Source organism: Haliotis cracherodii, unplaced genomic scaffold, assembly GCF_022045235.1.
Source record: "Haliotis cracherodii isolate W230 unplaced genomic scaffold, xgHalCrac1.p SCAF_4, whole genome shotgun sequence".
In the NCBI taxonomy this organism is placed as follows: domain Eukaryota; kingdom Metazoa; phylum Mollusca; class Gastropoda; order Lepetellida; family Haliotidae; genus Haliotis; species Haliotis cracherodii.
Genome location: NW_027266297.1, coordinates 42,230,437 through 42,354,226, shown reverse-complemented (window position 1 = coordinate 42,354,226; position 123,790 = coordinate 42,230,437). Strand labels below are relative to the sequence as shown.

The window sequence follows — 123,790 nt, the reverse complement described above, 5'->3', positions numbered from 1 at the left end:
TGCATGCCTTGCACGATACATCCTCTGTACATTCTCCTATCAAAGCTTGGCCGTTACTTCTTCATCGCATAACCCGTAGGTTATCCCAGCATGTTCACAGTTGACACTCAACTAACGAGACGGTGTGGGTCATCTCTAATAACGATTATCCCCCGACCGCTAATACCATGCTTGACACCCTGACACTAGGTTGTTAGGGGTAGGGGTCACGAGGGTTAAGCCCCGCCCCTCCCCTTCTGACACCCAAACACCCAGCACTCCATGGCTTCAGGGTGGGATCCCTGACTATCTCGCTAATCAACTAATAACTAAATGGTTGGCTGGGTGGCACCTGCAGATTCCAGCCCACGAGTTGGTGTCAGTATCCGCTTGTCTGTCCCCCTCAGCATGTTTGACACAAATCAGCTGATTAGTACGTCATTGACATGATCATCATGTTGCAACTGCCCAGGGAGACTGTCATCGACGCTTGTGCTGTCACGCAGTAAGAAAAGATATGCCTTACCACAGTTTGTCGTATTCAATAAGGGTTTGCCAGCGCGTCAGAAACAGATAAAAACGTAATTGGTTGCACGTATTAAGGAAATTAACCACATTTTACATTCGATGATTGTTTCATTTGGCAACAATTTAATAAGGAGTGCTTTTAACATTCAATTTCCGTATTACAATATTTTCAATTTGGGTCTTATGCGATGGGAATTCAAATGCATCTCATTATTCCATTTAAAGAAAATTTAATTCACCGCATCAGGGTTGTATTTATATTGCAAGGCATTAGAGAAAGTCTAATATGTTTGCCAATAGATATTGGGCTTTGGCATTTCAAATTAAATTATGTGTCCTATATATCATTGTGTAGTTGGCGTTTTTAGTTCTTTAAAGAAGCACATAATTATAGAACATTACTTTGTTGGTAATCGATCTATACGGATCTCCACAGTCGGAGTACGATCTGCAAACGTTTAAGGAGTTGATTTTATTATAATTTCGTGTACAGAATGATGTGATGTCTGAATGCATTTTCAGAAATTCAAAATACCCGCACATAATGGAGTGCCTCGAAATTTGAAAAGACCTCCAAGACAAAATGACATATGGATATTCAGTAATCCGTTCATATACAGTTCACCGCTGGTGAAAGCCCTCTGGAATCTGTTTCGGCAGATAGTGGAGACTGATTATTCTCTGGTGTTGACTTTTTATATTTGTTGCCTTTGTTACTTCAATTACTCGTGTAACTACGTTTGGCTTAATGGTACACGTGGACATACGCACGGCATAACGATTGAATATTTCAGACTATGCACGTGATGACGCTAGATTTGCTTCAAACTATGTACCCCCTTGACAATGAATCTTCAGACTATAGTAAGCACCCGGTAACGTAAGGTTATTTTAAACTGAACGCCAGGTAACGCATGAATATGTCAGACTGTTTATCCGGTACCGAATGAATATTGAAGACTATGACCCGCTAACGCATGGATATGTCAAACTATGTCCCCGGCAACGTCCGCATTGATATGTCAGACTATGCACTTGGAACGCTTGTATATGTGAGATTTTGCACTTGGTAACGCATGGATATGGCAGAGTATGCACTTGGCTTGGAACGCATGTATGTGTGAGATTTTGCACTTGGTAACGCAGACTAAGCACATAGTAACGTTTGAATATGTCAGGTTATCCATCTTGTAACACATGGATATGTCAGAATATGCACCCGATAACGCATCAGTGTTCCCCATTGTTCTCCTAGCCACGCAGTGATATAGTAAATTGTTTATACACGAATGACTCTAAGTACCTGTGAAGGCATGACTATTTCGGATTGTACACCTTGGAAGGCGTGGCTATCTCAGATTTTTACCCGGGAATGCATGATCTTTACAGATTGTGCACATGGCTAAGCAGGGATAGTTGCTATTGCACAACTGTTTATACACGGATGGCTCTAAGTACCTGGCAAGGCACTGAAAATGCAGATTGTGCACCTGGTAACGTATGAGTATTACATACTGCATCTGCTCAACTTACATGAACATTCAGCACGTATTGTGTAATATATCTGTTGAAAATAGTAATATTATGGACATTTGCGTTTTGCTCATCTTTTGAGTGACAGAATTTCTCGAATCACTATGACTATATATAACAATTATACAAATGACCGAATTGAATTAAATATGGGTGCCATTTATGTGGGTGGGGAGGAGGTGTACAAAAGTGAAGAAATGGAATGATAAATTAGTATTCCATTTTTAATATACCTAGACCTAAACTATTTAAGCAAATATGTCTTTCAAGATGCCAAACCAGTTGAATGAATCTTTGATAAAATAGCTGGAACAATTTGCAATCCCAATTCTTCATGTCTTTATCCATTGGAAGGAGAATAATATCTTCAGTAAGTTTACGCCAATACTGGGAACAGAGAGTGTCATTTTTCCGGACACTATTCTATTGCCCCGTGTCACCCCGTGTGGGTATCTATAGTGTAATAAGCTACTACTAGGTTTTAAAGATCTAAATATATATTGATCCTTCGATAAGGAAATTATTTTGCCTTTTGCTATCCAAAAACAGTTGATGATTGATATGACATTTATTTATTGAATTCAGCTTCGCTGTTTCTGAAACACTAACAGTGGAGGTTCATGGGTCAGTGTTAAACCTACCGATAACAAACAACTTATTCGTATTTTTGGTAATATTAAGGCTGAACCTTCAGCCAACATAACAGCAATATTCCATAGACATAGAAGAAATGTTCTGCGAAAAAACACCATATCAAGCTTCAAAGAACAGCTAGCCTTCTGAACATGTTCCTATTGACATTTTCTATCAACATACAAATTATAAATGTCCAATACACCAAACTTACACATTTAGTCAATGTCTAACCATACCCCTTATGGGGTTTTATGCGCTGTGTACAGTCTTTACTTCCTTCTAAATAAAGTAGCAATTGGATGTTTACAACGATCATCCATTCTTATCACTGAGGTTAAGTAAACCAGAAGATCGGCCAAAAACAAACATGTTGTGATAAAGACACAACCCGAGGCAGGTGACTCTTGCAATCATTACCCAATACTTCCATCTCTTAAATAGCCCAGAGACCATTCAACTATTACCAGCCACGTTCAGTTCTTTTCTCAAATTTCCTTCTGTATTGTCCTTCGGGTAGGTAATTATTAATTCCAATTCGAAATGTTTACCGCCCTATGGATATTAGTGTAGTCTGGCTGGAGAGGAGCCAGTCTGAAAAAATGTCTTTGAAGGGAGCACGTCTTCTGCCGGTCGACGCCATATAACGGTCATATTAGACTTTAATGTAGCCAAGAAAACCAACTGCACAGCGGACAATTTACTCAGAAAACAACTGGTTTGTATCATAGGAGCTGGTGCCTGTGAAACTCCGCAACTCGACCAGTTTTTGGAGAGGGGTAATAGTTTGACCACGATGCCCTGGGGGCCGCCAATGCTGTCCTCCAAAGGGTGGGGATTGTGTACGTTCGGAAGAGATTCTAGCGGCGTCGCGACGTTCAGTCGTCCCGGAATGGGTGGTCGTCCTTGGAAACTCTATCGTCTACGCGAGTATAAGTGTGAGCTCGGGTTCGCAACCGACATAAAAGCATATTTGGTAACGAGATACGTAACTTCGGATACCGCCAGAGGGCACTGTTGGCAAAGCCAGCCTCTAGCCGCCGTTTCGTAGCGGGAACAGGAAGTTGGTATACCAGGATTGCCGGATAGAATGGCGACAAGAAGAGTGAGGGGTTATTAAGTCAGGCCTGAGATAAACATAACTGAACGATCTTCAAAAGATGGGTCGCTGTGTACTGTTTTAATTGAGACATTAGGAAGTTGGAAAGTTGTACCATCATTACATGGCTTTGTTGTCATGAAAAATATGTTACTGAGGCAATCCAAAGCCTGTAACTCATCATTTCGTTTGAGCATTTTCTTCAAAAAGATGGCGATGATATGTCAGCGTGATGCTAAATTGTTAACAATGTTAAGCAACACGAGGCATGGACAAGGAATGGCGGATGTGCTACCCGTGTAGAGGCTATTTCAGCACTCATGTTTATTCATTATTCAGGAATGATTCGGGATGTAAATTACCTTGTTTATGTCAATATTACAGCGTGACACACACAAAGAAATACTCTTTGATCACAATGACACATCCAAAGATTTCAAACAGTTCCAAGGTACATTTCATTTTATTGGTATGCTATGGTACGCAGACTGATAGGCATGAATACTAATCCGAAATATGAAACAAAAAAGGCCACACGAGTCCAGAGGCAACGGAAAAGGAGGGGACATTCAGTATCTAATGTTGTGCTTAATTATACAGATAGGGTTTACACCAGGTACCGTATATAACAGATTCCAATAGCTCGGGGCACAGATGAGAGTGATATACTCGAGATGGTGAACTAAAGATGGCTGCACGGTCAATTAGTATGGGAAATCGGAGAAGAAATTAAAAGCCGGTTTCGTAATATTACGTTTAGTTTGACCGTGAGATCAACGTAAACGCGGTAGTGTAAACACGCGTGGTTCCTCACAGCACGGGGTAGACAGCTTGTCAGGAATTTATCAAAACTTGCACAGAAAGTTTATCTGACAATTCCAAAGTTTAAACAAGACTGAACTCTAACTTTGCCTTATTTTTCCCCCGAGCTGTGAATCCGGTAAGTGCTTAGAATTATCCTGTTAGGAAGGTAGGAACACATCAAAGACATGCGCATGTTCATCTTCCGGTGAAGATTGAGACTTTGCATTACGACAGGTGTCTGCGTAAACACTGTGCACGTTGATATGATCATCATAGGGATGTTCATGATGTTTTAAGGACATCGGAGACCTTCCTAGACAGGTATTGTCTTAGGAAATGTAGGAGGGAAAGGAAACCCTTCTCACAAATTCATCTCTAGAGTTTTCGAAGTGACTTGACCTTTCTCCCCGGTCAAAATGATTGGATGTCAAAGCTAAACATCCAAATGGGCTGCCTCGCAAGATACACAAATAACAAGGGCTATCGAGAGACAAAAATTCTCGAAGTCACTTGGAAAACCATTACATTTTTCGAATGGGCTAAACTCCTATATGTAGATTTATCTCTAACCGCGGACCTAAATATTTAGGTCCGTGGTCTAACACAGGCATGAACGCATAAAAATCTGGTCTTTGATAGGCAGTTAGAATATGGTGAATCATAAAGACACAAAGTATTTGTAGATCAAGGAAGTGTCAAGGAATAGAATCGAAACGTGATTAACGAAGAAGTTGAATATATCTTTTGTCTCTACATTCTGTTATATTTTTATCAGTGTAAGAAGCCATTTTCCAAATTTTGTTATACAAAATAAATACGTATCTTTCATGGTTAATGTTATGCAATAATTGTTATAATAATTGTAATTTGAACAAATGTTCAATCGCGATAGTATATTTCCATAGCAAAAAATGGATTTTGTAAGTAGTGAAGATTCTGGAACAGTTATTCTCAAATCAAAAACGAAATATTAGTTTACAGTTTACTAAATGATAAGTACCATAAGGTATTATACATGAATATCTAGTCAACATTTCTAGTAACAATATATTCCGATGAGGATAATGATACAGAAAATATAACAATATTATCCTTTTTGATAGGTGTATGCAGATAGATTTAATAGATAATTCATTGATGTAAAATGGATATACCAACTTTGTGGTCATAGTCAATACCAATCGACACAGACAGCCATGTGCCTTTATGAATTGTAGTATGATCTTAAATAATGTTTTAAATGATATAATCCCCAAAGTGCATCCAACCCAAGCATTTGAACGATGTTTCTACCCTTTCATCAAAAATGGCATTCATTCTTATGCACATGCAAACATGAAAGGCCTCCAATAAACCACTCTGCGCTGAACCCATGTCCAAACACCATGTTCAATCACAGAATTTTGTGAAAACATCTATTATTCAACAAGTTCTACAGAAGGCCCAGAATTGTGTGAGAATATGCCGACCAGTTATGATATCGACAGTGTCCGTCTTCTGATGGCTGGAAGGGATGAATTCAATATTTTTCATTTCGTCATTTCCAATATAGTAATTCTATAATTCAAAATAATTGGGCAACTAATTACAAAACCGGGAGCTTCTGGCTATACCTTTTAATATCTCCCATGAAGAGTTCTACAATCTGCGCTAGGGGACAGAAACTATCTGAAATGAGTACCTCAATGTTAAAGCCGACAAAAAAAACATTGCCCTCAGCTTTAGTAGCGTATCGAAAGTCCTATTTCTGATTTTTGTATTTTGTGACTTTAAAATTTAGGTAGAAAATCCCTCAGAGTTAAGTCAGGAGGAAGAGGGTTTGTATTACATGTTCTCACGACGTAAATGCATGCTGTATTTAGAACACAGTGGATGGTTCCTGGATGTAATGGAGTGTGTGGACATTGGACATTATATTGGTGCTTTAATTCTATGTTATACATGAGTCAAGAGAGATCCTTACGTAAACACGGTTGCCAATTGTGATTTTCATCTTCGGGGAACAGAAAGTATGTATATTGCATTGCCTTTTAACTTTTAAATCAATTAATAATCTACCGACCGATTCAACGGTTCCTGGTATTGTTATGGAATGGACAGCTTGTACTTCTGCCACTTGTTCATATCCATGATGCTAGGTAGGCACTTTTTCTGAATACGATTACACAATATCTCAATATTCCTTGCATTGTTTCAAGTTATATTTTCAATTTCACGTGTCACCTTAATTTATATCTATTTGTTCGTTAATTTACTGTTCGGTCATAATCTTAAAAGAATTAATTCAAGTTCAAATATTAATTCAAACAGATCTTAGTTATATTTTTTATTAATATCACAATGGTTAGTCCATTATGTAATCAAAACAAACAATGTTATACAAGGTCTTAAATATATTCATCTGTTACCTTGGGTTATGCACTTCGGCACTGTAGTCTTTGTCACAAAAGAGCTGGCATTGTGTGGAAAAGTTTCAACTTTCGTATTTTCAGTCTGTAGACTGTCTAAACTATGATTTCAGAACCTCAATAATCTTGTCAATATAACGTGTATGAATTTCAATCAATATTTGTTACAAATCGATTCCTTTCTAAAGGTTTTAAGCACTGAAGCCCGGGGCTCAAGCCATCTATTCATTAGAACAAGAATCTTGCGAGCAATAATTTGCTTGGGGTCTTGTTTCATGAAAAGTCATTTAAGAGATATATTTTAATTTGAAACAAATCCTAAATTTGATAGTCTGTCTAGGGAAGAAGACGATGGCTACGCTGTTTTCTGGTCTTGTTAATGAAAATAAAAAGCACTAACATATCAAAACCTTCCGCCGTAGGCAAAACAAGAATGCCAGTGTCTTATTTCAAACAAAGAAAATGCTAGCATACCCGCTAGTTCCACGCGCAGGAGCCGCTTGTTAGTCTTAAAATGGAACCATTAGTTTTCATGTGTAACAGTAAACTTTAAAATCTGTCAATGTTTATTGCCTTCACAACACTCATATTTTACTAGTTTATCATTATTATAACTCACTCTACAATCACTGAACAAATCAATCTTCTTAAATTGTTTCTCCCTGTACTCAGTGATTACCACAAAGCGGTCCTCAATGTTAATCTTTATGTATCGCTTCTTTTGCAAATCCTTTTGTTTTGTTATCTTCCTGAATTCAGAAAGTCATATTTCGTTATGCAATATACAGAATTAAAATATAAAAATACTGTCAAAATGTTATGATTTTATATTATTTTATTAATAATATATTTTATTGATATCCATTCTTCATTTCGACTCACATTTGCGTTATTCCTGGGATACATATATTTTACAACTATTCATACGGCATTTATTAAAGATAGCAAGTTGATTCATACTCTCAAATGAACAGTCCCTGCTTCTCGTTGCATCTAAACAATGACATTAATAAATAGTTACTAGTTTGATTACAATGCCCTAAACCCATATACTAGATATGTCTGATATTTTGCCATATCAAATATTTTGTTAACGTATTAACCAAGCCTGTTATTTGTTGTTGTTGTCGAGTGGATTATGAAATACGGCAAAAATGACAGCACATGCAGACCAGCTTTTGGCACAAAATATGAAACCAATTCTTTTGCCTATTCTTCATAATCTAACAAATTTAAATAGCAAATATGACACCTGCTTCCATTTCAAGTAATTAATGGTAGTCAACAGGCATCATTTTAGCATACAAAGTGTACATTTATATTCATTTGGTTGCACTAACAAAATTACACCAATACCCCACTGAGGCAGTGAACATTACGTCGATATTGTTTCACAGTAAAGAGATGTCATGTAACCATCTCCTTCGTATCTTCTTATTGACCATGGCGGATCATCAATCACTTGAGGAAATTAATTCTTTGTGTCTTTAAAATTTACCCAAATTGTAATCCTTTGTTCTTTTTGTCGAAACGTGTTCCATGAAAGAACAGTTGATTGTCGTTTAGAAGTAAATATTGATACGTCTAATTTGTCGTGAAAAACAACTTTTTACAATTGTCTGGCAATGATTAGCCGTAAATATGGGTCACTAGAATGCATTTCCTTTCTTAAAGCATGATGATGCCATATCAACTGGTTAGAAAAGCAAAATGTTTTGAACTGTGTATTCAACACTACTAAAAGAAAATGCATAATATGCCTTAAGATATTTTAGCGACACGACATAGTGTATGACTGTCTTGTTCCAAACAATTCGTTTTGATATTGTCAATGAATGTATATACGCAATGGACAGTTTCCAGTAACACCTGTGCTTGGAATAACACATGTCTGATGTTACTTGCATATAACCAGTTTGTGACAACCAATGATGTACTGTATTTGTGCATAAGATTTTACCTTATTTGCTTAGATGAACCTTTTTAGCTAATCTATATTACGCGTCTGACGATTTGGTAAACCTTCCTTTTTCGTTCGCATGTGGAGATTCTGCGAGAAGCTTAACCATGGCAGTGTTTTCGTTCAAGCAAGCATGCATCTTAACATTCCTATGAATGTTTGATGTATATTTGATAAAGAAAATGATAATATATAACAATATTGTGTCGAAGACAACATTTGTGGAGATCCTGTATCTAGATCAAATACTCACACTCAAAATTTGAATTTGGTCTAGAGATGAACAGCAACATCAAATTAATATTTCCACTGTCAGATTATGTTCGTCTTTGTATGCACGTAATTATTGTGCCCCCCTGCAGCAATAATAAAAATACCTCTGATGAGAACAGGCGTGAGGGAAAATCAATTTATCCTGGTGCACGATGAAAGACTATTAGTATGGCATTATGTGCCGAATTACTGCTTGTCGCATCCAAGTGGTGCTATGACGTTTGTGGAATAATACTTGACAAATTTGCACAACTTTGCAAGGGCTTATATAGGACCTTAATTAAAATTTATAGCTCTGGGGAGGAGATTGGCTTTTGGCAAGGTAGACCTTGTGGTTTTAACAAACACCAACTGACATTCACCAGGGAGCTATCTGGGGTAGAGATGGTCTTTGAATCCTATACAAGGCATGTTATAAACATATAACTTTTTCATGGTATTTGTTTTCTGAACAAGTAAGAAATGTGATCAGTTATGTTGCGTGGCATTTTGCTTTTACATCACCTTTTCGCGAACACCTGCCGTCATCACTATTTGACAGTACTTCATAAACACATGATTATGACACAGTAGGAATCATACAATGGAGTTAGCATTTAGTAGAAATTTAGTATGATTATAGAAATGTTTTTGTCGCTTTTATTAAATATTATGATTATTATCAGAACAGTATTAGATTGATTCACTGGCCAGGGTTTTCAATTTCTGTGTGTGAATTGTTAAAATTAATATTGATATTATCTGTGATATGTTGTTTTTCACAATCTGTCTAACACTACAAGTAGCTACACTACAGTGGAACGCCGACACATTATTGAAACAATATTTAAAGCTGCGTTAGACACAAGTAACTCACTCACTCGTTGCAATGAATAAAAGCGACAAAACCCTTTCCATGTCTACTGTACGATTCCGACAATATCATGAGAATGAGCATGAGACAATATCATGCTTTTATTGGAATTTGTTCGTGTCATTTTAAAAATCTTGAATTAAAACTTTTAAAGGAATACCTTTATGATAATGTTACAATTCCCTTCTTTTTTAAAAAAAATCATGGCTAGAATGTCAAAACACACAACATTTAAATCAGATTTGTATTATCTGAATACACTGGCGTGTGGAATCTTTGCTTGGGGAATTTATATCTGAATCAAGGAAAACCTTTTGATAAAAAGAATACATTTTAGTTACCCAGTTGAAGTATTCTTCTGACAGTTATAAAATGCATAAAACACAACATTATTTCTCAAAACTACTCTCTGGTGCATATATTGTGACAAACGCAGAGGGTCAACTCAATAACTGTGCAATGATATTACTCACAACATATATGTTATGGCAATGCTTGCTTGTTATCTGAAACTTGTATTTTTTCTGTTTTGTTGTTTTACTACACAACACGTACAGTTGTGACATGAATCAATAGATATTTTATGTTAATCTTCTTTGTATTACATTCGTTCTCTTTTCTACCTTGCACGTTGCATCCGCTTCAATATAATTCCCTCAAGGAGTTCTGATTTGCCATTGTGACAAACATGTTTAGGATATATGTAATTTTAGGTAAATTAACACGTAATATCTTGTTCTTTAAAGTAGAAATTGAGAATGATCACAACGTTAGGATCAATTCATCTTCTACCTTTTACGCCAATTGGAATTTGTTTCTGTAGAGTATTCTCTGGCATTGACGTTTTACATACTAGTATATTTTATACGATTTTGTATATACATAATTTTTCTATGACGAATCAAAGTATTTTTGAATATGTACTCTAAAATATCACGACTCCTTAAGAGCCGTATCATGATATGCTTCTGGCCAGTGATTTTTAATGCTTCAATGGTTCTAAGAAACATCAAATATATGGCCTTTGGGTAAATACGACCGTGATACGCATACTCATTCATTTATTGTAATGAGTTTAAATTGGACTTCTGCTGTTCAGCTACATGCAATATATTCTTGGGTAAAAAAACTGTTTTATGAAACTAATTCATTCAACAATATTTGCAATTATTTTATGGTCATGTGTTAACTTGCATCTTCTATTGCTCGTTGATAAGGAAATTGTTCGGTCAGTATGAATATAGGCAGTGTCTATATGTGTCATTGAAAAATAATATGATGGAATGGACCCTTGAGAACATAATTGTTGTTTTTATACTGTATACATAAGTATACACTACAATAACACCAACACTACTACTTTAAACTTTATCTAACCAAAATATATATATGTTGTTCATTACTGTACGATCCTTTTATGTAAAAATGCCGGGCATTTCTTCTAACTTCAGGAGAATATTGTTTGTAAAGCTAGGATTGCAATCGATGTCAGAGGACCCTAAATGATGTCCGATTTAATTCGTTTGTTCAGGTGAACACTTGACTTACCTTTGCATATGTTTATGACGGATGCCACCGCAAGGACAATCGAACCCATGGTATCATCTCTAATTGGTAGTAATTCATAGACACAAGCTCATGATACAGTCAGAGACGTACAGCACACAATCTCAGCGGAGTTTTTGTATGAATGTGGAAAGGCTTATCACGAAGAAGTACAACACCTCCAATTCCCTCGAGACCTGTGAAGATCCGGGTTAGAATTGGTCTTCAACAACCCATGCTTGTCGTAAGAGGTGACTATGCTTGTCGTAAGAGACGACTAACGGGATCAGGTGGTCAGGCTCACTTACTTGATTGAAGCATGTCATTGTATCCCAATTGCGTAGATCGATGTTTATGATGCCAGTCACTGGACTGTCTGGTTTAGACTCGATTATTTACAGACCGCCGTCATATAGCTGGAATATTGCTGAGTGCGACGTTAAACAACAAACATAACAAACCCATTCTCTCAATAGCTCCGTGATACAGGTCCGTCGTTTACTCAAAGTGTAGTAAGTTTCTCGTGTGGATTTCGGGGGATTGGTATGTCTCCAGTCGCCGTTCTTGTCACCAGAGCCAACTTGCATAAGGTTCAGATTATAACCGGTTTACAACCAGATTATAACCGGCCAAAGAAGTAGTTGCTGGCATGAACGAGGATCTAACGATCCTCGTTCATGCCAGCAACTACTTCTTTGGCCGCTTCAAGACTCGAATATCTACAGGTAGTCGTTGTGTAGTTGGATTATCGACTGTGACATAAAATAACATTCACTCGACAAGTATGTGCCGATAATAATTGAAAGGATATATTATGATAAAATTAAAACCTATTTGAGTAAAGTGCGCTGAGAAGAACCAGGTTTTTCTTTTGATTGATAGCGAGCATTAAGCAATTTTTTTAGTCCAATTCCAATTACGGCTAAGACATTTATTTATTTCGTACAATCGACTCTGCTTGATGCAGAGATTTATATTTAATATGGAAAGGGTTTTGTCGCTTTATTTGATTAACACAATCTCTTGGCGTAAAATGTGGAAATGTTTTAACAAACAAAATCACACATATTTCGCCACTAACAGGCTTTGCAAATACAAAGCACGTAAGAAATATGTGTATGTCTGTTAATTGTTTAGTGTAGCTTCTGACAAGAATATTATTTTACATCTTATCTAATCTCACAAGAATATTATTTTACATCTTATCAAAAGTCACTTTTTTCTTTGATTTTAATAAGCTTCGATTATTTTCAAATACGCCTTGCGGTCACGTCTATATTGCATTGCAATAAACTGGTTGATTTTTTTTCGTTTTAAAATTGTAATTCTGAAATTCCACTTTAAGTTTTGGAAATATGAACGCGATCCTTGATTAAATGCATTAACGTCTTCGATATTTTTTTCTCCAATATATTAATCAATGCAAGAGATAGGATTTATATGCGGCCATTTTTCGTAATCCTAAAATATGTAACATTGTATCATTTTCATCTGACCTAAATTCCAGTCAATTAGTCTTTTGTATTCCAAATGAATAAACAAGCTTGAAATGCTTATTGGTAGGTATGAAGGTAACATATGTAGCTGTACAATAGGCAAGAAGGTTCTCCTGCTATATGTCCCTAAGGTCCAGTTAATGTCCACAATATTTCGGATGACACTTTTATAGATAACAAATTCTCTCTCTCTCTCTCTCTCTCTCTCTCTCTCTCTCTCTCTCTCTCTCTCTCTCTCTCTCAATACCTATAAAAGACTTACGACCTCGTCGGCATAACAATGACCTAATCCTTTAGTCTCATTCTCTTGTTCTCAAATAACATCAGATGAACCTAGATTTGTATTTCTGTAGATTCCTCTTTGTCTTATTCCGGTTAATGTTAAAAGCGAAACGTGTGTCCTCTTCCTTGAATACTGCCATTCAGTCTACAGTTTAGTTAAAGCCTTAATCAATTCATGGGATAGTTGAATTCTGTCGTGGGAACCTCTCTCCCAGTGAAGCCTTGGGGTAGATTGGTGGTTCGATGGTCACTCCGAGGTCCCAGTTCAATTTTACATGTGGTGTATTCAATGTAAAATAGTTGCCAACATAAACCAGGTTATCTAAATAATCGTTGGCGTGAAAGTGTTCAGTTGCGACGTCAATGTCGGTGGTGCAACCCAATGGTTAAAGTGTTTTCTCGTCAGACCGTGAGGGTTCCTGGTATGAACACAGGTCCTGAGCAACATCTTTTTGTCGTAAGAGGTGATCAGATGGATCGGGTGGTCAGGCTCCTGCTGACTTGGATGATTGCATGTCATAGTACCCCATTTGCGTGGATGATGCTCATTACCTCTGTTACTGGATTATCTATTCCAGACCGTCGTCATATGACTGGACTATTGGTGAGTGCGGCGTTGTACAAGGAATCCAAAAACAAAATTTCTCGTTACTATAAAGACCCGGTTTGTACGTACACTGTGTCAAACCAACTGATGATACTGTTGCAGTATTGAAAAAAACTTAATAAAACCGTGTGTAGCATTTGTGGTTGTATTGTGCTTCTAGCATATTTGGTATCTTTTATCAAACTCTTGCCAGACATCAGAGGTTACCGTAGATACAAATACATAAATGCTCATCTTGCATCGCAATAAGCATCGCTCACTAAAGGATGGTCAAGTCCCTAACTGTTAAACTTACTCAAAACACGACGGTTAATGTTAACCGCTGTGCAATAGCTACAAAATTACTAACTACGGCGGAAACAACATTCAATCACATAATGTGTCTAATCATTATAATTGTTTGTAGTTACACAGAATGACATTAAATGCATGTGAATAGAATTTCATCAGTTATACAGCCGAATGGATCCCCTTAAAATCTGTAAAATTACGCAAAATGAGCTTGCATGGCAATGCCACGACGAAACGAATCATATTTTCTCAAAAGTGTCCTTTTTAGTAATGATCCCCAACTTGCCATGATTTGCAACTTGATTCAAATACACTCATGGAATTGGAGATGTGGCATGTATGTCAAATAACGTTCTATCTTGTGAGGAAACTCCCGTGGATGACAGCAAACCCCCAGTGCCAACAAAGTTACGTATATCCAATTGGGGAGGACTTCCGGAGCTTCCTTCATTGAAACTCAATATTAGGATAACATATTGAAATATCTGCTTCTAATTGATAATTTACCAAATTTAATTTGCCAAATCTGATGAAATCGGATAACCGCAGAAGAAATTATTTGCCGGTGGAATAAGGTTAGTATAGGTCGAGAAATGGCTGAGATTTGGATGAAGCTGGAAGCCTGGAGGTATGGAGACAAGATGAGGTTTTTCTGTCAATGGAAAAAATGGAAATCTTGCGAAGACGTTCATTATGAGAATAATTAGATTATATACGTTTTATTAACGACCTAGTTACCACATCCCTCTTTGTTTAGCATGTGTGTGGCATTGTGGGTAATAAACAACAGGGTTTAGGTCTTACCAAACCAGAGATGCGTTTCATAGTGCCAAGAGTTTCGCGCACTCTGAGGAACTCAAAGACCCGCTCGCTTCTTTCTGGATGATTCATTTCAAGTTGGGACGCTCATGACATCGTTTGCTTTGATGTAGGGTTGTGATCGTATTGGTTCAGCCCCCGGCTTGCATGATGGTCGGCCTATATGCAAACTGAACTTAGTTCAGTAGATCTCCCTCAGGGTTGCGGCTGAAACTGATAAATCATATTGGACTCCGCGTTTTGTACCTTTGATCAACAATTAATGCAGCGACCAGAAGATAATTAGTGTTTGAGAATTGATCCCAGCTCTTTTGTGAAAACTAATATTTATAACGGGATATTTTGTATTACTGGCGAAATCTGTCGTAGGTCCGTCTCCTTTGCGAGTATCTTTTTAGTGGAATGGGAGTTTATTTGACATAGGGTGAGCAGACCGGAATGCATACTGTTTAAATGTAAACTGTGAAAGCCGCTTGTGTGGTTACTGTATTAAATTATATTGAACGTGTTATAGAAAAATACTTCCAGTTTCCTCCTTGCTTGCAAAACATTCCCAAACAAATACATAGTCAGCATCAAATCCTTTAGAAATCTTATACTTTGCAATTTCAGAACTTTTCAGCTCTCTAAAAATATATTTCAGTTAATGAAACTGCTTAGGTCACTTCTTGTTTTCCATGAACAATGCATGTATTTAATACCTTGTCCTAAACTATATATCGAACACCATTGTCACGAATAACGATGCTAAATAATTAAAGCTGCAGATATCATCGTTCTCTATTTTGAAAGTATTCGTTATTTGATCATTTCTTATTATTTTTTCCAGTTCTGTCCTGTAGCCCTCTTCTGATTACTAACAACCTTCTCACCTAACAACGATCACATTTTCAGTCGCTTAGGTAAAATATACCTGATTCGTTCGTTTTATATATCTTGATTGTCTGAGATAATATGAGATCAAGTCGTAAACAGCCTGGATTCTTTCAGGTTCAATTTGCGACTTGCTTTTCATGTTTATCCTTAAAACGAGAAAACAGATTATTGATTTAGAATATTTATTATTGAGGCATTTAATGTCAAATGGTTTCCTATTTCATGGTTGGATATAAGGTTGAAGCACAGGAAAATCGCCTTGAACATATGGTATTGGAGGACTTTCTATCCTGCATATCCTATAGTGCTGCATGTATTTGTAAGAAACTATCTATCCTTTATGTGCAGGACACTTAAAATAAGGATTATACGATTGCGTGTGTTTTATTTTTTGGGTGTGTAGCATGCTCTTTTAGGCATTCGATAGTCACGCCGAAGTCCCATTTTCGATTCCACTTATGGGTACAATTTGGGAAACCCATTTTGTGTCCCCCGCCTTGACACTTGCTAAATCAGACGTAAACAGTTACACAACCACGTTCACATTCTAGGATTATTTGTAGTAAGGAAGACGTAACTTATGTTTTTAAGTTGTGAGGGTGGAGTAGCCAAGTGAATAAGGCGGTTTGCGCAGAAGGCACGGGTTCGACTCTCTACATGGGCACAATGTGCGAATCACGTTTCTGTTCCCCTCACACACACACACACACACACACACGCACGCACGCACGCACGCACGCACGCACGCACGCACGCGCGTGATATTTCTTTGATGTTGGTGAAAGCAGCGTATGGTCTTACTCACTCATTATATATATATATTGTTGCGAAGTATGCGCTTTGATCATGACGTCAACAATGCTAGATCTTCATCGCATGGTATAACGTCATAACATTTAACGTCAGCAATTATATCTGCATTACGTTTATGCGACTTGTCTCATTATTGCAATGTATTTCGTATGAATTTTATTACTTCACCTATGTTAAAACCTACGGATAATGACATTGTAAGCGACACGGTTTACGAAAGGATTCCAGACCGAATTTTCAAATAAACGGGTTTCGTTTTATGATTGTTCTGCCAAATTTGGGATAATTGTGTGTTGTTTTGAAGCCTGACTACACTGTTGTTTGTTCATGAGGTTAAAACCCCAGTTGGTTTACATTGTTCGTAGAAATGGGCCTGAGACAATGCTCACTGTTCACAATAAACAAATGTTTCTCTTTACGTGAATGCCCTGCATAGTTTTGCCTTATCATTTTCAAATATCTCGCACTCAACGATATTTCCGCAACGGTGTGGCTTCAGGGCATAGTGATGATGAATATTTTCACCCCTGTGAACTTTTCGGGGAAACAATTCAAAGCTTGAAGTTCCTTCATTAAAATTCTCGATTTCAAAGAAAATAAATACAATCGAAGAGGAGGATTCAATTACAACGAGCTGTCTACGAGACTTAATTTAAGTTTCCAGATTTCGTAATGTCCATTTTGCATTTACAAGATTTGAACACCTACAGCCACAGTTAGCCCCAATCGCTTTTGTGTTCTTCGTGACTCATCTTTGATGCTGCGATTTGCAACAACGAAATGCAACAACACCAACACGACAAGACGTTGCCATATGCGAGAGCTGAAGAATGTATATGCGTATATAACTGTACTCGAGAACCTCAAAAGCAAAGGACAAATCAATAGTATATGATCTCAATCCCCAAGAAAAACACAAAGACCAGTTGATCGTAGTTCCCCTAAACAAGCATGTTCAGATAGGAAATTGCTCATGTAATCCCTAAAACAAGTTTGCGGGAGGCTTACAACCCTTCTGTTAAGTGACTACTCTTTACACTGATTCCATCCCTCTGCAAACAGAGTACACTATGTCAATACCCCGTATAAATCGCTATTTTACCCGCCACACGTGTGCCGGTTAGCCACGTGGCCATGTTGTTGTTTAGGATCGCCACCAGCAGGAAACAGGCCCAAAGATTATTTATTTTTGTAATTTTTCTTTCTGCTTTTGTCGCCTAATTAAAACGGATCTCCTTGTCGGCCACCTGTTTCAAGATTATCGCAAGCATGAAGTGTTTCTGTTACAGTACTTGTACCGCAAGATGGATGTGATAATCAAATGTTATTCTGCAAATCCTACCCCGCTGCAAAGTACGTGTTCATAAACATGACATTTTCGTGTTTCATTAAAGCGGATGTGCTTTCGTTGTCATATATCTTTTTTATAACAAACAATGAGGGACAATTTATTAATCATTTAGAGACCCGTATTGGTGTGATATGATATTGTTGATTATCGACAATTTTCCTCGTCAAATTGGTATTAAAAGAGTTCATCTGTATTTTAAATAATAAACAATATTATTGAATACTCAGTAATAATGACTAAGTAATTTAAATGTTCCTATAATGTCCTATATACTAATATTTTCTTTCATTTCATCCGTTAACTTAATATGGAGAAAGTAATGTTAATTATTTTTTTCTTATAAAAGTAAACGTATGATTTTGGAAAACTGTAATGACGTCATAGCCTTAGGGCAATAACAAACAAACATCACGATGAAAGTATTCACTCACGAACCACTGTAAAATTATAATGATGGGGCCAGGCAGATTGGAATGTGCTCCATGTGTGTAACACCCATCAGTCATGGTCAGGGGCAACATAGAAAAACATCTACTACTGTTTAAATTGTCTCTCGGATATTTCAAGTACTTAGGAATTACTAACTATTTATATATGCACAATGAAGCCACATGTATAATCTAGCAGTAATTCCAAATATACCGTGTTGATAGTTCGGGAAAATATTATGTTACCGTGTAAATATGTGGACTATTACATCCTGATGATGGTGTTAAATGAAATGAAACAAGCAGATAGTGTTACATGAAACAATCAGGTTTAGGTTCTGTTTATTGAAACCGCCGTCCATCATTTTAGACGGAAGACCTAATTTAAGAATAGCCCAAGCGTAACTAATGACTTGCCTCCAAATCTTACCCATTTTGCTGAAAAACATCGCCATTTTAATTCAAACTTCCTGCTAAGAAACGGTGAAAGGACAAAATCCGTTTCACATAAGCGCGTTTACGGAAGATCTGTCGCGGAATGGCCGTCCAACGCAAACAAAGTATTCATCCGCGCGGAAGAAATGATTTCGCCTCCTTAAGACGAAACTGGTCGGGATTAAGAGTTGGCTAAGGGCGCTGGTGGCGCATTGCTCTCTCACTCGCACCAAACGGGTCGTAGGTCAACTTTTTGAGCGTGAGTCAGCCACAAACTGATCCTGGTTAATGAAAGTTGGAGAAGTTGAGGAAGATCCACAAAGGAACATGCACCTTGACTAGAAAGAAGAGGGCACAGACGTGCACACGTAGTCAGCCATGTTGAAAATCAAGGCGTCGTTATCCTCATATACTTAACGCCACAATAATGGCGAACAAGGCTCAGCGTCCATCGGCGGTAAACTTCGTCATCAAGAGCCAATCTACTGCTGAAATTAACTTCTTAAAATTTGAGCTAATACTGTGCCAATCCAGCTGACTTGGAAATTGAATGCTTGCAAGCCTCCTGCTTTTAATTCCCAAGCACGATTTACATCTCGCGTGATTTCAGAGCGATTCTCGCAGTGTCACGCGGAGCGCACGTGGCAGCACAGCAACGTCGGCTTTGACGCCCAAATCGCACCCTATGTCTCTCGTGATGCACGTGCAGCACACCATTATCCACGTTGTAACCTGCGTTTATCGGACGAGTTCTCTCGGTCTATCTTGTCATCACAACATGGCGTGTGGGTACAAATCCTAACTTTTCTGACAAGTTTCCGCAAATTCAAGGCTTTATCAGCCCAAATTACACCGCTTATATTATCAGAGTCTTTATGCCAGAAAGTTTACACACGTTGGCATAAGCCAATTAGCTTTGAAGATTTTCATTGACATGTGCTTGTCCTATTCTGGTGATCTCTGGTGATCGCGTTTGAAGTGATAGTGAGACAAACTTGATGAAATGATGATAAGCGCTTTTTGTCATAACACAAAATGCATTTCTGATCAATTAATAATATCCCAAACGTTTGTTTGTTCAGATAGGAAATCGTATCCACGCCGTTTGATTCCGTGTATATCCTGATGAAAGATATAAAACAAATTTCGATGGTACTTTATTGTTTTTTAATTTGTTCAGAGTGCAACCATTAATTATCAGGTGGGGTAGGGGTTGGGACTGTTTAAAAAAATATCAAGCCCATTTGCGGTCTGAAAAATAATTTAACTTGCAAAACTATATTAAAGTGTCCAATGAATACAGTTTGTTATTTCTCTCAATTTATAACAAATATTGCAAAAAGGACTCACTTCTATGAAGGAAGAAGCCGCGGAGTTTCTTTGTTTTTTGTTGTTTAGCGCCCCACTCAATATTCAAGCTATATACGAGATGTGTTAGAACTAACTAAATCCCATGCACTGTGAAAGATATATGCAATATTTACCATTTTTCTGCATTAAACGTACCGCTTAAGACCCATATGGAGCACGGGTGACACGCTCGTCTAAGGAGCAGTAATCAATTTTCCGTGTAGAGTTGCATCCCTTAGGCATGGCAGAAGCCTATGATGGTGGGTTCGAATCCAACATTCGCTCAGGTTCTGTTCTATGTTTCTGTGATCATTCCCATGTGCCAAGACTTGTATCACTTCAAAGTTTGCTCCCACATACAGCCAAAACCCTCTGACAAAGCTGAAATACTGTTCAAAGCGGCGTTAAACCAATCTCACTCACTCACTCACTCACTCACTCGGATCTATACTATTGTCTTTGAACGGACTTACGAAACACATTTTGTAATTGCAGGAACAAATGGATTTACGAAAGATTCATAAATTCACATCTAAGTTCAAGTACCAAATTGAGATTACTTGTTCTACAAACAAAAATTAATATTCATGTAAAATATTGAGCTTGTAGGGTTACAATATTTCAGTTGCATCATGACCCTTCAACTTGGTATTGGATGAGTGAGTATTGTTATACGCCGCTCTTAGCAATATTCCACCAATATCATGCAGGGGGACACCAGAAATGGGCTTCACACATTGTACCCATGTGGAGCATCGAACCCGGGTTTTCGGCGTGACGAGCGAACACTTTCACCACAAGGCTACCCCACCGCCCCAACTCTATTTGGAAGGATGCAGAGTTAGACGTTTACCACGTTGGGGAAACCAACAATCATTGAGTATGCTGCTGAGAAACTGACAAACATAATCAGAGTGAATCATAAATTCAAACCCTTTAACAGGTTTCTGGCACGCCTAAGGGACGCAACTCTGCACAACATAATGCGGTGCCTCAGTCGACTGGACAGCCCATGCCGCCTTCTAAGAAGTTAGCCTTCTTCTTAAAGAGTTCGCTTACAATACCAGTTCGATTCTCCATTCTTAGCTTGGGTAGAAGTATGTAAAACTCATACCCCATCTCGATGCATGTATACTAAACTGCAGGACAAAAGAAAGTATAAACTTGAAAATTGGATTTGACCAAAAACGTTCTCAAAACGTTACTAGGCTGAAAACAGTCGCCGAAACACTGAAACAATACTATGATACCCGTATCAAATACATCACTATCGAATAAACTTTTCTTGTTTGTTTCATTTTTAGCCACATCAAACATTGGTATATACCATCTTTAACCCGGCAGTCAATTACAGCATGGACAAGATACGAGGAATGCTTCGGTTATGGCCACACTGATGTATGTTTGTTGTTTAACTTTGCAGATACCAACATTCGAACCACATGACTGCAGCCTGTAAGTAATCGAGTTTTGACCAGACAAATCAATGACTGATAGTATATATATTACGATTATAAGCATTAAAGAGTGTTACGAAGCCCGACCATACAATCCATTTTGTTCCTTCGTATCGGGGGGCACGGGTGGCCCAATCGTCTAAGGCGCCGCGATTCGCTGTGCAGAGTTGCGTCCCTTGGGCACGCCAGAAACCTATTCTGGAGTGTCTGGTCAAGAATCGATTGTTTACAGACCGCCGTCATATAGCTGGAATATAATTGAGTGCGGCAACAAATAAACAAACAAACAAAATATATATATTCACAATAGTCCAGCAACATCAGGTCTGCCTGTAAATAATCGAGTCTTGACAAGACACATCTGAGACTGATGACATGAGCAAAGATCAACGCTATCGGGACACAATAACACACAGCCAGGCACCCGATGCCAATTTGGCATTTATGCCAGACATGAGGTATACTGGTCGTTAATTCTAACCCTCACATGGGTAAAGCTTTAAAGTTGATAAATGTGTTTTACTTTATTTAACATCAGTACGTAACACGTCTTAACCAAACACAACAATGGACGTTTCTCTAATATGTTTATTAATCCAGGTCTATTTATGGACACATTTTCGATCCTTATATTAAGTCTGAATGCTGCAGTATTACTAAAACCGGAGTAATATATTAGTCATTATCGATATTAATAATTACCTCATTTCTGCCCGGAAACGATACAAAGAACATATGACCTCACTGTATATCGTAATACCCTCTTGTAATACCTACCTGTTCTACTGATATGTACAAGGTCAGGTTGTCAATTGCATAGATACGTCAGTTGTTGGCACTGTTGGTAGCATACGGACTAGTGTCAATTGCAGGTAAGTCGGCTTAATGAATAAGGATTGCTGTCAGTGAAAAGGGAGTGGCAGTGTTATGCGACGGACAGATTTGGAATTAGTCAGCGTCGTGCAAGAGGAGGTAGTGAAGACTACCCGACCTCCCCAATAGGAGCGACGGAATTGGGAATTACGCCGCTTTGGACATTGTTATATTTATCACGAAGTGTATGCTTGGTGTGGTTGGTGTGGGGCCAAGCCCGAAGTAATGCATGCATTGGACGTTAACATTTTGGTGAAACTCAGAAGCCCGGTTATGGAGCTAACAAAGCTAGAAACATATTCATGGCGAACCTAGATTTAAATCTAAGATCTTAGATCTCTGGCACGCCCCATATAACACAACTCTGCACAGCTAATTGTACCGCCTTAGTGAGTGAGTTGGGTTTAACGCCGCTTTTATCCGTATTCCAGTTATATCACGGCGTGTCAGCTTAATGTGGGAGGAAAGTCCGAAGTGATGCAGATCTCAGACGTGTACCTCTTCGGTGAAACCCACAAGCACGGGTATGGTGCTGATAAACCTAGAAACATAATCGGGTCGAACCAGGATTCGAACCCACAATCATAGGTTTCTGGCATGCCCAAGGGACGCAACTCTGCACAGTGAATCGCGGCGCCTTAGACGACTGGGCTACCCGTGCCCCCTTTACCGCCTCAGACAACTGGGTACTCAATAGTATTGGTGACCACTATGTACTGAAATATCGTTGGTCCAGAAACCCATCCAACTTTTGGGACGGATAAATAACCGTTAAACCGAAATTGTTTACTCCGGTTAATTTTACAGGGAGGATACAGGCATCGTTACACGAAGAATTGTTTGTTGTTCAACGCTGCGCTCAGCAATACTCGAGCTATATGACGACGGCCTATGAATAAGCGAATCTGGATAAGCCAATACAGTGATTGATATTATGAGCAACCCCCCACTCCGTCTGGCTACGATGACACGTCATATGCCTAGTCGCTGATCATCCCATTCACTGAGCTGCCTCTAAGCTTCCTGGCGACCAATTTTACCCCGGAATCCCCACACGGTCACCAACTTGTCGCATACACAAAATCGTCTTTTTACAAGCAAAGTTATCTAACAGTCATGAGTTTTCGAATGTTGATAAATTTCACTCGAATTGTAAAGGTTAATGGGTGATTTAAATCAATCACGTTTTTTGTAAAACTAAATATGAAATAACCATACACAAAGGTTTACCAATAATCACAATCAATCGCTGACATTAATAATTACTATAAACTGCTTGTGGAAACAATAGTTATAGTGGCAATTAAAATAATGGTTTGAACATTAAGATCTAAATCTTTGGACGGATAGTTATACGTTACAAGTTACTGTTAGTGCAATAATAACATATCGACTGTCTTTTAATCATAAAACGCTTGGTTTCGAGTGTGTCTGGTTAAGTAGTGAATGATTAAGTTAGCTGAGCTATAGTATTTCAGTTATATCGCAGATGGTCAACTTGATTTTGTTTGGTTGGTTTGTTGTTTTACGCCGCACTCAGCAGTATTCCAGCTATTCTAGTATATGACGGCGGTCTGTAAATAATCGAGTTTTGACCAGACAGTCCAGTGATTGATATCTTGAGCATCGATCCACGCAATTGGGATCGACGACATGCATTAACCAAGTCAACAAGCCTGACCACCCGATCCCGTTAGTCGCCTTTTACGGCAAGTATGGGTTAGTCGGCGGCATGTGGGTGGACAGACCAACGTGATGCAGGTCTTGGATATTTACCACTTTGGTGAAACCCATGAGCTGGTGCTGACAAATAAGGGATTTTAATCAGGGCGGATTCTGGATTACATTCTGCGAACACCTGGTGTCATCACTGATTTTCAGTGATCCATTCATATAATTTTTACCGCTATTTTGCCTTTTGCGCCAATTAGAATTTGTTTCGGCGGATAATCGACAGCTATTCTCTGTCGTCGATGGATTTACGTAAATACGTGTGCCCTTGGTAGATTTATCCACCCATTTTCCACGAATAAAATAGTTGAAATTATATCAACATCATAAAAATTATAAAATTATTTTCTAGCTGTATTGTACATTGTCAGGCCATAACCGACCTTAAACTTCATGATAATCATTAAATATAACTATATTTTTCTGTGTTTCTTTTCTAACAACAAATTCAGCAATATTCTAGCCATATGACGGAGGCCTGTAAATAATCGAGTTTAGTCCAGTGAATGATATTATGAACAGCAATCCAGGCAGTCGGTGTACGATGACAGGCAAACTACAACCACTGAGCAGTTGTAATTACCACAAGAAGATAAAACATTATAATCCAATCTTTCATCTACCAAACATATTTTCTTGAAGTTAGCTTTGATTATACAGAGTCTTAATCATATTTGAAATTTCCTAAAGTATAAATACTTTATTTAATTTATGTTATTTTATTTTTGTATTTTTTATATAGCAGAGAGTAAAAAGACAGCAATATCGCCATCGATTTTCAATCGCGCGCCAATCGCCAATCGCCAATCTAATCAAAACAAATGACCAAAAGTTTAGGTACCACTAATCGCCAGTTATCTTTTATTAGCCAGTTATTGTTATGAGTGAGAAACTTTAATCACAATGGATTGTCTTCATATTTCGTTGACATTTACACTTGCTCGCAAATACCATTGGAAATGGACTTTTGTTATGCTAGACCATATTTTATTTTCGGAATTAAACTAGATGAAGCGTTTTATAACCAGGAACAATTCTGGAAATATCAAGTTTAATTCTCTGTTGATTAGATCTCATTTAAAAGAGTAAAAACAATTGCACTTTGATCTGAAAGTATTTTTTGTATAACATTACCTAGATTACATAAAAACTTACTTTCATACTGTTCAACAGTAGTTGATTTAAACTAAACGATAGTATTACAATATATGCGTTCAACTATGCATGTATACAAAAGTAAAGTTGAAAACTGAAAGCAAAGATTCTGTGTGGTTTAATTATTTTTCAAACTCCGATTATCTTTTAGGATCATTTTGGTTACCGGTACTCATTTTTCACCCCTATTCTAATTCAGTGGTATACGTATGGATTTCTTCTTTGTGGGGTATGATGAAAATACCCAACGGCAAAATGGCCGCCATTGAATGCGTTTGCCCTAGCTATAAAGTCAACACTGCACACAGCCGACTTGCTTACAATACAGTTTTCATTACATTGATGACACCTCAACGTGTGCACGAGTCAATGCATATGGACGTGGTATAAAACCTATATTGTCCCCATGTTTACAGACAGGATTAACGTTACATCATGCAGCGTTATGTTACGTCACTAAGCATATGTCGACCAGAAGTGCCATTATGAGACTCATTTAACGGTAATCCCGTGTTGATAAGAGCCCATACTGACACACACGTAACCCGATGTTTGGCAATGATACCAAAATGTATTAGAGTGCCTAAAATTAGGACATACCGTTTGAGCAGGACGTGCTTATCTTTTTGGCGGACACCTGGTGTCATCAGGGACTTTAAGTGAGCCTTTAAACATGTTAAATAATTTGTGCCACTTGTTTTGTCTTTTATGCCCAATGGAATCTGTTTCGGCAGATAACCCAGACTGATTATTCTGTAGCATTGACGTTATGTATTTGTAGTTAACACAGTTCGAAACCAATCATTTAAAAGTACGTCCTTACATGCACTGATCCATTCATGTAATTTTCTTCGCTATTTTGCCGTCCGCCCAATGGAATCTGTTTCGACGAATAATCAAGGGTTATTCCCTGGCCTTGACGTCTTCTATTTACATGCACTGAAACACTGTTGTTAAATGTTACCGAGTAACCTTTTTTTGTATACATGAAGACGTTCCTAACAGTAATCGTCTAACAAGAAGGCTTTCAGACCAACGGATTTTCATTGTATATGGTTATATCTGACAAAATTATATGCTAGTTGCAATCCTTCTCAAATAACGTGTCTATTTCATTGAGTGACAAATCAAAATTGGGCAGTGGGGTTGCCAAGTGATTAAAGCGTTCGTTCGTCACGCCGAAGACCCTGGTTCGATTCCCCACTGAAGTACACTGTGTGAAGCCCATTCCTGGCGTTCCCTAGTGTGATATTGGTGAAATATTGCTTAAAGCGGCGTAAAACTATACTTTCTCACTTACTCACCTGATATCCAAAATTGATATTCTTTATGATTGAAACACAGTCACTGATCTTACTCTGAAAACAATCATGTCATTTTCAGCACACTGAAAGTAGTTCGGCATGAGAATGTAGTTCGGCCCTCGAGTGAAATATCAATTATGTTTTTTGAAAGTTTATGACATTATTTCATCATGAAATAAAAGACATATGTTAGTATTACCGGACTTACCGGAATTTCAATGCGCACAATCGATCCATACATGTCATACCAAGCATGCAGGAGTAAAATAAGAACCACTTTGAAGTAAAAGAGCACGAGATATTTGTATATCAGTGCACCACCTATATATAGATATCACTATCAAATGCTGAATAGCATACATAGAGCAACTACTCCTTTGTATGTCTGATACCCTCAATTTCTGTAGAAGGCAGCGGAGAGAATTGTCCCATGTTCAAAATATCTTAAATCAATGATCGCTTTGATAAAAATGAGCATGTACTAAAACAAACACATTTGGTACAATCAACTGTAATTTAAAGTTGCAATGATTATTATATATTAAATATTGGATACTTTATTAACTCGGATATATTGAAAATGTTTTGGTGTTCCAAATGAAACTACTGTCCCTTTTTTTACAGATGAACATAACTGTGTAGATCAGCAAATTGCTATTAAATTATTCTTGCGGAATGGCTGTGAACTATCACCTTCCGGAAACAAAAGCAGATCGGAATAACTGAACCAATCTGTAAGTTTGTTTGTGTGTTTGTTGTTCAGCGTCGTGCAATATTCCCGTAATGACGACTGTCTGTAAAAGATCGAGTCTGGAACGAACAATCCAATGATTGACAACACAAGCATCGATTCACGCAATTGGGATCTGGTGACACGCAATCACCAATTTGCCGAGACTGATCACATGATCCATTTAGTCACCGCTTACGATAAGCACATATTGCAATGGACCTATATTCTTACCCGGAATCCCAACGGGTGTAAGTAGCAGAAACTAATCAATGCGACGAAACTGTTAATATGCGTGGGAGTCTTTTATACATTCGATCTACTGATTAATGCTAATCTAGTTTATAGGAGGTCACTTCTAAGAAATGGAGTATCGGCTTTTTAAAATATTGATTACAAAAGTCTACTCAATCAAACAACTATCTTGAGGATTACAAAGGGTCACCAACTTGGTGTCTATGCACTGTCAAATAACATTCAACAATGTTTGATATTTACAGGGGTAATGCAATATTTTGCCATCAAGCTTACAGAACTGTCATTGTCCCCCAAGCACGTCAGCGATGCTTGTCATTTAACAGTTGGGTATTTCACAGTTTCAATTATCAAGTTGTACAAAACACAAAGCTCCCCCTTGGGCATCACTGATGTTGAAGACCTGCTTTGTTGATGTCTTCAAGGAAAGACAGTGGAACCTACATCAAATCCCTTCCATTTCCAGTTCATTTTATTCACCAAACAGATGAGCGCTTTGATTAAACAAAGAAATTTTAAGAATATTAAACCATAAATGTAAAATCATCTCCCGAAACGCACTCTGTTTCATCCGATTTTACAGCCAATTGTTTTGTACCGGTTACTGTTTCAAAAGAGCAATGAAAATAAAACATTTACATTGCTCTGTTCTTGATAGCAGTATGTACAGATGAAACATTAAAGATTAACTCAACGCTCCAGAAGAGTCTCCCAATCACACAAGCATGGGCGTAAAGAGCGGTATCGTACAATATGGATGAGAAACAATATCTACTTCGGGCCTGGGGTAGCAAACTTTAATTACCCCCTGTTTGATGTGAATGATGGTTTGGACAGAGATAAAACTAGCCTGGAAGATGGAAATGTCCCTTTAGGCTGGAAGATGTTAACGCCAGACGCTGAGAATATTCCTGTTTGCTAGCCTTGAGCATCTTCTACACGGCCCTAAAAGCCTATCTCCCACTCTTTATCATAGAGATTCAAACTTGGATTATGGCTTGGGGTCATGTCTTTCAATAGCCTTCACAAAATGGCATGAGAAGTGATAGACGCATGGACCATCTCGGCCCACACGGAACCCACTGCTTTCATCAGGGCTACCAACATGCCTCTCTCAAGCATCCCTTACAGTAGGGAGTATCTTAGGGTGTCTATATATATGTGGTGTAGGTCATCTGCCTCACTTACCTACAAGAGACCACTCAGAACATTGCCAGGTATCAGTCTTCCTTGTGAAATAAATATTGGGCATATGCCTTTCAATCTAAACATGTAAAGCTGCCAAAACTTTGGTTAGGTTCTATTGTAGAATTCCTCTTCTATGTTTTTTTTCTGGCAATTATTACATAACTGTAAAAAAATTAAACTCCAAAGAGTCAATATAATTATTTCACAATTTCGTTTGGTAAATGTTTCGGTTACATCGGTAGATTCAGTACCAAATAGGACGCTAAACTGTCGTGTCCACGGATAGAAATAAATAAAATCTTTATATGTCTTATAGTATAGATTGACATCATTCCAGAACGATATTGTGAGAAGCGTATAATACGGTATTAATGTGGCTTACCATTCTATACCATTCAGCCACGGTTTGAATTGAATGTTCAGAAGTATGTACCTTTAGCCATCGTTGTGTGTCTTGATCAGATACTGTATTTGTCTGAACATATTAAATTGATATTTACTCGAGTTAAATAACATGTTATTTCATTCAAGTGAAAAAAACACATTGTGCCGGAACTACTTTGGGTCTGCCTCAATGATGCAATTGTTTAATTGTAAGATCATAACAATCCGTGGTAAATACACATTAAATTGAACATTTGTCTTTTCGTGTCAAATAATATGCTTATAACTCGTCCGAACTTTCAACGTGATCAGGTCCCTCGATGATATAAACATGTACAAAGAAGAACCAACTATTTTCCATGAATTGTATGACGATGGGCATTTACATGTATATGGAACTAACGGCCATGCACACATAGGAATTATGTCACCCTGTCAGATAGCCTCATCAGTATTGTAAGCAGACTTTCACGACTAATTTACACTTACAAGAACAGCATCAGTGTTATTTTATAGCCACGTAATTCTATATGTGATGTCGGCAACACGTTCAACCACAATGCTCGGATAATAATTAAATGGGACGGTAGTTGCTTTGAGCTGTTCCCCACTGAATAAAACCAAAAGAAATCCTGAGATTAATTCTACAAAACACTAACTAGGATATCAAAGTTGATCTTCAGGCAGCATCTCTCGACTGTCTGGATCCCTCAGGGAAGGATTTTCCAGATTATCCAGCCATTTTGAAAAAAATCAGACAGTTAGTTTTTCGCCTCCTATGATCAAAATAATATTAAATCCAAAGTTTATTGTCCGTATTCCTTAAATAGTGGTATATCCATTGATGCTAGGCCTTCTTTTGGTGTCTTCTACAAAGGCATCTCTACTCGTCTCACTTCATGAGACGATAGGACACTTCAAAGCCCTCCTAATCTCGCTGAGGGGCTGTGTTGGCCCTGCCTGACCCTCAGACGTGTATTTAAAGTCGATGTTTTTCACGCACAAGTACCCCCCTAGGTACTGCGCTATGTAACTCGCCATCTTAGCAAGAATTGAAACATTCACACTGATTCACGATTTCATCACCGGATAAATGTTATTTTGAGATGAAATGGAAGTGTACGACTGGAAAGCCATGTTCATGTGTGAACTAGATCGAATGGGTGACACTGTCGCATTTCAGTAATGCTCGATGTTTATTTTAACAAGACTGTTTTTGTGACTGAGTCATTTGATGACACGTGGTCTTATCATATGTACGATATGTTATCTTTAATTTTCACATATTTCTTTGTTATGTATTGTGTTTATTTCATATCAAACAAACATTCCGGGAGTTTTTAAACGAACTTAGTAAAGTGTTACAAAGAGCTAAAAAGAAGACATTTTTTTCATTTTCATTTGGAATGTAATGTTAATATAATTAAAAAACCTCCAATATGATATATAGAAATAAACCCTTCTATGAGCGGGAATCTCTAAAATAATGTTTTTGGTGTGAAGCTTTTTCACTTTTACTTTTATTCATTTGATTTTTGAAGTGTCGATTCCTCCTTAATTTTTTTTACTGTCAGTGTCGACCTTACTTTTCACCAAATACGTTATAAAACAGTATTTTAAAGGAATAAATAGCATCTTGGAACTCTTCAAAATAATAGCATATACATATATATACATTATATATGTACACAGACGCAAAGAATATTCCTAAAGTATGTTGTTTTACCTGTTGAGGATTATCTAATGTGTGTGGTGTAGCGACGCAACGTTAACATTCAGGTTCGTGTTTTTGATGTATTCATTTGTTTCTTTGTATGTAATTATCTGGAGGTCTAAATTCAAGTTAATAAAAAGTACATCATTATTCTTACAGAACTAGAAATCAGTCGATTCGGTCTGTTATTATTCTACGGTTTGGGTTTAATATTCTACTTAAACTCAGCACAAAAAGGTGTTTTCAAAGACAAGGAAGTCCTTATTATTTCTAATGATATAAGCATGTTAGTGTTTCTAGGCCGTTAATGAGAGTGTCCGAAAATGTGGTAATTGGGAAGCCAAAAACAATGACATCTCTGGTAGGCTTCTTGTTCTCCACAAATACTTCATGGAGATTTCTGGCGGCTAAAACCACCACTTCCGTGTCGAGAAGAGGGACAAATACCGCACCAAGCTCAATTTTCATAATTATAAGGCCGTGTGATATCTTAATTAAAGGAAAACTTAGGTTTGAAATAAGACTTTTTCCTGCAGCCAGCCCAATTAGCAGTGTCCAGGAGTTGGTTAGAATAGCAGGCCGCCCGAAGGGTAGTGTCAATTACACCCGTGCTGTACATCCTCCACGTCTCTAGGAGCAAATGCCTTAAGACAGACAGAATTGAATACAACGAATAACCCAATAGATCATTATTAGACAAAATTAGCGGTTACAGTCCTATTCGTTCTCCGCGGGAACTTGACAAATAAGCATAATCGTCGCCGCGGCAAATTCATGATTTGGAAACTGGTTGGGAGACTTGTTACAAATTTTTTAACTTTTTTTCGGCAGTTTCCGTCTGAGAATTTGCGCCTCCGAGCTGAAAGTGTCCGGTCGCTTGACTTTAATTCTTTCAGCCCGTCCTAACACAAGTTCTATTCAAAAGCTGTTCATTACAACCTTTCTGGCCCGTTCTCTGCCCCTTGGACATTGGAAAAGTAAGCCAATGTCGCACGCCTTTCGTGCTTTGACGTATGCCAAGTTTTCCATATTCTCCAACGCTCAATAGGACTTTAGGCAACTTTCGGGTCCATGCACCCAAGAAATAGGGTCATACCGAAGAGGTGCCTCTATTAATAAAGGATTTTGTATGCTTCAGATGTCAATTATCTTTGTTTAGGCTTTAGGTGGACTAATTCCCTTTCTATCCTTGCTTAAAGACAAGATGAATTGGAGGTGTAATCACCAGGTAGCCATTTCACGCATGTGGATTTTATATCATAATAAACTCACGTTGTACCTCCAGGTTACTTTATCTCACCTGAGAGAATTGGTTTTGCGTTTCAGTCAATCACCAATCTTTTAAACAGCTGATCTGTTTACGCAACATTTAAAGAATGCGCGTTTGCATTAACAGATTCCTTGACACCCCTTGGAGGTAAAGGAAGGAGATGAATAATTTGATTATGGTAGGAATACGTGATCTGATGTTGTGTTAGGTATTTTGATAACGTCGGTGGTAAACATAATTATTTGGTATTTATCAGTTCTATCGGTCAGAATTCATTGTGAAATGTTCAAAGCTTGAGGATTTAATTAAATGTTCAAAGCAACATTGAAAGACAATTTACATAATTTAATATATTTTTGTTCACCAATACCGTAGTTACGTGAAAAAATGTATATGCACATTTTGAAACATGTCAAATATCTCAAATGTATGAACCTGCATTCAAATAGGACTGTTTTGATAAAGTAGCCAGAGTTATGACTCTAAGATAGCCGTAGTGAATGATTGGAAAGACGTCCACCGTGTAGTATTACAACCTCGCTGTCTTGTCAGTGTTTAATGTCAAGTGAGATATCAAAAATGATGTTGATAATTTCAAAAGCGAATATTAAAGAGATTTCCCCTAAATCATCATGCCTTCGTAATAATGTATCACAATAATCATTCTTAACATATTCCTACTCAACAGCAGGAACCATGCTTCTGCGACAACAAAATAACAATATGATTATTTCATGTAATGTAAGAGAGAATTGGTATTTTTCTTTTGATCGCTTGGAATGTTTAGGAAATGATTCGAATTATTTGTGAGAATCAGAATGTGAAAAGCTAAGAAAACTATGATACCCAAGTCCGTACAACCAGTTTAATATAACAGCACATTTACAAGTAGTTCGAACTGTTTTATGTCATTATATTCACATAGGCAGATCAAATTAGAGTTAGACGCTAGTGGACGTTTTGTGTATAAACTTGATCATTTCTGTATTTGCATATATTATTCTGCATATACATATGTGATTTTAGAATTCATGTTAATTTAAGAAATTGAACGTTAGTGACTTTTGAAACAATACTTTTTACGCATTTCAGGGATAAGAGTATTTATCTAGTAAGAGTCTAAGTTTTGTTATTTATTGTGTGAATTGTGTGTCAGTTTGGTTTATTGGTCTTAATAATTTTCCCAACAGCAATAATGTTTTTGATTACAATTTTTGCTTTAGGTTTATATTACTTTAGAAATCCATCTTAGATGTAACAGTAAGTATGAGATAAGGATTTCTGAACAGACATAAGATGCCTGTAAGAAACTAAAATGCAAAATAAAATGTGGGGAAAGTCCATGTGAAGCGTACAAAAGTAATCTTGGCTGTTGTGTTTGTTCTTATTCTAATTTGCGAACTGACAATGGTTTTGGTGTTTTCTAGCGAAAGGATTTTGTTTCAAGTCCTGACAATTATTCAACCTTAAAATGTTACATCCGGGATCAGCTAAGTTACGTTCCTGTTACCCTCATGAAGACGTCTGCTTCAGGGGCATCAGCAAATTATATCGTCTTCCAGTTAACGATAAATCTAGATATAGCAATGAAATCCAATACCTTCTGGTTATTTGTGGTATTGTCTTGTCCTCGCCACATACTTGTTCGTACGGGTTCGTGTTTTTCACAAACAATACTGACCGACAGCACTCAGGATATTTTCAACTAATATACCCCATTAATGTGGAAGGTATGAATTAGCCGGTCTGCACGAAGCGTTTTTAATATTGTGCTAAGTATCATCTTGGACTGACATGCGCTTGTCTGCTTGACATGCTATTTAAGATGGACATTTTCTATCGTAATCCCATAATGACATATTCACAAACAATACATATTGGATCTCCGTGTCATCTTACTCCTCAGCATATCTAATCATGTTACACTGTAACTCGGTGGCATGCTTTACCGACAAGGGCATAATGAGCATTTAAGCTTAATAGCATATGTTTAATAGCAATTTCCGATAAATCCGTGCCAGAAAACTTCACGCGTTCTCATATAATTTATGACAATTTCTCCGGACCAAGATGAAAAAAAATGTGGTGTCGGAAACTTAAAAATTATTTTTCTGCAGGGATTACCTGACAGCCAGCCCCACCCTAAATTAACTTGCATTTTTACCCAGCAGTCCAGCCAAGGACATTTTTACGCCTGTATGTACGGTCGTTGTATCCAGACTCGGATAATGTTGGTCCGGCCGTGTGTGTTACACCGACAGTGCTAATCAGCAAGACTCAAAACACGGGGAGTATGTAACTCTCTTCATAAGGTTTTAATTAGATTAAAAGCCTGGGTGTTACAAACCTTGGGGGTTGATACGGTGGGCCCGGTCGGTCGCCTGCGTGACGGTGGCTAGGCCTTGGGGGTGAGGCACGGCCCATGGAAGACAAAAGCAATTAGTATAACGTGTAGGGTTCAATCAGAGACGGCTTCGGGGGACAAGTTTGCAAACTATTGATTAGGGTTTTTAGATTTCATCACTAATTTTAGACATTGTTAACACACAACTTAACATCACACATTGTGTTTGTTTAAAACTTAAGAGTGAGATTCTTAATAAGTTGAAAGTGATATGCTGCGCCTTGGTGAATGAATATGTCTGTAGGATGTTTTGCTTCTCATGTTTATCAAAAGGACAAGGAAAAGATGAAAAAAAGAAGTGAAAATAGTCCATTACTCGAAAGTTTTGTATAAACGAACGATGCGAACATCATAACTTAAATATAACATTTACTGATTGTCTACACTAGGCTAACTTAGGTTTCGAAGAAAAACGCCCATCAAAGACTTACTCGTGTTAAATAGTGTTGAAACCACATTGAAAAAAGCCTTACTGTTTTTTCCGTCTGTTATATATCCCCGTTATAAGCCTGTCACCGGAAGAATCAAAACGACCATACTGACATATTGTATACTTTGTCCTCAGTTAAAAATGAAAGTAATTTCTTGCTTCACATTATTAGGAAATATCTGCAAATAGCAGAGTCCATTATACGAGTCCGATTATATTGTAAACATGTGTTAGTAAATCACCTTAAAGTTACTATGATACAAGGTGTTCGCGAAAAGGCGCACCGTTACCATGTACAAGTCCCTACAGCTGTATTTGTTTAAAACCTTCAGAAAACTCTTTTGAATGATTACAGTTTGTAGAGTTACAATGAGCAGATTTACATTATTCAAACACGAACAGACTCATTGCATCAAACATTTTCGACGAATGCTTATCGTCTATGAAATGTGAGATTAATTTGTTTTCATCCGTCAACTCCTTTAGCTGTCTAATATAGTTAAATCTGAACCTTCATAAAAAGGACATGTCGTTATCCGTTAAAATCAATATGTTCGGGATTAACACTTTAATAAAAACATAAGTGACAAAGTCATTTCAACACTCATAAGAATATCTGGCAAAAACAGTCGATTGTTCGATTCCGACTATATCATGAGCACGTGTTTGTGAATCACTATTAAATAGTGATGATACCAGGTGAGCGTATCCTGCCCCACCGGCGGAAACCGTAACATACACATGCAAAGGCAAGTCAGTTGTTCACCTAAAACAACTCGGGAACATGTGGTACAAGTCAAAATAGGGAATTGCATCGGACATCACTTTTGTCACTGATGCGTCAAGTTTGGAAATACCCTCCGCATGTCTACCATAAAAAGTTTCGAAAGCTTATTTAAAGGCCTTGACATTTGTAACCTTGATTGGACAACGCCTTAGCATGAGTTGTAGAAAGCATCGTATTTTAGGGCATCCACAATGATTAGACTCTCTGGTCGGGTATAACGAATGTTTACTATTAATTCGTTTTACATTAACGTGGGTCCCTGTTTTCGTCGTACATCTGTTGTTATATTACAAATCATCGAACCAATATTAGCTCTTATACTATGTGCATTAATGACGGAAATCATCATGTTCCAGATTACACAGCATGGATCAAGTTATCAGAAATGTCTTGCAAAGCTATTTACAAATGAACTGAGCGGGCGTACATGAGTACGAGTATAACTTCGACACCAAAAATAGACTTATACTTCCTTGATCGGACTCTGTTTTTAAACAGGAATCCATAGTAAAATTACCTCAAGCATTTCCTTGTTCAGTGGTACACCCATTACCTGTCAACGTCCACTCTCCCTGCCGACACAGCAGATACCGACTGTTTTATCAAGGTATCAAGTTTCCGAATAGAAATGTACCAAATCTGCAAACATGTTTAGTAATATTTTCAAAATATGATCTCTCGTCCAACCACATCACATTAGGAAAATCTACTTAAATTTGAAAATGACCCATGTCAGAATGTGTTACTTAGTGCGGTGTGGGAAATGGAGGATAGTACAATGAATAGACTCGTCATGTCAAACTCTTTTAAACGTCTGATTTTCTTAGAATATTTACATAAGCATTATCCTATTTATAACGAAGCACTATACATTTTGATGAGCGGGTACTAGTAGGCAAGGAGTGCATAGTACTGACGTATAAATAAATATACACTGGGACACATGTGCCAAGACCAAAAAGTGATGGTCAAAGACATTAATATATATGTTATAGTATAAGTGATAGGCATGAACTGTACACAATATACCCTTTCTGCACCGAATTCTTTGTAATCCAACTCTCTTTCTGCATCGGAACGTAGGTCAAGATTTAAACAAATGTTGTCATAATTTCTGTTTTTGTGAGATTCCTGTAAACTTTGTTTTTGTTGTTGTAACATTACATATTAAATGTGATTTGGGCAAAGGACACATGGCGTTTTCGTGATGATAATAATTGTCAACATTATGTTATATACTGTATTTCTATGAGCTAATTTACAGGAATCACATTGATGAGAAACTATCGAAGCTGCAAAAAATAGCTGAAAGCAAATGCAATATTACTTCAACTTCAACCAGCATATATTTATCAGAGTATTTTTCAAGGCATGTTGTACGATCGAACACATTAAACGATAACAGAGAATATAACGCTTGGGGTAAGCTTCGCTGTCATATTCATAGACGAATCTTATTATACAAAAAATTATTCTGTGAAAAAAAGGGTTGGCCTTGGACCATATGCTACGGGGATGAACACCCAGGTCAAGGCGCCACTCGTTAGATCATGATTTACCTGTGATTAGGAGTGTTACCTTAGATGATGACCTCCAAAGATCGATCATCGATCTCAAGCGTGATTAAAACTTGACAGGTGTTTCCGTCCTCTACATATCTGTCTTGTTTGATCGTTCAGGTGCAGCACAGGTCTTTGCTCTAATACATCCCAGTTCTCAAATCTAAATTATCGAATTATCTTCAATTTTCTCCATAATTTATAACTTAATGAGTTCTTCATGGCCAAACGTGTGAATTTTAGATCGGAAATGACATTATATTTCCTCCCGTTAGCTTTCATCTCTTGATAGTATAATGTTAAGTTACACCTTTGATTATCACACCAAGTGTTGAAAGGTATTTATCTTTCATGATTTAATATCCGAAACAAAAACATGTCCTTTATGACAGATATAGCAGTTATGATTTATTTTTTTAAATTATTATTATTATTTTTTTTTTGGGGGGGGGGGGGGGGGGGGGATATCATCTTTTTCAATTGCTCAAATAACTATTCATGCAAGCAAATATGATTATTACCTTTTTTCTTAAATCTAAAAATGTCCACTGTAATAAAACTCTCAATATACATTACCCAGATTATTCCAATTCTCAATTATTCATGTTTTTAAGACGTGATCAAATAAATCATCTGTGCGGTGTTTTCGCAAGCAGATGACATCACTGATCCGGACTTTATATATCTTTAAATGTAATAAAACTTACAATATAACGTCATTCATGCTCTGTAAGACTTCCAAACACCCCTTTTATTTTCAGCATTAACACTATTAATACATTTTTAAAAATGAGATTATTCAATCATGAATTATAGAAAACATAGAAAAACATTTGACTATCAATTGAAAATTATTATTTATGTACATCCAAGCATATATACTACTGTGAAGATTGAAATGATTCCATGATGAATGTAATAGTTAAGTACACTTTATAGAAATTGTGATACAATATAATCTCCCTATGACAAATGAAACTTTATTCATAGGTTTAGAGCGCGTTGTCCACAATCGCCTTACCTACAAAGAAACAGAGTTTAGTTTACAATGGTCGGAATCAAACAAACCGATGTAAATGGCGATTAATATATACATATTATTATGTTTCAAAAACAGGAAAGTATCAGTGAAAAAGCCGTTTAGTTTTGGTATTCCAGTATACACGGTATCCAATTATGTCTCATTTTAGGATCTAATTTATAAGCAACAAAATCTATTTACCGAAGAATATATTAGATATTGTTCATTTTACATATGATACAGATGTTTTTATTTGAAGCAGTTTCATCTTGTTGAATAATACAATATCGTATGTACCGCATTGATATTTCATGTATATTGCACATTTCATAATGTCTACATTATTTCGCCATGAACATCACATTAGTTAATTACTTAACAAAATGACCAATATGAAGAAATGACGATTTTAATATATATAAAAATCAGCGGAATTTGTGCCTTTTATCGCGTGAAGGGTACAACAAACACAAAGCTTAAATAAAATCCCACTCTTGACATAATACCCAGAATTAATAGGATCCAATAAAGACAGAGAAATCATCCAAACTTACATACCTGCTCGTGCTGCAGTCGGTTGTAATCACCTTAGTTTGAACCAAACCAAGATGGCCATGGGGGGAAGCTAACCGGATTAGGGAAACTCGTCTCAGTTCAGATAAAAGTTCCTCTCCATGCCTCAGGTTAGCGTTTGTCCCGCAATCAGATTTTAAAGAATTATTACAAAGAAACGATTTTTACTGAAAAGAGATTTCGTTTACATTACTGGGCTAGACTGCAACATAATGTGGTGCGTCGGTGAAACGGGAATAGCTAGAGTTGAGTAGGAGTTCATGGAAACACATACGACGGTCTTATGTGTCGTTATGTGGACTTAAGATTTAAAATGTATTCTTCAATGTTTAAGATGCATTAAAAAAATTAGTTTGCATTGTCTGTATGAAAAAATATGCATAGAGCCATGAAATAGTACAGAATATGTTATTTCTCATTTGATGACAAAACGAGTTCCTTATATATAAGACGATATTTTTCAATTGTAAAATATGAAAGACACTTTTAAATTATTCGGTGTAAATGAGATTCACATAAAGCAACATCAGTTTTCTGGTTGTTAATGCACGAGGGTATATGAAGTATTTCTGGAAATCATTTTTAGTTACCTCGATGGCTGAATTTAATTACCTATAAACATGCCTTTGCCTGTATGGTGTTCTGTGAAGATCATCTGTTAAAATTGAGTTTTGATATGTACGTGGATCTTCGAGATCTTTCTTGTCAGTGAATGTCCATTCGTTGTCATTGACATTCCGTGATATTCTGATTACTATCATTTGAAGTACATTTCTTGACCATAATACTGTAGACAAGGAATGATAGAACAAGTGAAGGTAAGTATTACATCTGGAATCATCACTATTTGATTCATAAACACATGCAATAAACACATGCTTATCATGCAGTTGTAAAAGTACAATGGACTCAGCTTTTAGCAGACATTTCTTATGATTACGGAAAGCGCTTTATAACGTTTTCACTGGATCTTTCCTTGGTAAGCAACAGTAGGAAACTTTAAATGGTTCAAATAACGTTTAATTATAAGTATTTCTAGTCGCTACATATTCTTAGAAAGATGTTTTAACAAAAGCCAATAACATTTCATATTATAGTTATTACTAAGTGAGCACATCTTAAGATTTCGGGATTTATCTTGCCATAGAGTGAGTGAGTGAGTATGGTTTTTACGCCGATTTTAGCAATATTCCAGCAATATCACAGCGGGGGACACCTGAAATGGGCTTCACTCATTGTACCCAGGTCGGTAATCGAACCCGGGTCTTGGGCGTGACGAGTGAAGGCTTTAACCACTTGGCTACCCTACCGCCCCTATCTTGCCAATAACATGTATGTACTACTCTATATTCTCAGAATAGTAGTATCTATATTGTCCTTTTCAGCAGTTTATTTTGGCTTTGCAAATTTGTTTGCCCCACTTTTATCTACATTTATTCACATTATTTCAACATGCTTGTATTTATCACTGAAGTTTTAATGGCCATTATAGTAAAATGCACATGTAGTAATCTCTCGTTTTAACAGAATGGATTTTCAAAATTATCTTTGAATAGAATGAGTTGTTACAAATTCCACAGCAATCGTTTAGACCACATTCTTGGAATCCTTATTCAGCAAATGCCCTTTAGTGCTTGCGGTTTTGTCCCAGCAGAATATTATTGAAAACCATACGGTTCATGGCTTCTCAAACGAGGCGCGAAAACTCTTTCCCGTACTGAACATCGCCAAAATACACCAGACCTCGTAGCACCACAAGACGAACCGTCCGCTCAAGGCAACAACACATTCCACTTGTCTACGCCTGTGATTTGTGATGAATAGATCAGACTTATGTATTTATCCAGAGTTGGTGGATAAGAACCCGAGGGATTGAATATAGTTTGATTCCTGACAATATCATACCTGGTATCACCTCGACAATATCGTGTTCTCATCCTCGCTCACCCTTCATGGTGTTACGAGCTCCCTTATTAAAAAATCGTAATTATATTTGTGCGTAGCGTAGTTACAGTGTGAGCTTAGGAAGGCGATCTCCCCACTTTTGTGCGTTAATTTCAATTTTGAGACGTCCCCTGAGGGTGCGTCAAGCAGTTTGGAATCAAGTCACTCGTCCAATATCCGGCTCGCGCCTTGCCCGCCACTAAAATCAAGCAGGCAAGGCCCGAGTTTTGCCGCGAGTTATCTGTCCATCTTTTCCGAGTGAGGTCCGTGTAGGTTGTCGCTCTTAGTCGCCTCTAAAATGGAGAGTAATCAGTTTAGCGTTCATTTGTGAGGGAAAATGAACAATTTCCCCGATTAAATGCATTTTCACCGCCTCCAGTTATATAGATAAGGCACATATTATCAGATGCACTCAAGTATTGTTTCACGTGCAATACGCGGCTCCTACGGTTTCATTGCCCAATACAATATCATTTTCACAATTCTCTTGTCTGGTGGAAAATTGGATTCTTTCTGAGCTTAAATCAAAGCATTCTGTTTGTAACTTCACGATATAATCAATAGCATCAGTTGAAAGGAAGAAAATAAAATGTGCTGACTTTTTAAACAAGGAAAAAGTTCAAAGTAAATTGTTGAATGGTAGATTTCTACAGATTGTAACGTGGACGTTAATAATAAAAAGATAAAGTTTACCAATAACTACTAAATGTTTCTATGAAAATCTGGATCCCAAGATGTAAGAATGCTATGGTGTGTTTGCTCTAAGACTGTCGACAAATAAGTCACTTGAGGAAAAACTCAGAGGAGAGCAATATTGAACTATTTCACCGGGTTTAACTGGAATGATTTTCATGAAACATATGCTATAGCAACTTTCATCTATACATTGTGACCCACAAAGTGTTAAACAGAACTGATTTTGGATCTGTACAAGGTATCCAGTTTTCTTGCCCAAGGGCCCTGAGATTCGGATACGGATGAGACGAAACGTATAAAAAAGAATAGCGTATGCTTTTACAAAATTTGTCATAATGACGGGTCGTATGCGTGGGATGTGCTCATACTCTTTAATGATTCTTTGCAATTAGTAACTCAAACATTAGATTACACAGTATAACATTTCATTTATGCAGCTAAGTTTCAATATGGCGCCTGATACAGTTCAACTCATCCGCGAAACATGAGATGTTAATGTCTCGGGCGGATAACCCTACGCGCTCCAAACGAGACCACACTAACAAATCTAACAAGCACGTGTAGTGCACGAGGAAGGGTGGGTATATACCTGCTCCAACCTTGCTACGGAAATTAAAAACATGTCATGAAGATTCGTGCCGACGTGCACTATGGTCGTTTGTAGAATGCTGACTGATTGGCACTACTTACGATGAAACAATATGGCCGACTGTTTAACTGCTGTGTGCGTGCATTAGGAAGGTTAGAAGTAACACGACCCCTCTCTTGTCGTTGGCGATGACAGGAGGCAACATGACATAAAGTGACAGAAAAGAAATGAACTCGGATTAGTTTTTGGGATAATGATACTTCCTGGGATGAACATGCACGTGCGGGGTTCGTTTGCAACACGCTGTCGGCCGCCATGTTTGTTTTTCTGACTGCCTCGACGATAGATTTTCTTTCCTTTGTGCGTAACACAAAACTAAGGTTTACATTCGTGTGTAAACAGTGTGGTTAGTGGCAGCATAACATGGATAATCCTACTCGAAGTATCATATTTCCAACTGAATACATTCAACAATGTTAAAATGCCCTTTGAACTACCAAGAGACCTGCCTTGAAATCGTCAACCTTCGTAAACGATTAGTCTGAACACATCATGAAACGTAAAACTACATCGATTACATGTATACAACATGTATTGGAAATAAAATCATATTCAGTAACAATCTTTAGATGAAAAACGATACTTGAACTCGTACAGAATTATGATACACCTTAAAATTACAAGTCGAATTTTCAATGTCGCAGATTACTTGCTACAGTCTGAACACAATAAAGCAAATATACATAATATTAAAAGTAGCAAAAGAAACAACGCACGGTTGTGTCCATCCAACCAGAATTTGCAATTAATTCCAAGAAACACAGGTTCCCATGTTGCAAGTCGACCAACAACGTATATCCACAAACGATCTCAATATGGTAGTTGGCAGAGAGATGCCCACATTTATACCACCTTATGTCTATACATTCAGCCTGTAGCTCCTGCACCCTCAAGAAAACATCAACATGTTTCAATCGTTTACCCCATCGGGATAAAGTCGGTTTGCCCCCAGTGATGTACTGTCCCGATGGCGGGCGACATGACGCTCCTGGACGTGGAACTTCCTGTGGTGCTGTGGGCTTACACAAGACATAAGCCTGAAGACCAGGGCACCATCAGATCTGGAGGCAATTTCATCATATTAACAGTGCATCTAGAGGTCAAACTTAATCGACCAAGTAATTGTAGGATGTATTGTGACTCTTGATGTAGCTGTCAGTCCAATCCTCATTGCAGTAACTTTGCGAGCATTGACACTGAACATAACGAAGCCCCCATACTTTCAGCTTGATTGTCATGTTTTGCTTTGCATTTACTCATTCCCAATATTTGGACACTATGATTGGGTAGTCAATATTTGCTCATATTGTTCGTTTAAAAAAACATGATTCAAAGGACGATTTTAGCCATTACCACTGATTTCATAGCATACCATATGTCTGGAATGACCAAAATACATACATGAATTTTATTTTATCAGATACCAGAATGATGGCTTGTACTGAAATGTATACATGGTTGTATTCGAACAAACTATAATATATATACATTTTTGGACACAACAATGTTTTTAATTGAATCAATTTTCAATTCGGTTACATATTATTTGTCTGACATACAGACGCTGAACCAAATATATCCAAATACAGCCCATGCAAGTCTATAATAGTGGGTAGGTCAAGATTACTACAGTGTTAGGAAAATGAAAAGAATCTTATTTAAAATAATTCAACAACTGTTTTTCTCTTAAAATAAGTTCATTTCAGGGACCAGATGTTAGCCTTGCATATTGTATTCGACTCAATAACAATTTTATTCGAATGATAAATATCATCACACGAAACAAAACAATTTCAAAAGTAAGTAATTATCTAAACAATGCACATAACATCCAATTCAATACTTGATATGGTTTTTCGTGATTAGTATAGCGAAATTACCATTTAAGAATTTGCAGTTAATGGTTAACGCTTTATACTATGACCAATTTACGGAGTATTTTACATCATATTCAGGATGGCTCGGGCAAGCAGGTTTGTTATTAAATTTATATTTTCCTTTAGAAATTTAGCCAAGCTCCCTTTCCTGCATTTATGAAAATATTGCCCCTTGAAGCTATATTGACATGAGACGGCAAGGTTAAATATAACTGCAAGTCGAATCTTCAAAAGTGAATTAATATCGTTTGTCTTTCATGTAACGACAAAGGGTATCAGTACTTCCTTGATAATCAAACTTTATGACCTGTGTGCCATGAAAATACAAAATAAAATCAGATAATGTCGGCATGATTTATATATGAAACAAACCCGAATTGTCTCTATTGCTTTGTACCAATGCGTGATTTCTTCGATGTGGTTTTAATAACCCGTTTTCTAAGCCTAGAGGGAATAGAGGCAAATGCATACGTATCAGAAGCAGCAATCTAGGAAACTATGTAAGGAAAAAACAATGGTAGACTTTCTTGATTTCTCCGAAATATCCTCCGTGGGAAATATGTGAGTTAGGACCAGAGTCAACATGTGATTATGCCTGGGGGCACGAATTGGCCTAACACCGGTATACGGTGTTAACCCGTATGCGTTCCCGTAGAGGAGGCAAGATTTCGATATTTGTGATCCATGTCAAAGTACCCGAGGCGTGAGGATGACCTTAGAATGATACTGGGAGAGAGTAACTGAGTCTTAACACAAGGTGCCCTGACAAGTGGATATACTCTGGAAGAAAATACATGTGTTTTCCCACCATTTCAATAATTCAGGCTGAAGATGTTACACTGACAGTAGCGATGATCCCGTTGTTACCTATACTCCTCAAGAAGATATATTAGAGCTTGATATTTCCCCAATGATATTTATGTCATCTGAAGACCATCATGCCAACCCTGTTTCATAGCACTCGACACAAGTGTGCATCTTCTGAACCACTTCGTCATGAACAGACAACTTACTATTTGTGTTGTACTTAAGGATCTTAAACTGAAATATGCCTGATATTATTGTTTCTCATCTGAAATAATTCCATCACAAGAAATATGAAAAGAATTTGTGATTATTTTGTTGAATCTACATTAGTACATTTTTGGGACAATCGATAAACATTTATGGGAAAATCTTAGAAAAAATATCTTTATATACGTATACGTTATGTTACATACAGATGTGAATACGCCAGAGTAAATGAGTTGGACTTTACGACTCATGGATATCAGTTATTTTACAATGTGGGAAAATATTATGTTTTGGAGGTTTACCACGTTAGTGAAAATAAGGAGCAGTGGCAGGTTGCTGACAAACCGAGGATCACAAGGAGAAACATAATTTATTACCTCTCAATTTCATTGGTAAAAGATAACTGCACTACTTTTTGGCCTGACAATTGTGACATCAGAGACATAAAACATAGTCCAACATATCCCAGCTCTTAAAAAAACACACGCAGGTCTGGCATTTATAGGTGGCCACAACTGACACAACAGGCATTAGTTATAACACATAACCCTAAGCCCAATTAATCTTTCCTTAATATACACACATATAACACTCAATCCATTTCTGGAAACCCATCAATTAAACAGAATCTCCCTTTCTCCAGTTTTCGTGTAGACAGGTTGTGCCATAGCGCACGTTCTGCTCAGGAACAGACCCCATTCTCTTCAACACAGACGCTTTTACCAACCCAAGGAATTCCTGAGTTCCCGCCTGTCTACTCCCGAATTCAATCAATGGAGAAAACTATAGTAAACACAGCATTAACGATCCAAAGAAAGTATTAGGTTTTATTTATACTATCTCGACAAGTTTCCATTTGTCGATATTTGGCTCGGATACTCCAGCGTGAATATTTAGACAACATGGCTTCCGAATTGGTCCGAGATACAACTTCCGGTTTTTGGCAGCCGCGATTGTTTGATTTAAACCCGAAGAGTTCATGCCGCTGAAAGCAGTAAATTGATTCTGTACATCATAGATTTTATCCAAATCCTGCAAATGTGCTGCTGTCATAACTACTTAAGAACAAGGGGTAAACTTTGCTTCATGACAGTTATTGGTTGATAGATGGTTGTATGTGTGTATCCCCTGTCAAACATGGTATTTATTTAAGTGGTTAAGAAATAGGACCCGACATTACGGTTACTTGTTTTAAGGTAAATTCTTGAAAAAACAGAGCATTAACAGAGTAGGTTATATTTCTCTTTAATTATTGACAAGTATTCATACTTTGTATCTGTAAATTTTGTGTAAACATCGACTATTAATATATTACAGAAAGCATTTACAAATAGCTGACTTGATAGTTTGGTATACTTGATAAGATGTCAATCCAAATAGAAATATGTGTGTGAATCTGCAGCTTCATTGGGAGTGAACAAACTCGCGAAATCAAATGAGTAATAATCAACGCAAATATGAATGATTCACTCTATAACGTTTGGAAGAAACCAGCTATAATCAAGTACTTCAAACAATGATGTTATCCTTGATTATGGTTTTTTTTCATTTTAACATATGATCTTGATAAAAAAAAGTATCCTATTAAATCACATTCAACTTCAAAAGAATGGAAGCGACCAATCTGTAGCTGTCGCCAGGAATGATTAAGTTGAAGGGTCCTACGTAAATGCTTAGAGTTATCCTAGGTTCGACAAAACCGAAAATGATAAATATAGAAGGATTACGCATGGACACTGTATTTACTTCGAGACAACCGTTCGACATATCAAATTTCGACACAACGGTGTTTGACCGTATTCAAAACAAGATAAAAAAACGTAGTGTAATATATGAAGAATTGTTGAGATGGGGTTTTATATCTAAAACTAAGAGAATGATGTATAAATGACATTTGAAAAAAAGAATGAACACATTTGAAAATGGAAAGCTTTACAGAAACAGCACATTTCAAAAGTGGCATTTCTGCTGAGGTATGCAGGACGGTTACCGTTTAAAACACATTGCAAGGCGTGTCTGTGCGCGTGACGATAACAGTCTCCACCACGCAGCGATCTGAGCCACTGCTTCCCTTCTTAATGAACTTCAAGTAAGACCTTCGCCATATAGAGTAAACAAAATATCACTTGTGTGATGCTTCAATATTCTATACGTAACAACATTACAGACACGATAAAAAATGTGGGTATGGTCTTACAGAGATGCATGCAACGCAAAAAGGCCACAATAATGAGTACACTATTCGAGGAATGTATTTTAAAAAGTAGGACTCGTCTACTGATAGGTTAACACCAGCTTACGTAAACTGTAATATCATGTGGAATTCTTTCATTGTGGCTGTTGTTCTGTTTGGCTTTTAGGTACCACTATCGTTGCATCCTAACCTTTTACTACACGATTGTAAGAAAAATCCATTTCAGTAAATTGTCCCTTTAAAGACTTCCATGTCCCTGAATTATATAAGGCTTTTTTTCATTTCAGGGGTCGAGTACCCGGAGACAGCCCCGTATTGTAGCCAGGGGCATGTCAGTAGTTTTTGCTAGCATCTCTCGGTTAGAAGTGGAAGTGTCGGCTTACCCCTCTCTGTGCCTACCGTCAGGATTCTATAGTTGAGTCTAGGCCCGTCTACACTTGGCAGAGTGGCAAGGCGCTTGACTGCAGGAAACATGGCCCCAGAGAAAGTTAAACAAAACACCTGCCTGATTTGTAATTATCTTGTCATGAGCTATAAGAAGAGAGAGGAAAATGAGTCCCAAGTCATCTGGGGGTCCCTTCCTTTTAGTAATGCACTGCCCTTCTAAGGAGATTGGTTTGTGAATATTTAATCCTAATCAAATTCGCTTTTTGCTTTGAGCTACGAGTTTGCCCAAGATTGAAATTTTGACCCCGGAGTCAATCGTGGTCGGGAGTGATTTGACAAGGACCGTGACAAGAAAGGGTAAATAGGTAATGACAGGTTGACTCGTGTCGCGTGCCGCGGAATCCTGACGTCATGCACGTGCGGTCAAAGCGACAACAGTGACATCTATCGACCTGGCGGTGTATGTTCTGACAAAGGGAGAAACTCGTAGATATATTTCAATAGGAAAATTCGCAACAGTGCAGTATTTGAACGTTTGGTGATTAGGTAAATTCACAGGAGGATGTTCCCACAATCCTCTACATTCGACGCTAAATGTCAGCATGTATGACCACGGTATTTGTAGGTGTTCTGTGACGCCTCAACTATTATGATAGGAATGAGGGTCTTAGATTCTGGCTGACCTTTATTCAGAGAGCTTACTTAGAATAGTGGATGTTCTGTGAAAGTTAAATCAGAGTCTTGGAGTAAAACTACGTCCAATTCCGGCAATAGTTGTCCTACATGCTTATAGTTATATAGTCATAAATGGGAATGGGGCGTCATATTCATAACAGAACTTCATTCAGAAACTTCGACAACCAACAACACGTGTCACAGGCACTGTCAGTAAAAGGTTATTGTCGACTCGGATTAAACCGCAACATGAAGCGACCTTATATACTGAACATATATTCAAGGACTTATACCACTCATAGACAATTGCATTAACTTTGTGAGCGATTAAAAACATATAAAAACGCTGCAAAAGTACAGCCAACTCTTCTGCTCTGTCAATCTCAATGTGTAAACCTTCATCGGAAGTGATTAGCCTGTTTAATAATGGTTTCAAATAGCTTTTTAATGAAAAAACATCTACTCGATAATCAGATATGATACATTATAATAGTATTTTGTTGAATACGTTTCAGAGGTACTGCTTATTAATGTGCAAACATGACATATTGTTCGCTGTATCTGTTTTTGGCAGGGTTTAAGATATATTTTCGAAAACAAGTGGTGTCATTATTGTAAGTATTCAGTGATTCGTGATTCGTGGATTTGTGGCTGCCATTCAGTCGGGACTCTGTTTCTTTTGGTGTGACCAAAATAGGAGTATGACAACCCCCAAGGCTTTGACGTCTTGAGTTACAGTTACGAAAGTATGGACATAGAAAGCATATTAGTACCTTGGAAATGAAAGAGATAAAGGATGATGTGTGATAATAACCCACAAGATATGTATAATGATGAACAAAACGTGTGGAATTATATGCTCATATGAAAGAGAAATAGTCTTGGTTTTTCTTAACAGTTGCAGGCTTGTGAAAAGTAACATGAAATGTAAAGGAAAACATAGGACAAAAATGCTTATGTTAGACGCTTCAGTGACCATTTTTCTTTCTTTTTTTCTGTCAGATATGTTCATATGAATAGTCTTTGTTCTTCTTAACAATTTCACGATTTTTACGGTAACAATGCCAAAAAATGTACGGCTTATTGTGTCGAAAATGCTGAGTTTAGAAGATAGGGTTTAAGACAGAAATATATGTTGAACGCTTTGTCTTGGGACTTGTTCATAGTTGGATTTAACATTTTTACTCATATAAGACTAATATTGAACTTGGTCAACTCATGCGTCCAAAACCTTCAAGTGATTGAAAGCAAAAACACTAATAACTTTAAAATGTGTCATTTCTCATAGGACAGATAGGGCCCTTTGTTGTAGTAGAAAGAGAACAAGGGGGCTTCACTTTTGATTTAGGACAAGCTGCATATAATCGGAGAGTTACTGGGCACATTGAAAGGAGAAATTAGATGACTTTATGGTCGCTACGTTCAACGCTTTGCCTGATATGTCTGGTAGGCAGAGTATATGAAACTGACTTATTGATATTTGTATTCACTATATCATTTGTAGTTAACATCATCCATGCATGGTCATATTTGCATTCCACCTATGACATAAGTGATGTTACAAGCATGTTCACATTTCCACAGCATAGATGGTACATATATTAAAACCTTATTGTTTTGTGAGTAATAACATTTGCATTTTTCACGAGAAAAGAAAAGATTGCGTATACAATGGAAGATACAAATTCATGAATCTACATTAACGAATTACGAGACAATACTACTGTGATCTCTAAGACCATTTGAAAATGAGGAGTGTTTTGATAAAATTAAGTTCATATTCGCAGTGTATCTCCGGTGTATCATTGCGCCGCCGGTAATAAAAAGTAATTCTTGAGACCAGTTGAAGATTGGTAATGTCTCTGACACATGGCTAAAAGTAAATGCCCAGATAATATCTGTTTCATAATGTGCACATGATGATATATGATTCCATTTGCATGCACTCCTTTATCTTATATTTAACCATATTTATAGATAATGATCATATTTGCTTAAACATATAGCATTTAGTTCAGGGGATACATGAGATGATGTGTTTATCAAACGCATAACATACATATATATTGCAGACATCATATGATCATATTTACTATGTCATATCTGCATTCATCATATTACCTATGTTGCAGACAATATACGCATGGTCATGTCAGAATTCACCGTATTACATATATTGCAGATGATATACACAAGACCATATCTGCATTCTCCATATCACATACTGTGCAAGATTAAATACATACAGGTATGTCTATATTCACCATGTTAAATATATTGCAGATGATGTATGCACAGTTATATCCGCATTTGCCATATGGCCTTGTTTCTAGATTATATATGCACAGCTATGTCTGAATTGACCATATCACATATATTGCAGGTGATATATGCACAGTTCTTGCTTCATTTACCATATTACATATATTGCAGATGATTTATTCACAGTTATATCTGCATTTGTCACATAACATATATTGCAGATAACAGTCGTCTAAGGCGCCGCGATTCGCTGTGCAGAGTTGCGTCCCTATGATTGTAGGTTCGAATCCCGGTTCGCCCCGATTATGTTTCTAGGTTTGTCAGCACCATACCCGTGCTCGTGGGTTTCACCGAAGTGGTAAACGTCTGAGACCTGCATCACTTCGGGCTTTCCTCCCACATTAAGCTGACACGCCGTGATATAACTGTAAAACTGTTAAAAGCGGCGTTAAACCAAACTCGCTCACTCGCAGATAACATATGCACAGTTATACCTATATTCACCAAATTACATATACTGCAGATTGTATTGTTATATCTTCATTCATCATATTATTGTTGGTTGGTTTGTTGTTTAACGCCACACTCAGCAATATTCACGCTGTATGACGGCGGTCTGTAAGTGATCAAGTCTGGACCTGACAATCCAGTGATTGATATCAGGAGCATCGATCCACGAGTACATGCTCAATCAAGTCAGAGTCGCCTCTTACGAAAAGCATGGGTTGCTGAAGACCTATTGTAACCCGGATCATCACGGGTCTCACCATATTACATATATTGCAGATGTTATATACATGGTCATATTTGTATTTCCCATATTACATCTATTACAGATGATGCATTCATGGTCATATCTGCATTTCCCACATTACATATAGTGCAGATGAATATGCATGGTTATGTCGGCATTCACCATATTACATATATGTTAGTTCAGCAGTATCTGAGTTTGTTCATTACATGATTCGTAATTATGTAATGTTCTCCAGTCCATTCCAGGTAATTTTAACTTACACTGCTTCCTTATCTTCTATAAGTTCATCACAATAAAAGCGTATGTATGTCCTCTCCACATTTGACACTTTAGTTTATAACACGTGTTGTTGAATTAAGCTGGCACTTATTTTATTTTTTGTGCATATCTTTGACTGGAACTCAGCTAACTCAACTTGAAGAGAGTATGGATTGCCTTAATTTTTACGTAATAACCTCAAACCTCTTTCTACTACCACCATTTTTTTTAGTTTGCGAAAACGGTATACATATTATTTAGAAATTGGACATACAGGCATTTTGGGCAACTTTCTTTGCTTAAAATGGTGTTCAAGTTAGTCTGTTCTTATTTATTCCAAGTACATTTTGCATAAATACATATTCATATTAAAAATGTAATTATGCAGAATTGAATTGTGATATGAAATGTTGTTAACAATGTTGTCTTCGATTAACTGTTATCAGAATCAGTATTATGTTTGATCTTAAATAGCCAACAGCCAATGATGAATGGTGTTGTTATCCTCTCGCCGTGAAAAGAATGCACAGAAAATGTATTGTTCATTCAGTACATATATTTATATTATGAATATTATCAGGGGGACATATGTATATACCGCGACACAAGTTTCAGAGGTAGATTTGTCCTTTCACTCAATCGGTTATTCCATATTAAACATCTAAATTTAGTAATGGGGGAAAACAAGTTAAAAAATAGAACTTACACTTTATAATAATTTTGTGACGTTGTTTGAGTATCTCAGTACCGTAACTGTATTAAACTAATATTCAAAACATGATTTAGCAACCACCACGTATCTTTGACAACACGGAATAACGGCAATTGATAATACGTTCATGTTATAGCGTAATATGATGCCAAATACATTTAAAAACTCAATACAAAGAATTTTGCAGAGTGTGTACGTGCTTGTACTAGTCTGGACTGGTGCCGATTTATAGTGCCAGCCCACTGAGATACCATGCCTCAGATTAACATGAATACCGTACTATGACACAATGACCAGTCCTTGTTTTAGCCCCTTAATGCCGAGCGCCAGACAGCGTCACTACAAGTACCATCTTTTAACGTCTTTTGGTATGACGCGGCCGGGGATCGAACCCCACACCTTCCGCTCTCCGGGCGGACGCTCTACCACTAGACCACGGTCGAGTACAACATGAGTATGTACACATATACTACACAAGTACAACATAAGTATGTACAGGTATATTACACAGGTACAATATGATCATGCACATTTATACCACACAAGTACAACATGATTGTGTTCATAAATATTACACAAGAACAATATATTATGTACATATATATTACACGAGTACAGTTTAAGTATGTACATATATATTACACAAGTAAAATATGATTATGTACATATATATTACACAAGTAAAATATGATTATGTACATATATATTACAGAAGTAAAATATGATTGTGTACATATATATTACAGAAGTAAAATATGATTGTGTACATATATATTACACAAGTACAACATATTTATGTACATATATATTACACGAGTACAATATGATTATGTACACGTATATTACACAAGTACAACATAAGTATGTACATATATATTACACAAGTACAGCATAATTATGTACATAGATGTTACACGAGTGCAACATAAGTATGTACATATATATTACACAAGTAAAATATGATTATGTACATATATATTACACAAGTAAAATATGATTGTGTACATATATATTACACAAGTAAAATATGATTATGTACATATATATTTCACAAGTAAAATATGATTATGTACATATATATTACACAAGTAAAATATGATTATGTACATATATATTACACAAGTAAAATATGATTGTGCACATATATATTACACAAATAAAATATGATTGTGTACATATATATTACACAAGTACAACATATTTATGTACATATATATTACACGAGTACAATATGATTATGTACACGTATATTACACAAGTACAACATAAGTATGTACATATATATTACACAAGTACAGCATATTTATGTGCATGTACATTTCCCAAGTACTACATAATTATGTACATATATATCACACAAGTACATGATTATGTCGACACATAACATGTACAACATGATTAGGAAAACAGTTTAAATCAATAACATATATAATAATGATTCGGTATTCAAAATGTATGACACATGTTTCCCTGTTGTCCATAACTTTTTATGTGGGGATTGTATACTCATAACATGTGCAGTCTCAGAAACCTTTTTGTAATACATAACTGTCAAGAGACCACTGCATGGTATTTGCCCAGCACATTTTTTTCATGTTTACCTTCTTCTATATATGAACCAGATTTAGATACTCATTTCCCCATACAAGTGTTATCAGTGACTTGCCTATTTGTTTTTAATATGTAGCATGCACAAAAATCAATACAATAAATAGACACAATGTTTGGCCGATAGTGTAATGTACATTGTTAAATGTACTAATTGTTGTTCTATATTTACAACACATTCAGCCATTTTCATGATTTTAGAAATTTTCAGAAGAAGAACAGTGCCTTAGTTAATGTGGAATTCACACCTGTTATTGGGTGTCTTACATTCTTATGCAATAGAATCAAGGATATAGTACGAATATTGAAAATAAGGTACTCAATAAGCTTACCTTTCACATATACGCAAACATGTACAATTCACGTCATCGAAAAATTAATCTATTATGGTGGATACGTCATGATAGAAGTAGTTGACAATGACTTTAGTGAAATAGAGTGGCAAAAAATGCATTCATTTAAAAAATTGTATCTTTTTTTCAGACGCGTAGAATCAGAGCAAATCTTGTTTTCTTGCCATTTCTTGCCAGTAATGCCACAATGCTGTCACGTTCTTTGTGATTTCTCCATCTGGCTGAGACATATTCTTTTATAAATGACATGCAGACATAATTCAGTTACAGTGTTATAATTATTAAAATGGTTAACCCGACATCTTGCCTTCTTGCGTCAGTTATTTACAACGACAGTCGTGAAAGCATTATATTTTGTCTTAAGACAGAAAAAAACTATTCCTCATTTCCAAAGAGCATTTTACCACACACAAAATCAGGTTGGCAGCTCGCATCAGTTTGTTTAAAGGTATTGCAAAAGATATATTTCCTTCACAAATTTCCTTCTTGGCCATACAATCGAGTTATTAATATGCATAGAGCAACAAAGTTACTCATAAATGAAATGAGTATGGTATTGATGAAACCGCATCATCATAAATTCTTAATATTTGTATTTATATGTGGAGTAACATCAAAAACAACATCTGTTAATAACATTCTCTAGCAACTGATAATGTAAGTTTGACCCGCATGATACATCTCAATGTTTTCGCTGAAATTGTTAACTATATCATCATTTTGTACACATCAACTATTCTTTTTCTTCAATTTGTTACCTCTGGTGTATTAATGAAAGTATATCATCGGGGTTATGTGTAAATGAATAAAATAGTCCCATTTCCGCAAAGAAAACAAGACAAATGGGTTAATCAGGGTTTTTCTCCTTATTAATTCAATACGACACAAACCGTTTCTTTGCCCATTGGAACCGTTTGTCATTCGAATATAATACAGACTTGCTGATTTGACACTATCTTCCAATTAACGTTGAAAAAATTGTACCTGCAATATTAATTTGAAGTTTTCTTTACAAAATTACAGTTTGCTAGGGGGCAATTTGTCCAAACTAATTTCTAGGGGCTGTGCTAGTTCACCCAATTCTGTCCCAAGACCATGACCACCTGTGGTAGGTTGGATTTAAGCATCTACTATTGCATTAGGGAAGTATCTAGGAGAGGTCTGCCGGAGTAATTGTATCATACGATCTTTTCTTAAGGAATATAACGTTATTGTTGGATGGTTTACTGGGGATTAATGTTGTACGGAGCCTGTGCTACCCTGAGCCTCGCTTCTTGTAGGCCTTGACAGATTCGACAACTGTTTTAAATGAAAACATTACGTTTTTTGAAAAGCCTGGGCAATCCATGGGATGAAGGGAGGTAGTTTTATTTGAATCATTTCGTAATAAAATCCCTCCGCGAGCAGCTGTGAACGCCGGGTCTTCGAGAAATAATATATCCTTTCGTTCCGTCTTGACAGAGCCCATGAAGCGCTGCGCTATTAGAGGGAGCAGTAAATCCTGTCTTTAATCGGCCAACACGGTGTGACAAATTCTCTGATATTCGAGCTACAACGACAAATTGAGACAGGCCGACAATTGGTGTTTGTGTGACGCCACCCGATCGTGGTCGGGTGGCCGGGAGAGAGATGTACCCAACTGGTGTATGTGTATGAAGCTCGAGGACACAGTCGGAGGTCCGAGTTCCCGGACCCTCGACAGAGTGATTAGCCTGCAACATATCGCCCGCGGTGCCCAAGTCTTCCCTGGATCATATAACTTGCCGGCCATAATGCTCACCTGAGCTTTACAGGGCTCTAACGCTGTGATTTACCTGTTCTCAACAGTCTCCCTCGGGGTGTTTAAACTTTTTAGAAACTGTTGCTTGGTTCGTGGCCATGGTAATTTGGAAGAAATTAGACTGCAGTTTAAGAGGTGGCTTTGAACAGGATCAGAACATCAAACTTTCAGGAGTCTATTCTCAAGTACAAAGACTCTTTTTAAGATCTTATTACGGACTTACAAAGACAAGCATCTATAACATGGCTTTTCTGTTACTCACAAACAACCATCATCTCTTCTCTTTGTTCTGCCGACACCTTCCAGAACGTTCAAAGGCGTCTCATAGTCGTGCTTTCTTAAAATATTTCACATTAATCCTACAAAGTTAAAATACTAAGTACTTTGGGTCACCTTTTCAGAGTAACACTATCATTATACTTTGAATGGTAAGAATTGTTATTCATAAATTTCAGTTGTATTTCCTTTGAAGGTACTTTATTGTCCTACATTTCATAACCATGTATGTATAAGATAGCGTTGTTGTTTTTTAAAGTATGTTTTCATAAATAATAGCGAGATACATTTTGGAGTATTGTAACCTAAAGTTTTTGCTGATCTGATCAACCGTCAAGGGATTATCCATTACTCATTCCGTAATTATTTCTCCATGTCCTCACACAAGATGCAGGATGGCTATTCAAGTTGTTGAATTAATAAATGCCTGACACCTTACACTAAATAAACAAATACTAAATCTATTTCAGTTGTTGTCATATGCGATACAACAATCAATGAAAATTTAGTGTAGAGGATACTTTACTTGACTTGACATGGTTTACGTCCAAACACTAAAATGCAATTATTCCCAATTCATGCCAAGGAATACCTGTTTTCATTTCCGAGAAATGCTTACTGCGTTTCTCGGCATTTTAATATGTTCATGTGAGGTTTCTCCTCTAATATGTTTTCCTGAACATTTACAGAGTAAATCACTGCAAATCAGATCCATTCTCACCCTTGCATGAAATCCTAATTGAGTGAGATATTGGTCTAATTCAATTAACCTAGCCATTGCATTAAGGGGCGCCATATTTCCCTTTGTACCTAATTGTCTGATTCAGACCATCGAGGACTACCTGTATTTAATGATAGCCAAGAGTCCCTGCATCTTGCCGTCACAAGGGCCAAATACCTTATGATTATATTGATTCAGATCATGAGGCAGCCATTATAAGGAGACGGGCAGGTAGAAGGGGCTCAGAGAGTCTCCCAAGTGGACGTGAAAGGCTTTCAGCGCGGGGAAATATTTATAAACAGGGGTTGAAAGGGGCCGTGGAGAAAGAGACTAGTCATAATAAAATAATGTTGTTGAATCTCATCACCTGTGTTAAAAAGGCCGCCGGTTGAACAGAATAATTTGACATGTAATTACAACAGGGGCCAAGGGTCTTGAAAGCCTCTTTCGGGTGAAGAGACAAGCGGGGGCTTCTTTGGAAGTAACATAGCGCATCAAACTACCGGCTTTTTTATACACTAGCCGTGTAGGCACGGTATATTATCACTCCCTTGTCGCGGAAATAATCTACAATAATCTCCCGCTCTGTGAGACGAGATAGTATTGAAATACCTGTGTTATTTTTTGGCCATTCTTTCCGAAAAACAAACTTTAGGACTGGTGGCGGAGGATCTTACAATTGGTGGCGGAGGGGTATACAATTGTATCGATGAAGAGCCTTCGTGGTAAGGAAGTGATCCGTTAAATAGCCCAACGTGTCGGACAGAAAAGGCCATTTCATACAGAATTAATGCACACCCGTTAGTATAGAGGGCACGGGAGGGGGTACGAAACTGCCCCACGCTTGTTTGTGGCTATTATATCCGATCCACAATTTCCCTTGACGAGCGAATGGATTCGTCTCCGTGGTATAATGTTGAGTGTATGAGTGAACACGGCGTAAAGCTCGCCGTGACAGGATTGCCATACACCACCGTGTAGGGCTGGAGCACTGGCCTCAACTCTCTCAACACCAGTGCCAATACTCGCAAACGTTCCTTATGTCAATTAACCGCTTGGTTGATCACTCCCGATCGTACGGCCTGCCTACCGGCCTATTTATTATGTTTATTGCGAGCGGGGGTAGGGATTACCACCGAGGCGCCTCCCCTTTAGCGCAGATACAGCCCATCAACCAATAGGCTCTGATCAAGCGGCACAACAAAAAACAAAATTTGAATCCAAATCGCAGTCAATTACAGTCGATAAGGAAGGTCCCCTATATGCCACGGGTGAGATTCGGATGATGCCTATGGCTGAAGCTTCTATAGGGCTGTAGTCTTGTATTTTGTGTATCTGACCAGACTGAGTCTTTCTCCTGCATGTTGGGAGGCCAGCCTGTGATAGCTTGCCTGTAGCAGATCTAGACTCACTCTTCTGACACCAAAAGATACATCGAGGTTCTCCTCTATCTACCAAACCCTTCGCGGGCTTCAGCATCATCATTTGGGCACTGTGGGTTTGTTAAACTACCCCAGCCGCCAGCTCACTACATCAGACATAAGCATGTCCTTCATAGCGCTCGAATCCCAAGGCTGGCAGGTAAGTTCACAATTTTATGAAATTTACTATATTTCACCTTTGGCGAATCTGTCTTGAAATTTACCGAGGGCAGGCGTTTTGTTGTCTGCCTCCGCATGGTCTCCCTGGTGGCACCCCCGGGGGCCGGGATCACCTGCTCCACCCTTGCCCTCACCCCTACCCCTTGGGGTAAGGAAGCTGGTAATTGTCACCCTCAAGTCTGTTTGCGGTATCCCCTGCTACATCAACTCATCAACAATATACATCTTGACTGGTGATGCTGTTACGGATATTATCAGTGTGTTTTAAGATGGAGTGCTTCCACAGCCGTGAATCTTTTTTCAAGAAAATTCACTCAAGCCGATGAAGCGTTGTTACGTGTTTGTATTCACAATAGACAATATCTACGCACGCCTGCATGACCGGTATAGCACGCTGTCCCATTTTCTTATATCATACCCACTCTACCTGAATATCTTTTATCGGGACATATGACAAATGTTTTCTTGCTATATGTAAATACCTTCCATCAAGCACTCGCTCGACACGGACCCGAGAGTTCATAGCTGGCTAATTTAGGCCGCATTTGTCAGCACCTGTCTTACGGACGGGTTCACAACGATTTTTCACGTTCGTCAAAATTACTAATGGATCTTGCTCTTAGTCTCAAATCCAGTGGTCAGCTAAACCATTTCCCCTCGGGACGTTTCTTCAAGTGAGACTTTGTTTAGGAAAATACCGAAAGACAGGCATGAGTTCACTTGTATTTTGTCAAGAGGAGATTGGGAGATTAACAGCCAACAAACATAACTGGTATTGTAGTAGAAAATCTCGGGTACTTGTCAAGAGAATTTTTGAACGCAAATCTCCTTGTGCTTCTTGAAATTGCCGTGTCACAAACGTCCTTTCCTGTCAGTTTAGAGAGAAAATACGATTACACATTTAGCTTAGTACTTACACCAGTACTTGAAAGCTTATGAGATCACCCGATCAAATGTTAAGACGATTTGTTGTTGTCATAGAGGTTAAAATTTTCTAGGCTTAAAATCGTGTAACGTTTGTTCGTTATATTCTCTCTATACCGTTAGCGCAGGAAACTAATTTACCGTTTATTTTCGGAATATTTCAGGTGATAATGATTCTAAATAAAAGGATATTAATTCATTTACACCCCCAGGAACATTGCTTATATTTGTATATTGTCTCAAGTGAACAAATCATAAATTATGAGCTACATATTTTGAGATATTGGGTGAATCAGCCAGGAATACAGATTTAATATCACCCATTAGACGGAAATTAAACTAATTTAAACATAAAATCTTTTAGGTTACAAAATATCAAATTTAAATATTTTTCCAGTCTGTTAAGCATGCTTTTAAGAGGGTTTTTTTTATAATCACATCACCCTAACGTTGACGCTATACGGGATTAGAGAAAATAATTTGTACACAGTCAATTGACCTGACAACACCACAATTAGTTAGACGTTGTAATGTCATCAACCGACCACCTTTTCTGTTTCTCGCCTTAAGAGCCGCCGAGAATGAATTATTTATGCAACTCCCATCGCGAAGAACAATCTTACAAGCTCGGAACCCAGAACAGAAGAACCCAAACAAATTGAGAAAGTTTTGGCGCTGAAAATACGATTTGTGTCCTCTTCATTTCAGCGTTCGGCCCATTGGGAGTATTAACTAGCGCGACCGATCAGGCGGGTGTTTAGAATACACACAACATATCCAGTTATTGTTGAGGTGATAAGGAACCATCGACTTGATTTGATGTTATCAAGTCTTCAATTAAATGCACATAATATTGTAGTATTAATTCAAGCCAATCCGGTATTGAACGGCTGTGACAAAATAATCATAACAATCTATCGGTCTCGTCACGGCTATGTTGTGGGTTGTAGCTATTCAGTACGTGAGAAAATATTGATTTGCACTATTTATTTTCCCCATAATTATCTCCGTAATTTTCAGTGATCTATCCAGATTAAAAATGTTATTAACAGTTTTAAGTGTTCACTTTGAATAACCGAAAATGCGTTAATTTTCATTTTTAATTTACTCAAATATAGATTCTTGATTAACATGTCAAACTAAAAAATGTGTTTTTAAGAGGCTTTGGACATCAAATATTATAATTTCAAAATTATATATTACAATGAATTATCTTCGCGTAACGATATCTATAAGTGTACCTTTTATATGTGCATATAATATACATCCGCCATCTTGAATATCACCGACGTCTCGCGTCTGCGAGATTTCAAAGCCAGCAAACAAACATTGCTTAATTTACGTTACAAACCTTATTGATAAGTTCTGAACAGGATATCCATTAATGTCGATTGCAAACGTGTGTTAATAGCGTTTCAATCAGTCCCCTGTGTGGAAGGAAGAGCGAAGGTCAAATTCTTGTTTTACCCAGTATCCTGGTTGAATCTTGTTCGACCCTCCGTCACACCACCCCCCATTCTCGGGGTGGGGGGTACGGGATGGGGTGGGGGAAGATGTTGCTTTCCGTCACTCATGTCTTAAAAGATTTCAAAAGAGGAATTTTTCTGATCTGGGAATCTATTGTGAATTTGATGGAGAAACGCTGGATTGGGGATCAGTTCTTGTCAGTTACACAGATGGTGGATTTAAATACCCACTGGTGGCCCAAATTACATGTCTCGCCCGGGCTGTAGTTGAAATACTTACTAGATCAGTTTCATGCCCCCGTCTAGAAAAATAGAATTTATAAACTGGTTTGGTCTTGAATTCTGAATGCCATGATATTGTCACAGAGAAACAAATAGACCCTGTTGCGTGAAAACATTTAAGGGTTCTTCATTACAAATATCTCACCTTTGAAATTTGAATTAACAGTTTTGATAAAAGCATGATGCGCCGTTTTGAAAAACAAAATGTTCTTTTTCAAATTCTAAGAAATGTCAGGTACGTTTTGGTTATCGCAAACATATCGTCTTGAACTCTAGTTCATTTAAAGGGAATAAGAATATAACTTGTATCCAAGCGGATGCGTTTAAAAGGTGGCGAGATGCTGAAATTGAGAGCTTGCATTGAGCATGTCAAGATTCTCTTTTGAATACCTAAACCAGATTCCAACTGTTTCAAATTAGTCATAATCCCATTAACCTTTCTTAAACTTTATCCAAACAATTTGTCACATGAAAAATATTTCTCTCTTCTTATTGTGTGAAAAATTCTAAGAAAATCCGTCATGCGTAAAAATGAATGAACGTTTTTTGATTAAAACATTCTTTTTAGATTATTTTCAATGAATAGTAAATTGTCTCCAACAAAAATGTTTATGGATCTTTTACAATGAAAATTCAGTCATTGGAAAATGAAAATGACAGAGAAAAGTAAATATTATTGTTTTTATCCTCTTGTCTCGATTCATCTGCTGATAATGGCAATCCTGAAGACGTTTTAGTGTTAAAGTGAGAATGCAGAAGAATGGACGTTTTCTCGCCTGTCCACCATATCCCTGAGATGTTCCCTTAAGCTATATTCCTCGCGGGTCACTTTTATACTCGCACAAAAGCAAGTTGTCGCCTTACATAAAGACTTGCTTGTAATTCTTTACTGTTTAAAACTCTACCGAACGACTGTTCTTATCACACAGAGATCACCAGCTGAAACGAAAATAAAACAGTTTGATTTTGTGAAACAAAAGGTACAAGATTCAATTTATATTTGGGTTGTTTTCCTTTGAGGTGCCTGTCAGCCTCAGCCTAAAAAACTGCGGAAACTCCCATTAATAATTCTTTCAATTAATTCCATGTGTTCTAAATATAGTCTGTTTAGATTAATGAAGCCATGAACTATACATCACTGTCATTTTACATTTGAAAATAGGAAGTTTAAGGCATGAAATTCTAAAATAAAAATATTCAATTCTTGTCTGTTTCATTACCATGTATAGTTTATATTTCTTCTGGTGTGCAGGTTAGGGAAATTTGCTCCGATGTCAAATCGTTTTGATCTTTTCTGCTTCTGTTTATATTTATTTATAATGAATTGTTAATGAGGATATTATGATAGTGTTTGCTACTGTCTCTTGAACTTCGTGTCTATGTGCCTCCTTTTGTCATAACGAACAATAATTATTCCTTTTCTTGTTATTGATGTACCCTTCTTATCCGACTTTACCCCGATCAAGTCCTCTTCACACTAAAATGCATCTCCCAATTTCCAAGCCTATTGTACTCGTTTGGGACAGCGCCGGTCTTCAAAATATGAAAACAACTGGGAACAGGTTTATATTTTTGTGTGAAAACTACTTAGGCATGTAAAAAAGCAAAGAAAAGTCCGCCTTTATTCCCGAAAATACACGCATTACTGTTTTCAAGCAAATCGGAGTGTTTGGCGAACTAACTTTGTAATTTTTGTCATTGAGGCCTCAACAGAGGATTCGTGTTTGCATTGGACGGAAAGAATTACCGGGCGACTCGGTAAGAAAGTCTATGGGATAATCCAAATACGACACCCGGTCGGGGGAGATTTGCAAACTTGGGTTTATTGACATGATCAGAGCTAACATAATTAGGAGCAAGGAGGAAAATGAGGCACACAGAACCGGCATTTCATGGGGATTGTTAGGAGCATGCTAAAATGAACTAAAGGGCTGGTTTCTCTAGATTTAACCAGCCCGAGTTCCGCTCAGCGAGAACTACAAACAATCTGAGTTGACAAGCCCAGAATCCGCCGAGGAAATGAAATGCTTAAATTTTTATTCTGCGACCACAGGGCCTGATTACTCCATTCAATCCTCCGCCAAATTTTCGTTTTCTTGCGTAAAATAAGATTTCTGCCGACCTATTTTCTTCAAGATGAATAGGAAATGTGTGTTGTGCAACGGTTTGAGATCTGGAATTGTCCAAAGGTTGATCTCTTCGATTGAGACGATCTTCCATGCCCAGTAAATGTCCCTTGTGAATTACTGGTAATTGCAGGGGCGGGTCGCCTGACTCGACCAAGTGAATTTCCTGTCGACTGACCATACTGGGTATTTATCACTGTTGGGTTCCGGACTGGTCCAGAAATTTCGTCTGTGTATGAACAGTGATTATCACCTGGTACAGAAATCCGAGAAGACTGAGATTCAGATTCTATTGCCGTCGAAGCATCTCCTTGTGTCTATTGCAGGAAACCTGTCGTGCTTTGCGGCCGTATTCTCCGCGAATTAAACCGATACCATTTGGCATCATTGAGAAGATTGTCCCATCGATTGGATTGTTAATAGCATTCAATCAGTTTTATTTAACTCTGATTTTATGATAGTTTTATGTGTTGCGTCGTTATATCGGATTTCCCCAACAACACGATGCCTTATTATTGCTCTGTATGTTTAATTTGAGATCTACTGATACCTTGAATATTGATTTTTACTGTTCATTTTCCTGCTAACGAAATTAATGCCAAAGCTACTCGCGGGAAGAGGCATATAAATTTGCATCAAGAACCCAACATATTTAAGTCACAGACATAATTATAACATATTGTATTGGCAAACATACACATTTATCACCATCCATGTGTAACATTGTCCAGACGTTTATGATTAGGTGCTCAACTATAGAGGTTCGCTTAAAGAAGCGTGAAATACGATCTTGATCTTACGGAAACTCCATTTACAAACTTTCAGTAGTTAGTTTTCTGGTTTAACGCGCCAAGGCGAGGGAATTGAATCTTGAATAAATGGGAATTGATTTATGGGCTTGTGGTGTCCATTGGTTTTGTAGGGTCCAGACGTGCACTATCAATTCTCATTTGGCTGCCTCGTTCTTAGGAATTTTCCCTCTCAAACACTATTTTCTATACATTGAAAACATCTTCTACAAGTTTATTAGTTTTTGTATTCTGTCGACTTGAGCAGAGATTTAAATTGCGTCTTTTCAGAAAATAAAAAGCAATTTTCGGGTTAATGCGAACGTAGGGTAACCTTCTATGATCAGGGTAACATTCTATTCCCAGAACCAACCATTGTGACCTGTTCTGATTGGCTACTTGCAATTTCATTTGATGAACAAACCCAGCGCAAAGACGTATTTTTAATCAAACTGTTTGCATCCACGAATCAGTGTTAATTATTGCTATTCCGAATGATTGACGTACTTTGACGACTTTCTTTCTTGCACACCAGGATGTTATCCAAGAAGACATATTTCTATCCATTTATCAATGCAATTGTAATGACTCTATGAAATAAATCAATTTCCTTTTTACAAACGACTATAATGAGGCCGGCGAACCTGTCATTCACACATCAAATGCAGTCTTCATTTAAATATATTCTAGGGCAGTGAACGTCCACACGAATCAATACATGAGAAGTGTGCTTTTATATAATTTGCTTTGATATATTATTTATAATGTATAAACACCAATTCTCATTTCATGTTATCTTCCAAAACAAACTTCTTTTCTTGTAGAAAGCCATTTGACATGTTGCCATTTTGACAGCTACAATTGTCCGTAAAGTAAATGTTAGTTTGGCAGACATTCATCCTACTCTTATTGTGTGAATGTTGTAACAGATACTTCATATTTCTAGCAAACATTAGGAAACAAACGATATATTCAGCCAGTCTTTTTCTAATCCGGAAATGATGTATGTCAATAATACATTACTAAACACTAAATTACTACTAAATCATACTTTCGAAATTGAAAATAGATATGTTTCTATTTTAGTCTTTCTTCTTTGGTCATTCAATAGTTTGCACTGCAACAGAGTGTTTACTTAGGTGTGAACGTTCCTTTTTTTTGCAATGTTTTGTTCTGTTTGCCCATTAATACTTTGCAAGTTGGCAATTTACAACTGAATATCACTACCAATACAATGCATGCAAACCAGTGACTGATACGCGTATGCAGCATGTTTACAGATGAAGACCAATGCATATGCAATATTCTATGTTTGTGAATACACCTCGTGTAGAACATTGTAGCAAGCAAGCATCCCGACTGATGTAGACGACAATAATGTAAACGACCTCCCTAACTCAAGGGGGTGAGGGGAGGCGGCATATGGCTCCCATCTTGCCTTGACTTGCATGTCAGTGTGGGGACAGGCCAGATGCATGGCGGGCTGGGGCGGGATCTGCACGCTGACATCCCATACACTGTGAAAAAGTAAAGTAAACCTTCAAATAATATTTGGCTTTGTTTATTGCTGGTTCAAGTTTATAGCCAAGTATACAGACCTGTTGCAGTTCGAAGTATTTGAACCTTGCTGCATAAATTTGAATAAGATTATTGTTCACCTACAGTATGTATGGGACTACGTTATTACATCACATGATACTTCATTTCATAACACGAATTTGAATGTTTTTCTTCTTTAATTGATGATGCTGATACTACATTCATACATAACTATAAATGACGTAAAGACTGTTATAGCAAAAGGAAACTCCTGTATTATCTGATACATGATCAATTTATGGTTTCAGAGACTTTAAATAGTTCCCCAAATGTCAGTTGAAAATACTTTACAATCTTAATATACGTTTCTTCTCATACATTCATATGATCCAATTACAATTGTATTGCCAAAGTATATTGTAAATCTCACCATACACTATATTACACTATTTGCATTCTTTTAAAGCTTCCGTATATGATTACTTTATTTAACTTGGCAATTCCATTAAAATTGCGAACTGAATATCACGATTGATATATTGCTGTATCTCATTAATGTATTTCATTGTATTTGATTGTGGCAACGAAAAACCTTCTGGCAAATTAAGCATTGTTCAACCCCAACACTAAACGAAAATACGAATTTATACATGTTATAAAAGTTATGCCTCATCACTTACTCTAATATGATCCTTTGTGTGTGTGTTGTGATAGCTATAGACATATTCTAACCTATTTCCAGCATTAAACGAGCTTGATTGATGCAGCGTGTATCACCGTCCTCTGTTTTACTTGTGTTCGTATGATTGATACAGTAATGAAGAAGCTCTCATGTGATGACACATTTGTCATTGTCTCAGCCCCGCACATATCTCTGTGTACTTGCACTATTTAATCTCGACGTTAAAAGTCATTTTCAACTGTATCGTCTAACATGAAAGCCAGGCTACATCATCAGAAGTTTGTTACAGAATGTTTTAGTAGATGGGAGATTTATGGTATGCCAGGCTGATGTGTGAAATGGATCCCGGAATACCAAGACTGGCAGGGTGTTCGTGTGGAATATTGGGAAGCCTGCTGAAATCATTTTTGCCTTATTAGTACTTACGTTCGATTACCTTCAGAACATTGTGACTAATATTTATCGTTGGAATTGTTTACAGTAGCAGGTCCCTATATCAGTTATATTAGACAATACAAAATGTTTCCTTTCCATATAGTATTTATAAATGTAATCATTGACATAATTAACTATTGTCTGACTGGAAAGAAAATATGTTAGTATATCTGTGTCTTGTCATAATCAGTCAGTGTATGAATCTTCTCTATTCCATGATAAGAAAAGAGTAGGTTCCATACTGTAACTTGCATGTGTCCACTTATTGAGATGTGTTCATATATGCATATGCTTGTTGTTGTATTGTATATCTAACAAATGTACATATTTATAGGTATATTTTTGTATGTGTATGTTCATATACTTCGAATATACTTATCCAGTAATGATGTGAAAATGAATGTTACGTTTTATTTACCTTTCCACATAACACTCAGTTGTAAACAAATATAACTCTGAATTCACCTGAAATCGTTATATCATGTTATGGTATATCCCCTGATCCGCGTTTTGCATGCACAGTCCTGTCTTGTAGAGTGAGAGGGTGAACTATACACTAGTTTACCTGGCCAACATTTACCTGGTCCCTTTGATCTTTGCCGCCATAGAAGCCTACATGAGATGAGGGAAACGGGACATTACCGTGGGATTTACCGTGTCAGACAGGCTAGATTTAGTACCCTGTAGTCTTTGTTTTAGTATACTCTGTTCGCACACCAAGCGCATTTTATCCCCAGCAGACATTTGTGAATTATGAATCATCTTGCTAGTGTAGGGAAGAGTGTCACTTGTCACACATGAAAATATCTCAAACTACTCTCACTAGTACGTTATATTAAATTCATATTGAAGATTTTTAATTTTTGAGATACATTTGCAATCGTGCATCAGAAAGGATGAGTGTATCCTAACCCATCACACTTACCCTAGCAACAACCTGCCACCCTCCCACACATGCTTTTAATCCGTGATATGGAACAGACGCCTGTTTATTGATTCCAAACGGACAAGCGCTTTTTGTCTACTGCATCATCATGTGACGAGAACCGGTATCTTCTGTATTTTCATTTTCTACTTCTTTCTTATATGTCAGGTTTTGCCATTGGCTATGAAAATATTTTCAGGTTGAATGTCAAATGGTTCTGTATTTGTCAATATTTTGTATCTTCGTGCAGAATTATATTCCAAAATTGTAAACTGAGCTGAGCTGATTCACATAGGAACCCCTAATATTCTAGTATTTCAGAAAAATGTGAAAACCTTTAATATAGATGTCTCAAAAGGTCGCACCTCATAATGATTGAATAGAGTATGTATTTTATCATGATAAACTTCGATAAAAATTATAATGCACATGTTCAGTTTTAAGAGCTCTATTTGACTATTTTAAAGATCATATGGAGAAGCGTCTTAATGCACATGTTTAATCACTGGATAATGATTAAAATATAGACATAAAATTCGTTTCATTTATATAATGCAAAAGGAAATTCATCACAGCCTAAAATGATTTTTGTCCGTTCGACGGTGACCACAAATATCAGATTTTAAAAAGATTATTTATTCAAAAGGAGATATTTCATCACACATAAATACATCGAATTCGGAAAATCGTTTCCTCAGGCATACTAACAATAGGAATTTTCTTATCTGGAGTAAACGAAATCTTGCCACTTTTAACGAAACCCTGAGGGTAGGTATATATGTCACTTTCATCCAGTGAAGTGCCCAGGGCATATATTGCCATACTGCTACCGCTGCTATTGTCATAGCTGATTATATTTTGATAATTCTAATTTCATGACGTAACACGAGGTGTTATCTGTTTGGACTCTCAATCTGAGGCCTGATATTTATGCCAATTAAGGGTGACTTAATCTTATGTGTGATATAGTCTGGATTTACAACACCTGTTAATAGATCTGATGTTTGGAAATGACAATACAGTGTCATATGTATGGGCTGTTGGGACTTGTGGGTATTGATATATATCTTTGGAACGTATATGAGCTGGTGCATGTGGTTGATCATAATGAAAGATAACATTTGTACACATATCTATTCGTTAATACATGGACAATTGCATGTAATTACATTGGAATATACACTAGAATGCACGGACTCGTTCGCATACAAAATCGGTTTCACATTAAAACACTTTAGCGCACAAGCACACACACACAGGCACACACGTACTTTCGTGCACAAGAACAAACACATAGACACACACACACACGTACTTTCGCGCACAAGAACACCCACACAGCTCGCACAATCCTTTCCGCACACTGAGACAAGAACCACGTGTGAGTTTTGTGGAAACTGATAATATTTCAGCATGATCACGAAGGGAATATCACGACACTGCTTGACATCTTGCACTTATTTGGGGAATCGAAACCGGGTGTAATGATCAAACGTTTTAACTATTAGTCTACCCCACAGATGTGTATCTGCATTTGACCAATCACGACTTCAAAATGTCTTCGAAATCCAAATAATCACTTTAACGGTTTTATGTATCATCTGGTGTTGATGCAATTCTGTGTCTAAATAAAGTTTATCAAATAAAATAGGCAACTTCAATTATCATTATGCTCCAAATTTATTTCAACTAGCGATATCTGTTTGAAGCCACTCATTGCCGAATATTTTTTTAAATATTGGCTAGTATTGTGCACAATGTCCAGTAGCTAAACTGATAACATAAATCCTGCTGGGGTGTCCTGCAGGAAGCTGAGCCACTCTAAGTTCCCATGATCCCCTTTGAGGTTTCTTAGCTTTGGTTGCTTGTCGCTTTTAGCCCGTGTCTTAAACAAGTGTAAATGGTATTGTTATGTTCAAAAAGGTTTGGCAAATTTAACTTTGATGTGTTTATATGATGCTTGTGGATATTAAAACTTGGATTTATCGCTGAAATAATGCTGATGCGAGGTTACATTTAAACTCACTCACTCTTGAGAGTCAGCATGACTCGTCAGTCCATACAACCTAGAAACATCGTGACGTTCTCGTTAGTGCCTGAACATGCATGTGTTTACTCATCTCTCCTAACAACTCTCATCTCTCCTATGGTTGTTACTCTGTCTTGCGCTCGACATTAAGGGGCTAAAACAAGGACTGGTCGGCTCGGAGTCAGTGGGGTATTCATGTTAAACTGCGGCATGGTATTTCAGTGTGCTAGCACTATAAATTTGGGATTAGTCCGGACTAGTACAAGCAGTCACACACACACCTCACCTCTCTACATATATCATTATGTGTGTGTGCGCGCGCACGCACACACACACACACGCACACGCACACGCCCACGCACACGCCAACGCACACACACACACACACACGCACACATAGGCGTGTGTGTCCCTTGCCGTGGTATCACAGCGTGGCTACAATTACATGAATCAATGTGACAAAGTGTTCTTCGAAAATCGAACAGTGAAGGTCAGCATCCTCTATAAGGTCCATCAATAAAGGCAGTTCTTAAATCAATGAACGTGTCAGATGAACATTAGGACCAAATTTACCTGTGTGACATAACCATATTGAACAGCGCAAGCAGGTTCTTGTCTCTGAGGTTGTGGAGACAACGGACAGTGTAATTATTGCAAGCCGTATCTTATCATAATCGGACAACAATTGCCTTGATGTTTTGTCAATTTAGTCCAAGTGTCAGCTTTTTATCAGTTTAGGTGCAGCATTTACGTGCGAATCTCACGATTCCTGCCCCTTTGATGATATTGTGTGACCCTTTGCTTCCCATAATCACCTGAGATTATGAATACTACCTTCATACCACGCATGCAAATCAGTTATCTGTAGCGTGCATTTCCTTACCAGAAAAATCGTCCCATGATTATTTTCAAGGAAAAAATGCAATTTAGTTTGAAAATTGAATCGCATAAGCAAGGCTGGCAATTTCCTTGCAAGTATTAAGGCTACTTGGGGTTAAAATCAGTTTCGTACAAAATCAACGAAATCATTTTCACGTTCTATCAACCAGCGTTCAAGCCAAGACGCCAACTGTCATGCGCACGTTATCCAATTTAGCACAATTAAACCTCAAACTGAGGTGACTAAACAAAGCATTAACACGCGTACTGTTTTCCTATCCACTGATCTGGATTACGGTTGAGGAAATAACTTGTCATCACACAAGCAGCATCTGACTCCGACAGTGATCGATCACCTTTGATCACGCTATCCCCGATAGGTGGTGCTCTCGAGCCCTGTGTCAGAAGGCGATCGGTACAGAGTCATAAGTTTGTGAAGTGACGTCATTAAGATTGATGAATAACCCATATATAATGTACTTATTTTGATATCCATGATCCGTTTGAAAAGCATTTTCATTGATGGAAGTTTCAGTATTGCAAACATGAAAAGAAATTGCCACCAGAATGAAAAAGGATTGATAACTATTTGTTCGTAAAATTATGGGTACTTGGCTTTCACGTATATAATGAAACCTGAACACATCACGTCCTTAACATTTACATAATACATTGTCCAAGCCACCGAGTGGTGTTACACGACTTATCCACTGACGCAAGGCCCTTAACGAGTATGGCATAAACATGTACCTCATCTTCAGACACTCTTTTGTTTCAAAGTCGTAAATATTTGCATACATGTATGACGAAGGAAAGGTCTTTGTTGTTTTTATCGTGATCCAAACCAACAAGGGAGATCTATGAGTGTTGAGATGACGTTGAGTAAGTTTATCACCTTACATTCTCAGCACAAGATTACCTAGAGGAGCAAACAAACTCGTCTATAAATTGATTCTATTGTCGCAAGAAGACTTTGAAGTAGAGCGAGAGAGACAGATAAGTTGTCGATCTATTTCTGTCCGTCAGCAAGTGGCGAGGGAGGTACCGCAGAAGAGCCGGACAAGATACATGAGAGTTTTCTTGATAAGCGACGTCGTTGAAACTAACATACTTTAGCTGACTTTCATTTCTCAACGCAGTTCGGGAGCAACGGCTAGTGTGCAGGGCTTTAAACCTGCCACGTAGATCGGAAGCATCTTCACAGAGAATCTAATAGGCGACATGTTTATTAGAAATTTATGGTAGGATGTTTTCATACTCTTCTTCACTGACGTTAACGCTGATTAAAAGCCGGGAAAACAACGTCAAACAACGTTGCTAAATTTCTTCCGTGCGTGAACAGCATACTTGGGATTAGTAACTGTAATGTTTACATCTTAGAATAAAACTCCAAAGGGCATTTGAAATCAGATATTTTCGAGAGAAATGAATATTAATACCAATAAAACCGATAACATTGACGTATTCAAATTACGTCAACAATACCAATTACACAGACTTCGTTTCAGTCGAATCTTTGTAACTACCGATTTCGTTACATCCGTTGCTGCGTGTGTCACTTCCATACGGAACTAACGAAGACATTGCCCGAGTATAAATGTCAATGACACTAAGGCTGAAATCCGCGTACATGTAGTCCCTATGTATACAAAACATGTGCTGACCTTAGATTTAAATCCATATGTATGTCCATGTTAATATATGAACATATATGTCTTAATGTAAATGTAAGATGCTATATGGTCAAACTGTAGACCTGTATCCTTGAAAGCATACACTAAAACAGTTCTACTTTTTGGTCTTTTATGGAGTGTGTGGATAAAAGTATACCGAGGTACTAACATAGTTTATGCTTATGAGCAATTTATTACAGTGATGTATAATTCATGCTTCATTACATCAAAATAAATAAACAACATGAGGGGTAACCAAACTGATACCACGTTCACATGAAATAGACTAGACTAACATATAGTCTCTGAAATGAACATATCATACAGAAAATATAAATCTAATAAAAAGGGAGCCCAGTGATTCTCTTCATTTCCTGATACTGCAGTAATCTAGACTTGCCAAACATTATAGACTTGCATGGGCTGTAGTTGATGTAAATGTATCAGGATCTGTAAGACAGACTAGAAATAGACGTAAATCTTTATCCTAATTCATAGTGACACCCACTAAAGCCAAGTAAATATAGTGCAATATGAATAAGTTCACATTTAAGGAATATTCGTTGAGTTCGTTAACGTCAGAAGTCAATGTGAATAAGCTTAAAGAGTCGCCTGAGAACGACGCGACATGAACATTATGTTCCCAACATATCATTCTGATAAATGACATTTCAGAAATACGCATTGTCTAAATCATGACGTGATGCTTATGTGAAAAGTGTAAATCATTCTTCCTTTATCCGACGTTAAAGATCGTTCAGTTACACGACAAACAGTGACATCAAGTGACAGATGTTCTTGATGAAGCATTCTTCCTCTGACAAGTCGGCTTCCAGATCAACAGACATTCATTGGAATGTATTTTTTCACATTGCTTTGTCATATTCACGCACTGTCTTCAAAATAACAAAAACAATATCGCCGTCATTCGTATGTACTGACACATGTGTATTTTCTTGACCCTTTAAATTTTAGAACTTCTGTTAGGTTAAACAAGCTCTTTGTTCGGGTATTTTACCATATTGAGTTTAAGTTGCAATAAGGGGGATTGTACATGTTACCTCACAATATTCACCTTCACTGTATATGTATATTGAAAAAAGGAGTAGATCCTGATTCAATTACCATGGCGTAAACGGCCAATGAATAATACTGCCAATGCGTTGGGCCAAGGTTGGTAGTCGGATGGTAACGCCTCAACTGGTCTGCTGTGCCGTGGTAACGTGACTGCTGCGGCCAATGTTCACACTATCAACCTCTGGCTTGCCTTCCCAAGGTCGTAACTCATAAAACCTTAACCTAATAAAATTAATATTTTGCGGAATGCTTTATTTGGGTGTGCCTGTTGGGGCGGCAGGGATAGTCCAGTCGTCTAAGGCGTAACAAGTCGCTATGCAGAGTTTCTTCCTATGGACACGCCACAAATCTATGATTGTGGCTTCGAATCATCTCCGTTCGCCCCGATAATTTTTCTAGGTTTGTCTGACACCTCGGGCTCTCCTCCCACATAAAGCTGAAGTGAAGTAACTGAAATACTGCTCACAGCGGCGTAAATCCAAACTCACTCACTCACCCACTCGTTTGTGATTTCGTTAGGGGTGTACATAAATCACAAACATACAATGATTTCCTTAGGGAAACAATGGGTATTGCCCGAATCGCAGAGGTTTGGTTGTTTTCATTTATCAAACAAGAATGCATTTTATTTCTAATGAATAAAAGGCAAGAGCTGAAATCGATTTGTAATACACGTCTGCGAAATATGCACCAAGAGCACTAACAGTTGTGTAATTTGTTACGTAATGAGGTAAACATGACATCATTCAGTCCCACTTGTACATAAGTGAATAATGTTTGAATTACAGATATACGACAAATACTCACTGAATCATGATGGATAATGGTAGACATAGATATACTCCAATTTGAATACTAATTTCTCCTGGATGTAAACAATAATTATACATATATAAAGACTAACTGCTACAGAACGTTACGAGCTCGACTGTGTATCGTATCGGCTACATAACGTAATTAACGTAATCTCTATAGACATGTTTCAGCAATTAATAACTTCCCTACAAACCAGTGAGTGATACCATGATAAACGCGCCACGCCTTGTTCAAAGTCACAAACTTGGACTCACAGCTCTATCATGAAAAAAGATTGTCATGTTTCGTTCGCCGCAATGCGGCAGATACAGCAATAGGTAAGGGCATGCATGCGGCTGTCTACCTCCTCCTTGCTGACTGTGTGAGTGGCGGGTGCTACCGGTGTGCAGCAGGATACGCTTACCCTTTCCGCGAACACCTGGTGTCATCACTAATTTAAACTGGTCCATTCATATAAATATCATCACCATTTTGCCTTTTACGCTCAATGGAGTCTGTTTCAGCAGATAATCGAGACTGGTTATTTTCTGGCGTGGATGTTATGTATTTAACGCATGTCCTTAATGCACCAAGTATATCATGCTTATGTTTAATACTTTTCTTTAATAGTCTAACATCATATATGTCTCAATTAGCTTTCCTCTAATGCACCCCATATGCGTTGACCAGTAACTGTTCGAACAACTGTTCTCTCATTCATCATCTATGTCATGATTTCTACTCAAGTCAAAACTTTCCTTAATATACCAGTAGACACGATACTTATCTTTAATGTCTCTTGTATGCAATGACATATGCCCAAAACTAGTATAACTGTTCTTAATGTGTTATGACGTAAGCAACTCTTCCTTATCACATATACGAAATGTATGCTATGACATGGACAATACTAACTGTATGATGACATCGAGCATGCAATGACATATGGACAATACTTACTTCATCATTTATATCATATATCATATATATTCTAAGGTATACATACATAGAGAACCACAGAGTACCTCCATATGCGTTGGCCAGTCTGTGTCTGGTGGAAAGAGCCCTGTGTTAATCTAGGTTCATTTACAGACCGGTGATGGAGAAAACCAAACGGACGCTGTTGTGATTAGCAGAGATATTGATATGGCAGAAAACAATAAACGAGGGGAAACAATTACACAAGACTGTCCTCATTACCGACGTCTCTGGCAACGTTGTCCGCTAATAGAAGTGTCACAGGGGTAATTACATGAGAACTAGGTGCTTAACAGATCTAGAAGTAGAAGCAACGAAGATGCTAGCCCGCCCCTCTGTAATGGCCGGTAATTGTCATCTCTTCTCTTTCTGGACAGTCATAATCTCCGCTTGCAGATTGCACCTATCGCAGCTAGGCACATCTTGCACGGGCTTATTCGGTGTCATTAGCTATCGTCACCGGCTCCGTTAAGCACTTCCTTTCTGATGAAAGAAGCTAGGGTGTTTATTTCAGTCGGAATTAGGATTTCAAAGTGAAGAAAATTCGATAAATTGACAGGAAATAAAAGTGGAGATTTCTAGGATGAGAGTGGTGTCGCTTCACAAGAGTTTCTGGACGTATTGGGCGTAGAAGTCGGATGACGGGTATCAAATAGCATGCTTTGGCCGTCTTCTTCCTTAGCTACATGCTGAAAACAAATACTGATTATGGATGGGTTTTGCGAATTTCAAAAACACATATAGGGTTCTTTTTATGACTTCTGCCATTTAAAGCGACGGTTTTAAATTTGGATGTGTGAGTGAGTATGGTTTTACGCCGCTTTTAGCAATATTCCAGCAACATCACGGCGGGGGACACCAGAAATGGGCTTCACACATTGTACCCATGTCGGGAATAGAACCCGGGTCTTCTGCGTGACGAGCGACCGCTTTAACCACTAGGCTACCCGACCGCCCCTAAATTTGAATGAACTTTACTATTGACTTCGTATTCAGAGATATAGTGTACATCCACTACGTCGTGTATTAGGGAGACGATGAGGAAATGATAGGACCCATTCTGCAGTCGTTTATAAGCAAAATAGAACTGTTTTCATGAATGTACAGTATATCGATTCTTCTGAAAGTGTTGTGTGTGTGTGATTTGAAAAATACCGCACCATGAAGGCGTAGATAACAAGAATATGCAACATATTTTCTTTATTTAGGGATTCGAACTTGTTTTCAGGCTGACATACTACCGAACTACTCTACATACCCTGATACAGAAGGGGCATAAAAGGTTGCTTGACACGCCAATCACCCGGGTTCGATTCAATAAATGGGTACAATTTCTGAAGCCCGTTTCTGGTGTCATCCCACTGTCATGTTGCTGCAAGATTGTTAAAAGCGGTATAAAACAATACTCACTCACAATATAGAAGACCGCTTTTAATACACTCCCGTAGAAACCCACAAATGTAAACAAAGGTGAGAGAAAGAGTAGAATAAAAGTCATTGTCCTCAGTATCAGTATAAAATAATGCGTAATAGTTAATTTAAAGGAAAATGCCGTGAATATCAGCAAAAATGCTGAAGCGGCGTAAATACACATTCTCTCACTGATATAATATGGGGTTTAATAATAAATACTGTATTATATACATTCAAATATTCCTGCGTTTCATATACTCGTTGATTTTCTTTCCTGAGAGTGGGTGAGTATGGCTTTAAGCCGCTTTTAGCAATATTCCAGCAATATCACGGTGGTGGACACCAGAAACGGGCTTCACACATTGTAGCCATGTCAGAAATCGAACCCGGGTCTTGTGCGTGACGAGCGAACGTTTTAACCACTAGGCTACCCGACCGCCCCCTTTCCTTAAGACCTAGCTCATAGTGAGTGAGTGAGTGAGTGAGTATGGGTTTTGCGCCGCTTTTAGCATTATTACAGCAATATCACGGCGGGGGACACCAGAAGTGGGCTTCACACATTGTACCCATGTCGAGAATCGAACCCGGATCTTCGGCGTGACGAGCGGACGTTTTAACCACTAGGCTACCCGACCCCCCCCCCCCCCCCCCCCCCCCCCCCGCAGCTTTGAGGATACTGTAGTTGTCACAGACATGTAGTTGCCAATTGCCCAAACGCTGGAAGTCGTAAGACTTTCAAACTGTCGCAACGCTTTTGGTTAAATTCATTCCTCATTTTCTTCGTGTTGTTGTAAGACATAGAATTAAAAATCACGTGTAGGTAAAACCAGAAAGTCGCAATAAGGTCACAACATGTCTATAGATCGAAAATGTCAAGGCCTGAATAAAACACCTTCCCATGCAGAGATCTTCATAAGACATGTTCAGGCTAATCCCTGAGAGTCAACATGAAACACAACAGACTAAAAATGAAGTGTACATACAAGGACACTAGAATTAAATGCACCCAAAGAAGGTGATGAGAGGTAATTGGATTGATTCGAAGTGATTCGAAGTATGCAGTATTTGTGTTGACAAAAACGTTGCAGTATTCGTACACTGCATAATACAGCGGAACACACACACACACACACACACACAAAATAATGTTGTACATATTATTTTTGCAATATACTGTTTCTTATATCTTTGGGTGTCATTTCAAAATCCACAACTCTACAGGGCTTGTCCAAGCCTGAATTACTCGCGGGTCAGGTCATCGAACGATGGCGCAACTGATACAAAAATGTGATTTTAGCGTAGTGCGTATACCAGTCTAGCGTTACCTGTGCGTTCAAATAGTACAAGATCCCTGCCAGCAATAGTCTCTATTTCTCTGTGTAGTGGATGCAAGATTCAAGGACAAACGTTGTTTTAATGTTTTTGAGTTGTCACTTAAGTAGTTTGATTTGTTCGCTGTTCAACTGTCGCTCATGGTTCAATAAACAGGTCACAAATCAGAAAATCTAGATATAATGAAAATAATTCCGTAAAAAAGTGAGACTCGGTTATAATATCCATTGCTAGAAATAATGAGAGCGAACTGGCGTTAATGAGATCTGCTTTGCTATATGAAGTTAATTTAATATTGGATTCAGGCTATATGATTCCTGTCAGAGAAAAAAGACCATAGGACAGAAGTCATTAGGGGATTAGCATCTCCGAAAAAGAAACTGCTAACCTGTCAACTTTGTACGTCAAAACCTAACTCCCTCAGGACGAATATCACGAGCGTCGTGTGACTTTGTTAATTTGTCCTGGGTGTCATTTTTAGCACTCTTGGGTCAGCCAATATGCTTTAGCCCTCGGAGGGATGCCCATCGTTTCTTTTCCTTCATATCAGTCGGCGACTGTTCAGCACACGAAACTTGCGGGTGTTTAATACGGAATGCCATTGTGGTCGAACTGGGGATGATTATGCGGTCTGATTTCGTTGTTGGAGTCCAATCCACATTTTATATTTTGTTAATTTTGGCAGTGTCTCTTCCCCTCATTAAAGTATGGCGGATAATCTGTCTATAGTGATAAAGGCTACCCCCAAGAGATTGTGAGAATCGTCTTTTGAAAACTCTTAGCAGGAATCAGTTGTGCCCCCAAGACAGACAACCCCACATAAAGGACATGGGGAGTTAATATTTGGACAATCATATCGTTTATACGCTTATTTATCTCCTAATGACCGAATCGGACTACGCAGTATTTCCAACTGTGAACGAGATATTGTACATTGGTATTAATTTTCTCATGGTTTCATTTTTTAATGTCTCAGACATCTGTTTTCAGGATGCTTTGTGAACTATTTCTAAAATTACAACCTTACTAAAAGAAATCAATAAAATGTATTTAAAACATTACATTTTACTTGTTGAATCGGGTTGTTGCATGTCGTTTCGTTCAAGCAAGAAAAGACACATATTAAACATCTTTTACGATATTTCGACATAATATACATGAACATTCCTTAATAAATGAATACAGAAAGTAATAACTGAACAATCTAGTGCTACAATAGCAAAAACCGAAGTTTGTGATATTAATCTGATAGACGATAACCGGTAGATAAACAAACAAATTTAATCACAAAATGTTTAGACATAATTAAAAGTTATACCATTTATTCTTTATTGCATGATAGAGACTAAATTATTATTTAAGACAAAACCATTTTATCAAATCTCGCATTCATATTCCAAATCAGTACATATCGTTAGTTCTTTAATTGGCTTAAAATGCAATCTCGCTGTTTGCCTTTATCATCATATAATGTTGTGTCTAGCCCCCGGCAATGGCATATGTTCGACAAACTGATATATCTTCTCTCGAATGCTACACTAACTCACATTACTTCTGTACTATTGATTTTAAATAAACAAATATGTCGCGCAAAAGCTGGCCTTAATAAAATTCAACGACATTGGCAGTTAAAAGCCGCTTAAAACGATACACCCGGTTGAACACAAGAGGAATAAATCGTTTCTGTTTGTAGGGTTGTTTCATGTAAGGAAATTTTAATGTACAATGACATTGTTCCTATTGCATCCTTGATTGTGGAATTTGTGAATACCTAATAAATATCACACTTTGGGATGTAAATGCACAAGAGTTGAACCACAGGCAGAAATGATATGAACACATGGTACGAACCCCTATGGACAATCTACTTTGAACAATCGTGCACAGGTATCGAAACATTTTATAAATATGCAGTCGATAGGGTTTGACAGGGAGAGAAAACGGAGATATACGGTAACTGCTGGATTCAAATTATTTGTTGTTAGATTTATAACATCTGTTCCCCATTGCCTGCTGATTTCTTTCTACAAGACATGAATAAATAAAATAAATGTATTATTTATGTAAAAACGACGGAATAAAGAGTTCCGGGTGCGAAATGTTGATTTGATAAAAACAACGCTGAAATGTTCGTATTTTAGTAAAGCATGTCGCTTTTGTAATTGATTCGGAATCTGTGGTTCGTACATTGAAAGTTCTATTGAAATTCATCGCATGTATCAGATTATATGCAGTATGTCTGCATTAATATTCTAATCTATACTATGTGTTAATGTGCACACTTTGGCTTGCGTCAGTGTTAAATTCGTACATTATAATACAGATTGCCGTGCATGTATCTGTGTATGTACATTCATAAAATGCCTAACATTCTACACGTATTACTATAAAATGTGTTTGCAAGCCAGGAATATATATCTGACCTTTATATCTGTAGCAAAAACCACCTCCCTGTCAATTCCCGCATGTTTACCACATTGCCTTGTTTCCTTCCTCCAACAAGCGCAGAGGAAATAGAAATGTTCACATGAGAAAGTATATTATTTACACTTGAATTAAGAACTATCACAACGATTCAGTACTCGTGTAATACAGGCCTAACGCGACAAGAAACGATGGCGCGAATGTTGTGAGGCGTAATTTCACGGAATATTTGGCGTGGCTTCTGAAGCGATTGAACGCCATTGCGCTCCTGGAATCATATAGGTGAAGCGAACATTTACCAATAATTGCACTCTGGTATAAATATTTCCATCAGCGATCATAATAATTACTTAAAAGCATAATGCATCAATATGCCTGGATGGAGTAATCTCTGTTGACATGTAAAAGTACCCTATATAGATTCCTATCTTTATTACATTAGTAAGTTTACATCTAACGAACAACTTGCATGTGAGTGATACCGTATTGTCATCCAACCTGCAAGATCAAACGAGAATCTGGTCCGGTTTAATCCATCTAGATTAGCGTGTCCTTTAATATTACAATAATCGTTTTAAATTGAGATAAAAATACGGAACCCTGCCCTACCCATGTTGATAGCAATCAATCAAATAAAAATCGTATAATTCATCATCATCGATTTCATGAAATGTCCACTGATTTGAATGTCGAGGGCAGTCTGGTGCCGCCGTGATGGTTAAAGATGCGACGGACGTGTTTACACTGACCAAAGTAGTTCATTCAATTTGGGCATTATCTAATTTTACTCTTGGAGAGTTATGTGGCATCCACTCCGTTGTGGAATTGTCCTGTGTATTGAGTCTTCGCCCCACTTCCAGATTCCAAGAGCGGGCGGGACGGTTCCACAAAGAAAGTCTTCAAAAGAAATCTTGGAACTCTCACATGAAGTTTGTTCTCCAAGATAATTGGATAACGATTCCTGGCAGTTTTTTCGGCAACTCAAGCAAGGCAAACTGGCTGTTGGATGGTCGCTCATCGTCAATGGCGCGCTGATTGGTCTGGGGTTTAATTACACACAATCTGTCACAAAGAGGGAAGGCCCCGGGCATATCCCCGGCATATCCCGGGCATGCTGATCTATCATGCCTCGTTTTCTCGCCAGCATATCATAGGCTTCCCTACCTAGAAAAAAGACGCAAATATTGATAAAACATTTACAAAACTATCTATCAACAGTGTTATAAACAATGTTTTTAACACGTATTTCGTTTTGTTAAAAAGAAGAAGCTTTGTGATGCGGATTTTATTGAGAGAACAAATATGAAAAATATAGTAGGGTTTTGTTTGGGTTTTTTTTAAAGGGTTTTGAGTGAAGGATTAATTTTAGTATTAAGTGTTTTAACATTGTTAAATAGATAACATTGCGATGATTTTTTAGGATTGTAAGAAAAGTCTTCACATATAATTCAGCACAGATATATTTAAGGAACATAAACATGATTAAGGTCTTTTGGCCTTAAACAACAAACAATAAATATCATATTATTCTGTGAATTGCTTTTTCTATAAATTGAAACTTTCAAGATATGTATGTTTTGCAACTACATTTAAGAGCGAAGCCAATAAAACATTTGATTGATCATATCACAAATAATTGAGATATGCCAAAGTAAAAAAATGTGTATTGATAATGCTACTTTTTAGATATTCATATCTTTCAATTTTATAATTCTATGTTGTGAATTTAAACGTGTCTAAAAGAACTGATTGTATGAGGGAAGTATTTCCTAAATCAGACGAAATAAGTTTAATTTAAAGTACATGTGTCAATAATGTAAAGACGTATTCATTTTAAAAGTTTTCAATAACAAAATCGGAAGTACAATTAAGTTCGACTTTGTGCAAGGTCATTTTAGAGGCTTGCAAAGCGCTTGAATATCGCAAAGTCCGCACCCAAGGTAGTGCTTGATAACATGAGAGAAAACAACCTCGTGAGACACTGAAGTAATACTTGCATGATTTGGAATAGAACAACTGGAACGTATTCGTTGGTATTCAAGTTTGCGTGGAAGTAAAAGCCAGTTTCACATCCTGTATTGTTTTCTCATTTACAGTAGTTTAAATATAACTTTCTTTCAAAGTTCCCATCGGGTTTTCTTCGGATGCTAGTGGTGGGGCAGGATACGCTATCCTTTCCGCGAACAATTTGATAGTGATTCATTGACACATGCTCATGATATATTCCGAATCGTACAATCGACTCTGTTTTTAGCGGAGATTTCTTATGAATATGGAAGAGGTTTAGGCGCTTTTATTCGCGTGTGTTATGATACATGTTCTTTGTGTTCAAATGGAAATGTTCTTGTCTTCATCCCATCTCTTCTATTCTTGTAACTCCAGTACCAAACCTAACTGCATGTTTTCGTAATTCAATATTGAGATGCTGATGAATGTCTCTAATTCGCTTGGAACTAAAATTCTAAAGACCAAAGAACGATAAGATCATTCCCTTAAAATAATTAACAAGTCACCTAAATATTCACGTTAGCTTGGTGATTCAGTGAGCGCTCAGCTTTTTATTGCCGTCAGAAATTTGTACTGGAAAGAATTGACTTGGCGACCAGAGACGACGTGTCTTCTTAAACGTCTAAATCAATTGTTTCCTGTGAATTAATGCCGATCATATTTATTCATTTCAAACATACAATTTCGGTCAGTACTCCGCCTGAATCTTTTCCCATTTCACTGTTTCAATTTCCAATTGCAAACAAAAACCAATCTCAAGTCACGGCTCGATCTTCAAACAAACCCTTTCGCTCCAAGCGAAATCCTATATGCCTATTGGAGAGACGCTGTTTAAACAAGAGTTGTCTCCCTTTGTATTGTGGGTAGCGTGAGATCCGGTTCATGTATATGTAATGAGGGGCGGGGCATAGTGACTCCGCCCCTAAAGTGCGAATGGAGCCTTGGGCAGGTTTTGCTTGCTGAACGAAGGCACGATAAGGGGCTGCGGTGTAATTCATTCATATCGAGAACCTTTATTTCTAACAATGCAAATTATTGTTGACATAATGTATTGTTCATCTTTTAAAAGATTATTTTGATCATTTATGTATTCTGTAATCAAGTGGACTTACAAATCTGTCTCGCTTCGTACACTTATGCTGTTATCGTTATTGAAATATATCCGTAAAATAGTATTTGTTTTATATATTGATCGTTCTGACAAATATAATAAAAGATTGTATACAAGTATTATTGTTTTAATACTTTCCTACAACGCACTGTTGTATATTTTAGATATAAAAAAGTCTTGTAATTAATGTTATTAATTTCAAATGTTTTTGAAACCATACAAATTGCTATGCTTGTATTTTTTTCATTTTTGTTATAATTGAAAACAGTTTTATTCTACCAAACGGTAAGTTATACATTGTTCAGTACAATTCCCCTCACAGCATGATAGGGCGATAACTCATTACAGTAAGAGCTCGAATAAATGTGAGGGTTTTTTATTTAAGGTCTTTGTATGGCATGTCTAAAGTGTGACATTTGATATTTTCAAATGAAGTTCCTCCAAATTCCTTAAATATTTCAGACGTGGAATTACTATCAAATTTGATTTTACACGTCAACTGTAGTGAACCTTAAGTTGCTCATAAAATATCGACATATTTAGCTGTTGTTTTAAACCCAGTCACACAAAGGGAAAGAGGGGTTCTCTAAGCTGATACCTACATAGGTCATGACACATTCGCCCGAAGTCTGATCTATTACGCTCCATCAATCATTTCTTTTGTCATTTACACATTACACCCTTCAAACATCCGACAAAAACATATAAATCAGGTTGCGTGGATGGTATATTTTACCAGAGAAAAACACAGCCCCTCGATCGATTTAAGATGTGCTCATTGGGGGTTCGCTAAAACAAACACATCGGCTCTGCTTAATATACGTTAGGCCAATATATCATAAATTTCAACTAGGGCGCGTTACATTCAAATACCAGAATGGAGGGAGGGGAGAGGGTGGGGGGAACACAGATGTGGAAAGAAATCAAAGAGGCCTTACACTGTGGCATATTTTTTTCATGAAAACGTTACAGCAGCAAAGATCAAAGGACATAGAACAGCCATGATGGATCTTTGGTAATGACGTCATTATACGAAACTTTTAATGTCCCTGGCTCAATTTACAGAGCAGAGAATTTTCTTTGACATTTTATAGTGACAAGTATTCTTTAAAGTTTAATGTTTTTTTCATGAGTCATGACGGCTGATTTTGTTTTCGGGATCAGAAAGCTACACAAATATTGCGGAAGAAGTGCATTAGAGTTGGAGATGCATTGTCTCACTGCGTTATCAAGATAACTTGGATTAATTAAGAGACAATATGTTATTTTCATTGTCTTGTTCTATATTGAGAGATATATTCAGCAAAATAATTCTTCCCCCTTTTGTTATAAATCCGAATAGTTTTGTTGTATTTGTAACGATATTTAGCAAGGGATATATTTCTGGTTTAAAGGATATGTTATACCGTTGCATTTGGCTTTGTGATAGTGTTCATGTTGATGTACAAATGGTTGCCACTATCTGTCAATATTTATTTGACGATATTTCTATCAAAACCTACAAGATTACAATCTACTTCCTGGTGGTATATTTCTTCACCCACTCCCAAATATTTCAAAGTAATATATCAACGGTGTGACATTTCACACGAACGTGACGCAAAGTGTTTCTCGTTTCTGTCAAATAATGTCCTTCTTTTAATGTCTATTTACGAAAATTTATACAAACGAAATGAACGCTTTTTTCGTCCCATCTGAAATGTCCTTGTTTTGTTTTGTTCATGTTTACGACTTTACTCCAGTCTGTGAGAACCGCGTCTACATCAACCTCATGTGTTATTGATAGGAGGAGCGACAGCCATCAATCATTTTGATTGACATTCACGTGACCCTAGGGTAAGTCGAGTCATTTCTGACGGTGGATGAAGAGACTTGGTGATCCACTCTATACCCTGTGTAGTTTATAGCAATTCATTGTGTTATTATTGAAAATGGTTCAGTGTAATATGTTGGCTTTAATTCGATTTCAATTTCAAAACGATAGGAACCCTTGTAAATATTTGGCAAATGTTTTGTCAGCGTGGTAATTGAGTTTGAATGGATTGAAGAAATGAAAACATTTTGTTTGGACAAAACATAAAGTTTATAAAGTAAATAGATTTTATCTGACTTCATCATGCGGTTATGGAATTATCAAACTCAATCTTGCACAGTTTTATAGAAATATAATCCTTTTAATATGAAAATTATCCCATGTTCTATTGCAAATCTGAGGACAAACATATGATTTTGTTGGTAATGTAGTGTCAAAAACATTACATGCACAAGTGCACAAGTTTGAACATGAAATCATTTGAATCTTGACAACGTCACGAGAATAAACTATTCTGTTATGAAACGAATTGTATGAAGATGTGTTTTGCATATATATATATAACAAAAAAACAGAAATTCGCAGTTAATCGTTAGGAATGTTTATTGTAAATACTTCAACGAGAAAATGCAAATAAAACACGTCTATATTTAGCATACCTATACTCCGTGTCCCTGCGTTTGTCCAGTTCAAACAATAACACTATTTTTTTAAAGAATCACTCATACTCTCAACAAATAATATCAGTATTCAATTGCTTTGCCGTTTGAAACGCATAACACGATTCGATTGAGGCAGGGCGTATGAATATTGAAACAAATAGTCCGTCATATTTGACTGCACTCGGGATCTCTGGCTGTCGTATTGAGGACCGCTGAGAGAAAGATCATGAGTTATCGATTATAATTTGTCACGTGCAGTGGGATACCTTTCAACACGAGATTCACGGGCGTTGCTTCCCTTTGATCTGCCGACAACCCTTGTCGATATCGCTTGAGCTTTCAGTGCGTTGTAGGCTTCCAGTATGGCGAGTTTATGTCCCTTTCAATGCTTTGTTTACAATCGATATTTTTTGTCAATCGTGAGTTTCTAGGAATACGAATACATTTGCTACTGATCGGATCTTCTCGATAATGGTTCAATGTCATCATCAAACATACCCATCGCTATATCCAAGATCGAATGAATGAAAATAGTTTTCCGTTCTAGAAATAACATGTTCGTATTTAATTGTTTTTTGGACTACCTTGTTGCAAATGCTTAAGCAAAGCATCACCTGCGAATGTGTCTCAAGGAATAGATAGTGAACGTGTGTTGTTTTACAATATATACGTATGTTGACATCGGTTAGTAATATAAATCTATATCTACTTAGAACAATAAACGTTTCAGTCAAAGCTGTGAAATATTAGGTATGTGAAATCGCGACTACTCGTACCGTGCACGTATAATAGAATTTGGACACTATAGCTGGATATTTATTCAAATGTTTATCGAATAAATATTATATATGCCATATAAATAGTAACCATAGCGTGATAATCAATCTTTCAAGTAATCAAATCATTACGTTAGTACGGAACCATTTACATAAATTGTATCCTTGCATTCACAGGAAAATCAAACGGAATAACTTTATATCAAATATAATTTGATAATGACATGAACTTCATTTATAAAAATAAAATTAATATGGGTAAGATTTTGCTTAGATCTTTTTTTGATAACAGTTTATGTGTAAAAGATCGTAACAAAAGTATGGTTTTAATACTAGTTTGGGGTTTGAAGACTATATCACAATTTGGTTCTACTGTGTACGTTATGCAACGTGGCACGCTCATACCAAAACAATTAGCCATCAATAGTGTGGTCTAGCGTAAACATTACAACAAACACCAAGCCTTAGTGCATATTTGTACAGCAAAGCTTGTTTATCATGCAATGGACAGGCGTTTAGTCCACGTCTGACATATCAGTATTTGTTCTGATACGGTTCTCGTCCCTGCTTGAGTCAATTAACTGCTCATCTACTGCGAGTTGAAATGCATTATTATCAGTGGCTGAGGGCGCTTGTACGGCAAATATAGGCCATGGTGTTCAATTGTGTGCAGTTAATGTCAACATCATAATTAGAAGCAGCAGCTTAATTGCAAAACGACCACTTCAACAGCCAACCTAGCTTATTTGTAAAACAACAAAAGTAATAGTCCAGCTCTAGTTTGAAAGAAGGCTCGCCCTTGGGGGACAGTTTACCCCCCTCTCCGTCCGCCTGGATGAAGTAGGTGATCCTGGGGGGACAAGCTGGACCCTCCCCCTAATACTATACCCATCACAGCTGTTAATCCTTACCCCTCCCAAACAACCTTCATGCGTGTTCCTCTTGACACGGCAAAACCCTTCTGATTATGGCTTCCAGCCACTGCAGATTCCTTGGATGGTGTTGATATCATTGAGAACACGAGACATGTTAATATAGACGAGAGGAGGTACCCCAGCCCGAGTTTACCCCTCTCCTCTCCCACCCTTCCAATGAGGGTCGAGATCGACTCCTCTAGGGGTAATGCAAGTATTTACACTAAGGGTCCTCGTACACCCTGTGCAACTGCCCCGGGACGAATATAAATTGAGTTTGAAGAGAGGGGGAAAGTAATTTTATGCCTTTTATGTGACATATAGAAGCGAAGTGGGTTTTGTGAAATTGAGAAAATTTAAACTTTACCTTCTTTTAAATTAGCGTTGTTTTCAAGGAGAAGAAACACATTAGCTAACACTAAAGAGTCCTATGCAGTGATAACCTTACAATAGTCTCGGGCGATGCAGTGGTCATTTAGGAAATGGAACAGCCAGACCCGGGACTAAAAGCATAATGAAAATAATCCGGCATGCTTCTGTACTAAAGATGGACGGGGGGTGTTTTTAATCAACAAAGACTTAAACCTTGCAGGAGGCGTTATAAAACGCATCCGATACCACGCTTTCTGTTTACACCCTCATCAATAAGCCTGTGGGTATGGAGGATCGGATTAGCGCGATTGCATAACTTGATCAGGTGCCCGTTCCCCATTGAGACGATACTTTCCAATTTACTTTCAACACAACCTCAACTGCCTGTCCCCGAGTCGATTCAAGTAACGTTAATTAATAGGTAAACAAGAATGGAACGAAACGGTCGCCCTGGCTAAGCCTTAAAGAAAATATTTCCCACTTTTTTCATAGAATCGGCGCTGTGGAGGTCAGAAGCGACTACCGGAAAGAATCGAATCTAAATGTTGATATTCCGGATCAAGATGGTGGCGCCACGTAGGGGAATTAACATTTCTTTGGCATGATGGTGGTGTTGAGAATTTAGGATAGGACTTTTGACAGGGTCAAGCGAAAATGGAATCATTTATGCGATGAATTCCAGATCTGAAACCTGCCAAGCATTGCCGTTGTTAAAACTGACAACTTGTGACGGGAGTGTTCTATAATGCAACTCTGAGCCGGGTATATTAACACCCGAGTACCTGTAATGTCCCCAAGACCATCCGGTTTCTCTCCATGAGTGATTCTGAAAGAAAGTTTAATAGGTCCAGATCTCATGCAATTATTGGCCCTGCAGGAAGGGTATATCACTCACGCGTGGTTGCATCCAAAAACAATGGTCTGTTTTGGCAGAAGACGAACCAACATACCTTCTCAATTGCTTTAATCAAATAAAGGACAAAATACAGCGATGGTCATTTTACTGGACAATGGACGTGTCGCCTAATTTTCATGCTTGTTGGTCAGTCTGAGTGGGACCCTTACGTCCAGTGTCTGACCAGAAGACACGGTCATTTGGCTGGACAAACAACGAGTGGGGACAGTTGGCACTGGCCACCGACGATTGCGAATTATCAATGAGATTTCGTAACAAAGCACGTCATCTTTCTAGTTAACAGTAGGAAAACACGATCGGCGCTCGGGAGACTATCGGATTACTTCGGGAGACCTTAAGGGAACTCGGAGCAACGTCGGGGACGACATGTCTCCGGCTGAAGAATGATGGCGAGCTAGAAGAAACTCAAAATACTCGTGCCGGGACCTCCCAAAGCAAATACAACATAAACACGGATCCTACTGACAGATGACATTGATTAAGCTTGATAAATAGTCTAGCGATTTATTGCAGTTGGTCCGGATGATTTTTTTTCTCAACTCCGAATTTAGATTTCGTTTCTGTTACACATTCTCAGACATTTTTGTTTGGAATTTACAGCAAATGTTACTTTTGAAATATTCCCACATCCGTTGGAAGTAACTTATTTCATACTTCACGTATTTCAATTCAAACAGAAACACGCAGTACGTGTTTGGTTCACCATAAAAAGAACGAGTAAATTGACCAATTTAAACCAACCATTATCAAGTACATTTAGTCCTACCACTAGACAAACATTATACAGGCTTTTAGTCAACAATGAAGGGTATTTGGGGACACATCTCTGTAAGATGGGTTTATTGGCCGCCTTGATTAGTACGTTGGGCGCCGATGTCAGTTTTATTGCTCTATCCCCCTCCTCTTGTTTACACATTTGGTCAATACATGGACATTAGACCTCTTTAACGTCAATTATGGACAATAAAAACCCAGGGATTGACAGAGCACTGACTATGTCAAATGGCAGAATACCAACTAATGCAGAAAAAAAGAGTTCATTCATCGAAATACATTTATTTTGTTGAATATATTTTCTTTGAATGTTTGGGTCAAATGGCTGCGGTTTTATCCTGTAAATTACATAAAATTTAATGTATTGAAATAAATGTAATCCTGATAACGTCATCAAATTTACTTTGAACAAGATTAAGCTTTTGTGAATTTCAAACTGTTCGATGTAATAAAACTAATAAGTATTACAGTAATATATACAAAATATTACTTATTTCAATGCGTTTGTTATTCATTTAGATAACTCTATACTGATTGGCAGTTTGTCACCTAACACAACTTGCATTAAAAATAAAAGTTAAACAAAGTTTAACTGATAGATCTAAAACTACACAATGAATTGATCTGATAATTAAGACAGCCACGAGTATTTTAGAAATGCATTATACATAACACAGTGAATTACTGGAGAAGAAACACTTTAACTTGTACATTTGAAATGTATCGTGTATCTAACATACATCATAGTTTTAATGCACACTTCCTTGTCTATAAGATATATCAACTCATGGAAATTTCCACGAAAACACACACTATAGTCCTGTGTCATGCATGCACGTAAGCTATATCCGTCTGTGTGCAACGCGGACATGACACCCTTGTACATTTCATCTTATATGATTTTACTTCATGTGTTCTTTATATTCCCAGTCGTACACACGGTGACATTACGATACGCCCTTGTATATTTCAGTCATGTATATTTCATAGCCGTCCCAAACACCGAGGGAATTTTAAAATCCATGTTTATTTCATATGTGTCAGTTGCGCATACATTTCTTGATTGTAATTTATTATGTTCTCTCCTATTCACCAAGCATTGAAAGGAATACTGTGTCTGTGTATATATCAAACGCTGGCGTGCTTTATTCGCAAAGTGAATGTAATATTGTCATACATTATATCCGAATCATTATATAGTCGTTACATAAAGGGGAGTGTTAACATCACATCCATGTTGATTTCATGTACGTATCAAATAAACGGATAACCAGCACGTATGGACACTCCGATAACATTAATGTATCTCATTACCACGGGACATTAGCACTGTGATCTATTCACACCACGTTGACGCAACACCATGACAAGTGATGTACGCCTAACGTTACACAACATACACATTTACATGGCCTTTCCTGGCCAAGTACACACACTGTACACGCCTCGTCCACACACCGTGACGGCGGCGGGAATTATTGCTTATATCTACCATCTTCTCGGGTCATCTTGCAAACGGTCAAGATGGCCCTCCAGCTATGAATTATTTACAGAGGCTCGGAGAGTACGGCGCTGGGGGGTGAAGAGTGGGGAGGGTGTAAGATTATACCAGAACACAGTGGGGGAAACCACCCCCACGTTGGTTCACGGTGTGTATCCTCCTTAATAGACCCCGTCGTCTTTGAGGAATTCGCGGGGGACATATTATAGGTGGTGCAACACCAGTGTTATATCTTTTAAACGCTGCTTAAATCTATGCATAACATTTATTTAATTTGGCGACAAATCGTTTGATCTCCTTAAACATCAAATTAGTCTCCGTTTGAAAATAAGGTGCTATTTTCGTACACATTCATAACAACTCCTTTATTTTGGAAGAATTTGTTATCTAAACAAACAAAAAAGGAACCTTAGATAAGAAATAATTATACGGGTTTTTTTTGTAAAAAGTACACCTTTGAAGCCAAATCAACATCTCGAACAACAAACCCTACCGTTTGACGACCTCTGTATTGTAAATTTGAATGTATGCTAATAGATTGGTTGCTATCAATAATTCTGTAAGGCCAAGTCAGGTAAAACAAAGCGTTTTTCAATTCGGGTTAATCTTAATTCGTTTTCTTTTCAAAATATATTCCAATCAATATAGCAACTGTAACTAGTGTACACCAGGTACACCCTCTCCTGTATTCTTGCTATCTTGCATTGAACAAATACAGAAAATCGATACGAATTTGTAAAGATATTCTACGACGCAACGTGGTTTTCACCTATCAGAAGCACGTGTTTATGTATATGACAATGTAAACATTATGTATTCTGTTGAATAACTAGATAAATATCACCACGTGGTGGTACCAGCTTGACCTTGGAGCAACTTCCGGTCGCTCATGACAATGATCTTTTGTATAGGATTCACAGGGAACAGTAAAGTGCGAACTAGATAATACTATCGGCTTGAACAGCGAACAGAGTGCAGTTCGCTTAGGATTCGTTCACCCCAATCTCCACTTCTTTCAAGTTCTTGAAACACACTTAAGTCTCTCAACTGCTCGTAAATATGTGAAAGTTACGAATAGCCTACGTTAGAAATCAGTGACCGAGTTTCTTAATGCTAGGCTGTGTAAACCGACTGATGATATTTGGGGTAAAAATAGACAACATTTGTACAATGTCAAATAGGTATGAAAACTGTTTAGCTACTTTCATTTATAAGAACAATCATTGTTCATGTTTAAAAGTGGGCAGCAAATATGGATGGAAATGCGATGGATCGAGTTTGGAGACTAGATGGATGAATGGATTTGGTTGAGTGGGTGGATGGATGGATGGATGAAGGTTATAAACATGTATTTGCCTCTCATGTAACTATGTCACACTATGGTCTTAAAATCAGATGCAAGCGTACACAGGTTAGGTAACTCGATAAACACACGGGTCTGAATATTCATCCACGTTTTGCGTGTATATCTGCAGACTGTCTGTCGTTGTATTTATGGCTATGCTATGTACAACTGACTGATGATTCGTGATCTATGTCTTTGTACAGATGTATGACCTGTCAATCTAACACTACAACCTCAGATACAAGCACATCAGAATATGTATAACTTACATAGTTTCGTGAAATATATGAGTGACGAGAAGTCAAGCAGTGTTGATTGCATGAGATGCATATGTCAAGAGAGAGACAAGACTGTCTGTCAAGAAATGACGAAATCAAATGATAGAATATAATAAACTTTACGACACAAACACAACCCAGCTTAAAAACCGTGTAATTTAAACATATGCTGATGCGTGAAATGTAAATGATGTCAATTACTTGAAATATACACTTGTCGATGTTGAGGTCAGCACACCGTTCATGCCCATAGTCCAAATACCATGTAAATATTCAATATTGATTATTTCTCTCTGTTATTGTAACTCTGAAATGCAATTAATAGATCCCGTTAAATTGTCATGTTTGGGTTCACGTAGTGCCTTAAGGGGTGTCTTAGTTTGCGATAAGTAACATTCTGCTAAAGGGCATATGGCAAGTGTTATGCGTTGTCAGTTTTCTAAAGACAACTTACAGCAGGCAGCTGTGCTTTACGTACAGTCTGTCGCATCACGCCTGGCTGGGATATTTATCATTACGCTATGCGAATCAAACCGTAACCACTCCGGAAAAATTATGCCTAAATGAGTCAAACAAGGTGTGAACGTGTTGTTTAGGGCAACAGGTACATATTTCGTGTCAATACATAGATGGCGTTGATCTGAAATCAACCAAGCCAATCCCTGAACTGGTGTCTGCATTTTATGAAATAAACATGACATAAATTTATGACTAAAATATTGAACAACGTCAAATGTCACATTGAAATATTACTCAGAATTGTCGGTCAAATTGAAATGGGTGTTTTAATGTCACTGATCGAACTTGAGATGATACTATTGTTTTGGTTTCTTTTTCTTCAAAAACTGATAAAAAATATTTCATTGCATATTATTTAGAACTTCTATTATTCATATAAATAAGAAAGATTACATATAAAACAACATATATTTATGATATCATAAGCTGACACATTTATCGTATAAAAATGCATACATATTTTATCGAAAATATTGATATTTATCAAGCAGTACGACTATTAGATTGACGTTAATCAATCACAGTAGGATTAGATTTATGTTAAGTTATTCGTTTCGAATAGTAATAGTTTGAAAGAATACAAATACATACTTATTTAAATATATTTCAATGATATTTATGACAAAGGTTTGGTTAAGGTAAACCCTCTTTCAGAATCGGTGTTTCAAACGTCAAATACCAAACAACATTACTGTCACTTTGTAAATATTATTTATTTGGACTGGCAGCTTGTTTTTTGTTGACATAAAATTAAATTAAAGAAACAAAAGGACGCCCAGTACACCGAGCGCTGCTGTCTATAAAATCCACAGCGTTTTATTGTTATTGTTTGATAATTGAACAGAGTATTTTTCAAACGTGTGAAAAGTCGCTAAGTTTGGTTATTTAAGTACTTTGCAGGTATAACCTCGATTGCTGTCATTCATATTGACTTAGACATACCGCTCAACCAAGGGTTGTAAAATACCTTACTCTCTCATAGGCTGACAAAGCATAAGCTCTTAGGCAAATAACGTTTTCAATAGGTTCTATTCAACTAATTGAGGGTCTGTGCTAATCGCCCCCGTTTTCGTGTGATGGGATTACAAAGGACCCCCGTTGAAAGGGGCAGAGCTAAAGGGATAAAACACGAACCGCGAGTTAAGCTCGTCACGTCTAGCCAATCAGATCGCACGACACATCTGCCATGGGTATTTAGGCGTTCACTAACTCTTGCTGTCATTCGTCACTTTCTGGACTGTACTAAAGGCCAAGCCCCAAATATCCCGAGCTACAGGCAGTAGTTTGTTATTACAGAACTGCCTCTAGGCTTGTTGAGGCCCAAAATAGTCTCTTTACTACCGAAGTGCAACGTGGATTCGTTTCCAAAGTGTCGTCTGCTAGTGTCAAGACTGCCTACCCGGAGTGGTATCTGAAGGCCATTTTGTCGTTGTGTGGATTTACCCTTTATTCTACCAACTAGGAAACGGGACAAATGAGCTCGACTCGGGACTCTAAGTGATGTCCCATCTTAGTACACTAGGAAACGATACCAGTATATCCCTGTCGGATTCGAAACACAGCGCTTTTGACCGTCTATCACCAACTTACGTTGACAAACGAAGCGAGATGCCTTCAGCGTTCGGTCTTTTGGAGCATGAGGTGGTTAGCAAATTACTCTTTGATCATTTCATTGTCAAAGCCATTTTCGTCATATTTGTAACCGCTGTATGGTAATGCTAGTTTAGCCGTTAACTGAATACACATCATTCAGAATTTGCTTGAATGGGAAAATATTGCTTGGGGCAGGTGTAGCGAATGAGACGCATAGGTGACCGCTTGACAGACGCTGGAATTGTACGTAGGTTATTATAGTGTATGTATTGTCGGATGTTGTGAGTGACTTCACCGGGCCTTCAGTTTTGTGGATGCCTCACAGGCATACTTTGTCTTGAGCTCGCCACCATCAAACCAAACCTGCCTCCCATTCTGTCGTCTGCGCTTTCACATACAGCACGCAGCCATATTGCTCTCAGACGAGAATGTTTTTTTGGCAAATATTGGATTATCATGAATTTTGTTCCAATTTTAAACCACGCTTCGCCAGGAGCGTGGATGGGCTGAGGTCAGTAGAAGGTGTCATTTTGCATGCTCATGTCATATATTACATAATATGAACATATTGTTTATTTTTTCATATTATATTTCAGGATCGCCGCCCCGACTTGTCGGGTCAAGGGGGTCTTGGACAGTTGGTCAGTTCGATCGGAGGGTCGGGTTCGTTCTCGTCAACGGCACCACGTCTCTCTCACACCCCTACCACAGATTTCCAACCCCCTTATTTCCCCCCACCCTATAACCTCCCTCCCCAGCAGCCTGTAGACTTTCACCACCATGCCAATGTTGATCCGTACGCCCATGCTCATCTTAACTCCTTCCACCAAACCCCCCAGCACCCCTACAACCAAATTCACAGTGAGCGCAATGTGTTACGACATCGCGACGACGGTCTCCATACCATGCACCCTGGACTTCCAACATATGACACAAGACGGGCCGACTACGGCTCTGTCCGAAGACCTGATGTCCTTATGCATGGTCACCACGGGCTAACGTTGGATCAGGACCCCGGCATGTTAAATATACACACAGGATTGCCAGCCCTCGAAGACAGCACTCCGGTAAGAATTTTTGTGTTATTTTAGACAAATAAATGTATTTAATTTTCGTGTAGCAATTATTTTAGTATATTTATGTATTTTCCCCTTTTTATGGAATTATAAATATTATTGTCATTTTATGTTGCATCACATTATGTTATTGTTTTGTGTTTCTCTTACATATTGAGAATTTATTTCGTAGAAGTTGTCACTATGTGGTATAAGTGTATTTTTTGGTTTTATGGGTATTTTGTTATAGTAAATGTTTGGTAGGTTCCTGGTGTTTTTTATTAGTTTCTTTTTTAAAGTATAAATGTGGTAAGAACATGTTTGATTTTTTTCTAGTTCTGGTAATATTTACTTTGTTGGTGTTATTGCAGATTTAATATCCATGAACCAATTTGTTTAAATTGCAAACAGGGACGCCAGTCAAGTGTGTGTGCTTTACAAAATATATTCTGCAAAATTTATTAAATTTGCAACTGACGAAAAGAAAATTTAACAGCAACAGAAACAAGCATTTATTTATATCAAATCTTAAATCCCATTTCATATTCCTGAAAACATCTAATCTATATTAGAAATAACATGAATACTCGATTATCATAAATAATAAATACTCCGCTAAGATAAACACTTAAAACTCAGTTACGGTGGTTTGAGTAAATATATTCAATGTTTTCATAGCGATAGGTAAAATGTTTTTCTTTCGATTTTCAAAAGACATTTACGGAATCTGGAGCAATCTTAATATAGAGCATATTGCATTGTTTCTTAGCAAAACATGTCAAACGGTCAATCCCATCCAAAGCCAGATTGAGGATTTCTAAACTAACCTAGCTTGTGTTTACATTCGTTCGTACCATCTTTACTAAGAAAACACGGGCACATTTTAATGTCACGCATTCCTGAGTTTTACTAAACTTTCTCATGATCATATATGGTCTCGCTATAATCGCCCATGCGTGGCCTCGCTTTTAGAGCGTTCGAGACGAGTACTCGTTTTTCCTAAAGAGGGGAAGAAATAGATTTTAGTGATTACGAAAACCATTCAGGTTGCCACCCAGCAAATTGAGGAAGCCGCGAAAATCTGCGATCCCCATTGAAACCAGTAAGCTGTCATGCATTCTCCCTTGTCATCTTGAAAGACTGACAAGAACCCTTTATACGTAAGGGTTTTTATTAAAAGGGGGTAATTTACTAGGTAAAGTATCCCTGAAATATAATATCGCATATCGTGGGATCCTGGAAAATATGTTCAAAATTATATTATCAAGTTTCCAAGAGCAAAGAATATAAAATATTTGAAATTTGTCTGAAAAAATACAATGTTCCATCAGTATGGTAATAATGATGTATTGTCTATTTTTTATATGATACTTATGAAGGTCAATCAGTGAAACAGAATAGATTGTATGCAAGAAGTTTAATATTTATCAAAGAACGCAGTATTTAGGTTTTTAAATCCTATACAAATAAGCAAACATGGGTTGTCAAGAAAATATCGAAATAAGCAACCACATTAAAAATAAATCAGAAAACAGTGTTAATCATTTTTGTATTAACGCCGTGTTTTATTAAACTAAGTCGTGTGTAAAACAAAGCTTCAAGAACTAAACAAATAACGTAAATGAAATGCAAGACTCCGAGCAATTAGCAAAGATCCCCAGATGCTCTGCTGTCAAAGCCTTGCTTCATCAGAGTAGACTTGGGATAGGAGGGGAGGATTTATTTCTACCAGGAGAGGGCTGGGCTACCCCGGGGGAGACACCGAGAGCATGCGGGGGTAGTTGGTGGGGAGGGGAGGTCAAGAAAGCTTGCTTAGAACTCCGCCGTACGCTTGTTTCCTGTTTTGAATTACTGCGAATGACAAGTGAAGATAATCTAATGTTAAATTCGTCTCATTTCTAAGCCTGCCTCCGCCCTATAGTTTTTATCTCTCACGGAATGACTTCTTGTCTCCGACTTAACATGATGTTGTGTGACAATTATTCTATTTGGCAAATATTGTAATATTGTGAGGCCTAATTTGCAGTAATTCCTTTGCGAAAACCAGCAGTTTGAGTAAGGATTGACGGCTTGTCTAAGGATTTCAAAGACAGTCCTTTGTCATAAACCTTTCCAAATACATTATACAAGCTGTATCATTTGCTACGATGAAATTAAAATGTTTTCTGTGAGGAACATCATTCTCTTTCCTATGTATCTTTAATAAAAACATTGTTCAGTTTTAACAGATTGTATAATAGGAGGTTGTCATTATTTCAATTTCTAATTATTTTTGCTTGGATAATGTTATTAATTTGTACAAAAGATGACAACCTTTGCATTATACACATGACTGGGTTCTCGCTTCGCTCAGCATTAGAGGGGGTTTCAAATATCGCGTATTTCAATTATGCAAATATTGTGACTTGTCGAATAAATATGAGAGTCTTTGAGGTGACAATTATCAACTTACAAACACGTGTGACGCGTTTTAAGTTTATTTTCATACGTGTCCAACGCACCCGACAAGACCCATTTTACATCACTTTACCTAAACTTCAGTTGGGGTTTGACAGGGGGCGCTCCCTGATCCTTTATTATCAATACAAACAACCCCGTCTTTCTGTGTGTGGCACCTTGCATGGTATACACATAGCGGTTGTGTTACGTCATAGTTTTGTAATACACGATAATTGCAACCAGTGTTGGAAATCCTTCCATACCAATGGACACTTTGAGTGACCACCACGAATCGAAATTGGCCAAAATTTGTAAAGGATGGGAAAACAAACAAAACGAGAGTTGAACGAAAACAGGGCCTTTGTTAAACAGTCCACATATGCTGGGGAAGGATTTCATTTAGTTTGTTGTAACTGTTGAAATATTATTGTTGAGTTAATGTATGTCTGAAATGGTAATGAAATATACGCCCATTCGCAGGCTTTCAGGCTGTATGCATATTCTGACACGACATGTCAACAGCTTGAGAAATGAACATGTTCTTCCGAGGTCATAACAGGGGCACATGAACTCCTGCCAGCTGTATTTCTTGGCATTTGCTTGAAATAATGACCCAAGGAAGAAAACGCATTAACAATTATTTATCTCGACAATTTTAGTAGGTACATGTGATGGGAGTATAAGAGACAATATAAGGTTCATGTTGATTATATTTAAAAAAAACAAGTATGTAACCGAATGCTTGAAATATGAACACTTGACAGTTTCATTTTATCAGATAGGTAATTTTAATACTTTGAAAGGGCATTGGTTTACAAATAATAAATATATACGAGATTTGTTCGAAAGTGCTTTGTTTCCGTACTATGTTTTGAATCTTTTTTTTATTATGATCTATTTTTGTTGATCCTAAGGGTTAAACAGGAAAATATTAGTCATAACCTTTTGGTTCTGTTATTCGGAAAATATTGCGTGTCTCCTCAACAAATTAATCACCTCTCAAATTATGTTCTTGATGTATGTGAGAACTCCCGCACCGGAGAACAAGACTTAATCTAGGATTTAGAGTATCATGGCGCGACATCAGATTCCCGTTCAATCCAGGCAAAGTCGCTCCTTCTGTACGAATTGGATCACTCCCGATGTCTGCATCAAGTTTTAATTAAGTCCACTATCAACTGAAATGATGTTTCAAACCCTGTATCGATCAGTATTTTAAACGCACATTAAGGATTTCGTATAGTGACTGTGATCATTCGCCTGATTGAAATGCCCAAATGGCGGGGGAACAAGGTGGTTCAAGTAGACATTGCACGTGATTTGTTGTCAATGGCAGTCCCGGTCACCCTTGCGTAATTCGTATCGTCTGCTTCGCGAACTGACAACTTGTGCACACGGGCGCTTAGAATGACATTACCATTCACGGGAGTGTAATTTTGGCCGAGGCAAGGGTGCTATTATCCCAAGATTCGAAATTAGATTCCTAAAAGTCAGGATAAATTGGCGCTTTAATGACCGTCCATGCATAGAGATCTTCCAATTAACTGTCGTACCTGGCCGCCATTTTGACTCCTCTCGGGCCGAGACTGTGGGCAACGGAGGATGGCTGATCCTTCACCTGAGTAAAGGCCTTGCTTGTCTTAATGCATTCCATTTGGCTTTATTTGCCGTTACACGCCAGGTATTAAACAATTACTAATATAACGTGGGTGGGCGCAGATCGTTATAGGATAGAGGTTGCTTAACAAAGTTTATGAGCATAATCAGAAAATGCTTCGACACAAGAAAAAACAAATTAATAGGCGTTCAGACGGATTTAAGGCATTCATGCCGAAGAGTCTTAGCTTATAGATCCATAATAAACTAATATGAGAATGCGGGTTTGTTCTATTTATGTCCTATAACCTCTTTTCCACAGCCATAGGTTAGGAATGTCAACTAACTCTGCTTCTATCAACCCAGACTTGTTTAAGTTACCCAGACGGACTTCTATTCCGTGTTTTTTGCTTAAGATGCTCTTCAGTTTTTAGACGATAAATCCCTTGGAAGCGTTAAGATGCATCTCAGACCTGAATGAAAAAAGTCTTATAACGGCAAATATAGTAGTTTTTGTACTGCGTTGCTTCGCTCTGATCTATGTTCACGAAACAGAGATAGCAATCTGTCTTCAGGAGTCGTCAGCTTGCCATGAATTGGACATGAACCATCCATCAAACTCGGACAAAACACGGCTAGGACGAGAGTTGTTGAGAGTTTAGTAAATACGTGACCTAGATAATATTTGTATCAAGTAATCATGCACATGTGTCCTATATCAAACCGTTACATCTTCCTTGCCTCGAAAATACGATGTTTTACACATGACACATCTACGTGTTCACTTGATAAATAATATATGATGTAATTATGATCTTATTTGTAAATGCATTTAACAGAAAATCTGGATATGAGTAAAAATGTATTGTAATGGTTGTGTAACAATGTGAGTCATTAGCTGGTTCATTTTACAAACATTTCGATAATGTCGTCAAAAGAAACCGCCATAAACCCCCTTTCACGTAACAATTAAATATAAATTAGGCTAGTATTAAGTCCGGGCCTACCACAAGGTTGATAATCCCGTATCAAAGGATGTCCTACTTCGAATCACAAGAGCGAGACGGATTTTATGTCCTGTATATCAAGGATGTTGAAACAGTGAGAAAGTTAAAACGACGGGATCACCACAGGAACCCTGTTAAGAGCCTTATGATTGAGCAAGGTGCGGTGATAATAAGTGGGTATACAGGTGTACAAACTCAACAGCAGCTCGTGAGGTGATCTTCATACAGATTAGAGGACCAACTGGGGTTGACCCCGCTATACAGATTCGTTCCACAGCAGGCGACCCCCATTCCTTTTTCCAAATACAGTCCCGCTGGGAATAAACTCCATAAGTGTTTTGATCCTTGAGATACAACTATTCTAATGATGAACCGTACTCAAAGTCAATTGTGATCACAGATCAAAAACATCGGTGAATTTAATTGAGTAGTGTTTGGAAGACCCATGTAGTGAGCGCTCTGTTGTAAGCCGTACCGTGAAAAGTCGCACCATGGTGGGTTAATCGACGTCCCTAATAGGTGAGTTTACAACGGAGAAGTTACCTCATGGGGAAGAAAAAGAAACCCTTGCTCCCACCGAAGCTGCCTTTGTAAAAAACTCCTTTGATCCACCGCTCAACCCCCAATTAGAAGGATATCTTGTGAGGAACATAGCGTTTGGCATTAAGGTTTCAACAAATCCTTACCATCATCTTAAGGTGCCCTCCACTGTATCATAGACTTAATGCTTACAATAGACATTCTTGTCAAAGAAAAAGTGAAAATATGACGGGGAAGAGTCTCATTATAAGGGGATAAGAACTTCTTTGATCCTTCAACCTTGTCAGCTTTCCCATACTGCAAGATCAGATCCAAGATGTGTTCATTATGATAGAAATATGTCGAGTATTTTAGCATAGTGGCTATTATACTGTACAATAGCCCTTCTTCAACAATATACACCTTGTACTGTCAATCTCATAAGATAAATGACCACTCAATGTGTAAAAGCCACGTTTATAGGTATAAGTAGCTTGCATCTACGTGTTTATAAACACCAATAATACCTTAGTACATGCAATTGTTCTACAACACTGCTACAGTTAACATGATGGTGCGTATAGACAACGATAATATTTGGATTGTGATATACGGTCTGCAGGAGACAAAGTGCTAATCATTGTGCATATGTACTGGCATCGATTCTGTATATATTATTGTGTACATTTACATCAAAATTATTGTTTTGTGTATTTTAAGGCCAGCGTTCATGGTATATTATTAGCAGAGAGTATGGAGAATGAAGCGGGACCATGAAATATGTTGTCACAAATGTTCGCCATGAACAAAGGGTTGTCAGATCAATGCATTATCAAACAGATCATTGTTACTTTGATGACACATATAAACGTGTTAAAGGCTTGCGCAGAAGCGATAAATGCGCCACCACCTCCATGGATCTCTATTGATTCTAGCATGTCTGCGACTGTACGTCTTTATTTCCGGTACAAAAGGAAGGTCAAGGTCACGTGGTCAGGTTTACCTTCCTACACGTTCGATATGAGGAAAAAGGACGCCTCAAATTAAACAATTTGTGAGCGTTTGGAGATGATAAACCAATAATTAAGTATTAACGTACCTTTTCCAACTGAAACCAATCGATGAATTGTAAGGTATTTTTTTGTAAGTAAACAATGATTCGGCATTGTTATGTTTTAGTGATATGATAGGTTTACAAAAATATATAATGTTTTTCTGATCTGGTTTAAAAAAATAACCAGTATCGCTAAAACCTCTCGTGCTTGTCACCTATCATGTAATTAAGAGAAAATGACTAGCTATCCTTGAAATAAATTCGACGGACTGCTGCTGATGGATTCCTTTCAAAAAAAGAAATTAACAAAAAGCATGCATTTTGTAAAAGCGATGACGGAACCAGGGCGTATCGCCTTCACGAAACTAGAAATTAATTCACTCTCGTCCCCATTCAGTGAATGGGGAGCAAAATAGACCCTTTCCCTTCACGAAGGTCGGATTTGGTAAATTTCTGTTTGATTTAATGGAAATGAAATGAAAGGACTCTCTGGTCCCCGCCTTTTCACTCTGTCCCGTTCACCGTTTAAACCTCAGCGCTACAAATTTAAGCGTATAAAAACTCCAGGGCAAGCTCTCGAGGAGTCTGGGCTTACTATCGATCAAGCATGCTGGAATGCCTTCGACATGTGCTTCAGTGTCTGATATTGCGAGAGTAAAATTAATATGTCCCCTCCTCGAGCTTTATCTGTCAAAAGTTTCCACAACTTCCTCCCCTAACAAATCCTTTATCGTAGTTAAATTGATAATCTGTTTGGATTGAGACCGGTTATGAACAAGTGTACAAGTTAGCCCTGTGAATTATAAGGGTATAAGCGACCGAGGTAGATGTTCCAAAAAGGACCTGGATTCTTTAGCCAAACATAATGGGCTCTTTTCTTTCCGTGGTATTCTCACAGCCGCCTGTCGTAGGTGATGTTTACATATATTAAACGCAATTGTCCCTCTCGTTTTGAAAGTAAGCAACGAATGATTCGACCATACAGTGGGGAAATGTTGCAGATTTGGGGAATAACAACCTAGGATGCTCAACAATGGAGTCCTCGTCCGCTTCTCCTAGTCGTACCGCGTAGGACTCATTGAAATACACCAAGCACACACTAGTCCTCGGTTAGAGAGCGTTGACAGACGATTAGTGTAGAATAATGTGTGAACTCCTGGCAGAACACCAACCTTAGTAAACACAAACTATTGTCGCCATGTTCAAAATCTAACTCGGCCTTCTGAACCAGTTTGCTTATGGAAACGAGTTGTGTTAACTATGAACTGAAGGACGTGGAGCTTTTGCCTCCGTATTTGAAAAGAATCTTAATTTGTGTTTGAATTTGTATTTTTGGGAAGGTGCGAACGAGACCAAGCCCTTCCCGTTTTTCAAAGAAGTACTATGTTGCCATATACGTAGAGTATGCAAAAATGTTGATTCTAGCTTGTTCAAGAGATAAAATAGAGAGATGTATTTTCTTTTCTTTCATATGAAAATAAGTGTGTAGTTCTGAGGGCTCTTTTTCATGAAGTCGTGTGTTTATGCTGGGAATGGATGTTTGGTTCATTTGCAAATAAATTTGACATTTTATTCACAAGGTTAAGTTTGCCTGGGAGATGTACTGACGAATTTTACAAGCAGGCATTATTCTACGGTGAATATTTTATGACGGAATTGCCTCGTTGGAATGTGAACAAACAAATGAATTAGACTTACATATAAAGTGTCAAATCTTCACAAATCTTCCCCGTCAAATGTCAGCGGTGTTCTTTTTACAAATGTTGTTGTTTCGTACCTTTGTAAACACAGGAAGCGGTGTGTCATGTTTCCTATTAATGTTTTATTCTCATGTCGTTTCCAAAGTTTATCTTACTGTCAATGAACAGAATTTCCACAAAGCTAAATAATCACATCAATCAGCAAATTAAAACAATCGGAAATAAAAGATACGAGAAAGGAATACATTATTAATATATTTCAGTAAGATAACTTCTGTCGCCCAGAAAAACAAATAAACTTTCAATTAAATGTTTATTTTACAATAATTATTTCATTCCGGCATCATAAGGCGAATAAGATTAATTTCTATGCTCTATTTTTTCTTATTTTGTTTGAAACAATCGAATTTCACAGTTTATTTTTCATAATATTTCCATATAAATATCCTTTGTTCTTTATGATTTCCCCCATACACTGACGTCTTTATTTGATTAAATAGGGTCAAATTAAGATAAACAAGTACAGATTATAACAATAAATATGTCAACAACTATTGTTTATCACATCGTGCCATTTTCCTTTACGATTGTTAAATTTTGCTGGTATTCGTTATCAAATAATGCTGAAATTTTGCTTGATTCTAATATCGAGCCATCTTGCTTCAGGGCACGTCCTCACGTGACTCGAGAATGGCATGCAATCCGTGCAGTATCTGCACGTGACAGCTCAATATGTGATGACGTAATACACATAAAACTATATCACACCTTCCGCTGGCTTAGGTGAAATGACTGCCTCCAGACGAGTTATTGATTTATTTCATCGTGATCCGGTGAATGTGAAGATGATTATACAACGATATGTTTGTTGGTAAATTGTTTCTATACAGAGATCGTATGGGGGACATAATCTTTTTTTATCCTTGTACATGTTGTTTTTTGCCCCAAAAGCTTCATTTTTTCGTTACATCTAATTTCAAAGTTTTGAGTATTTCGTCAAATTATTTTGAGTTGGTGTATATATTCCCTAAATTGTCCCTCAGTAGTATATAACATATATTTCAAACACGCATAATTCGTTCACAGTAAAATTAGTCTTGTTTTATTTTTATTTTATTTTGACTGAAACATGTCCTGTCCGTCTTTACCAAACACAACGAAATAGATCTCAACGCACAATTAATATTTCTACAACGTATTGTCATGAAAAATTAATTACATTTTTGTCCAGGATGTAATTCACCTCGCCACCTCTCGTGTTTAGTCGCATCGATTATATCTACAGATAACAGCGAACATTGTGTGAAACCAAGGATAACTCTCTCTCTCAAAGTAACCCACATTTACCAGCCAGCATGTTGATTAATGTACTTCTCTAAACGCTCTTAAATCGACCGAAATAATAACTTCATTCTCACACATTTTCATAAAATATTCAGTCATTTGCTGTAAATATAAAACACGTGCACCCAGTACTTGCCTGCGCCAGGTACTAAACAACACAATGAAAAGCGCGAGTTGTTCGCCATTCGCCCGAGAAATCGTGAACATGAACAAACCAGAACCCTGTTTCTCTCCTATCTTTGATCTAACTTTACCTGTGACAGGTAGAGGAACGAAAGCTTTGATCTTGCCGCTCCGCTTGACAGTCACCTTTACAGAATCTTAAGGCGTTGTCAAATACCAATGACAGTAGCCTAGAAATATTCACAATATTATCAACTAAGATCTTTACATTAATATTAATATTAAACCTGTGACACGATATATACATATATAAATGTAGAAACATGCTAAATGGTTTTCATGAACTAATCTGGCCATGAATGAGAATATGTTTGTTTTCTAAACATATTTTGAAGCTTATGATGTAGTTTTAATATTTTTCATTGTTTATTGTGATAATCTGATTTATTGACATCACCTTTTACATTGTTTATATGGGGTTTCTTATTTGTTTCAGCACGTGGATGATAACACGAATTATATTCATGGAGACCAAAATACAGTTATACGAAAAGGTAAGTTTATTGTTTTTACTTTTAACGAATAAAACTAACGAAATAAGAATATCTGACCTAATGTAAGTGTCAGAAAGCAACCTTTGAGGAGAAGACACAATTCACGTTTAGGTTAAATTAATTCAAATTTTTACCAGATTTTCTTTCTCCTAGAAACTTCCCCACGGGGAATCTGCTGATCGATTTGTGCTGCAAAAATATTTACCCTTCTAACTCAATTTCATTTAACACATTGCGTTAAAACCTACTTTCGAAATTTCTCCAGACAAATCCAGCTTACTTATGCGAATTGTGTTTGGCTGCTGGGGTAAAAGCAGGACCTTTAAAATAATTTGTTAGAATTTTGCAACACATTGGAGACTCGTTTAGAGAAAAGAAGTCAAATTTGGCTCACATTTTGACCTTAACGAATTCCTTTAAAAAACTCTATGAATCATTCATTTGAAAATAGCTATTTTATTATAACAACTAAATTGTTAATAGAAGACTCAAATCAGGGTTATTTAGTATCAACTCGAGGCAATTTATTTTCAGTGGATTTAAGCCAAAGTAAATCATATTATCATATAAATCGCACTACAATGTGAAACTTTCCTGTAAATATAAGAGATTTATTCATCCACAATTTTCTATAATTAGGAAAATTTACACTACAAAGGTGTAGCTTTTCACAGGGGTAGACCTAAGGCTATGAGTATGAAATATAATGATCTCTTTCACCATCTAAGAGTAGACAAGAGCGGGAAGGGGCAACAAATGTACACTCATTATATTAAACCCGACACGATCGCTATACTGACTCCATCGTTGTTCGTCGGTGTTGTATTTCCCATTTTGACAAATTAACATCTTTCTGCTTTGACACCTTGTAATTTTATACACCTTAAGTTAGTTCGCAATTTGATTCAGTGGCAGCCTAGATAGAATCACAAGGCTATGTCTGATACGCATCATAATCTAATCCACAGTACAAACCTGAAAACAGCTATTTGAAAGACGTTTGTCTCCCTTTCCCTTGGGCAAAACGCCCTCTCGGATTTAGATCGGCGCTGCCCGGTGCTTATTCCTCATATTTATAACTCGGAGAAAAAACACCCCGTGTGTAACCAAGGGTGGCATGGCTGAGGTTTATCATTGCTAAAGGATAGTCGTGTGTGTCAGGAAAATGACGACAGTCATATAGGGGTACACCGAGCCCTCCTCATAAGCTTCATACAGAGCTAATTGCCGACTGTCACACTGGTTAGGAGGCAGAAAAAAAATCGTCGTGTCGCTGGAGGCCATTTTGGGACAAGACAACGCATGAAATCTCGTTGTCGCGAGAAGGGATAAGATTGATTATTTTTTTGACTAGATTGAAATAATTAAAAACACATGTATACCTATTTCACGGAAATATATGGCTTCGATTTGTATTAGGGATGAATAAATAGTTCTCTTAATGTTGTTGTGCGTGGAATTATATATATTTCATGTTGAGGTGATTTTAAAAAAAAATATTAACAACTCTTTTAGAAAAAGTATGCCTTCATTTTCAGTCAACCCATCGCCCTGGGATCAGGGTCTTAAGAGAGAATTCTTGTAAAATTTCCAACACTTCCGCGTTTCCTCTGATAAAATTGAAAACCTACTCATTTCGAGGCACAACGGATTTTGACTTTTGATAGGACAGCTTCCCGGCTTTGATTGCCCTGGGGGCGTTCTCTAAATTTGATGGATTAATACTGGAGAAAGCCATGTTCCCGTTTCCACTTCGTGATTCGTGAAAAGAAAACCGACGTCCAATTCCATTCCCGAAACTCATGGGTGAAAAGTTAAGCCTTGTTTCACACTTGCTCTGTTCGTTTTTACAAAGTTCTGATTAAGCAAATCAGGTTCTAAAATGTGTGTCCACGTGGGAAACCTAAAATTATTCGTGGCCGTTGAGATTTGAACTCGGGAGAGAATTTAAGAGGTAAATAGAGTCGATTGTCACCATGAAGACGTGCAATAGCTGATATAATAACTATTAGGTTCCGAGGCCCTTCGCCAGTGTTGATAGGGCAAATTAACATCGTTTGTAGCCAATATTTACAAGTCTACTTGACTGAATGGAAGGGTTGCAATTCGTCATGGTCGCTGTCAATTGAAAACATTGAGCAAACGTGTGCTGTTATATTACTCCACCAAAGTTAATTGCGCTTACGTTCAGCGCATGCGTTGCACTTGATCACGTGACTTCCGACATATGGCGGGTTAGTCGGCAATAGAATTGGGAAAACTTCCGTGTACAGTTTTAATCAAATAGCTTGAATAAAACATAATATCTGATAAACATTTAATAACCGCATTTTATTCATCGTGAGAAATAAATCCTTTTATCACGAAGAGCCAGGGGTAGAGATACGAGCGAAATTAAGCAACCAGATTAATTCTATTGCTTGTAAGATACTGCCTCGTCTGACGATATTTGGTATTGATTTGAATATTTTATCAGCTTATCAATCCGGTTACACCATCCGAAGCAACGAAAACATGTTGGAATCTGGAAAAATATAGATTATAATCTAAAACGAATTAAACAATTTTATTCAAAGAGCAATAAGAGAGCGAGACGGCCTCTTATGTTGAATGTTTACAATGTGAGAATGACAGACCAAAAGTGCCAGTGTAAATATTTGATCTTTGAAATGTCTACATCGAATTTAAAGTTCGTTATAATTGGATATTTTATTCTAGGCTGACACTCAAGCTATTCTATATTAGTTTCAAAGTGAAATGACAGATAAAACTCATTCATTCAAACCAAGAACTCGCAGACTCTCGTCAAGTCTCGTCTGGGTCCGAGACATCAATTCAGCCCAAAAAGGTCTTTTTCGTCCGAAATTAAATAACAATGTTTATTTTATTTTCGAAACAGCAGGGGGTTCGTCAAACAGAAGGGGTTGTTGAACGTTTTCAGGGATGCTTTTGGTCGCAAGGAACGCTCTTGTCGCTGTATCTCATTTGTCAGCGCCCCCTGTTTAGGAAGGCACTTCAGGAAGAGAACAACATGGCGGGTCTTTGTTTCCTCCCACAATTCCATAGAGTTGAGTGCGCGCGCCTGTCCATTCTCGCATTTGATTGCCCCTCTGTATGCTCCGCTCGCTGACATCTCAAGTCGCTATCGGTCGTTTTAGCACAAGACAAATCCAATTTTTGATCATTCAGATGTTTTGAGAATCCCCTGATAGATCAATTATTAGCTAGCGTGTTCAGATCAAAGAGGCATGCTGAGATCAGCGTAATTCAGATCTCGCCCGTCCATATGATGCGATAAAAGCACATATGAATGCGGGCCATAACGATTTGTTGAGCTAATGACGTATAAGAGAAAAAGATTACATTCTACCGCAGTCTGAGGCGGCCAAAACGCGCGATGCCCGGCCCGAACATGTACAGCCTAACCGTCTGATCAAACGGCACTGAGCAGGCTGCCTTTTTTCGCCACAGGAAGCAAGATGAGAAATTTCCGTCAATCTGGGCAGGATAAATATTTGTTCTGTTTTGATTATCAATAAACCTCGCTCAGGTAGCTTCCAAATTGCAGGGGTTTGCACTGCGAGGTAACGTTAATGGCAATATGTCGGGAACGCCGTTGATGTTCGATGCACTGGCATGTGTTTAGCCGACCTTCAATCAGCACATGCATTGATGAGGTCACCAACACTGCTGCCTCCGGTTTAGTCTCTCAGTATAAATATATGGTTAACCGAATAATTCTTATGACAAATCCGTTTGCACACTTTATAAACAATACTTCATGTTCAATTATTTATTTATTTTAGATTTTTTTGCAGGATATATTTCTACTCTTTTATAGAGTATTGTTTCAAGAATCAACTTTCATTTCTTCTTCTGTACCGTTTTAAAGAAATTCTCCAAATAAGTTTTTTTTTTATTGAATACCTGTTCGGTTAGAAGGATCCCATCGATGTGATTAATGTACGACCTTTAACCTAAAGGTATAGACTGTAATGATTACATTCATCTTACAGTCTCGAGCACAGCTGATATGATGGATTAGAGGCTCAAATAAACCATTATGTAGCATACCGTATCCAATCTCCTCCCTATCTTCATAAATGCTTAAGGAAGCTTTTGTTTCGTTACAAAATACGCGTCTATGTTTCCCAAAATGACACTGAAAGAAACGGAAGCTTATCAGATTTGGTTTGAGTTACAACATCCAATAAAAACAAAGAAAATATTCAGCTCGGCACTTGCAAGCGTGAGGGTTAATGTCGATGTGTTCTTTATTTAGCCCGGAGCTACTCTGCTGAAGGTCGGGAGAAATGTCGCAAATCAGGGTCAGAGGTCGCGTTCGGGTTGCTCCCCTTGCCGCACGTCATAATAGAAAGGGGCTTTTAGGCAAGGCGATTGAGACAGATTTGTGTCATTCAAGAAATGGTTGGGAATATCAGTGATTTGGTCTGTGATAGAGTTGGTTTTAACGTTGGCAATTAATAAATGGTCGTCGGCTGTCATTCCCAGCTGCCGGCTAATGGCACGTTGACATCCTGCTAGGTGACTCGGACGCCGAGCACCCCAAAAAACAAAAATGGCCGCCCAGTGGGGTCCCTTCGTAGAGTATTTGAGGATTTTATGACATGTATTTTAATACAATTTACGCGAAAATGTGCCTCAGAAACGTCAATAGAAGTGCGAATTTATCAAAAGAACTGTTCACGGGGAGGATAATTTGAAACTGCGGGACAAGCCATACGAAAGGCATTGCACTTTCAGTAATTAGCAGCACATAGATTTTCGCATAAAGATCTAATTAAAGGGTCTTTATCTTTGCAGCCGGAATCCGACCCAAGAACGAAAACAATAAAGATCTGGTCATTTCAGGCGTGGTCTCCCCTACCGACGTCTTCTGTTCTGTCCCTGGTCGCCTGTCCCTGCTCAGCTCAACGTCAAAGTACAAGGTCACGGTCGCAGAAGTGCAGAGGAGATTATCTCCCCCTGAATGTCTTAATGCTTCCCTCCTCGGTGGCGTTCTTAGAAGGTAAGTGTCAAGACCATTTATTCGTTCATGACACAAAAAGTAATAATAATATACCGCTAATGGCAATTCACTTTACAAAGGGTCGAATAGGATGTCTAGTAGTGTACTACTACTACTACTACTACTACTACTAATAATAATAATAATAATACGTAATATATCAATTGAACTCATTTACAATAGATATCATTTCAGCGTCTTCAATATGATGATTATTATTATTATCATTATCCTTGCACCGACTCGACTACGTTCCGTCGATAAACTAATAGATATAATCTCCTCCCTTTTGTAAAGTGTACACCTATTAGCGGTGTAAAGAGCGTGCGTTGTAATGGATATAATATGAAGACACATGGAGGCCTTTCCTTGTCCGGTCTTCAGGTGTGGCCAGGTAACTCAACACCTGTCCAGCCACCTTTCAAGTATCTATCACCTCTGACCATTGTCCCTGCTCCAGCATTGCTTACCTTCGTCCTCCTTGTTATCACATCTACATGACCGACTGAAACCAAGAATACATTTTTCTGCTAGAAATCCGCGCAGCTTGTTCAACCGCCATTGTGCTGAGCGTCAACGAACGACAAGCCCATGGTTAGTCGCTTGCGTTCATTTCACGCTCAGCTGAATCAGGTAATGAACTGGGTCTTCTCCGATCCTTCATTGAGTCCTTCACAAGAGGGCTGGAGTGAGCTTTTTAATCATGTCTCTCCGATCTTGTGTCGCCGAGACCCCCTGCCGGTGGACATGACACCCCACCAAAACCGTTCTAACGGCCTTTGACACTATTGGTTTTCCTTTTATGAATCCTCCGAAACCATGACAATAACGCCTTGTTGTGTTTGTTAAGGCGAAGCGGCGCGGAGATGTTTAGGCTTTCTTGCTACATGTGGAACTCCTGTATGCCTTTATAATGCAGACTTCATATGCACTTAGTAATGTCTTGTTTACTCTCTATAGCATTTTCACGCCAGATTTCATGACAAAGTGGCCCGGCCTGTGATCGTCGGGAGAAACCACTGTTCGGGTCTAGTTTACGATGAGTAAAGTGCGAACAATTATCACCTCCACAGGAGAACCCTGGTGATCGCCTGACTAACAGGAAATGTTATACTGCCGCGATGATTACTGCAGATTACTAGGTTCGCTCGCAAGAAAATGCCGTGTACAATTTCAAAAGGAAATAATTTTAGAAATTTGTCTGTAATGACTCAGATGAAAGGTGAATTACATGAATATAGGACGAAAATGGTCCCCAAATCATTTCATAATGCATGCTAAAAAATGTACTGAGAGCTGTGCTGTCAGAAGATCAAAGAATCTTATCGCAGATCAAGTGAATTAGTAATGTATAAAATCCTTGAGATAAGCTTTTGAGATATACTCTCACATGGATATCAAAGCACGCTTGTTTGTAACATTGATTTTAAAACATCCTCGCCTTTTTATGTCATTATATTATTCTGAAGGAATCAATTCTTTTGTCACAATGTCGCGTATGAGATACGTTTATAAAAAGTACAACAGAAAAATATAATTAAGCGAAAATAACGCGTTAAACTGCTCTCCAGAATCTTTCATATTTCTCCTTGCCAAGTAGCTCATTCTTCTTTGATCTCAGTCGTGGAACTTAAGATGGTTGCTTATAACATTGAGCTGAAATTTTGAAGTTCGCCCTGGGGGTTGCAAGTGTCTGATTCAAAGAAACTTGAACACTAAAACCCGGAGCAGTAGCAGTAGAGTTGTGAAACCATCCACTGGAACACAAATTCAGCGAAGAATCCAAATGAGTTATACAGGACAATGTCCAAGGACCTTTCGTGTCCTTTTGGCGCGTCCTAGCCAGACGTCTGATCATCAGCTGTGGCAGTTGCAGTGTCTATATTTCAGATTCAGAATACACTTCTTTCTGATCAGTAGATTGCTATGGAAACCCCCTAACAGCCTACGGTAGTGGAATTCGCCAGCAAAAACGCTCAATTTCTCATCTCTGCTAAAGTATAATGCACCTAAAAATCCATAAACGCTATTGATAGCATTCCGAAGCATCAAACGAAATCCGCTAACCCTTCATCCGAGTCGAACCCCCTTCTACAATTTGCTTGTTTTATGAAGTGTCGACTCAATTTGTCTACAATGTAATGCATCCTTGAATGTCCAAACAGGGAGGTTGGAATTTAGCGATGTTGAGAGCTCGAGTGACTATGAATTGCATTGGCCGATAATTGTTGGAGTAGGGTCTTGCAGACCTCACTGTATCCGGCGCCATAGTCGGGGATAGGGGTCCGCGTTATGAGGGAGGGATCACTGATTACATTCTCGGAGGTGGGGGTGAAGGAACGAGAGTCCATTATGTTAATAGACTAATTATTGAGTATTTATTTTTGGAGGGAAACAAATTAATTCTATGAAATAGGCATACAGTAATAGTTTTTTTATTTTGTTTTGTTTTTTAAATAATTATTTAGGTTCTCTTTTAAATAGGTTTTGTTTTATTTCGTTGTTCCGAGAAATAATAATTATAATTTATTGATTTATATGAACCGTCGTTTTGATAACCATTATAGCAAGTCACGATATTAACTTTAAAAATATGTAATTTTTTAGCGCATGCCCAAGAGTTAATCAAACAGTCTCATAAGACCACACAAGGTAGAGCCTAAAACCGGCATAACTCAAGTCTGTTGTGACGTAGTAGACAGGTTTAACAACATCACGTGTTTCCGGTTATGAGGTTATGAAGTCACGGAAAAACACAAACAAGTCACGTGGTTTGAAAACACCAAGTTATCTTCTCAGCTACAAACACGGTTCTTTTTTTTGTCCTGGAAATTTCTCAACACCCATCGACTTTCCTTCTTCATCCGTTAATATTGTCTGGTGAGGCGCAACTCGCGAGTTCAGGGGCCTGTGCGTCGCTCCCAATTAGTCGCAATCCAAGCCAGTTCAAGAGTTTTCGGCATACGCGGAACCCAGGGAGCTATTGTCCATGTCTGGAGCCGCCAAACACGAGCAACCGACTCATTGCCTTGAACAAATCCATTTTTCCCTGGAGAGGAGTTTGCAAACAACGTTCGCCGTGTCTCTTTTATTCACCAAGAAAAGAGGATCGCAGACTACTTTCTTGTCAAACTGTTGGAAGTCGAAAGAAGGAGGGCTGAAGAGCTCTTCCACGAAACATCAGAGGAATTCCTGACGAACAAACCATGGTCCGATTCTTATCCCTTCACCAAGCACTCCTGTCGCTTTGCAAAAAAGTAGTCCTTCCAGTGAAGTGTAGACATGCGCCATATGTTACAGCATAGCAGACAAACAGACCGCATCGCTATCATGTCATTCTATCAATTCTGAAAAAAATAGTGCTATTTTAAACAAGCTGTAAAGAAAAGAATGTCACGTTTTCAACCGAAGGTTGGTGATAGTAGCTGTTAATATGCGCTGCTGTAATTATTCGGAAAATGTGGGTATTTCTGAGTGAGATATTTCTGTCCTCGTTACTACTTGACAGTTGTCGGAAACGTCGAGTTTGTATAAATACCATAAAGTTAACGAGTCCTCTTTAATTAGACATCTCACGTTCCAGTGAGGAGCAAGTTAATTATTGGGCTTTGCCATCTTAACCCGACATGTTGTACTAGACAAGTGGGACTGAAAGTCGCTTATGATCTCTTGAAACTATGGAAGGGTGATTACGCCAAAATCGGGCTAATTTAACACTTGTCCAACCAGTTTGCTCACCAGGTGTCTGAGGAAGCGAGCTGATCAACCAATCACAGACGTGATCGATCGGCGGATCACTCAATCCCGATCATGCTTAAAGAGGCCGTGGTGAACTATGGCAGATGCCAGTCGAGACGAGTGTGGAATTATGTAGATTCGATGAGCTGCTGCGAAAATGGATTAATACGAGAAATGGCTCTCGGGGACTCTCATCCGTAAAAATCTCTGTTCGAAACGGGGAATTAACGAAATTAGGGAGGTCCAAATTTGTGTCGATAATGATGACCCCTTATTGGTGATTTGTCTGCGTTGTGACGAGTGTAAATTACATTGCGGTGTCTTACTCGCGCCAGCTGTCTGCTTTCCGGTAGTCGTAAACACAACTTACCCAACCTAGCCTTCTTTCCGGTAGTCGTAAAGGCGACATTAAGACCTTTACACGTTGTTGATTAAAACGACACGTTTTGTAGGTCGAGTAACAGTAACGAGTCTGTTATGGCAACATTTTAAATGTAATCATTTTTTTCAGAGCTAAGTCCAAGAATGGTGGTAGATCTCTTCGAGACAAGTTAGAGAAGATCGGTCTCAGTCTACCAGCCGGCAGAAGAAAGGCAGCTAATGTAACCCTACTCACGTCACTTGTCGAAGGTATGCTTCGTTCACTCGTGTATGTAAATAAATAAATACAACAATTAAGAAAAAATACATTCCAAACTTCAGTGTCAGTCTGTCAAAATATGTTAAATTTAATATTTTTAATAAGAAATATATATTCATATGACCAAAGCGTATTGTACGTAAGTATCGTCGTGAATGCAGTAAGGAAGTCACAGTTAATCCTCACTCGATATTTCATTTATTTACAAAATATCATGTTTTCTTCTTTTTTTATAACAGGCGAGACAATACGGCTTGCACGAGACTATGGATATATATGCGAGACAGAATTCCCATCACGACAATGTGCGGAATATAACCTCCGACAATACTCGGATCCAAGCGATACCCATAATAGAAAAAATATGGTCCTAGCAGCCAAGTAAGCATTACATTGACATCCTATTCATCTTTGTTTTATATTACAAAATTCTACAGGAAAAATAATGTGAAACGACTTATACATCTTTTTAATCTGTCAAAAAATACATATGCCCAAAATTAAATACAAACATTTCCAAGATTTATCAAAATTCAACTTCATCTTAAAACATCAAAACACTCAGTTCATATTCTGTTATTTGTGTTCAGAGACATGACGGGATTTTTTCAAACATTGACATTAATATGATTTAACGAAAATTGACAAGTTAAATGTAATTTTCATATAGGGCTTCCATTTATAAAACTGATTGCCTCGTATTACAGCTGATTATCGAGATATTAGCAACACATCTTCAACCGCAACGCAGGAAATAAATATTTTTTTCGACACTAAATATCATTAACGCACTGTTGCGACGTCCATCTTCCTAACTACTGAAATTATCCTCGAGAAAACTTTTAAGTAACCCTCCCTAAGCCTGCATACAAGTCCGCGTTCACATATAGCTTTCTCCTTAAGATATTGACTCTCGGTTTAACACGGTCGCTAGTTGCGCGAAATCCATCAATTTCCATTTCAACACAACCTGTCAAATTGATGGGATCTGATGTTTGAAATGTGTCCGAAATTGCTTAATGTTTTCACAGGTAGCTTATCCGTTTTCTCTGTGAATTAAGCGTCTTTACGCTAATTATTTGAAGGAGGAAGGATAGGGAAAATCATTGGGAAATCGATGATGGAATTGAAAGAGAATTTTCACTTAGTTAGATCGTCTTGAAAATAATCACTGATTTCCAGGTTACTTGCAATTTGATCTTTAAGGAGTTTTGCTGGATTTGCTGGATGTGTCAACAATATGTTTGTCACATCTTGTTATCTACACAAACTAACGAGACGGAAACATTCACCATAAGCTTACACATTGGCACTTTGTCAATATCGTAGGGTTGAACCACTGTACGAAAATATTAGTACTTGGATAAATGGGTATTTATTTTCTGGTATGTAGTAACAAAAGAATTTTTAAAATTAATTTTAACAGAATTATTTCAAATATGGTATATATTTGAAAAAAATTATTTGTATATTTGAAAATGAAACAAAACTAATACGATTCAAGACAATAAAACTAAAAATAATAAAATAATTCTGGGACGATTTCTTGATGTTTATATGTATTATTTTTGTCTTCCCAGGCAAATCGTCAAAGAACTGACGGATCTGCTGAATCAGGACCGGTCACCCTTGGGGAACACCCGGCCACAGCCAATTCTGGAACCGAATATTCAGCGTCACCTCACGCACTTTAGCCTGATCACCCACGGGTTCGGATCCCCAGCCGTTATCGCCTCATTGACTGCTGTTCAGAGTTACCTAAATGAAATGTTGAAGCTCCTTGATAAGAACTACCCTGCCTCTCAAACGGCGCAGGTTAACCCAACAGTACCTTCAATGGACGGTAATGGTAAATCTAAGAGCGATAAAGATGAAAATCGACGCGAATAGCAGGACGGCTGACTCCTGTAGAGATTTCCTGATGCTGCTAACACTTCGTATGTCTGTGTCAAAAACGTGTGGACAGCTCCCGCAAGAAATCTTAACGTCACGAGTTTGTGTGCTGACGTCACGGGTCATGTGCTTGCAGGGAATGCCGGGACATTCCATAAACTGCGGATGTGTGTTTAAAGCGGGGCTATTTAGTCATTCCGTCTGTGAAGTGATGTCATATCGGAACATTGGTGCAAAAAATACGTCTCTGATGTGGCTATTACGTCATCAGTCTGCAGGGTATATTGTGACGTCACGAATGACGTCATGTGTGCGTGCATGTGGTGCATGAGTCCAGAAGTGTCAACTACAGACAATATAATTGATCCTCTGGTTCTCTGTATTGCTTGGGCAGTGCTCAAGGTGACATTTTCTCCCACATTTAACTCAAAAAGGAAAGCAAGGTTTTCCTACATAATCTGTCTCAAAGGACGTTACCATGACAACGGAGGTAAACACATCTCCGACACGTGAAGAAAGTCACGTGACAATACTTAATTCACCAAATCTATCTCCCTCGCCTTTGTGAATGTTAACTTTCAGAACTCTGTGAACTGACTTCAGTTTGCAGGATATGTAAAATAGACGGGTAGATATACTTTTCTTAGTTTTCTATGAAATGAACGAAGTTGCATTCCTCTGTTATTTGACGTAGCGCCTAATAATTGTTGTACTACGTTCTCCCTGTGTCCTTTGTATATTTGAGAGACCATTGTGTATGATATTACCGTATGCGTCCGTACAAAGACGTGTGATGTTATTTATTCTAGTCCAAAAAATGCTATTCGCCCGAATACATACTTCATAAGAGAAACGGTGGTACCGTCCTTTGCAGAAAATGACATTACTCATCCTCAAATTAATTGTTATTTATTTTCTTTGGCATACTTAGTGCGAGATCACCTTGAATAATTTATGAACGTACTTTTTCTGCAAAGATCGGTAGCGTTGTTGAAACCTCGAGGCAGATACCTTGTTGACAGCAGTTTTATATTTTTCTTTTCTACTTATTTCCCCAAATTTGAGAAAACACTTAAACTATTGTTCCTTTCAGAACGACATTAACTTAAAATGAATTGTAAAAAATGTCATTTTTTTATTTCTTACCGTGAAAACGGGTCTATTTACATATCATGTGTACGATTATGACCAAAATTTGTAGGTACCAGTCCCATGATGAAATAAAGTGGGTCAAAATATTCATTGCTTTTGTGTTTTCTAACATCAAACAACATTGCACAGTGAAAAGGGAAAGGCACGGTCAATAATTGATGCATCTTGGAGCTTTTTGATCGGTCAGATTGCGCACAGGGAACATTCTGATTGGTTAGCATTGCCATGTACTCAAATGTACCTGATGGTGATATAAATTATTAAGATACGTCATACGGATGCTATATCATGCATTAATTGCATGACGAATGATTTTTTACACGCAATATCAAAACCCACTGCAGGAAGTATGTGGTTGATGGTCGTCTATTGCACGTCTCCAATAGTCGTCAATTCCATGTCAATCAAATGATTGATATACACATTGATTGATGGATGTTGACAGGTCGTCTGCAGATTTTATAACCAGGAAGCGTTGCTGAGTCTCACGTGTACATAGTAACTTGTTATGCAGTAGGAGATAAATCTTTTATATAATCGTACGGATGCATGAATTTCATAAATATTCTACAGCTGTTATAATTCAATACAAACATCTTTATAGATATGTTAAAATACAAACACGCTTAAGCCTTCTGTATGGTATTTCAAATGATGTGATTTATATGGTCTAACTGTCAAATCCTTTCACACTATCAAACAATTACCATGGATATTGTCAAGCGGTTAAAACACTTGCAGTGCACCCGAGTCAGAATTTGTTGCTCGGGTTGGCAAAATCAAAGCAAGGATATTTGGCCAAGACGTTTAACTTAAGGTTCAGGTATATCGATGATCTGATATCAATAATGATCAAATAGTTGATTCCCTTCCACTGATTAAGTCATCGGAACTAGAAATAAACGAAACCATTTAGACCGCCTCATCTGTTTCATGTTAAGGAATAGGACTAAAGATTCAAAGTGATAACAAGCTATACACAACACTGTATGACAAGACGGATGACTTCAACTTTTCAACAGCCAACTTTCCTTTTATACGGAGTAATATCCAAGCAACTCAAGCCTTTCGTGACTACATTTCACAAGTTTTGAGGTACAATCAAGCATGCTCTTTCTACAGAGTTCAAAGCGTGACATACGACTCCTGCACAAAAGGTGTTTGATCAGGGTTACAAAATTCAAGGCCCCAGTAAAGAAGTCAACAGGTTTTATGGTAGACATGTGGTCGTTCCTTTGTTATTTTAGGTGAACAATTGACTTGCCTTTGCATGTGTTTGTGAGGTACCACCGGTTATTATTAACATTGAAAAGCAAAGTAGTCTTTGCAACCAACACTGTCACAAATGATACAGGTAAATTATATTTTGATTTATAATATCGGTAGATACCCCCTCTTTAAACTAAAATGACACCTATTTAATGTGTACTGAAACACTCTTGCAACCTAATGCAGATTACTAACAGTTGAAGAGTTTATTCTCTTATTTTCTTTGGCTAAAATATATCTTGATTGAACTGATTTCATGCAATAATACAGAATACTGACTGCAGAAAATGTGAACATCATTGTGTTTTGCTCGAACTGAAACAAGAACTCCAATTTAGAGAAACACGAAAGTGTTGGGTTTTTTTACAGTATTAGAACATACAACTTAGATGTCAAAATGTAAACGCTTGGATACTTTAATTAAATCCATCAATCAATGTGAATAATGAAATTGACCAGATCAAATAGTAAAATAGTACCTATTGTATGAAAAACTAGCAGGCTCAACGTTATGGGTTTTATCGAATATTCCTATTTTGCTTTTGATTATCATACAGACAGTGATAATATTACAAAAGAGACTTTTGTATAAGCCATTTCAGATGTGTTTCTTCACAAACATATATACCTATGATATTCATAAGCACAGAACCGTGACAATGTTCAGTCTCATCGCACAGACGCACGTTAGGCCTTTTTGCACAACTATATTCGTAACATCACGGTAACCTTAACTTGACTGATTATAGCAGTGCTAATACGAACATATGTTTCAAATTATAGCTGTAACAATTGTAAATTGCATTTTACATGTATTAATCCGATAAAAAAAATAAAACTAATAGGCGTAATCAGCAGATGCCTAACGTGTGTTCTACTGTCTATCAGAAGATAAATGTTATAAACATTAGGTCGACATATTCCCGAGTCACACCCAACGTTCATTTATGCATTCATCATCCACAAACGATATCTGTCTCCCTGTCGATCCAGCCACCCATGTATGTATGGGCCGATTTAGATATATTTGTGAAAAGCACAAGAGTACGTATGGTTATTTTTCTGTATTTATCAATCCATTCAGAGGCCTATATTTCTGTATTTCCATCTATTCATATAGATGCCTCCATTTCGGTATATCCATCTCTCCACATAAGGCCTATATTTCTGCATTTCCATCGTTCCATTTTTAGGCCAATTATTCTGTATTTCCATCTGTCCATATAGAGGCATATGTTTCTGTATTTCCATCTCTCTATATAGAGACCTATATTTCTGCATTTTACATCTATGCATATAGAGGCCTGTACTTTTGTATTTCCATTTATCTGTATAGATGCCTATTTTTCTGTATTTCCATCTATCCATACAGATGCCTGTATTTCCATCGTTCCATTTGGAGGCCTATTTTTCTGCATTTCCATCTATCCATATAGATGCCTATATTTCTGTGCTTCCATCTATCCATACATATACCTGTTTTTCCATCGTTCTATATATAGGCCTATACTTTTGTATTACCAGCTATCTATAAAGAGGCCTATGTTTCTGTATTTCCATCTTTCCATACAGATACCTGTATTTCCATCGTTCCATTTGGAGGCCTACATTTCCTCATTTCCATCGTTCCATTTAGAGGCCCATTTCTCTGTATTTCCATCTGTCCATATAGAGGCCTACATTTGTGTGTTTCCATCTATCCATTTAGAGGCCTATGAAAGTGTATTTCCATCTAACTTTTCAGAGGCACATATTTCTGTATTTCCATCTGTCCATATGGAGGCCTATATTTCTGCATTTCAATCGTTTAATTTAGAGTCCTTATTTTCTGCATTACCATCTATCCATTTAGAGGCCCAGATTACTGTATTTCCATCTATCGATATAGAGGCCTATATAATTTTATTTCCATCTGTCCATATAGAGACCTATATTTCCATCAATCAATTTAGAGGCCTATATTTCTGTATTTCCATCTATGTAAACAGAGACCAAAATTTCTGTATTTCCATCCATATATAGACCTTTATTTCCATCTATCAATTTAGAGGCCTATATTTCTATATTTCCATCTATGTAAACAGAGACCAAAATTTCTGTATTTCCATCTGTCAATAGAGGGGCCTATATTTCCATTTCTCCTTATAGAGACCTATATCTCTGTATTTCCATCTATCCATTTAGATGTCTATATTTCTGTATTACCACCTATCTATACAGATACCTAGTATGTTTCCGCATTTCCATCTATCCAGACAGAGACCTTGATTTCTGTATTTCCTTCGTTCTATTTGGAGGCCCAATTTTCAGTATTTCCATCTATCCATTTTGGGGGCTATATTTCTGTATTTCCATCTATTCATATAGAGGCCTACATTTCTGTATTTTCATCTATCTACATTGAGATAACCCATGCTTGTTGTGTGACTATACTTATCGTAAGAGGCGACTAAAAAGAGCTGGCTGTCAGGCTCGCTGACTTGGTTGATGCATGTCATCGTATCTCCATATTGTGGGTATTTCAATCTATCAATATATAAGCCATTTTCCTGACGTCATGCTATTATTGTTGCAGATGGTTCTCCGCCAGATCACCGGTCACTCAAACAAGTTAAACCGACGCAAATATAGGTCATTATTTTATCAATACAGATATCCATATTTTGCTGAGGTGAGGTGATATGGGGTTTCACGTCACATCCAATATTATTGCACTCATATAGCGATGCACATGCACTTTATCTTTCTTTAACATGAATTTAACTAAGTCCGAGCCGACCAGTCCTTGTATTAGCCCCTTAGTGCCGAGCATCAGGCAGGGAAACAACAAGTAGCCGAGGATAGAAGCGCGGACCTTACGCTCTCCGGGCGGACGTTCTACCACAAGACCACGGAGGCGGTTTCCATATTTTGGTTTAACATCTGTGCACGCATCTGTATTAATATATGCATCCATCCAGGTATATGTGCCTATATTTCTGTATATCCATGCATCTAGTAGTTATATCTAGCCGCAGCATCAATACCTACATTGGTGTATACCATCTATTCACAACGATATCTATACTTCCGTATCTACAAGCTATTACAGTCACAGCAAAACAATCACTGACAGATGTTTTAATGAAAGGAAAACCAAAGCGAGATTAAGATCATTCTGCATGGCAGTTTCTGACGACTCGACTCAAAGGGACAAATATTCACACCATATATTTATTTCCACACACATTACCCCATTACGCGTAATTTGATACGGTTCATTTACAAGTGCTAGTCATCCAATGCGCATATTAAACAGAAAGCATAAATGCCCACTTGTAATGTAAGATGGGAAGATGAAAGTGTTAAAAAGTTATAGTGACATCATT

The 123,790-nt window shown here is 37.6% G+C and overlaps 1 protein-coding gene across 3 annotated transcripts; it reads left to right on the top strand.

Annotated features, from left to right (window-relative positions):
* The first annotated feature begins 58,777 nt into the window (after positions 1-58,777).
* On the top strand, positions 58,778-119,207 carry LOC139478942 (transcription factor AP-2-beta-like). Of its 3 annotated transcripts, none has more exons than XM_071261643.1 (7): positions 58,778-58,942; positions 95,907-96,377; positions 106,644-106,701; positions 111,526-111,730; positions 115,980-116,098; positions 116,348-116,489; positions 117,689-119,207. In XM_071261643.1, the coding sequence occupies exons 1-7, from the start codon at positions 58,907-58,909 to the stop codon at positions 117,996-117,998; spliced, it is 1,341 nt and encodes a 446-aa protein (XP_071117744.1). In that variant the 5' UTR covers positions 58,778-58,906; the 3' UTR covers positions 117,999-119,207. The 3 variants fall into 3 exon arrangements, with proteins under 3 accessions (XP_071117744.1, XP_071117743.1, XP_071117742.1); XM_071261642.1 differs by lacking the exon at positions 58,778-58,942 and adding an exon at positions 95,027-95,358 and having other exon boundaries at positions 111,574-111,730; XM_071261641.1 differs by lacking the exon at positions 58,778-58,942 and adding an exon at positions 95,027-95,358.
* Positions 119,208-123,790: the final 4,583 nt, after the last annotated feature.

Coding starts and splice junctions, on each gene's coding strand:
- LOC139478942 (XM_071261641.1), top strand. CDS start 95,218: ATGTCCCATCTTAGTACACTAGGAAACGATACCAGTATATCCCTGTCG. Junction 95,359..95,906: donor TCGGTCTTTTGGAGCATGAG/GTGGTTAGCAAA, acceptor ATTATATTTCAG/GATCGCCGCCCCGACTTGTC. Junction 116,099..116,347: donor ACTCACGTCACTTGTCGAAG/GTATGCTTCGTT, acceptor TTTTTATAACAG/GCGAGACAATACGGCTTGCA.